Source organism: Danio aesculapii, chromosome 10 (genome assembly GCF_903798145.1).
Source record: "Danio aesculapii chromosome 10, fDanAes4.1, whole genome shotgun sequence".
Lineage (NCBI taxonomy): Eukaryota > Metazoa > Chordata > Actinopteri > Cypriniformes > Danionidae > Danio > Danio aesculapii.
This window is the reverse complement of record NC_079444.1, coordinates 16,886,154-17,026,985: the sequence shown is the minus strand read 5'-3', so window position 1 is coordinate 17,026,985 and position 140,832 is coordinate 16,886,154. Positions and strand designations below refer to the sequence as shown.

Genomic DNA, 140,832 nt, shown 5'->3' with positions numbered 1-140,832 from the left:
ACTGGAATTCATTGTTGTTAAACTGTAACTCGATTAATGCTAAAATGCTGTATCTTTCAATTAGATACTTTCAATAAGCAAAATTTCAGGTTTTTAATGAATACTTTATATTTATGTTATATCTCTATTATTCAAACTATAATTCTAATATAAAATAAAAAAACATTGAATAAAATATGCATTAATAAATACCTTTTTGCATTGATATTACTGTGCAACACTATTAATAATGATAGAATCTTCCAAAATGCAGTGATTTATGCCTTTTGCATGAGTTTCTGCTCAGTTTTCAAGCTTTCAAGGTCTTGCTTGAATGATGTTTTGCACTTGTTTAAAGTACTTGTACTTTCACTTGTGTGAAGTAGGTCAACACAAAATAAAATCACTTTTATTTTAAGAAAAATCCTTGAATGGAAGCTGGCCCCTTAAAATAAGGTTCTAACACATTTCACAAACCCCTATTTGATGCAGCTTTTAAGCCTGCTCATTCTAAAAGGTATAAGTTCACCCAAAGCTGGAAATTCTGTCATCGTTTAATCACATTTTACCTGTTGCTGTTTGACTTTAGGCATCGGCCAGTCTAAGTTTCTGACGGTATAACCTAAAATATAACATAAAAAAATAAGTTTCACGGTATCCCGGTATTGTGATTACTGCTCTAAATTGAACACGATATATTTTATTTTAGGAAATATTTATAATATTTTGGAACAGTAAACATTTCAGGCTAAATAATTCAAATAAATAATTTACTTCTGCTCTCTTCGTTAGTTTAAAAAAAAGATTTGTTTACAAGGTGTAAAAGGCATAAAAAAAGTATTTAACAAAAGAAAGTATTTTGAAACCTGTAACCACCATAATTCTTTTTGTTCTCCTGTGGAATAAAGACATTTTATAAAGGTTTGGGACCACTTGAGGGTGAGTAAATGGTGAGTAAATCTTCAATTTTTGGTGAACTATCCCTTTAACCATCCTAGTTCTAAATAGAGGAATGGCATTTTCTTTTTACCTTATTATAGAGCATACATCGAAAGTTCATTGGAAACAAGCCGCTCGTATCATTCTAACAATAGGTTCATTACCCATACAACTAGTACAACCTAATTATGATTACAATTATACTTTCAGTTTAATCAGCATGTTGAACATAATAAGCTCTTTTAATGTGGGGGTGCAAAACTAACGCAACAATATAATAATGTATTATTTAAATGAAACTGAGCTCATAATATACTACCATACAATTGTGGATTAAAGTACACTTGAAACAAAATATGCTGCTAGATATATGGAGGTTAGTAGAATTTTAGTTTTGACTATTTGTTAAATTTAATATTCACCTACACAGTAGTATGGGGCTATTGAATGCTTGATTCTGATTGGTTGGTGAACATTCTAGAGACCGCATGGTTTCATGTAGTTCTAGGTTTTGACCACATCACAATTCAAACATTTTTTAGGAATGTAGGAAAACACACTGAGGGATTTTGAAGGCACAAACCTGACAAATGTCTTCAAATACAACATCCTTTTCTGAACAATGTCTTTAGGTGTAGTAACTCTAGTAAAAGCAGAATAATTTACTCCAGTCCATTGAATTGTTAGAAAATAATGAACGCTTTAGGTTTAACAGCCACTCATCATCATCTTTTGTGTTGGCATAATTTTGTAATAATTCAATGGACTCACCGTCAATTATTCCTGATTTACACTTCGGGGCAGTTAAAGGCTTGATTCTGACTGACTGGTGAAGATCCTAAGATGCACAGTTATTTTCAGCAAACTGCGCTGCATTAAATCCACATTCATAATATATTAATTGGCTCTTTGGGATTCTGCAGCTGATTGTGGCTGCATCTCCACCTCCCTTTTCTAATAATCATTAATTATTCATTACTTAATTGACTTGATGATAAAATGGTTGACAGCAATGCAACTAGAAATAAGTTAACCATGGCTTATCCTAAACGCCGGTAAATAAAATCATGGGTTATCTTATTAACACCAATACCAGGGTTTAAAATTTTTTTTACCAGGGTTTTTTTTTCATTCCTTAACCAATGGGTTAACGTTCATATTTGCGGTGACAGTGTCTTTGAACTAGGGATTTAGGTAAACATATCACGTCCAATCAATCAAAAATGAAACCAAAACATTGTTGGTCATTACTGATGGCCATAGTTGTATATGTATATAAAATCCATCAACTGGTTGCCAACTTTCTTCAAATTATCTTCTTTTGTGATTAGCAAAAAAAAATAAAAATCTTAAGAGTAAGTGAATGAGTAAATGTTCACTCTTGGGTGGACTGTCACTTTAAAGCAGTGGTTCCCAAAATGGGGGTCGCAGGACAATGACGGGTGTATATATCCTACATTTCTTGGTGATTTCCAAAAGTCAAATAAATTTGATTAAACTATTAGAATTACCATATTTTATCCATAACCCAACAGAAGATAGAAATTGTAGTTAATAGTTACATGAACAACATCATGCAAACAAAAAGCCTACAGTCTTTCAATTTATTTATTTTTTCCACAGGATTGGTGTGTTTACATTAGATTAACAATAGCATTAGCTGCAGCGGATTGATTTTATAGCACCAGGTTAAACTTTCTGACATGTTTGTGGCAATCAAATACATTAAAAATAAATACAGGTCACAACTAAATATTGAGGATGATCTCTGATTGGCTGTCTTCAAAATTAAACCAGGTATAGGCTTGTGCTAAAAACATTGTGCCCACTAGTCTTTTGAGTTGAGATTAATATTAAATGAAACCGATTAATAAATGACTATAATAATGATAAGGTTGTTAGATTGTTGCACTTTTTTGTGTTGTCAATATGCTCGTGCTCATAGGCCTACTTTTGTTTGCGCAATGTTTGTATATTTATAACAACCTCCAAAGAATTTGGGGGTTGCGAGTCACTGGCATTCTTATTTTGGGGGTTGTGGGCTGAAAAGTTTGGGAACCCCTGCTTTAAAGGCTCTAGTATTGCACAGCTTCATATTACTGTACACATTGCTGACTGTATCTTAAATGGACTTTGTGGACTCTTGTTTCCTTCTTTTAGTATTTTTGTTTTTCCCTTCAAAAGCTGAATCGATATACACCATGCACTGTTTCCATGACTGTATAAACGTGTATATATGGAATGCAATTGGCATCTCCCTGTGACATCCTGACACAGCATTGTTTAACACTGCACGCATTTGGCAACACAGTGGGAAAGCATTGCTTGCACTGCTCCGCATGGTTCATAACTCTGGGTAAAGTGATGCAAATCTCATTTCTACATCGCTTCTAAATCCAAAAATAATTCTGAACAAGGTTTCTTAACTCGCTTATAAATTGCAAATGTGAAACGATCCTTGTTAAACCTTGGGAAACATGTTAAATACTGACAGGAATGTATGTCTGTTGACATTAAAATGATACTGCTGCATTCATCACCTTACAAAAAGTCTGCTTAAGTTTAAAAGAGGTTTAAAAAAATATTTATGTATACTTTCTAAGTGCATTATGGGACCTTTATCTTGAGCCCAATAATTTTTGGATATTAAAGAGCCCCTATTGTGTTTTTTTTTTTTTTTAAATTAGCTTCCATTCAGTGTGTAACACAGCTCTAAGTGAAGTGAAATATCCAGTTAAGGCTTAAATCTGAAGTTCATCTTGTTTAAAACTATTGATTCATCTATAAAAGATCGACTCATAGTGATTTGAATGAATCGCTACTGTAACGAGTCTTTAGCCGTATCTGTGATTTCAATCCGGAACTAAAACCCCGCCCATTTGTTGTATGCGCTTACCCGGAAAATTGAAACCCCTGGCCCCACCCACAAACACTGTCAAAATAAAAAGAGGAAGACGAACACTGTAGCAGATCCCGGTAAAATCAAGTTGCAATTTACAACTTGACAAAATTTTCCAGGAGAAATAACTAAACGGGAGGGTGGCGGGAGATGGGACTGAAATACAGGAGACTCTAGGGAAAAACGGGAGTGTTGGCAGGTATGCTCACACTCTACACTCAGACTACTTCAAAATTGTTGAAAAGCCATGGTGGGCATTTCACTCTGTATTGTGCTTGACACAGTCGACCAATCACAACAGACTGGGTCATCGGACCAATCAGCGCAGATTAGCATCGGGCTAAGGAGGGGTTTGGGAATAAATGAATCGCTGAACGAATCATATGATAGTCGTTGGGATAATTATGTAAAAATAAATGCATATTATAAGACAATAAAAGTGTTTTTTAACCTTGCATGCATATCAGCCTGTTGCTGGAGACCCCCAACACCAAAATATGACCTTTTATAATGCAAAATAGGGGCTCTTTAAAATTTTTTATCTATAGTTTCATTGACATTCTTAGTAGTTTAAAATAAATATTGTTTGGCCTGGTCATGTTAATATTGTGTTTATATTATGTTTTATTTTAATCTAAACTTGGGTAAAAAAATGGTCCACTCCAATTGAGATAAAAATGAATTCAATTTAGTTCATATATTGCCAAGCTTTTTTTCATTCTACTCGTTTTTCAATATGTATTCATGTCATGTGCTGCCTTCGCCAGTTAATGAAGCTGACACCAGCAGTATGCAAATAAAAGACGTTAACTAGATTTATGAACGCATGTAAATAGCAGTGTGAGAGTATCTATAGCCAAATAAACAGTTTTTTAAAACTAGTTTGTTCTTACATAGCTTCCTTTAGCAAAATACATTTGCTTTTTGATATAAAGTAAATGCAAAGACTAATGCATTATCTCATGGCCATTTGTTTAGGGCACATTATCTTTTGCGGTCCGATTCAACCTCCATTTGAACATAAAATGATCTGTTAACTAGGTCATTTCTGTTTCCTTCATTTGCATGGCCTCGGGAGACCGAGATCAACATTGATGATGTTCACTATGATGCTTACAGTGCAGTTAATAAAAGCCACATCCTACTTCACACGGCAAGGGAGCCGTTTAATGTATCCACTCTGGTTTATTCTCTTTTGTTTTAAATGAAATGTTCACTCTGAAAGTAAATGTCATCCTTTACTCATTCTCTATTACCAAAACCTTTTTTTTTTTCATTGGTTCTTTCTTTGGTCAACACAAAAGAAGATATTTTGTAGAATGTTTGAAACCAGTTGCCATTGACTTTTATTTATTTATTTATTTTATTTTATTTTATTTTTTATTTTTTGGATGTCATTGGCTGTCAACTTCTAACATCACTCAGAATATCTTCCTTTACGTTCAGCAGAAGAAACTCTCAAGCATAGGTCTCAAACTCAATTCCTGGAGGGCCGCAGCTCTGCACAGTTTAGCTCCAACCCTAATCAAGCACAGCTGATCCAAATAATCCCGGTATTCGAGACTACTAGAGAATATTAAGCAGGTGTGAGTTGGTGGTGGTTGGAGCTAAACTATGCAGAGCTGTAGCCCTCCAGGAATTGAGTTTGAGACCACTGCTCTTAATTGTTTGGAACCACTTATGGGTGAGTAAACGATGGCTAAAATGTCATTTTGGGGTGAACTATCCTCTCTAAGTTCGCCTTCTATCGCCCTCTTGTTGTTCAATCAGGTGTTGCAGGGTTGAAGTTACAGAGTCGCTTTCTGTATGTAGGTGGATTGGAGCGGTGGTTAGAATAGCTGTGCTTTTGTTGTGCCCATGATTTTGCTTCACAAGCTCATTTTGTATAATCCTCTGAAAGCACATTGTGCCTGGAGAGATGATACTGTAAAAACAGCAAACTGGCTTATTTAATGTAAGCCAGGCTCATCCATTATGCTCAATGAGAGATGGGATTATCTGATCCAGTATGTGAATCCCAGTCATCATGTTGAGTATTTAATCTGAGGGATCATTTATCTTACCTGTATTAATGCTTTTGTAATCTGATGGCAACAGATGATGCTTAATTTTTATTTATTTTATTTTGCTTTAATGAAAAACTGTACAAAAGCACGCACATCCCTCTTAACTGGTTAATCAGCCAAAAAAGGCAAAAGGTGCAAATTATATATTCAACAAAGCCTTTTTAATTTAATAAATTTTGCATTTTCGGAGCTTTGGTGTTGCCGCCTTTGAATATATAATTTTATTTTGCTGTAGCCTTTAGTTTTCTTAGCAGTGTGGAGGTGAATGAACACCACACACACTTTTTTTTTGGCTATGAAGGACGTGGGATTTCAATACAGCGCACATCATTTTTTCCAGTATACAGTAAGATGATTGAATTCAAGCCGCAGTCAAATTAAATCTTGGTGGTGAACTATTACAAGAGCTAAATACATTCAGGAAATCAGAGAAAACATTCCACGCGTGATGATAATGAAAATGGCTCTGTTAAGCAAAGCTTGTTCAGAATATTAGAAGTAGAAGTAGGAGTTGGTTACCTTGAACATCTGATGGCTCTTTAGGCTTTCATGGACAACTAGTACATCAAAGGTCTTGTTCTATTACAAGCTATTCACAGAGAGAGAGAAAAAGGAAAACATGAGAATACCTACATCTATCCTACATATTACTGACTGATTGGATTCTGTGCACATATTCCCCAAAGGCAGCTTGGGGTTTGTTTGTTTATTTATTTATTTATTTATTTATTTACTTACTTTATGCTATGCATGTCATAGTGTGTGCTTAAAAGCAAATAGCCAAACTGTTGGAATTTTGTAATTGCCCATTTTGGCATTAACGGTTTGCTGAGCATTAAGCATTATTAACCACCCACATACACTGGCAGAGCTACTTTTGGCTGTTCTTTGTCATTTATTTCTCTTTATCTTGGACTGTCTTCGTCAAGGCTGTTCTCTATTGAGAATTCATCTGAAAGCTCGTCCTCGTCCCACACAGATTTTGCTAAATCTTTGAGCTCAACCTTGACTATATTTCATACGTGAATATATTTATTCAGTTTTAATATTCATTTTAGTAATACAATTGAATAATAATTAAATGTTTTTTTTTTTCTTTTTTTTTTTTATTATTATTAGTTTTTTAAGTGTATAAATGCAGTTTGTGGAGTCATTTAGTTTATATACTGAAGCTTAGTTCAGGGGTTCCCAAACTTTTCAGCCCGAGTCTCCCAAAATAACAATGCCATGCAGTGACTCGTGGCCCCCGATATTCTCTCAGGTGGTTAAATGAGCAATATCACACGAGCAGCAGTGTGATGTGGCTGTATATCGGCACCAATGACTGTAAAAATCAGCAATGGTGTGAGGCATGCGTTGAGTGCCTTATTGTCCCACCAGTGATAATATACAAGCACATTGCACTGCTTCGAGCGTGATATTGCATTTATGCAGCAGTTCGACGGCACAATCGTGCAGATTTATACACATCTGCAGCTGACGTCAGAAGAGCAGAAACCATTGCTCATTCAACAATGTCACTTTAGAGCCAGTATTTGAATGATTCTCTAGCGTCATGTCTAAAGTAATGACAAAACAGGTGATTTTGCTCACATTTTAAGATTATAAGGCTGAACGCATATAAAAAGCAATCTCAGTCTACAGAGATTTACCAGTACTTCTCTGTTGCAATCAGGAGATCACTATATTACTATGGTATAAATACAGCGTTATGAAGGGTGAAGAGGCAGTACAAGTGCTGTAACTGGCAGAATATCAGATTCAAGAACCAGACCGAACTGTAAAAATATATAAACCTCGAACAAAACATACAAAACCTTGCACAGACATGCCAATAGGCCCAACGCTACTCGGAGATCATCCTCCTTGTTCAGTTGTGGCCTGTATTTATTTTTAATGTATGCGAGTACCATAAGGATGTCAGAAAATATAATTTGGTGCCATCAAATCAATGTGCTGCATCTGACACTATTGCTGTTTCTTTAATATAATCACACCAAGGGCCGCAAAATAAATAAAATAAAACTAAATCAAAAGGCTGATGGCTTTTTTATTTGCATGTTGTTTTTTAATGTTTATTATTAACATTTTACATTTATTAACATTCAGCTATTTTGGAAATCGCCCCGACCCCCACTTTAGGAACCACTGGCATAGTTTAACAAACAAGTGATTTTAATTAGATTTGCAGTGTAAACATTACATTAATGTAATAAGTTTTTAGTTACTATACTCTTAAAATCATTCTACATAAATCCACAATTTTTTTTTAACTAAATTTTGTAAAGAAACACCAAAAAATAGTCTGCATAATGTTGTTTTGGAATATTATCACACTGTTTGCTGATTTTATTTTGACACAGATAATATAGGCTAGGGTAGCTACAAAATTAGATTTAATTAATAAAGCATCCAAAAAATGCAACACCCATGGTGTCGTTTACTTTCAACATTCCAAACCTAGATCTCAGCATTTCACAAGTTCATAGGAAAAAAAACGGGTAAACAGCTCCACCTGCTGTCTCAGCTGCTCTTTCACATGAATTTGCTGATTTGGACATTGGAATAAAACTGCTTATTGAACAAATCCGCCGTCTTTCAAACATGTCTCATGTCTCACGTCTCATACCAAAAAAGTGATAGAACCAGTCCTTCATGAAGAAACTGCTGCCTGTTACCAAAAAAGAAACTACAGACAACGTTCACAAAATGTTCTTATTTAGTTATTAAAAATAACCATATGGGAACATTCTATAATTCCTTATGTTTGCATTTTTTAAAAGTGCATAATTGTAAGCAATTTACCTTCATTTGTAATTGTACAGATGAATAGATTCGTTAGGATGTATAGAGCTATAAATGGGTTAATTCCAACTTGCGTTCTGCCTCTGAAGGAATCCATGGCAACCACATAGCTGAAAAGAACCAATGAAAGGTGGTCTTTCTTGAAATCAAGCAGACCCATAGCCAGTCTAGTGAAAAGGGTGGTTTTTCTCAAAAAGTGGACATTTTTGCAGTTATTCGACTAATTTTCCATTTAATTATGAGGTTTAAATACTGCATTTTAGTGAGATTTTAAGCACATTTTTTTTGCTGAATTGGATGGTTGTTGGATGGTCACACTGTTTGATGTACCAAAAGCATTTTCTAAACATTTAGAATAAAGAAATATGAAGAGGCTACTTTAATATATATCAATTGGTATAAATCAAATAGCAATCTGTTATAGTTATATAATTTAAAACTTTGTCGATACCAATGGCATAGCGGAAAATGCATTGACACATGGCACTCCGGTGCTTACGGCGACCCGAGTTCGATTCCTGCCTCGAGGTCCTATACCAATCCATCTCTCTGCTCTCCACACTTTCCTGTCAATTTTCTCTTATAATTCTGTTTTATAAGATTTTTTATATATATATATATATATATATATATATATATATATATATATATATATATATATATATATATATATATATATATATATATAACAAAAAATGTAAAAATCTGGCCAATTGTAATTTGAGTAGGGCCAAACAGAATCGGCGGACATTTTTTTTTGCTATTTCTGTGAAGAATTTCGTAAATAATCTGCGAATTTATGTGGAATTATTTTGGGAGAATCAAAACCAAAAACTTAATATATGAAATGAAAAATAATAGCTTTTTAACTTTTATTTAATGTTTACAATGCAAATCCAATTAGATCCACTTATTTGCAAATTACAAATACTCAGATTACTGTAATTGAGTAGTTTTTCTCAGGAATTGTAATTTACTTGGTAATTTTAAAAATGTGTACTTTTACTTTTACTTGAGTACATTTTTAATGCAGTATCTGTACTTTAACTCCCCTACTTTCCTTCAACCTGCAGTCACTACTTTTATTTTTTCCTGTCTTTGGAGATTAGAAAAATCCATCCTGTGATTCCTGTCCAATCAGATCACACACACAAGGTAAGTCGCATCATAATGAACTACCTGATTTATAATTGCAGCAAACTGTCTGTAAGCATTAAAAGTGTTTAAGAAGATGTCCAAAATCTTTACACATATTGACCCAGAGACTGTTTAGATGCATGTCACTGATGAGAAGATGTTTACTGTATGATGACCGAAATGGCCTTAAACACCCAGCAGGCACAAGACTTCAACTTGACGTCAGATTGACGTTGTACCCCAACGCTGTGGGATGTTGCATTTTGGGTGGAAATGGAAATCGGGTTGATGTCAAAACTCAACGTCAGGCTGACGTCAGTGTCCAACTTCCAACCTAAAATCAACCAAATATCAACGTCTAATGGTGTTGCAGCTTGACGTTGTGTGGACGTTACCAATATGATGTCCATCAGATGTTGGATTTTGGTTGTCATACCTGATGAACGAATGGCAGTATTTGACATCAATATGACGCTGGTTTAAGATGTTGACATGACATTGGATTTTAGTCACTTTCTAACACAACCTAAAATTAACCAATCATCAACGTCGTTTGACGTCATTATTAATAATCAAAATAATATTGTCCTTAGACGCTGGCTAGACATTGAATTTTGGTCACCATACGTCACGACCTAAATCTAACCTAATATTAACATCTAATGACGTTGTGTGCCAGCTGGACAATAACTAAATTCACTACACAATGTTACGTTTACACACATCCACACATGACATGTAAATGCATCAGCTTTTTACAGCGGAATACTCACTACTCTTGAGCACTTTTGAAAGGTCTACTTTTTACTCATACTTTGAGTAATATTTACAACAGATTCTTTTACTCTAATTGCACAACATTTTTGGGCAAGTAAAGATACTTTTGCTTGAGTGTGGTTTTATTTTTTATTTTTATTTATTTATTATTTATTTATTTTTTTCTCCTTTTTTTTCAGTGCTCCTTCCACCACTGCTTATTTGGTAAACAAAGCAAGTCTTTTATATAATATATCTACTAAAAAACTGAAAATATTACTTTACAAACTGTATTGTAAATAAATCATATGAACATTTTCATATTAGTTAATATTATTACTGAAATTAATATATAAACTGAATAAATATAAATGTACACAAGTAAATTAACACAATTTACACACGTAAATTAATAGACTCAATGATCTGACTCAAAAATCTGCGGAAATGCACACACAGATTCCATGTAGGCATATTTATTAGGCAAATAACAAACTGGCCAACACATTCAACTTTCCTCAGTCTCAGAATTTGGCCATTTGAATAAAAAAAACCATATTAATAATAATGTAGAGCTGCACAATTTTTCTAGCTTCTCTTTGTTTAAAAAAAAAAAAAGTACTATTGAAAATTCATGGAAAACAACAATAGCGTGAATTGAATTGGGACAAATACTGGACCTTTGTCAGTCTTTCGAACCACCCGAAACCCTGCAGCTACGGGCCTGTCAAGGAGACATTTCCACAGTTAAAAAGTGGACAAATAATTTATTTAAGCAAAAACACTGCACAGCAAAACAAAATATCATCCAATTCATAAATATTTGTTTAAATGCAGTAATGCTATAAAAGTGAAAATAATCTTTGGCTGTTCTTGTCCCTGAGCGGTGCACGTGCACTCACTTGTCCCGTTTTAATTATCCAGATAATTGATGTACTGTAGCAAAGCCAAACGTTAAGAACACACAGTACTGCATAAATAATTCACTTGACAAACTTATGTCTCAGAATAATGAACACTGAGTTTGCGTGGTTTGTTTTGACCTAGTACCTAGTGGTTCTGAATAAAGAACTCATCATTTACTTGCTCTCACGTTGCCATCTGCTTTGGCGTGCTTTAAACCAACAACAATTTACGATTTACAAAAATATGGCCACACCAAAGACGATGATAACTATAGTAAGAATTTTACTACAAGGACAATATAATGTAATTCTATTCAAAACTAAAGCTGTACATGTCCAAAACTGTATGTCTATGCCCACCTATACACCTTTTCTTGCACGTGACTTGCTTTTTAGATTATGGGTGTCACTTCCGTTTTGGGGAACGTCCATCAAAAAGATCCATTTAATAGAGGTTTTAATCGTTTAGCCTTGTGCTTTGTTTATCTATAATAAAATAAGGTTACACTTCATTTTTTTGTTCACCCCAACCCTCTTTTGGCGGGCCAAATCAAAGGTTACAAAGGGCCAGCTTTGGGCCCTAGTTTGGAAATCTCTGCAATAGAGAGAATATTATGGAATTGCATATTCCTCTCAGACACAAAATCAGCATTTATAAAGGCATCTACACTTTAGTCCATGTGTTTGCGTTGTATTACTATAAAACTACTATCTTTTTTTGTGCTGATTGGCATTGGTTTACATTGCACACTCCTGAGCATGTCTGAAAAGACGGCAGGACGCAACTTGCCAATTCTTAATTCTTCTCATGGTGTAAACCAAAAATGTTGTACTGCTAAGCACTAAAAACCTAGAAAGAGTTCACTACTAAGGATTGAACTAGTTTCCACTTTTCTTTTTTTAAATAATAAAAAATAATGCTTCGTAACAGACAATATCTAAATTTTCCACTACCCTACCATTTATAAACGTTAACCATGTTAAATGACACAATAATAATAATAATAATAATAACAATAACAACAATAATAAATGCACGCACAAAAAACCGGGATATCCACAAATTCACTATGGTATTGCAACCCTGGCCATAATATAGTGTTCACTACCACTAATGCTCAGTATATATTGTCTTTTGCATATAGTTGTAGTGGGACATACAGTGCTCAGCATATACAAGTACACCCCTCACAAGTCTATTTTTTAAATTCATATTTTTGCACTGTAAAAATGTAAATGAAATGTGTTGTTAACTCAAAATTGACTGAAAGTTAATTTTACTCATTTGAAAAGAGTTTTGAACTCAGTGTTGAAGGTAATGAGTTAATTAAATACCTAATTATTTCAACTTAAATGGAGTAAGTTCACAGTACTCGTATAGATTAGTTTTTTTTTTTTTTTTTTACTCAGATGGTTTGTTGCAATTGGTTTCCTCAAACGGTTTGTGTTCTCATTTATTGGGTTTTACTGTGCTCAAATTGCTTCATTAACTCAAATGGATTAAGTTCACCGTAGGCAGATTAGTTTTTGAACTTAAATGGTTTGTTGTAATCGATTTCCTTAAACTGTTTGTTACCTTAACTATTTGAGTTTTACAGTGTAGAAGGAATGCAATGCAATATTGTATTTCTGCATATACAATAGATTAGTCACTACTGAAGCTAAATCTAGAGCTTATTTAACAAAATAACTTTTAATAATGGTCCAAATACTAGTACACTCAAATTTATATGTAATAGAAAAAAATTAAATACAAATAAAAATTTGTAAATTTTTTGCTTGAATTTTTGCAATATTTTGCTTGAATATAATTGTATAATCTTTTAATTCTAAAGATGTTTGGTGACTAAAATATTATTTTAAGAAATATATCTGTTCAATCAATCTGTTTTGTTTAAATTCACCAAAATACATTGCATATATTGACTGAAAAATATTCATTTTCAAAATGGGGTGTACTCAATTATGCTGAGCACTGTAAAACAAGTAGGGATGTGCAGATAATCAAGAAAAAATACATTATTTATAGACTTAACATTCTCAGCATTGAGACAAAACTGACCTGATTCTGTACAGAAATTCCTATAAAAAGTGCACAGAAAAATAGTTTCCATGTTTCCACTGACCTTTTCCATTGTCAGAAACTGGATTGCAATAAACCTCATTGGTTACCAAAGCATATCTCTTTCAGCCACTAGAGAGTGCTGTCCTCAAATTTAGCTGTGTACCCCTTTACAGTTTATATTCAGTCATACCATACAACAGTGGTTAAATGCTCATAAAACCCTAGAGTGAAACTGTTCAGCAGTGTAGTGGTGGAAAAGAGGAGAGGACAGTCAACACAACAGCTTCTCCATTTGTTTTTGTTTATGGCAGAATTAAAAGCATCAAAGTTTCAGTTCTAGAAAAGTAAATTGAACACAGAAAATGAATTTGTATGAGTAGATATGAGAATGTCAGTAGAAAGTGAGCATGTTTTTTTTAATGAGGAAAATAATGCATTTAGTATTAGAATACCTTTTTTGTTGATTTAAAAATACAATAGCGTTAATAAGCATATAGGCCAAGTGAAAATGATGAGTCTTTCATTATACATGTCTAAAAATGAATGTTTATGGTCAAACTCAGATTCCAATCTTAAATATTTTTTTGAGAATGACTAAAGGCCATGTTTTTTTATATCGCACATTTCTTACACAATAAAAAATCAAAGTGCTTTACATAAACAAGAATAAAAGAAACAAGAAAATAAAAATCATTAATAATAAATAAAAATAATTTAAAATGATTAAAACAGATTAAAATGTGTTAAAACAGGTTATAAAAGAATGAAAAAGAAAAGAAAGACAATAGTGCGATCTGCTGGGCTTAGCATAGTGCTCATTCAGTATACTAAACGTAAAATATTAAAAATATGTTAAAATGAAAACTAAACTAAATAAATGAAACTAAATAAAACAAAACATAAAACCAAAACAAAACAAAAAACTAATTGAAAAGGGAAAACAAAAGACAAAAACACAACACAAAGAAAACAAAATCAAAAAAGACAAAACAAAAGACAAAAAAACAACACAAAAACAAATCAAAAAACACAATAAAACGAAAAAGACAAAACAAAAAACAAAACGAACAAAACACAAGAAAACAGCACAACGAAAATGAAAGACAAAACAAAAACAAAACACAAGAAAACACAGCAAAAATTTAAACTAAAGACAAGACACAACAAAACAAACCGTCAGTGAACTCAAATGCTGAATTTCATTAGAGTTCCAAAAATATGATTTAAGACTCCTGCTGTAAAGAAACCTTGTGACATCCACTACCAATATAGTGCCAATATATATTGTATATTGTATAATAACATAACATGGCTTAACACTGAAATATTCAGAGAGAACTCACCTACAGGATTGAACATTGGGGTAGATTCTCCTCAAGGTTTACAATTAGCAAAAGCATCACTGTATTATCACTGGAGCTGCATGCAACATGGAAAAATGAAAAAATAAAATAAATAAAAGAGTTTTATTTAATAATATTCATCTTTAAATACAGAGCAACAAATTGCATGCAAGAATTAAACCCCAGATAAAAGATCCGATAGGTTTATTGGCACAGCTGACAGTAAAGATTCGACTGATAAATCATGAATAGTCCCAGTTGATCTAACACATTACAAAGAGCATTTATAAAAAGATAGAATAGTATAAAGACTGTGGTTGGTCAAAGCTATTATACAGTACATTTATAATAAAATAATGTCTATAGAGTAAAAGAAAATAGTCTTAGAAATCATATAAAAAAGTCATTGGCATGACATTACAGAGGAGCTGGTTGTGTTGTGTGAACATGGAAAAACGTTTTGTAGTGCATGTAAAGGAAATAGACATTTGGTCAGGACAGAAGAGTCACTGTTGGTTGCTGTTGTCATGACTCCATAACACTGCCCTCATGTTGATGGCTGTCGGCCACATAGACTCCAAGCAGTGAACAACCAAGACATAATTAACAATACAGTCAGGACTGTATACGCAAATGGGAAGTCAATGTGGCGGCTTCCTTCCTTCCATTAAAGGAGCAGTATGGTTTGTTGAATGTGTTTGAATATAAAACTATTGAAGTCCTCAAAACATTCCAGTGCTAGATGTTACACTAGAAACACTTGGATGCCAAAAAAGTAAGCTAAAAAAAACTGTCTTCCAGGCAATGTTCCCAGCTGTTCCCCCTTGCCCATCGCTTCACTATATCAAAAATAGCTGTAATTCTTCAGAAATGTTGCGCATCAGCATAAGAGCACACATTTGTCATTGGAATCTGTATTTATAGTCGACTCTTCCCGTTCTCATCATCGTAGAGAACATACTGCGATGGCTTGTGGGAACTAAATATAAGCACTGATTACGGACTTTGATCATGTTCACTGGCAAAAGTACAATCTGTCTTTAAGTGGTTTTTAAAAGGAATAGGCTGATTTTATCCATCAGCCACTACATGTATCTGGAATAATCCTGAACAATGAATCACTTTGTTGTTAATGTCTATGCATATACAAAATGAGAAGCCGATCAAGAACAAATCTTTTTGTTCTTTATTTATACATATATGCGTACAGCAGCTATTGGAAAAAATAAGACAGCACCAGAACAATCTCTTTGGATTTGCTGGATTTATTATGGGTTTGACATGTTTTAGCATGTTTTAAAATGTACAGTTGAAGTCAGAATTATTAGCCCCCCTGTTTATTTTTCCCCCAATTTCTGTTTAAGAGAGAGAAGATTTCTCCAACACATTTCTAAACGTAATAGTTTTAATAACTCATTTCTAATCACTGATTTATTTTATCTTTGCCATGATGACAGTAAATAATATTTGACTAGATATTATTCAAGACACTTCTATACAGCTTAAAGGGACATTTAAAGGCTTAACTAGGTTAATTAGTTTAACTAGGCAGGATAGGGTAATTAGGCAAGATATTGTATAACAATGGTTTGTTCTGTAGACTATCGAAAAAAATATATAGCTTAAAGGGGCTAATAATTTTGTCCTTAAAATGGTGTTTAAAAAATTAATAACTGCTTTTATTCTAGCCAAAATAAAATAAGACTTTCACCAGAAGAAAAAATATTATCAGGCATACTGTGAAAATTTCCCTGCTCTGTTGAACATCATTTGGGAAATATTTAAAAAAGAAAAAAAAATTCAAAGGAGGCTAATTATTCTGGCTTCAACTGAACATTTAAAACATATCTACAGTGCATCCGGAAAGTATTCATAGCACTTCACTTTTTCCACACTTTTTTTATGTTACAGCCTTATTCCAAAATTGATTAAATTTATTTATTTCCTCAATTCTACACACAATATACCATAATGACAATGTGGAAAAAGATTTTTTGAAATTGTTGCAAATTTATTATAATTAAAAACCTGAAAAATCACATGTACATAAGTATTCACATCCGATGCTCACTTTCGTGATGCACCTTTGGCAGCAATTACAGCCTCAAGTCTTTTTGAATATGATACCACAAGCTTGGCACACATGTCTTTGGAAATGTTTGCTCATTACTCTTTGCAGTACCTCTCAAGCTCTATCAGGTTTGATGTGAAGCGACGGTGTGCAGCCATTTTCAGATCTCTCCAGAGATGTTCAATAGGATTTCGGTCTGGGCTCAAGGACATTCACTCAGTTGTTGTGCAGCCACTCCATTGATATTTTGGTGGTGTACTTCCTGCTTTAAGATGAACTGTCGCCCCAGTCTGAGTTCAAGAGCACTCTGAAGCAGGTTTTCATTCAGGATGTCTCTCTACATTGCTGCATTCCTCTTTCCCTCTGTCCTGACTGGTCTTCCAGTTCCTGCTGCTGAAAAACATCCCCACAGCATGATGCTGCCACCACCATGTTTCACTGTAGGGAGAGTATTAGCATGGTGATGAGCGGTGCCTGGTTTTCTCCAAACGTAATGTCTGGAATTCACTTCAAAGAGTTCAATTTTAGTCTCATTAGACCAGATAATTTTGTTTCTTATGGTCTGAGAGTCCTTTAGACGCCCTTTGGCAAATTCCAGGTGGTGAGGGGCTTCTGTCTGGGCACTCTACCATACAGGCCTGATTGGTGGATTGCTGCACAGATGGTTGTCCTTCTGTAAGGTTCTCTACATGGAAGAACACTGGAGCTCAGACAGAGTGACCATCGTGTTATTAATCACCTCCCTTATTAAGGCTCTTCTCCCCCGATCACTCAGCTTAGATGGCCGGTCGGCTCTAGGAAGCTTCCTGGTGGTTCCAAACATCTTCCACTTACGTATGATCATGTCACTGTCACTTTGCTCATTGGAACTTTCAGAGCAGCAAAAAGTTTTCTGTAACCTTCCCCAGCCTTGTGCCTTAAGACAATCCTGTCTCTGAGTTCTACAGACAATTCCTTTGTCTTCATGCTTGGTTTGTGCTTTGACATGTACTGTCATTCCTGGGACCTTATATAGCCAGGTGTATGCCTTTTCAAATCATGTCCAATCAACCTAATTCACATGTGAACTCCAATTAAGCTGCTGAAACATCTCAAGAACGATCAGTAGAAACAGAATGTACCTGGGCTCAATTTAGAGCTTCACAGCAAAGACTGTCAATACTTATGTACATTTGATTTTTCAGGTTTTTAATTTTAATAAATTTGCAACAATTTCAAAAAATCTTTTTCCACATTGTCATTATGGGGTATTGTGTGTAGAATTTTGAGGAAATAAATGAATTTAATCCATTTTGGAATAAGGCTGTAACAAAAAAAAATATGGAAAGTGAAGCGGTATGAATACTTTCTGGATGCACTGTATCTGCATTTAAAGACTCCTTTTGAACAGTAAACAAAGTTTTGATTTGAGAGGGAAAAATAGTTCCATAATTCCTTCATTGTCTCAACACAAATAGATTAGGTTAACTTTAATATTTGTTAAAATGTGAGTGGATTGAACAAAACAAATAAGTCATCCCAAAAATACTTAAGAATTGTGTTATTTTAACTTGTTTATCACATCACGTCTATAATTTACTTTTTCGGGGCTTACCTACAAGTTCTGTCAGAAGATTTCAGTATATTCAAAATTCGGCTGCACCAGTTCTGACACGCACATAATTACGCCACCATATTACTCATGTACTTGAACAACTACACTGGCTGCCTATTAAGTTACAGATTGATTTAAGGACCTTGATTTTAACCTTCAAAGCAGTGCACAGGCGAGCACCTAGTTACATTTGTGGCTTAATGACTCTCGCCACTTCAGCCCGCAGTCTTCATTCGGCATCGGGACTTACCCTGTATCAGCCACGGTGTAAACTCAAGACCATGGGTGGTAGGGCTTTCTCATACAGTGCGCCTAAGCTGTGCAATGCACTACCCATCAGCATAAGGAATGCTGCTTCTCTGGACTGTTTTAAGAAACTTAAGACTCACCTTTTTAGCATTGCTTTTACCTTAGGATGATTATTTTTTGTTCATTTATTATTCTATCTTATGGTTCATATTTTTATTGTTTTGTTATATCTTTTTATTGTTGTTCTGCTTCTGCTATTGTTAGTATTTTGCCTTGTAGCACTTTGCGTCTAAGAAAAGTGCATTACAAATAAAATATATTATTATTATTTTAGACATAATAGGCTATTTTTGTGTTGATGTTGTCACAAAAAATACACATTGTTTAGGACATTAGTTTCATTTGAATTAATATAAAAACAGTGGAACATTTTAATACATTCATTTTTTAATTTTCTTTTCGGCTTAGTCCCTTTGTTAATCTGGGGTCACCACAGCGGAATGAAGCGCCAACATATCCAGCATATGTTTTACGCAGCGGATGCCCTTCCAGCTGTAAGCCATCACTGGAAAACATCCTTACACACTCATTCACACACATACACTACGGACAGTTTAGCTTACACAATTCATCTATACGGCGACACGGTGGCGCAGTGGATAGCACGTTCGCCTTACAGCCAAGGTGGCTGGTTCGAGTCTCAGCTGGGTCAGTTGCCATAGTGTATGATTGTGTGTGGATGTTTTCCAGTGACTGGTTGCGGCTGGAAGGGCAATCGCTGCGTAAAACGTGTGCTGGAGAAGTTGGCGGTTCATTCTGCTGTTGCGACCCCAAATTAATAAAGGGACTAAGCTGAAAAGAAAATGAACAAATTCATCTATGCCCTAACTTGGACTTGTGGGGGAAACCGGAACACCTGGAGGAAACCCACGCAAACACGGGAGAACATACAAACTCCACACAAAAATGGCAACTGATCCAGCCGAGGCTCAAACCAGTGTATTCTTGCTGTGAGGCGATCGTGCTACCCACTGTGCCACCGTGACGCCCCATTTTAATACACTATGGTTTTATTTATTTATTTATTTATTTATTTATTTATTTATTTATTTATTTATTTATTTGATTGATTTGCCCTGATGTCATTTATTCTAAAACATTTTAGTGCAATAATTTAAAATAATTTAGTTGGTGCCTTAAATATTCAAATATATTCAAATTGAATCAAATTATTTTAATTAAATTTCCATTTGACTGACTAAAAACTTCAAGATAAATCATGTTTAACTTTTTTAAAAATGAAGCTGAAACAGGATAAATGTATTTTAATAAATTAAAAAAGCCATATCTAAGTAAATTGTCTCTAAAAATATTACATTTAAAAAAAGGGATATTAAATAAGATTAACAAATGTTTTTTTTTCTGCTAAATTGAAAGTCATTTTCAGGCTTACATGGCACATGCACTATAAGGCATGTGACAATAACCACGATGCGGAAAGAACAATCGGTGCTTTTATCTGAACATTATCTCATGAAATGGTAGATGCATGTTGTTCTTCCTTCCCACTCCTTTATTGCCGCCGAGAAATAACGTTCTGCCAATAGAACAGGCCGTTTACTACGTAATGTCCTACAGGAGAAAGGCAACTGCTGAAATATTTAAAGTTCTCTGCTGACATTGTAAATAATTCTTGTCATTTCCAAAAGTTTGAAGGTGAGCGTCATTCAGGTGCTTCCCAGGTGACATAAAACATTTAAACGTTAAACTTGTACAGATCATCTGAACTAAGCAAGTTAGTGGTCTAACCCCCTGTGTCCTCTCTCATCATCAATAAAACAGAAAGTATGACAAAATACACTGGAGAAACTGATTTGAAAGGCTTCTGGAAAGCAAGAGAACTCCGGAACCTAAATTACAGTCTTAAAAGTAACGGTGGCAGGAAGAACCAAAGGGGGGTTTCATGGTGTTGTCATAGATTAAGCTTTTGTGGAATGAACAGATTCACTCTATAAAAGACGTTGGGTTGTATTAATATAATGCCGGGTCACATAATAACAATGATTTAAATTTAATGTAAAAAATTAACCCAATTTTGGGTTTGTCTATATTTGACCCAACATTGGGTTAATACAACCCAGTTTTTTTTTTTTGGTGTTCCATGAGTGTTTAAGGTTTCCTCATAGGTTCTTCAAGGTTTTCTAAACATTCTTCATACATGTCTTTGGACTGGAGGGGGAAACTGGAGCACCTGCAGGAAACCTACTCCAACACTAGGAGAACATGCAAACTCCACACAGAAATCCCAACTGACCCAGCAGAAGCTCGAATACCAGCGTCCAGCTTGTTGTGAGGCGACCGCACCGCCACTAATAATGATTTGTTAAAATGATTAAAATTAAATGATTGTAGGCTAAGCACACATGTTTAATTCACTTCACTATAAAATGGATCAAAACACTTATGTCTTACAAAAAGTTTTGTATATTTGTGTTTTTTGTGTGTATTTTTTGTTTGTTTTTAGTTGGTTGGTTGGTGGTTGGTCATTAAACCTATTAGTCTACACTCAAAAAATTAGCAAATGTTCAAATTACTTTTTTAAAATGAGATGAAAAAACACAATTTTTGCTATTTTTGAGGACAACTTAATTGTTTTGTCCATTCCCCTTACATTTGTAAAAACTTAATAATTTAACTTAATTCCTTCATGTTGTCTCAACACAAATCAATTGTGTGAAACCGAGCATTTTTTTCTGTGTATTAACCATGGTTTTGTTACATTCTCATACTTTAACCATGGTATTTGTAGTAAAACTGAAAATAAACAAATCACCACTCCAAAAACTAGCCCCCAAAAAGCTAGCCTAAAAACTCATGGTTAAATATGGCTACCTAAATGATACTTTAATAAATCCCGATGATAAAATCTACTTTTAGACTACTACTATCACTGTCATGAAGTAATTTTGTAGACAAAGTTTAACTGAGGTATAGTAAGCTAGTTATATATTAATGAATTATTGGCTAAGTTCGTGCTTGCGTCAGAACAGTTTCCCTCAGCGGTTAAACCTGGGCGTTCGCTAACCGTCCATGTGACGTCACCTCTGAAGGGAATTCTCTTCCTCAGTCAGTCAGTCCTCTATAAAACCGGCTGCTATCACCCATGCTGGTATAGCAAGAGCTCAGCTTCTACTATCAGACGCACGACTTCTCGAAAAGACTTCTCTGTTTTCCTAACGCCATGTCTTACTACACGTCTTCAGACTCGCGTCGCGTCGGTCCCGCCGTGAGCGGCGTCAAATTCGACACAGCGCACCGCAAAAAAGCGTCGCCAAACATTTTCGAGAACATCAACCAGGAGGTGCTGGTGAAGCTCTTCGAGAAAGCGGGAGACCTGAAGGCGGTAGAGAGAGCCAGGAGCATCCTCACACTGTACCAGGACCCCGAGGAGATCTCCAAAGCACTCATGGCTCTTCAGCAGGACAAGAAGGACAAATTCATGCTTATTACGGGACTGACCCGCCAGTCGCTGAAGTTTCGATGAGGAAAGTTGGATGCTGTGCAGGTGTTTGCACACGCTGAGGAAAAAAAAGTAGCACACGCTACTTATGCTGGAGGCTGATGTTCCTCGAGACTTCGTGATGAACTTGTGATGGTCGTGTTGGTGTGCTGTGAATCTACAGACTGAACTGGACCAGTGCTTGAGCTTGAAGACCTAAGTCTTGGTGCTTTCTTGACATCTTGAAGATGGAGAAATGCATTTGAAATACAGACTGGTGTCGCCGCTGAAATTGAAATATATTCAGTGACATCCACAATGTCTCTGTGGCGTTGTTATACAATTTACTTGAAGAGAAAAACAAAGTTTTGAATAAAATTGTTTTGATATGATTAATTTTTGTTTAATCGAGTTTCATTGATATCTCTCAAAATCACTGTCACAGACCAAATATTAAATATTTAAATAGGTTATAGCATACAGTATATTCAGTTCTCTGATTTAATGAATTACTGCAAATATAGCCTATTGATGCATCTGGTAAACAATATTAATAGTAAACAGTTATTATTTATAACTTAAAAAAAAAGGGGGGGGGGGGGGTGTTAGTCATGTACAAATTCCAAATAATCAGTTTTGCCTTTAACATGCAGTGTTTTAATAAATAAAATTTGCATAATTGTTTACTTAACAATAAAATATGCAATATCTTAAATAAAAATATAGCAAAAAAAGTCCAAAACATTTTTATTGACACATTAGAACAATGTATTTCAAACTATTTATAAAGGCTGACATTAAAATATTAAAGTGCACTGCTCAATGAATATGAGGTTATTTCAATAAGAATCCATCCATGAGAATTTTGCCTCCAAGTGATTTTTTTTTTTGTCCAGTTGATGTTCAAGTCTCTTAAATAATGTTGATGAAATTTAACAGTTACTACACCTTTAGATATAAACAGATGTTAAAATACTTGAACAACTGCGTTCTGTTTTAAACTTTTGCACTTAAAAAATATTGATTCTGAAATACCAAAGACTTGCATCCAGGTTAAATATTAACAAAAGTCTTGTAGGACTGGTGGCTTGTAATGTTTTATGGTGAGTAAACATATTGATGCTGGAAATCTTTTCAGCCAGTCCTTCTTGTTAAATCAGCCGGAGTCCATCAGCAGATGTCATGGAACAAACTGTGTCTGCTCACTGAGATAAGGGTGTTTTCTGATGGATACTGTCGGCCGTTGCTGTAATCCTTCAGAAGCAGTCAATTACTGTACTTCTGGTTCAATCCAGTTTGCATGCTCTTAAATAGACAATTCACGCAAAAAAAAAAAAAAAAATCTAAGTTTACTTTTTCTGAAGTGGTTCAAGTGGTTCAGCTAGTTTTCTGTGAAACACAAAAGACACAATTGTTGAAGAATGTTGGAACTAGCTAGCCACTGACATCCATAGTAAATGTAAAATGTTTGAAAAATGCTAGGGAAGTCAATGGCTACTAGGTCCCAATATTCCTCAAAGTGTCTTCTGAATTCATCAGGAAAACGAAACTAGATCAGGTAAAGGGAGGGTATGATATTATTTTTAGACAAACTCTAAAAATAATATCAAGCAGGAGTCAAAATGAAATTATTAGTCAAGTCAAGCTTTATTGTCATTCCGCTACATGTGTGGACATACAGAGGAATGAAATGTTGTGTCTCGCAGGACAACTGTGCTACATAAATTAATCATAAATACAAATACAAGATTGGACATATGAGTTATTAAAAAAAAACTATGCATAACCAACGTACTGTATATTATAAGATACTTATACTATACACAGGATATACAAGTCTAATGTTTTAATTTATTTAAAATGTCATTGTGCTTTATGACTCTAAAGCAAAACTACTTCAGCATAACTGTATTTAAGAACTATTGTTGACTGAAGTATTATTATAACACTGAGGATCAAACAGAGGATCACATTACTCTAAATCTAATCCTGTTATACTGTTTGACCAACCATTTTAAGGTACTTTAAAGGGCACCTATTTTACCCCTTTTTCAAGATTTAAAAGAATTCTTTTGTGTCGCTAGAATGTGTGTGTAAAGTTTCAGCTCAAAACACCCATCAGATTATTTATTATACCATTCAGATTATTGGATTTTCTGCTCTGAACACAATGTAGCTGTTTTTGTTGCCTGTGTCTTTTAATGCTAGTTCTCCTTGCCCACCGTTCCCATGTGCTGGTCAGGCCATGTCCACACTAATACATTTTCAAATGAAAAAGCTTATTTTTGTCTCTGTTTTGCCCTTCCGTCCACACTGAAATGCATTTTTAGGAAACGAAAACATATCTTTTTGAAAACACTCTCCAAAGTGGATAGATTTGAAAACACTGTTTTCATGTCGTAGTGTGGGCTGTGAAAACAGAGGCTTTCGAAAACGATGATGCACTTTTAGTCATGTAACGCAGTCATTTTACTAATTCAGCAAAAATAGTGAGACCACATCTTGCACCATTTGTTTTGGATGCTCTCAACAGTACTACTCTTCCATGCCCGCTTTTCTTTCCAGAATCTACCGCGTGTCTGTACTTAAGCCTTATTTAGTGATGTTCTTACTGTGAGGGTAAGCAGCGTCATCAGCAGGATACTGTTCTTTAAAGCGGTCCAATATTTCGGCGTATTTGTTTTGGCACGTCTCCCACGTCTATATTTTCATGCTCTTTCGCAACTTTGTATTCATGTGTTACTTGAAGCAGCAACTGCACCTCATTGTCAGTCCAATTGAAAAACTCAGTGCTTTTCCTTGATATTTTGCCGCAACGTTTCAAAGAGCCGGAAAGAAAATAAACATCAGGTGGAAATGACGCGTGTTGAAGCATCTTACGTTTCACGCACACGCAGTACAGGATGAAAGCATTTTTAGTCATTTCTGTATGGATGACAAAGTTTAGGAAAATTATTGAAAATGACAGTGTGGACGTGAAGCATTTTTAGAAAACTCCATTTTCAAATTTATGCGGATTAGTGTAGACATGGCCTCAGAGTGAGCCTCAATCTCTTCCTCGGTTGCGTCAGATAAACAGCACAGTGACCGACATGAAGGCAGCAGATCTCACGCTATGTTTGTGAGAAATACTACAGTAAGAACTTTCCCAATGATTATTATTTGATGTTGTTGTGGAGTTAATTCAAGCCTTTCTGCCACGAAGAGTCACACAATGTCATAACAAAGTTCACGCGCACGCACACACACACACACACACACACACACACACACACACTCAGCAAGCATGTTTTTTTTTTTTTTGCACGCAAATGTGACAGGATACACATTTATATCCACTGCTGTATAGACATCTGTTATGTTAATGTACAAAATAAACCTGATTTAACGTCCACAAACCGGGATTGAAGAGTGTTCTTTTATAATTGTTCTGATGTGGCTTTGGTGATAAAGACGCTTTAATTCATTACAAAAATGCACTGTTTTAAAAACGTTTTAAACTTGTAAAACTCATTGTTAATCACATTTGATGATGACTGATGATCACAGAGAGCTGAACAGATCTTTTAATCCCAGTTGCTTTGCACACGTCCTGTCTTGTTAATATGATTATGTGCGTTGCTATGGAGAATTGTTAATACGCGGCTGTCAATCAATTCGGTGGGCAGGAAAACCACACCCCTACTTCACAGTATGGTGGGCCCCAAAATGAGAAGTGTTTGGATCCTCTAAGGCCTTTTTTTTTTTATTTATTTTTTTTTTTTTTAAAGAGCTTATTTTCTTTATATGACCCCAATATGACTGTGGACACACTAAACATACACACAGTTCTGTCCAAACAGCTTCAAAAAGATGATTTTCATCATAGGTGCCCTTTAAAGCACATTAACGAAAGCTGAAAACAGACTTTGAAATACCATAGTATCACTATTAGCATATGTGTCCTATTTAGAAATTCCATGTACTAATCCTTGATTTATATTGGTTGAGCCGTGTTCGAAGCTGTTGTTAATTATTATACAAAAATACACCTGTGGCTGCTGCTTGGCAACACTTCTGCTCTCAGTACTGAGTCTAACAAACCGTTTCATTTGCTGTGTTTTATATTGTGAAACCTTGCTAAGTATATGGAATAACCATTTTATGAAAGCAATAAGCCTGGTGAATTTGTGGTTTACAATAAATTTATAACACTCAATATTAATGATGATTATTATAGTGTAGTATATTCAAAACAAATAATTCAATTACATTTTGTATTGTCTTGCTGGTTCCGTTTTTCCAGTTTTATTATTGCATTTTGCAGCAATCTAATGGATTTCCAGATTCAACCAGTTGTGGATTGATGAGCGTGAGGAACATAAAGTTCAGCTAGGAGTGTCATACTGATCTGTGGGCAGCACTACGTGTCATTATGACTCACGCTGGACAATGACCAGCTTTATGAAGAATCAAACTCATGGTAATCACTTTTACTACAGACTGACACAATATGCACACTATTATTGAAGAATGAACATTAAATACAAAATGAAGATTAAAAGAAAATGAAGACTAAGTTAATATTGCTGAATTATAAACCCTTTCACTGACTGTTCAAAAAGAGCATAAGAAGATTCCTCCTCATAATGTGTGACACAGTGTCAATATATATATATATATATATATATATATATATATATATATATATATATATATATATATATATATATATATATACACACACACACACACATATATATATATACATACATGTATACATATACTTCTGGTCAAAACTGTGGGTTCAGTAGAATGTTTAAATGTTTCAAAATAAGCTTATTCTGCTCACCAAAGCTGCAATTATTTAATTAAAAAAACAGTACAAATTGTGAAATGTTATTGCACTATAAAATAACTGTTCAAAAGTAGTTTAAAATCACTAGAATACATTTTTAAATTAAATCATGAAGATAATTTTTTAGCTTTCTTACTCCAGTTTCCAGAGTCACATGATCCTACAGAAATTACTCTAATATTAATTATAATTATTGTTATTATTAATATTAATAGTAATAAAAGCAATAATGACCAGAGTAAACATTTTATTTGAAACTTCAAACAATAAGAAAGCAGTTATTTAACTTTTTAAAAAAGTATTACCCAATTTAATTTTTTTAATTTAATGAATGCTGCCTTAATTAACAGAATAATTTTCTTTAAAAAATAAACTAACCCCAAACTTTTGACCAGTAGTGTAGAAATGTGTATATATAATATCCATGGTAGCAGTTTTCTGTATTTTGTGATTCATGTATCATGTATTTATTGCCAGTTTATTTATGCTTTTGAATTTCATTATGGGACTTTAATCTTTCTTCCAACAACATTTAAACCTGAAAAGTTTGAAAAAAAAAAATTACTTTTATTTACATTTTCTATAGCTTAAAGTGATAATGTCTGGATAAGTGTTGTACATGTGTATATATTACAGTACATAAACCTTGTAATAAACTGACAGTACATTTTGTGTTACTTTACAGACTTATTTTTTCTATATATTATTTCTTATTATATATTTCAAACTACTAAAATGTCAATAAAAGTCACTTTGTTAAACTGTAGAGTTGAATTTTCAACATCAAAAGTCAACAGAGCAGAGATCAAGGTCCCATAATACAATAAATACTGTAAATGGGAAACACTTGTCAATCACAAAATACGGAAACTGTTAATTGACAGATTTTTTTACAGTGTACTTATTTATTTTCCAGACTGTTCAAAGTATCAGAGTATTCTTAATTATGGTGTAATAAGAAAAAAGACTCAGAATCCATCTGTAAAAACTTTTGAACCTGACTCAAATGTTCAGATTCTTGTGGTAGAAATGTATGCAAATTAGTTTGCATATTTAAATATAACATTTTAGAAACTTGTATTACATTTGTTTTATTACATTACAGGTACATTTTTATTCCATTACAGTCTATTAATTGGGGAGGTAGTGACAACTATTTAATTAGTGATAGCAATTACTTTTTTTTACCCTATTCACCCAAAGTGTCTTATAAGCATAAATCAGCAGAAAATAATGTATTTGGGTCACATCCTTGTTCTTCTACAGTTTTGAAATGTAATGTTTACTTTTAAACTGTATCTCGTGGTGAAAGTGTCCCGTCCTTGTGTTTACTAGTGTGGACCTCTAACAGCAGAAAGTGATAAACATTCAAAACTGTGCCATGCGTTCAGCTGATTACACTTCAGCCTCAAGATCTCATCCGCTGTGTTTGTCCTCTTAAGGTTATTCTGGGTCACTGTGTCAAATGACATATTTTTTAGTCTATGCATAAAACCAAAGTAAACATATTGGTGTTATAAAAAGTCTTCCAGTGTCCTTAGGGTTATGTTTTATCATATCCAAGTATTTTAATATACTCAAGTTTGATATATAATATTAGTTAATGTTTAAGGATTTATGATTATACCAAGAACATTTTCCATTCTTGACAAAATTGAGCACATGTCTCCACCCTGTGGACACTAAAGGATCTGCACGTTTTCTATTTTTATATAGTTTTTCTTTATTTCTTTGTCTTCTTTTCAAATAAGTCTGCCTGTGCTGTTTATCTTAAATTTACTCGTCACAATGGCTTTTTTTTTTTATAAGAACAGAATCAAATAGAGAGCCCTACAACTAAATTACTTTAAGTAACAGTGCTTAATAGAGCTGTAAGAGAACCCTCGCACCTGGGTTCGTTCCTGCCCGGTAGCATTAAGGTGACAGTTAGTGGGCAATAAGCATTCAGTTGGTAATTAAATGAGACGTGTCAAAGCCATTGATAAAGGCCAAGTTTTCTTCTGCCAGTAGGTGGTGCTACTGGTGGCAACATTGACAAATATATCTTTACCTGGATTTATTTATTTTTTTTTTTGGTCTAAAGGCTTATGACATATTTTAAGTATAATTGATGGCAATTCCTGAGTATGAAATTCCAAATGCTTATACCTCGTCAAACTTGTGAAGTTTAGACTGGGCATTTTGTGTTTATGTTAGTATGCAACGTCATTTCCTGTTGCCAATAGGTGGCGCTATGATGGTAACTGAATTTTGTAGTCTGTTTAGGTCAGGAATCTCATTGATCAACTTCTTCTTCCATGGCAAAACATTGAAGCTTGGGAGGTAACCACTTGCATGCCCTTCAATGAAAATTATAGATCTTCACAATGGACTGTATGCGACTATTTTCAATTTCATAAGGGTCCTTTTAGAGCATTTATAATGTAATTTAATTAATATTGGCATGTATATGTGTTCAGGTCAGGACTCTTACCAAACATGTGAAATTTGAGGCAGATCAGACTATGTATGGAGAGAGATTAGACTCAATAATAATTCACGCAAAAGACACGATGTACACATGCGTAGCCAAATTCACGTACGTAAAATATTTATTTATACTTACAAAAACAATTCACATGCACAAAATAAAAATACATTTTCATAAAATACGTTTCACAAATGCAAAACACCATTTGCAAATATATAAGAGTGTACAAAAAGTTTTGAATGTTTAAAATTCACGAGTTCATCCTGAATGAGAATGTGCAAATCCTCTCTCACGTACGACTCACCCTGAATACGAGTGTGTGCATTTTTGAGACTTTCCTGCCAGAAACAGGCAACTCGTACCTCTCAGCCAATCAGATGAGAGCTGTACTCGATGTCAACCAGTCTGCGCACCTTTTGCGCAGTCTGTTCCTCTAACCAACATGGCGGATACTCCTGTAAGTCAATACTGTTTCCTACTAGTTTGTGTATACGCTTTTTATAGTAGAATCTGAGTGTATTTTCAGTAACTCAATAGAAAAGTGCTAGTGTTAGAGCGCATCCCGCTCTTCACCTGCCATGCTAAATAGAGGAGTATTCTTCTTCTTAGAGGATCATCTCCGTTAATTAAGTCAGACTGCGCAAATGGTGCGCACAGTGAAGCGCTTCGGTCATTCCCGCGTTCTCAGGGAGTTGTGATTGGTTGAACAGTAAGCTCGCATCTTATTGGCTACAGGGCACGAGTGACTCACGTGGGAGGTGTGTGCTGACAGGAAAGTCTCAAAAATGCACACACTCGTATTCAGGGTGAGTCGTACGTGAGAGAGGATTTGCACATTCTCATTCAGGATGAACTCGTGAATTTTAAACATTCAAAACTTTTTGTACACTCTTATATATTTGCAAATGGTGTTTTGCATTTGTGAAACGTATTTTATGAAAATGTATTTTTATTTTGTGCATGTGAATTGTTTTTGTAAGTATAAATAAATATTTTACGTACGTGAATTTGGCTACGCATGTGTACATCGTGTCTTTTGCGTGAATTATTATTGAGTCTAATCTCTCTCCATAACTATGGGCTATATGCACAGCTGGTGTTTTTCAGCCAATGATGAACTTCTGGTGAAAGTTTTATGTGACTATTTTCAATTTCGTAAGGTTCCTTTTACAGCATCGATGTTGTAATTTAAATACAATCAGTTAAATAGACTTAATCATCCATTTTGTTGTTAAAGCCTAAAAAGAGACGAAAGACCATATAAACGGTCATTAGCAGCAGGCTAGTGCAGAAACTCCATTGAAAATACTGGGGTCAAATTAATTTCCATATTTTAAAGACATGGCGTGGAAAAATATATAATTTAATGCAGTGCTTCTTGTTTGGTCTGATACTTACTTTATATTGTATCTCAGCCAGGTAGTGAAGATCACTGTTTTTTAAAGAAATCAGATCTTAAATGCTGTAATTTTGTATGGGATGACAATTCACCGGAAGCCCTGGGATTGGCTGACTGAAGTAAAAAGTCTGTGTGCATATACCCCATTGCTGAATGAATGACAACAACTTGTTGTTTCATGGCGAAACCTGCCACTGACACGCAATTTGACAAAAACTCTAGATCATCAATTTAACATTACAAAATACTTTAGAAAGTGTCCAAATGTGGCGTTTTTATGTCTGGAAATGGCAACAATTTCCAAAAATTATGAAAATAACCGACCTCCTGTCAGGTTTCAGATTTCTCTCCAACAGTTTTTTGTTTTGTAGGTTTTTTGCATGTTTTATGTGTGCACCAATTTTTGTATGCGTGTGAAACGCAGCTATAAGGGCCACTTAATCAAAAGTATATAGGCGGCGCTGTCATTTTGCGACACACTTATATAACTTATATCAAGTCCATCTATGTTTTAAAGAACAATTTATTAACAGTTTATTTATTTATTTATTTTTATTAATTATGCTCATCATCCTTGGATGAAAAACACTGAGACGTTTGCAGACATCCTTGTTTATGTCCCACAAAAGAAGTCACAGCAGGTTTGCAGTGAATCAATCATTTTAGCATGACCTATCCCTTTAACAATGTATAAAAAGTCATCTGTATATCCGTCTGTCCATCAGTCCTAATGAGCTAATTGTTTCAACCCAGTCCTCCTGGAGTCTAGTTGAGCTTTTGAATTGACTCAGAGCTGATGAATTCGGCGTAACCACAGCCCTCAAACTCATGAAATGATGCCAACATATGGAAAACTTTTACCCTCAAAGAGCCCTGGGACTCTCCGGGAATGAGTAAAAAACAAACAAGTTTACAAGCGTGCCCTCGGATCTTCGTAACAAATCACACTGGATGACTATCATGGTCTGTTTAGTAGCTTGCTTTAACCAGCGCAATTTGCAATGGTCAAACTGAAGGAGGCAGCCGATTCATCACAAGAAATAAATGCCAGACAGGTTTGGAAACGCAGCTAGAACAACATTAAAACATAAATCCTTTGGGTTTATCTGGTAGAAATGTTATCATGCGTCATGCGGTTGCTTCTTGATGATGTTGGCCTTGCTGTCACTGTGAGTAAATCCATTACACGCTGATACTAAACAAACTATTAAGATCACCGCCAGTGCAAAAGAGCTGAAATCAGCACGATTTCTTCAGTGTAGTTAATAGATTAGATCAGCTATAGTCTCTGCAAGTGTGTAGAACAGCAAATGTTCCAAATTCAATATCTATATGGCGGAACAATGTTGGCTTCAGGTGTATGACATTTTACACATCCAAACAGTCTATACTTTGTTAATAAAAGGTGAAAGTTCTGAATACATTATCAGTGATTCTGCTGTTATGTTTGCATAATCAATCATGCAGAAATGCATAATAAGTGGAACCCACAGAAATACAAACTCACAGCTGCAGTATAGATGGTTTGCACTTTCAGTATTTCCAGCCAGATCTCACATGAAAGCAACTATTTTACGTTTGGTCAGTTTAGTGGCTAATTCGTAGGAATTCATACGGGTTCAGTCGTATGAAAAGGTACGATTTTTAAAAGAAGGCATAGCACTCAACACCCTAATGCTGAGTTCAGACTGCAAGATTTTAGCCCTGATCTTGACTCGCCGACAGGTTTTGTGAAATCGCCGACAAATGCCTGAAATCACAGGCAAATCGTTGCTCGTTCACGTGAGTGACAATCACACAGTGTGAACTATCAAAGACGTGATCTGAAAGAATCGCCGATGAGTCGCCAAAGCCCGTGGCGTGCTAAATATCTGAAGCTGTCGGCGATTCAAATTATGCCGTGTGAAATGTTTTCTGATTGAAACTAACATCCGACAGCCAATGAAGAGAGCAGCATCCACTAATACGGCTACCTGCAGGCCAGCAAGAGGTTGGGGAGAAGTTAAAAGCTCATTTTCAGTTTATTTGAACCCAAGAAAGGAAGGAAAAACTAGTGTGTATTTGGCAGGAGCACAGTGTCTGTTTGACGTGTTATCCGATCAATATCACAATCAGGTGGAAAGGTTAAAACAAAAGTTAAGGAGAAATTGTTAATTCTCTTCAAAAGCCAGGTGAGCAATACAAGTTTCAGCTAAAGCCTTCTTTTTCCATGATTAATAACCAAAGATATATTACGTGACCTTGCGTTGTTTCCATGTCACTTCTCGCGTTTGTTTGGTTGTGAGACGTAGTTTGGACAAAGTTGTCTGTGATTCTTCCTATTTTAAAGTCATGCAGTGTGAACTCTCTCGTCGCCAATCCATCCTACAGTGTAAACACTGCACCGACAGAACGCCACACCAGATAGTCATGCAGTGTGAGAAAATCTGTGACGCGACTACTTTGAAAATCAAACTGTCTGAACTCGGCATTAGCCGTCATTTGGTAACAAGCAAATTGTACTAAATTGTATAAATGAGATTGCACGATTTCATTCGAATAAGGCACTAAATCTTTAATAAAAGTTATGAATTGCCATGAGATAGCATTGGTATGTATACACATTCTATTTTTGCAAATCTTTTTATGTGATAACACTGAAAATATGACACTTTGCTACAATGTCAATCAGTGAATTTGCAGCTTGTATAAGTGTGAATTTTTGTTTTGTCCTCTCAAAATATCTGAACACACATCCAATAATATCTTAAATTTATGTTCAGCACTAGTGCCTAAACCAGCCTAAGCTGGATATAGCTGGTCAACCTGCCTGGTTTTAGAGAGGTTTTGGCTATTTCCAGACTGATTTCTGGCCCAAAGCCCCTCTAAAACCAGACTGGTTGTCTAGCTAAAACCAGCCAAACAGACTAGGCTGGTTTAAGCAGCTTTTAGCAGGGAAATTGGCTTTTTTTTAAGTGTTGTTAAAAAATGTATTTGATATTTACAGAAATGTGAGGGGTGTACTCAATTTGCTCTGTTACCTGTATGCGCGGCCATATTGGAGATAGCCCTACTCAGTTGTAAACAACAGCATGCATTGCATATTTAGTGTACTAATATGTTGTTTTGCATTGTTATGCTGTCTAACTACAAAGAGAAATGAGTGAAAGCTGCTAAATCATACAGAGAAAGATAGGATATTAAATAGGATGTTCGCTTTTTTACTTATTTGACCAGAAAAAGTAAAACAAAAATGAAAATGAAATCTTGGTAAAATTTGGCCAACCACAAACACCTTTTGTTTTTGTTTTTCGATTCTGCTTTATTTGTTATAACTTTTGTCAGTCTATACTCACCTACATTAAATGTTTTACATATTAGTGCAGTCCAAACATATGACAATAATTAATAATTTCGATTAGCAAAATATGCAAGTTTCATTCAATTCAGTGGTATTGTTTACGTTCTGTGCCTCCAAATGGCCGATTGATGACGTGTTGTGAAAAACCTACTTAATCAAACAATTATACAAGTGTATAAATAAACTTATTCTAAGAATCAAAGCTGTATTTTTATTATAATTCCATGTTAAAAGGGATTTTTGGTCTATGAAAATATTTGTTTATTTGGGGAAAATAGTTATATATATTTTTAAGTTACAATGCTTAAAGGTCAAGAGTATTTTTATAGGTTATCAATCATAACAATCATAACAATGTTTCCCTCCAATTAGAATGCTCAAAATTGGAATATTGCATGAAACATTTGCGAATATCCATCCAGTGAGTCAAAGAGAACAAAATCCCCACTTCCTGATAAACTGGCTCCAAATATCAAAAAGAAAAGTTACATTTGCAGGTTAGAAGGTACTGTGGGCCTTTTTTCTTATGTAATAAATTACTAGCGCCTCAGAAGATGAAATGAAAATATGAGAGAGGGAGCGCAGCTGCTCAAAAAAATTGTTGGAGGTTATATTATCAAACAACTTGGTTGACAGACTTTGGTTAAGGCATTTTGGAATGACCAAAGCAACATTTCAGATGTTTTGCAATGTGGTTGGTCCACTTTTTGCCCAATAATGCTGTCCCATCATGTCAATTTTTGTTATTACTATTATTGGAATTTATTTGGTAAATGTGTTTCCATCATTGTTAATGCACATGTTTTTCTTTGGGAAAAACAGTTAGTCCTACTCAGTTGTGTGCATACATTTTTAGGCTTATTTTGCAACTGTACGCACATCTTGGCATTTCAGTTTAAGCACTTTTTTGTTTCAATATTCCAAAATGCACACAAAAATTGGTGGATGGAAGCTGAAGACAGCTGTTAATGTAAATATTCCTTACTTGGCACCAAATACACACAAAATCCCAGGAATGACACATGATTAATACAAGATAAATAGACAGTATAAATAACAGTAGGACTTCCTCACAGCATGATGAAACCTGCTAAAATGGAGATTGTGATACTTACTGATAGTTTGCATCGCCGTCAGTCCATCAGGAACCGTCAGATCTACAAAGAAAACCCTCCAGGCCCTTTACACATCCAGCCACTGTCTGCTGGGAATCACTTGCAATTCATTTCATTTTTAAAGATGGTTTAACATTGGTCCTTTTATCTTTAAAGCCCTTTGGGTCTTTTTTCCGCGCACATCATTCCAGCAGAAAGCCCTTTGGGAGACACTAAGACATGATTTTATGGAGGAAGCTTTTGTCTCTGGTGTTAGACTCTCATTTCAGTACAAAAACAACAGTGGCTCTTGCTAAATAAGTGTGAATTAGTCATAACACTGTAAATCAAGCAGTGTTTGAATTAAAGCTTTAGGATACACTGAAAACAGAATCGTATTAGTGTGAATTGTTGTTTTTTTAACAACAGGCAAATAATATATTAAAGGTTCAGTGAAATTAAAATAATGTTTTTTAGATGTTATTACAATTTGTTAGTCTTCAAAGATATTTCTAAGCTAATGTGACATGACAGTGACAAAATTCGCATTCAGAAGATATACAACTGATATAAACATATAAAACTTGTAGTTTGTCCATACTTGTCAACCCTCCCATTTTTCCTGGGATTCTCCTGTATTTTACAATTCTGTCCCGCTATCATCCCTTGTAGGTGTTTTCCCGTATTTCTCCCATTTTTATTTTTCCTTTTATGAAGGGTGGCAATAAACATAAAAGATCCTCCCTATACGCAACCATAGACTGTAAAAGATAGGGACGTAGTATCCGTGACGTCATCCATATGTTTCTGAAGAGCGCAAATTAAGCTACAAGTGGAATGGTTAAACCAGAACCATTATGTTTGCGCATCATTGCTCCAACCAGGGGTAACCAAATAAGGGCAAAGAGGCGGAGCGTGAGTGGAGCTATAGATGCCTGCTAGCATTCTGCTTAGACAGGCTTTTCCTTGGGAGAATACTTCATTACCTGTGACTTGTTTGTGCTCTGACCAGATGTGCTTGGTTGTACATTATATCAATAAAGTGTTTAGACACTGTTGTAACACACTGAGCCACTAAACATTGTTCTTATGACATTTTTCTACAGGAGGAAAACGCGAATCACTTCCAAATAAAGTCTGTGTTAGTAAATACAAGGCTAATTATGAAATCCAGGCATAAGACTGTATGACAACGCTTCAGATGACTGTGTAATAACTTACAGCAAGAGTGTAGATTTGCATCTCTCTAAAGCACATGCATTGCGCAAATTCTTTTTTCACATTTAAAACACCAATAAAGTACTTAATAATATAAAATAAACACTTAAAAATACAGATAACAATCCCGTCCCATGCTGCAAAAGTCAATTTACATGATTTTACTGCAATTGGGCTTTGAGGAGGTATGAATAGAGAAAGTTAGAGAAGTGTGTGATGCAATTTACTGTTTTATCCCGATGATTGTTTTTCATAATCATGGAGGCCAAAATCGAAACTGAATTTTGGTTTATTGAAATTTATTGAAGTAATTGCACTGCCTTGGTTATAATATATCAGTGAACTCTAGCGAACTTGACTTGTGCATGTGTAGGTTACTAAGGGTTGACAGAGCATTATTTTGAAGTCGATAAAATTATTGGTAGGGACATTTCAGCAATGGTTGGATATTGATGGGGACACGTCCCTGTTATGAAGCGGACAGGAGACAGAGGTAAGGAAACGTTAGGGTGTTTATTAAATGACAACAAGGAGCACATGAAGGATAGCCAGGAGGATCAGGAATGATGTTGGGGTCTTTTCCTCCGTGGCTGGGTAACAGGAATACACGAGGATGGACAGCACACACCAGATACAGCTGACAGAGGATGACACAGACTTGGAAGGACTGGCAGACAGGACGATTCGGGAGGACCAGGAAGACTAGGAGGAATACAAAGAGAACAGGTAAGTAAAGCATTTGTTTTAGCTGAGGATGACTACGCTGAGTGGTCGCTCAGTTGTCCGCTTTCGTCGAGACGAGCCCGGACAATGAGCGACTGGAGTGCTGTGCTTTTATCTGGTGCTCGTGAATGTGATGCAGCTGTGTGCTCATTAGAAGTCAGGTGATGGTGATCTTCGTGAGTGGGGATCGTGAGAGCCTGACCAATCCGTGACAGTACCCCCCTCCCCAGGGCCCGCTCCTGAGGGCCGACACCTCCGACGCCGTGGTGGTCTCCCTCTGCCTCTAGGCGCTGGGAACTCAGGGTGGCTCTCATGAAACTCCACCATGAGACTAGGATCGAGAATATCAGCTCTGGGAACCCATGTCCTTTCTTCGGGGCCGTACCCTTCCCAGTCCACCAGGTACTCCAACTGGCCACCACGACGTCGGGAACGCAAGATCTCCTTCACTGCGTAGACGGCTCCTTCTTCTAGGAGCAGTGGAGGAGGGGGGTTCCTCTTCGTGGTCAGGCTCTGTGGAGGGAAGAACAGGATCGTGATAGGGTTTCAGGAGTGATACGTGGAATGTAGGGTGAATACGGTAGTGAGAGGGTAATTGTAGTTTGTAGGTGACGGGGTTAACCTGTTCCACGATGGTGAAGGGACCAACAAATCGGGGACTTAACTTGCGAGAGGGCAGTCGCATGCGTATGTCCCGGGTGGATAGCCACACCTTTTGTCCGGGTGTGTATCTGGGTTCTTCAGACCTTCTTCTATCGGCGGTTACCTTGCTTCGACGGACTGCCCTCTGCAGATGTTGATGAGCCTCGTCCCAGACTCTCTCGCTCTCCCGGAACCAGTGATCCACTGCGGGGACATCAGATGGTTCGCCATCCCAGGGAAAGAGCGGTGGTTGGAAGCCCAGGACGCACTGGAATGGCGTGAGTCCGGTGGAGGGTTGCCGCAGTGAATTTTGGGCATATTCTGCCCAGCCCAAATACTGGCTCCAGGAGCTCTGGTGACCACTGCAGAAGGTCCTCAGGAACCGTCCCACCTCCTGAATCTTCCTCTCTGTCTGCCCGTTGGTTTGGGGATGATATCCAGAAGAGAGGCTGACGGCCACACCTAGGAGCTTGAAGAAGGCTTTCCATAGACGTGAGATGAACTGTGGACCTCTGTCCGACACAATATCTTCTGGAATACCAAATGACCTGAAGACTTGATTAAAGATATTGTCGGCTGTTTCAAAGGCTGTGGGAAGACCTTTCAGAGGGATTAGTTTGACAAACTTTGAGAATCTATCTACGATGACTAGAATACAGGTATTACCTTCTGACGAGGGGAGGTCAGTGATAAAGTCCACTCCTAGGTGTGACCAGGGACGGTTCGGAATCGGCAAGGGATGGAGCTTTCCAGCGGGTAGATGACGTGGGCTCTTGGATTGAGCACAGTCCTTACAGCCCTGAACATATTGCCTCACATCCCTTGCCATGTTTGGCCACCAGAATCGTTGGGATACTAGCGAGAGAGTATTGTTGATCCCTGGATGTCCAGTGCCTAGCGAGGTATGTAAGGAGTGGATCAGATCTACCCGGTGTTCAGGTGGTATGAACTGCCGATGAGGAGGGCATCCCGGCGGAGCAGGGGCTTCCGGAGTGGCAACGACTGGAGGAGCGTTCCAGGTGATCGGACAAATGGAGATGTGTTCGGGAAGAATCTTCGTTGGGAGTTCTTCATGATCGTGATGCTCGTGTAAACGAGAGAGAGCGTCTGCTCTTAGATTCTTGGGTCCTGGACGATAGGAAATGGAGAAATCAAAACGTGAGAAGAAAAGTGACCATCTGGCTTGACGTGGACATAGTCTCTTGGCCTCTTTGATATATTGGAGGTTTTTGTGATCTGTGATCACCTGGAACGGATGTTTGGCTCCCTCCAACCAGTGACGCCACTCCTCCAAGGCTAGCTTGATTGCTAGAAGCTCCCTGTCTCCTATGCTGTAATTCTGCTCCGCCGGGCTCAACTTCCGAGAGAAATAGGCACAGGGATGCAGTCGGGGCGGTGTATCATGATGTTGGGATAATACTGCCCCGACGCCGGTGGTGGATGCGTCCACTTCCACCACGAAAGGAAGATTTGGGTCAGGATGAGTCAGGAGTGGGGCCCTTGTGAACTCCTTCTTGAGAAGGCGGAAGGCTGCGGCTGCTTCTTTGGTCCACTCCAGTCCTTTGGGTTTACCCTTGAGGAGATTAGTGAGAGGTGATGTAATCCTGCTGTAGTCCTTGATAAACCGTCTATAAAAGTTAGCAAACCCAAGAAACCTCTGGAGCTCCTTAATGGAAGTGGGTTCTGACCAGGATAGAACAGCCTCAATTTTCTTCCCATCCATACGTATACCGGTTTGGTCAATGATGTATCCCAAGAAATGAATCGACTTCTGGTGGAATGAGCATTTCTCCGCTTTGAGGTAGAGGTGATGTTCTCTCAATGTGTGTAGGACCTCCGCAACGTGTTGGCGATGTTCGGCCTCACTCCGGGAGTAAATGAGGATGTCATCTATGTACACTATTACAAAGTGGTGAAGAAACTCCCGGAGGACTTCATGAATGAAGTTTTGGAATACGGAGGGGGCGTTGACCAGACCGTAAGGCATGACCTCATATTCATAGTGGCCAGTAGGGGTCACGAATGCTGTCTTCCATTGGTCCCCCTCACGTATTCTTATCAGATTATACGCGCTGCGGAGGTCCAATTTAGTGAAGACTTTAGCTTCTCGGAGCTGTTCCAAAGCGGCTGGTACCAGAGGAAGGGGATATCGGTATTTTACTGTACCGTTATTTAGGACCCTGTAGTCGATGCATGGACGCAGCCCTCCGTCCTTCTTGGCCACAAAGAAGAAGCTTGAGGCGGCTGGTGATTTTGAGTGACGTATGTACCCCTGACTCAGAGCCTCCCTTATGTAATCTTCCATTGCCTGATTCTCTGGAAGCGAGAGCGGGTAGATCCTACCTCTTGGCAACTGGGCATCTGGAACTAGGTCGATCGCGCAGTCCCATGGCCGATGCGGCGGTAGCTGGGAAGCTCTCTTGGGGCAGAAGACATCATGAAAGGAGCTGTACTCCTTAGGAATGTGGATAGACTGCTTCTCAGGAGGACTCTCGACCGATGTTGTAAACAAAGAAATGGGGTTCCGACCTTGAAGAGGGAGATTTGGAAAACAGGTAGGTGTACATCCAGATCCCCATTTCTTTATCTCTCCTGTGCCCCAAGAGATGATGGGATCGTGCTTCACCAGCCACGGGCGCCCTAGAATGATGTCCATATTTGCACCCTCCAGAACCAGAAATTGAATCCTCTCTTGATGTAACAACCCCACTTGAAGAAGGATGTCTTCGCATTGTCGATGGATACGGGTCGAAGATCGAGTGCACTGGGTTATCGGTTGTATCTGGTATATATGCGAGGACGCCTCAGTACGTAGGTGGAGTTGACGACAGAGGGATTGGGAGATGAAGTTCCCTGCTGACCCGGAGTCGATGAGGGCTGTGACAAGGAGAGAAATAGAGGCAGTAGTTATTTGTACGGTGGTAGTAAGTGGTTTACATTGTTCAATATTCGTACTGAATACACTCACTGAAGTCCGAATGGGACGAAGGGGACACTCCATACGGGTGTGTCCACTGACACCGCAGTATAGACACAGACCCCGGGTCAGCCTCCTCTGTCGTTCCGCTGATGTCAGTCTTCCAGACTCTATTATCATGGGTTCTGGTTCTGGAGAGGCTGTTGACTCAGGCGATTGGAGGAGTGCAGACGAGGGGGTGATGGTGTCCTGTTGATAGGAACGGAGACGATCGGAACATCGGAGAGAATGTTGGATGAATCTCTCCAGACCCATAGTATCATCTAATGTGGCCAGCTGGATTCGGAGAGTGGGTTCCAAGCCGAGCCGGTACGTGGTCAACAACGATCTCTCATTCCATCCACTTGCAGCTGCTAGAGTGCGAAACCGGAGAGCATATTCCTGTGTAGATAGAGTACCTTGCTTTAGATGATACAGCTGCTCTCCAGCGGCTACTTCCCCATCAGAACGTCCAAACACCTCTTTGAAATACTCCGTGAAGGTAGTGATGGAATTCATGACCGGCCCGGCTTGGTTCCAGATCGTCTCAGCCCATTTAAGTGCAGGTCCAGAGAGTAGTGATACGATGTAGGCGATCTTTGACTTATCTGTGGGATATAGAGAAGGTTGCATTTCGAATATGAGGGAACATTGTAACAGAAAACCATTGCACTCCCCCGCTCCGCCTGAGTAGGGCGCTGGTCGGGCCATGGGACTGGAAGGAAGGGCCGAAGAAGAAACTGTGGAGGCGGAAGTGCTCGGTGCTGGTGGTGCGTTGGAAAGTGGAGCCGGTGGCTGTAGAATCCGCTTCAACTGGTCCACCAGCTCTTGAAAGTGATCGGGGGTGCTCATGTTGTCGTCGTTATGGTCCGGGCTTCTGTTATGAAGCGGACAGGAGACAGAGGTAAGGAAACGTTAGGGTGTTTATTAAATGACAACAAGGAGCACATGAAGGATAGCCAGGAGGATCAGGAATGATGTTGGGGTCTTTTCCTCCGTGGCTGGGTAACAGGAATACACGAGGATGGACAGCACACACCAGATACAGCTGACAGAGGATGACACAGACTTGGAAGGACTGGCAGACAGGACGATTCGGGAGGACCAGGAAGACTAGGAGGAATACAAAGAGAACAGGTAAGTAAAGCGTTTGTTTTAGCTGAGGATGACTACGCTGAGTGGTCGCTCAGTTGTCCGCTTTCGTCGAGACGAGCCCGGACAATGAGCGACTGGAGTGCTGTGCTTTTATCTGGTGCTCGTGAATGTGATGCAGCTGTGTGCTCATTAGAAGTCAGGTGATGGTGATCTTCGTGAGTGGGGATCGTGAGAGCCTGACCAATCCGTGACAGTCCCCTTCGTCCATGCCAATTCTACGCCCTTGGCTTACAGCTAATCTATCTGTCAGGTTCTGGAGTACATTACAGGTCTAAAGAAAATTATAAATGATAATTTATCTTAAATAAAACAAATACATTTATAGAGATGGTATATAAGTATATAATTTCACTCACCTGGGAAATGGAAGCAACTTGAATGGTTTGTGAGCACAATTGAGTGCACAAAGCATGCCATATCATCTGATAATTGTAGGAAATAATTCCAAAAGGCAATTGACTGTGTGAAGCTACATAAAACAAAACAAAAATACGATGTATATGCCGAGTTCAGCAGCAAATCAGCCGGAATCAGCTGAGGTGAAGTGACGGTGACCAGTGAGAGACCTAGCTGTCACTCAAGTGGCCACGCCCTTAATTATGCAGACTTAATATAACTTCATATAAACAAAACGGATGAGTTATAAAAAAATGCACCCCCTCACAGTCGTCATAAAGGATAATATTAGCTATATGATCCAAAATCTTTCTTTGTACCAGGCTGCTGTTCTGCAGTAAAGTTAGCCATTTTAGCAGTGGGCTCAATAGAAATTTGCTCTGTAATGGAGCCAGGACTAGCGGAATTTCCATGAATTGCAGTTTCAGTTACTTCCATATTTTCTTCACGAGGGAGAGCGGGAGGTTGCTGCTTGTACGCAACCCATACTGCCGAACCAACAGGGGGCGCCCCTTACTCTTAAATGTGAATCTGTTCCCTGCTTTCATTTTATTTAGGCCTGAAAACATATAAAAATGGCGGGATTCCCTATCTTTCCATTACAGGCGCCGTTGCCCATCCTATGCAATCCTCAAAACAGTTCATGTGTTGTGTGACTGTATGACGCACTCCATAAATAGACGCTGTTTACCAAACGGATTCTGTACATGCGATTTGAAGCAGAGTGAAAATGGAAACTCTGGGTTTTGGGTGCGTGTTTGAACAGACATATACACATAGTAATAGTAATAATATCATCTAAACATGTCGATCTTGCTGGGCTTTCTTTTACACAACAAATTTTGTCTTAAATGAGCATGAAAAGTTAGGAAAGTGGACAAATGCTTTCATTATAGATCTATGCATCTGTGATCTGTGTTTTTAAAGTGACACCTCTGTTGTTATTCAATCTGATCAAACGAAAATCCCTTATTTTCACATTTCAATGTTGACAGGTATAAGCTCGTCACTTCCGCCTAAATAGATCAACGTTTTTTTTTTTTTACGTCACCTCATACTTCAGTTTCTCATCAAATCTTGACCAATCAAATGCTCTCTAGTATCTGACATGCCCCGCCCTCTTCAAGACGCTTCTCATTTACTTTTCATTTGATGCGCTAAAGCTCATCCACTCTCACTGGCAGAGCTGTGATAAAAACTATTGGCAGTTTTTTTTAATGGGAGGAGCTACTCTATGTCCCGCCCTCTATTCGTTTTTCAGTTGAGATTAAGTTAAACATTGAATAAAAAAATGCTAAATTCAAAGCAGTTTATGGGATCTTTAAGAATAATGTGTTATGTTATGTTAAAATCACTTTGATGATTAGACTTTTTTTAGTGCTCTTGTATGTCAGCCTCTGTTTCTTTGTGAACCAAAATGACCTCATCTAAACAAACTACAGCACACTTTTTTGAGAACTTTTTCATCTCAATAATGCCTCTGAATAATGACCACTCAGACCTTTCCTCTACAATCATTGCAAGACAATAAATAGCTAACTGTCTCTCCCTTCATATGTCGAAAATGTAGTTGCTGAACATTGAGAGCAACACAAATCACAGCAACTTCTTGAAGTAATGAAGATTTCTAAGAAAGAGGTTTGAAATCAAGCGTTATTTTTTGGTCAACTGCTCTCGTAATCAATCCAGCATCAAAATCGTGACAACGTCTCATTTTAATAGCATTAGAGAACAATTCCCTCAGACTGAATGTACAAAATAAAACCCAAACATTTAATACATCTTCATTGGACTGATAAATACATTTGAACACATTTAAGTTAAAATATAAACATTTTTAATCACACCACATTAAAAGCCATAATTTAACCCGCTCTACATGCCTTAAATATATACATTAAAATGTTCAGAATGTACAAAGTTAGCAAAATGCACGGTGTTCATGATCCATCAGGACTGTTAATGTCTTTATCTGCACTGATAGTGTCCAAACCACAAAGTCAGTCGATCAAGAGGATATGAATCGATATTGCTGTCATGTCTCAGAGAGGCAGAAGCTGCCAGGACATTCATAGACAGATCCTCAAAAACTCGCAGGAGAGGAGATGAAATAAACCAGACCCATCAGACTTCATTTGTTCTTCAAGCTGAGAATGAAAGCAAAAAGATTTGTCATGACTTTAGCTTGACTAAAATGTTCTCCTTGTCTAAAAAGTATATTTAGTCAGATTTTCATCATCTTGTATTTATTATTCTTATCTATGAAATCCCGCATCAACAACTTTCCTAAACATGATATATATGGATAAGCAAAAAAACAAAACAAAATAAAAACGCTTGTCTGCTTTGACCTAATGCTGGGTCAAATATTGACAAACCCAACAGCTGGGTTATTTAAATATATTGAATTTTTTTTTAAATTACCCCAACATTGGGTTTGTCCATATTTGACGCAAGTGTATAGTCTCCAGTTTGCCAAATCGTGAAATAATTATAAAAATAAAATATAAACAAACTTGTATTTTTTTCCAAGTTTCAATTGTTTAAGCAAATGGATGGACATGTTCATATTTAATATAAATATGGCGTAAAAAAAAACTTTATATTGAGTGAGAAAATTGTACAATGAAAATTAAAAATTGCATAATTGTCAGAATGTCACAGCACACTCAAACACATTATATTACATTGGTGTAATCTCAAAATTTGACATCGCATTTGACTACATTGTTGCGTTTATAAGTTTACATACAATGTTTGGTTGACAGTTGCACCATGTTACTTTAAAATGCAATTTTATTGTACACAGCATTCTAATCAATGATATTTTTTAATTGCACATCCTAAAAATGCTGGGATATTTCAACCCAATTTTGCGTAAAACATGGTCAAAATCTGCCACCTGGCTATTTTTTTAAATTAAATTCAATGGGACCTAATTGAGTTTGTCCATATTTGACTTAATTTAGTTTAAAATAACCCAGCATTTTTTAGAGTGTACATTTCAAATGCGACTGAACAGATTCATGCAAATTATCCACTAAATGGCCAAATGTTATGGCTACATTTAACCTGAGAATGGGATTTTGTTAAACTAATTTACTCATTACAAAAATATTTCAGTTTTTACATTCTCTGGTATCCTACATTTTGTCAAATTAGCGACTTAACTGTATAAATTCCTACATCCTCAGTTATACAATTTCATACAGTCTATTAATGACATATTGGGGGTTGTGGCTTGGCACAGGCCTTTATGGTAACCTTTTTTTCAAGTAATTATACATTTTTCATTTAAGGAGATTACATTCATGCGATTTATCAATTTATCATATCACTTATCACATCACATCATACTGTAGCTTTCCCATGAGACCAGGTTGTGGTTGAGTTAATGTATAAACCACAAAGGTGCTTCAATATAAACTCCAGTTGCTATTTTGCATTTTGACCAGTTCGTTACTAATTAGTCAAACTTATCATCACTTACAACATACCATTACAGACCCATTTACACAATCTGCTGACACTCTACCTACAGTATGGCTGTTAAGTAGGGGTGGGAATCACAATATGATATTATTACAATGTTTCTGCTATTATAGAATATTATTATGGTTTTAAATATATTGCAATATTCTGTGATAAATCTTACAATTTATCAACTTTTTCCAACGTCAAATTATGTTCCCTAAGGAAATCTTAGACCACATATAATAGATGCAAAATAGTGGCAAATAGTTTGTCAAGCAGAAAAATGAAAACACCACCATCTAGTCAACTGTAAATGGAATTCAGTTTATTATTCAACCGAATAGTATAATAAAATTCTGTTGATATATTGACATGGGCGTCTGTGTATCGATATAAAGTGGTATTGCCATGTAAAATATTGCAACACTGTGTTGTATCAATATTTTCCTCCAATCCACTGTTTAGGGCTAGACCTTCATGTGTGTTGCAGCAATGTCCATATTTACTAGTGGTTTTGGTCACCGGAAAGGATGATTTTGTTCTCTTTAATTTACTGGTAGAAAGTGGTGACTTTGTTTGCAAATGGTTCAGTCATATTCTGTGCACAAGTTAATCAGCTTTGAATGAAATCATAGTAATTATTTTTGCAATGTTAACATTGTATCTTTGTTCTTTTTATTCACAATGGTTTTATGCGCTTCTACAAAATCCAAATCACTTTACTGTCAGTGATTTCAATAACACTGAGTGGTGTACTGTGTGATGATTGACCCAAACAGAACTTTAGCAGTGATAATCATTGTTCTCGCATTGATCTGTTATTGACTTTACAATTCCGGTGTTCGACACAAAACTGGCAACAAAATGCTCAATTGAGCCGAGTGGACAGATCTGTGACTGCATGCACTGAGTCAAATCATTAGTTTCAGTGTGTTTTGGGGGTGAATGGAGTGCAGATTTAAAAGAGGAACTAACTGGAACAGCACAAAAATGCATAAAATATAGATCCCTGACAACCAAATCCTCACTGTTTAGCAGTGTTTGTGGAGGTGAGGAGTTCAGAGGGAGCGTCTAAGCACCCATGACTAAACGGGCTTAGTAAATTTATGCATATGCTTGCATTTCATGCCCTGTTTGTGTCTGTAAAGTTCTCACAGATCATTTATTATATAGCATGCTGCAAATGTAAATAGTTTATAAATAGTTTGTAATCAGCTGTTCCCTGCCCTAGAAGAGGGCGGAGCCTGTACAATTTGTGCCTCAGTTACTCTAGCAACAACAAACAAAAAAGCATCTTATCTGGTTGTTAAGTTGTGACGTAGAGCGGCACGTGGCAGTGGGTAGCACGATCGCCTCACAGCAAGAAGGTCTTTGGTTTGATCCCCGGCTGGGTCAGTTGGCTTTTCTGTTTGCGTGGGTTTTTTCTGGGTGCTCTGGTTTCCCCCACAGGCCAAAGACATGCGGTATAGGTGAATTGAATAAGCTAAATTGGCCATAGTGTATGAGTGGGAATGCAGGAGTGTGTGGGTGTTTCTCAGTGTTGGGTTGCGGCTCCGTTGGGTAAAATATGCTGGATGAGTTGGCGGTTCATTCCGCTGTGGTGACCCCTGATTAATAAAGCCGAAAATAAAATGAATGAATGAATAAGTTGACCTATGTAATACTGTTTTTTAAGGTCTAAGCTGCTACTCAGTTGAATTGGGAACATATTCACTGATGACCCCTTTTTAGTCATTTAACAAATTAAAGGGATTTTTTTATTTATTACATTTTTTATAAAATTGTGGTGTACACAGCATTCTCTGGACTTGCTACTATACAGACATTTATATAAAAAAACATTAATCACTTTCATGGTTAAATACAGTACGATCACTCCTAGACATTTACCATCAGGGACGTAAGAGTGAAAAGTGGGGGCTCGTCCGGGATTTGAAGCAATAATCATACCCCTAGGTGATTAGGAATTCTGACAATGTTTTAGTTCCTTTGCAGTTGGGTTAATCTAAAATATCTTATAATATATAATTCATAATAATTTTTAAATGATAATTTAAGATTGGAATATTATACAAACCTAGCTAGGAACAATTCATTAATATGTAAACTAACCGTAAAGTTAAACCTAAGAGTGAAGTGAGTACAGCTTGATTCACTCTGATTAAAGCCTCCGCTCTTCTAATGTCCAAGCCTCTCAGGGTCTCGCACGTTTGACGGTTGTCCTTGTGTGCATTCATTACATCCTCATCTTCTGCATACTTACGGACACATCAATAGAGAGTAAAATAAAGCCACTGTGTGACAGCTTGAACTCGTCTGGCAGTCCCCAGCATGCCTCTCACGTTCCTTCTCCTTCATCGCCAGCTAATTAACATTCAGAGCATCCCAGCACGTCACACACTGACCTTGCTTGCTCCACTACAGCCTCCGCATGGAAACTGTGGCCCGTACGGTACTGCGAGGACAGGGTCCAGTCAGGCGGAATATTGATTTGGAGCATGTATTGATCGCATATACAACACTCCATTAACTTCTCCCGCATGAACACAATACGAGTTAACACCTCGTGCCTGCTGTTATGAGCGCTGCTCTTTCTCAGTGGCGTTCGCTTGCACTATGTAATGTCCAGATTCTGTCCATTACATGTCAGTATGATTAATAACAAATGTAAATTGGCTGCATTTTTGCAAGGAAGCCAAGATTAATCATAATTTACTGTGCAAATATTGTATGGTCAGTAATTCCAGTCATGCACGAACCTGTAAAAGCTTGTGATGAATTAGCATGATTTCATTTACATTATATTTAGTCATTTAGCAGACGCTTTTGTCCAAAGTAACTTACAATTGAGGAGGCATTCAGTGATTCAACAAAAAGAGGCAATACACACAATAAGTGCGAGTTATACAAAGTGTCTTGATTGTGCTCAGAGAATTAAGAACTAGAGTAAGAATGCTTTTTATATGGAGAGAGGGAGAGAAAGTGCTTCTACAGGTGGTCTTAGTGTTGTTCACCAGGGTTAAGGTGCTCTCAGAAGAGATGGGTATTTTAGTTGTCATTTTAAAGATAACCAGCGAATCCGCAGACCGAGTGGGAATAGGAAGATCATTCCACCAGTGAGGAACATTGAATGAAAAGGTTTTGGAAAATGACAGGTTTATGTCTGGATTTCATTGGCCGTCCATTAACTATTACCATGCTTTGGAAGTACGATTTGTGTTGTCGACTTACAAACACAGTAAAAATTAGCTACAACCTGGACATGAGAAAATTAAGAAATGCATACATATTTTATAGGTTGTACTACTGGTTTTATAATTAATGCTGAAGCAATATTTCCCTGTGTGATAAAATTGGTCCATCCATCCATCCATCTGTATATCTATTTTTCAGATTGTATATCTATCCATCCATCCATCCATCCATCCATCCCACTTATCTATCATTCTATCCATCCATCCATCCCACTTATCTATCATTCTCTCCATCCATCCATCCATCCATCCATCCATCCATCCATCCATCCATCCATCCATCCATCCATCCATCCATCATCATGCTTATCTATCACTCCACCCATCACTCTTATCCATCCATCCATCCATCCATCCATCCATCCATCCATCCATCCATCCATCCATCACTCTTATCTATCATTGCATCCATCCATCCATCCATCCATCCATCCATCCCACTTATCTATCATTCTCTCCATCCATCCATCCATCCAACCATCCATCCATCCATCCATCAATCCATCCATCCATCCATCCCACTTATCTATCATTCTCTCCATCCATCCATCCATCCATCCATCCATCCATCCATCCATCCATCCATCATGCTTATCTATCACTCCATCCATCACTCTCATCCATCCATCCATCCATCCATCCATCCATCCATCCCAATTATCTATCATTCTCTCCATCCATCCATCCCACTTATCTATCATTCTCTCCATCCATCCATCCATCCATCCATCCATCCCACTTATCTATCATTCCATCCATCCATCCATCCATCCATCATGCTTATCTATCACTCCATCCATCACTCTTACCCATCCATCCATCCATCCATCCATCCGTCACTCTTATCTATCATTCCATCCATCCATCCATCCATCCATCCATCCCACTTATCTATTATTCTCTCCATCCATCCATCCATCCATCCATCCATCCATCATGCTTATCTATCACTCCATCCATCACTGTCATCTATCCATCCATCCCACTTATCTATCATTCTCTCCATCCATCCATCCATCCATCCATCCCACTTGTCTATCATTCCCTCCATCCATCCATCCATCCATCATGCTTATATATCACTCCATCCATCACTCTTATCCATCCATCCATCCATCCATCCATCCATCCATCCATCCATCCATCCATCCATCACTCTTATCTATCATTGCATCCATCCATCATCCATCCCACTTATCTATCAATCTCTCCATCTATCCATCCATCCATCACTCTTATCTATCATTGCATCCATCCATCCATCCACCCATCCATCCATCCATCATGCTTATCTATCACTCCATCCATCACTCTCATCCATCCATCTATCCATCCATCCATCCATCCATCCATCCATCCATCACTCTTATTTATCATTGCATCCATCCATCCATCTATTTATTTATCTGTTATGGCATTGTTTTGAAGTTAGAAATCCCAGTATTATGACAACAACACAACAGACTGAATCATCTGACTAATCAGAGCAGAGTAAACTCTAAAAAAGGCAAGATTTAGAGATACCAGATCCTTAAATGAACTGTTTCAGACGCTGTGAAAAATAACTGCCACTCCGTTGCATATGATGAGACATTTAAAGGGTTTATTGACCTTGGTAAGATGTAAACTTATTGTAGGAGACTCTATAATTTTTTTTAAACCTTTAATAAAGCATAATAGGCACACTGTGCTTTTCTGTGCTTTCTGCCACATTTTAATTATGTGATTCAATACATTTGTCCTTCAGCTCTTTTTTTTTTTTTTTACTTCAAATGAGATGTAGTGTCTGATACTTACTTGTTCTGGTGTTTGGAGCCCTGCAGGTGTGCATGGTATTGGGCCACAGAGTTGAGCGTAACACTGCAGACCTCACATGTGTGACTACGCTTCAGGCCTGCAAAAAATACAGAATCAAGCAAATATCTATTAAACTAGAATTAACTATGTTGTTTCATAGAAACACCAGAAAATACCCTCAAATCTTGCCTCAGAGTGAATATAATGGCCTATTTAAACAAACACAGACAGACAGCTAGAATCCTGAACGATCGACCAACTCTTGACCGTATATGAATTGCATGAAGTAAATATGAGTACAGCACAGTGCTATTTTTATTCAGGTTGAATTAGGGTTAGGATAGAGGCATAAAACAAAAAAACACATTTATTATATACAGTTGAAGTTAAAATGATTAGCCCTCCTGTGATTTTTTATTTTATTTTTTTTTCAAATATTTCCCTAATGATGTTTAACAGAGTAAGGAATGTTTCACAGTATTTCCTATAACAGTTTTTCTTCTGCAGAAAGTCTTACTTTTTGTATTTCAGTTAGAATAAAAGCAGTTTTTAATAAAATTACGAAAAAAAAAAACCACTTTAAGGCCAATATTATTAGCCCCCTTAAACATTTTTTTTCGGTTGTCTACAGAACAAACCATCATTATACAATGATTTGAACTTGCCTTGTTAAGCCTTTAAATAGCACTTTTTTTTAACACAGTGGTCCCTCGTTAGGGGAAAATGGGGCACAAAATAACACTTTTTGGTTTTGGCCAAATAATGAACAAAGTAATGGGGTTAGACAGACCTTTTTTTTTTTCACGAAGAACACACAAGCCTCTCCTACAAATGAGCACTGCAAGTATGATCGCCGGACCTATGGTTTCTGTGCAGTATTGCCAAAAGTGCCAGGAGTAAAAATGTTACTATTTACCCTACCTGCGGGGCAAGTTGTGACAGACAAAGGATTAGTTGTAACGTGGTTATAAAGTCAAATTTTCCACAATTGTTTTAAATTCAAACAATTTTTATATTTCCTCAGTATCTAATTATTTTTTTATTCAACATAGCGCAGCATGTTTATTTATTTATTGGATAAACACATTAGGATTTATTTACAATATTATGCATTATAATACAATGCATTTATTTGTTTTATTTGCAATTAAATATTTTTTTTATTTAAGTTCTTAGCATTACACACATTCTAATACTGTATTAGTGTAATTGGTGTCTAACAGTGTGTGGCTTAATTGTAACACCCTTTTACAACTAACCCCACTGTGTCGTGTTTTCCTCAAAACTGGTTAGCAGTCACTGTGTGTTTTTTACATCTTTCAAAATGGTTCCATCTTTTAGCCTAGAAGATGGTAATCACAACAATATATGATTTTACATTCATACTTTCACAGATTTTTTTAAAAATAAAAATATATGGAGTATAATAAAAAATACTTTTATGCTGCAAAAATGGTTTCTCCTGTGTTACTTATCCAACTTTCACTGAACTTTTACAATAATTGGCAGGAAGACATCTGCCTACTCTGTGGTGAAAACCTCAGAAGCATGCCATTGTTGATCCTGACCAAAAAAAAAAAAACCTTAACTCTGTTACTGTACTTTGTGCCCTGCACTCCCCTATTTGCAGGGAGTTCTAAAAATAACCCGCAATAGACAAAATCCGCAAAGTAGTCAGTTGTATTATTTACAATTAAAGATGTTTTAAGGCTGTAAAACCCCTCACTACACTTTTCTCAGACAGGCATTAACCTTTTCACACATTTCTCTCTGGTTTAAACACTCTCAAAGTTCAAACCTTCGTAGAAAAGAAGTCCAGTATTATAGAATGAAAGCAAAGATCAAAACCATTTGATCCTCATTTATTTATTCCGTAATGGCGCCCTACAGCTACGTAACTTGGTTGGTGCAAGATCAGATACGGTTGTGGCCAGAAGTTAACTAAAATGATTTCTATTATTTATCAAATTTCTTATTAGTTGTATTTTAATAACGTCTACCCCTACCCCAACCCTAAACCCAACCATCACAGTAACATAAAAACAGTAGTTGTATCGAGTATTATTTATGTTATTTATTAAATTACTCAATAAATTGTATTTTTTTATGTCTGCCCCAACCCTAAACCCAACCATCACAGTACTGTAAAATGTTGAAAGTACGGTTCCAACCGGAAGTTAACAGGAATTATTTGCATTATTGATTAAATTTCTCATTTATTGTATTTTATAAATGTTTTCCCCCTACCCCAACCCTAAACCCAACCATTACAGTAATGTAAAAACAGTAGTTGTACCGAGTAATTTTAATGCTATCTATTAAATTACCCAATAAATTGTATTTATTACAGTCTAGCCCTACCTAAACCCTAAACCCAACCGTTACAGTAATGTAAAAACAGTAGTTGTACCGAGTATTATTAATGTTATCTATTATATTACCCAATAAATTGTATTTATTACAGTCTAGCCCTACCCAAACCCTAAACCCAACCCTCACAAAATATGAATTATTGGTATACAGTGTTACAAAAATGACGCTTTATTGATGTGCGTATCCACAGCTATATTCTATCTAGACTTAACCAGTCAGGACGCAGAACACAATGCGCTGTAGAATAAAAGCATGTCATATTGAACTAAAAATTTCAGCGAGGCCGCGAAAAGTGAACCGCGTTATAGTGAGGGGTCACTGTACTAGTATCTTAAATATCTAGTAAAATATGATTTACTGTCATCATGGCAAAGATAAAATAAATCAGTTATTATTAACTAATTAATTAATTATTAAATGATTAAATGGAAATTAATTATTATAAGTATATTGTTTAGAAATGTGTTAAAAAAATCTCTGTTAAACAGAAATTGTGGAAAAAACATACAGGGGGCTAATAATTCAGGAGGGCCAATAATTCTGACTTCAACTGTATATATTTTGACCTGCACTTGTTTTTTTTGTGACATGCGCTCATTTACTGTATAGCACATAAATGCAGGCATTCATGCTCCAGTTACTGCAGATTATACATGAAACCAAATATATACCGTCCTTTCCTCCCTTACACATGAACATAAGCTTATGTCAGCACATGACTCATCTATTCAATGAGCACGTCTGTACGTGGAAGCATCCAGCGCGTGATGTGATTTGCTAAATGACCCTTAAATTTGCCACACAACCCTTTGCATATGCCACAAAGCAAACACCTCCTCTCTCTAAATGCGGAGAATCCTGCGTTATCCCAGTATCAGCCAGATAATGAGCCCAGGAGCCTCATCAATAACATTTACCACAGATCTATATCCAATCAAAGCCGTAGATTACACCGGCTTCATCTCTGCAGCCACACTTTTCTTTGGCATTGTGCACTTTGCAATGATTAAAAAACACACAGAGAAGCTGATATGTCGTATCCACCCACAGTTTTGTCTTCCTACACCAAATCTGCTCTCCGCCGTCTCTAACTAGGACAGACCAGTAAATTATAAGCCTGTGTGAAGCTTGGAAAATCGTCTGCTGGCTTCCTGTGAGGTGGGAAGTCGGATTAAAGCACTAAAATGGGATTCAATAATTGCTGAACATTGATTCGACCCCCTGCTGTTAGTGACACTAACGTTTTTTTAAATTTAACAATAGAACAGAAAATAAGCAGGCAGAAATAGCATCTTTAATAGTATTATAGCTTATAAAGAAACTAAGATGGTTTTTAATAAAATCCAATACATTTTTCAGTCCCTCCACTGGAATTGACTCAGATTCTGACGCATCAATAAGTTTGTAAAGAGACTAAAAATAAATCCATATGAATCATGCAGTTTCATCCAAGAGATACCTGCTTTCCATCCACCTATTTTTATGTGTATTTTGGATATGCCAGCCTGATCTCACCAGAAAACCTAAGTATTTTACATTTTGTCAGTTTAGTGGCTAATTCGTATGAATTCGTACGAGTTCATTCGTACGAAATTGTTCGATTTTAAAAAGGAGGCGTGGCACCTAACCCCACCCCTAAACCCAACCGTCATTGGGGGATGCGCAAATCGTACTAAATTGCTCGAATTAGATCGTACGAAGTCATACGAATTAGCCACTAAATCAAAAGTTACGAATTTGCGTGAGATTGTGTTGGATATGCGCATATAAAAACAGCTGACGGAAACACCATGATGCGCATAATTTTTAAAATGCACAAATAGAAACATTTATGCACATAACTGAGTAGGATAAACTTTTTATTTGATAAGAAAAGATGTGCAAAACCTATGATGGAAACACTTTTACCGAACAAATTCCAGTATACGCATTAAAAAAAGTCATGTGATTTTGTTATAAGAGATCATGTTGTGATAAAAATGTGTATGAATGGACAAACCAGCAGGCTGAGCACATTGTAAAACATCTGAAATGTTGTTTTGGTCATTCTAAAACACCAGTATTTGTGTTATTATATTATTAATTACCTCCTGAATTGTTAAGAGCGTCTGTGCTCCGTGTCTGATGCCTTCAAACGCAACCACGCATTCATTGCGTGTCAACTTTGTCTTCTGAGGTGCAAGTCATTTATTAAATAAGGAAAATAGTTACGCAGCTTATCCTACCACAGCAAATTCCATTTTTACTGTTGATATTTGGCATCAGGATAATCAGAAAGTGACGATTTATTTCTCTTTAACTTGTTAGAACGCTGCTTTATTTGCACGTTTTTTAATTCGATATTCCAGTTATGTGCATACATTTAATTTGCATCTTCGATTGGAAACATACTGTAGCTATTGATTTTAGAGGGAGAATAGACTTAGAATGCTGGGTTGATGTAACCCTGTGTTGGGTCAAATATGGATAAACCCAACCATTAGGTTAAAATGTGTTTTAATATAATTGAAAAAAATTCCCCAGTCATAGGTTTACAACAAGCAAGCATTTTTTAAGGCTTGCCATGCATTAAAAGTTTTGGTTCCACTTTATATTAAGTGTCCTTAACTACTATGTACTTCCATCAAAAAATAAATACGATGTACTTACTGTGTTCATAATATATTTGAGAACACTTGTGGCGCTCTTGAGTTGGGATAGGGGTCGGGTTATGGACAGTTTTGGGGGTATGAGTAGGTTTAAGGGTGGGTTGAGGTGTAAGGGATGGTCAACAGTGTATTTACAAATGTAGTTACAGAAGTTAATTACAGATGTAATTACATGCAGGTATTTAATCAAGCATAAGTACACAGTAAATACATGTATTTACACAATAAGTACATTGTAACGAGTTATTAATTTCTGTGTAAGTACATATTAGTTAAGGACACTTAATATAAAGTGGGACAAAAGTTTTTACCTCCACATCGTGTTTTAAATTCCTTTAAAGGTCACTGGAGGTGCTTTGAATTGTGCGTTAATTTGAAACTTAATTGAAACTAAAACATGAAGACAGGGCGGGATATATAGTAGCTCCTTCCTTTTGTAAAAAACAACCAATAGTGTTTCGTTTTTATCACAGCTCTGCCACTGAGAGTGGTTGATTGCATTAAATGAACAGCAAATGAGAAGTGTCTTGAAGGGGGCGGGACTGGTCAGATATTAGAGAACATTTGATTGGTCAGAAATTTGATGAGAAACTGAAGTAGGAGGTGACGAACTGCAAGCTTTGGATGTTTATATCATCTTCTAAATGGAATTTTGTCTCTGTTTTGGAGCACTAGATTATAGATATCCTTGATACTAACATCTAAAATAGTGTATTTTAATTTCACATGACCTTTAACACACAGTTGATCAGTTAAAATCACAGTTTATCGGTTGATTATCCATAACTTATTCCAAAGACTATAGAATTCAAAAGACGTGCCGTTTGTATAGTTTTGAATGGGTGAAAAAATGCAACAATCAATATGGACCCACTATGGAAGGAATCCCCTCCTTCTAGAAAATGAATTAATCATATGTGTTCTTCATGACAGTTTCTGCAGCTTCATGATTATAAACCCTCTGGGGTCAGCAAACGCACTGAAATCTTTAGTGAATTTCCTCTCAGACATGAGAAATATATCTATGTAAAGCTTGAGGTCTTTACTTTTAAATAAACCAACTAAACTTGAAAGCAAACATTCTCTGTTTTTATAATCTGTATGAAACAATGTGAATGTCTTGTCTGACCTGATTATTTCAAATGAATCCCCACCTCTGTTTCACTTCACCTCACTGAAAAGATCCCCAAAAAATGTAATGATATAATCATTTAAGATATTTTTGAATAATTTTTGATTGACAATACAGATAGTTATTTTATGATGTTAAAATACATTAAATTTAGTGCACAAAAATGTAAGCCTAACTTCTGACACTTTTAAGATGCTTTTGCAGCATTATTTAAATTAAATTCAGCACAATGATGTGTGACTGACTATTAGGCCACAGTCAGTAACATACTCGTAATCTGAAGCAATTGATTAACTAAAAAAGTTCACCTAAAACTATTGCAAGACTTAGAAGATGTGGAATATAGCACATAAAAAGCAAAAACAGTTGAATGCAAGCAGAAATATCTTTAAATATTATTACTATTAATATAGTCAAAATTCATAGTCCACATTATAACAAGCAAACCACAAAAATAGCTTATATTCAATCCAGAGAGTGGAGGTACTATCATCGCCGAGTGCCATACTGGGAAGCCTTAATGAAAACTGCAGCAGTGAGTCATATTTGTGAGTCAGAAGTGTGACGTGAGGGACAGGACACTTTTAATCTGAGTCTAAATCCAACATTTGGCCAAACGGCAGCTGCTAAACACCTCCCACGAAGTGGATCTCGTCCCTCCATACGTCAAAACTCAGCAGTGAGGTGGATTTTTTTTTTGTTATCTCCACCATTGTTTGTGTGTTTGGTGAGCAAAGATCTCGGAGAGGCTCTTATCGCGCCATTAATTACCTATTGATAAGTGCTCAAAGGAAAGCTCTTTAGCTAGATGCTGAATAATGCAAATCTTTAATGAAATGCTGGCTTGCGAAAAGACTCTCGGATCATTAAAATGCCTCTACTGTGGCCGGTAAACAGTTGATGGTCAACATTGAAATTATATCTGTGCTTAAACGGTGGCATTTACAGCAGGTTATTCATGAGCCGTTACAGGAAACTGATGAAAACAAACATTGTTGCGCTTGAATGTGTTTTTAAAGGGATTGTTTGGCCAGAAATTAACACACTGTCATCATTTACTCAGCCTCGTGTTCTTACAAGCTTATAAAAGTTTCATTTTATTGCAGAACACAAAACATTACATTTTTGTAATAAAATCTGTGATTTGTGTAACTATGTGAAATGCCAAAAAATAAATAAATATGAGTGAGTTGTTGCTTATTTGGTGGGTTTTGACCAAAAACTGGTTATTATTTTCATTACTTGTTACTACAGTGGCCGAGAGAGCTGAACGTGCTGCAATTTAAGAAAACATCAGCAAACTGAGAAAAATCATCAGTTTGAAAGCGCTCATGTTGCAAATCGTCATGTTTAAAAAAACATGATGCATTTTCTCACAACGCAAACATTTTACAACAATGCGCTGCATTTTCTCACAACACAACGGAAATGTTTCAAGGAGACCCTAAAGCATGACGGACCTGGCTATTTAAGTTATGGTTATTTTGGCTAATAAATACTAAAGACACATGAATTGGGATGTTAAAATAAACAAACAAACCCACCTTTCAAAGACCACCTACAACATTTCCGGTGTGTTCAGTTCTCTTTGTGTTGTGAGAAAACGCAGTGTGTTTTTGTAAATTGTTTGTGTTGTGAGAAAATGCAGCGCATTTTTTTTTTATGTGAATGCATTGTAGGATTTGCAGCATATATGCTGTCAATCAGATGAAGATCTTTTCTTAATTTGCTGGTGTTTTTTGTAATTGCATGTGGTTTCTTTTGTAATTGCATGTGCATTCAGAGATGCTCTTCAGCATACCTCGGTTGTAACGACTGGTTATTTGAGTCACTGTTGCCTTTCTATCAGCTCCAACCAGTCTGGCCATTCTCCTCTGACCTCTGGCATCAACAAGGCATTTGCTCTTGGGATATTTTCTCTTTTTCGGACCATTTTCTGTAAACACTAGAGATGGTTGTGTGTGAAATATTCAATACTGTGCGTGAAATACTCAGACCAGCCCGTCTGGCACCAACAACCATGCCACATTCAAAGTCACTTAAATCACCTTTGTTCCCTATTTTGATGCTCTGTTTGAACTGCAGCAGATCGCCTTGACCATGTCTACATGCCTAAATGTTGAGTTGCTGCCATGTGATTGGCTGGTTAGAAATTTGAGCTAACGAGCAGTTCATGTGTGCGTATAACGAGCATTCGTGTACGTATAAATGGAAGTCTATGGGAGGAAAAGCCCAGTGTGACCGCAGCTTAATTTTGAGAGGAGCATGTGATAGGATTGACTACAGCTGTTCCCTATCACTATTTACTAACTAGCCAATCGGATCATTCCAAATTTAATATAAATATTCACTCTCACACACTCAAATGTGTTTAATTAGGGTTGGAACTAAACTGTGCAGAGCTATGACTGAGTGTGACACCTGTGCTGTATGTGATTGTAACATCATGAGCCAAATGATAAAGGAATGGCTTTTCAGTTCTGCGTGTTCCTCTCAGATCATACCGTTCATCTCTTCACCGTCCTCCAGAGTTTTACCCAGCTGTGCAAGGAGGTTTGCTTGAGCTCCATTCTTTTTGTGCTTCTTGCCATTGTAGTGCTGTCTGGCCATGCCAGGGTTGTTGAACCAGGCTTTACACATCTCGCAGTAGCGCTGAGAGAGTTTGCCATTTGTAGAAGGACTTCCCGGTGAATCTTCGTCCATCATGTGCTCTGATTCGACTGTCACTTCTGCAACAAGGCATAAACAGACTGAAAGTACTCATGAAATCAAAACTAACCACAGTGATTTTGTAACAGCTCACGCTGCTAGTTTTGCGGTTAACAATTCATCTGTGCATGTCATTAAGATAAAGAAAAATAAAGGTTAAGAAAATGCACTTCAGTTAAATTCTCAGATTATGTCGGTATTAGGTATGGGTGTGGTTAACATATTTAGCCACGCCCCTTCCATTTTGACAACACTGTGACAACACTCAGAAATGTTGAGGAGGAGGAGTCTGTTAGCTTGTAATAACTCTCCCGAAACCCATTTCCCAATCTTTCTAAAAGAAATGCCCACTTTACTATCCAATCAGCTGGCAGTAGAAAAACAAGCCACACCCACTGTTTCCTCATTTAATATTCTGTTTCTATAGGAACTGTCACAATACGAGAATAAACGCTTCAGATTCATGAAGACTTTAATGTGCATTTATTGATCATGATTTTTTGACATTCTTTCTCAAAAAAAAACTTTTATAAATATATTTTTTATATTTATTTGTTTAATTTTGACAGATTAAACTAAAGCAGAACAGAGAGTCTTAGTAATAGAGCTAATGGAAAAAGAGATTAAAGATTAAATTGAATTCAATTCTGTGACATATAATACAACCACAAATACCAAAAGCTTTTTAAATCACATGAAGTGTCAAAAGAAACACCAAAGTCACATGTACAGTTGAATCAGAATTATTAAACCCTCTGAATTATTAGCCCCCCTGTTTATTTTTTAATAATAAGATTAATAATAGTTTTAAGGTTAATAGAAGTTTTAATAACTCATTTCTAATAACTGGTTTATCTTTTCTATGTCATGATGACAGTAAATAATATTTGACTAGATATTTTTCAAGACTCTTCTATACAGCTTAAAGTGACATTTAAAGGCTTAACTAGGCTAGGTTAACTAGGCAGGTTAGGGTAATTAGGCAAGTTATTGTATAACGATGGTTTGTTCTGTAGTATATCAAAAATATATATAGCTTAAAGGGGCTAATAATTTTGACCTTAAAATGTTTCTAAAAAATTAAAAACTACTTTAATTCTAGCCAAAATAAAAACAAATAAGACTTTCTCCAGAAAAAAAAAAAATCATCAGACAAGGAAAATATTGAAAAAAAAATTTAAAAAATCGAATAAGGGGTGAATAATTCTGACTTCAACTGCAGTTTCAAACCTAAATTCTTATTTTTTTATCTTTTGTATTTGGGCTTCAAAATGATTACAGTTTATGTTTTTGTGAAGATTATCATAACACATCTATTATTTTCTGCAGTAAAAATCCTATTAAGGTTTTGTTCAGAGAACAAATTATGCAGTACAAATAAATTGTAAACCTATAAATGAAAACAAATGATTAATAAATTAATTAGTAACTTTAGTATCAACTAAAAACTTTAAACATAAAAAATGCAGCATTCAATGATTTTTGAGGGAGCAAACAATTACAAATGAATAAATTGAAAAAAATAAGAAAAGTCTTGCTCATGGTGACTCAAGTTCCTATGCCGATCCTTCCCCTCTCTCTGCTCCCCATGCTTTCCTGTCAATACTCTCTACTGTCCTACTCATTAAAGGTGAAAACCCCGAAAAAATAATTATAAAAAAGAAAAAAATAAGAAAAAAGACATATTTGGCCATTAAATCATGTCTAACATGCCAACAAATTTAACCAGCAGCCCAAGTTTAAATGTCACATACATTTCTCACTTTATTTACCAACATCCAGTCCATGGCAGCAGGCAGCATTAATAACACATATTATAAACTCAGAGACATGCGTACATGATTCAGCTGACGTATTTTGCTTGCAGTCTGCATCTCGCCTGTCAAGGTACGGAGCACAGGCTTGTGTCAGATTGAAGTATTTCATGGGTAAAGGGCGCAAATTAGGAACACAGGATGTCCCCTGTGGCTGCGGCTTAATAAGACACTTTCTGAAGCTCATGACACTAATATGATGAATATGTTTCATCAACAGACAGGAGGTCATTTGTCTTCTGCTTGCTGGGTTTAAGCTTGTGTTTTCTCAAAGTGAATTTTTATTGCAAAGCCGAAGAGAATGGATTTACACTCAATCGTAGTAATATGACAGCTATTCCACGTCATGACATGTATAAATAGTAATAGTGGACATGGTATGGCAAGCTTTTTTAACATGCAATGTATAAACTGTACTAGTACTTATTTTCATGCTACTAGTGACTTTATTTTAGATTCTTATTTTGGTCTCATCTTTTTTACATAGCAGAATTACAGAAGTAGACTTCTTCAAAAAATGAAATTTGCTGTTTGTTCAGACTACTTATTCAAATTGTGCTGAAACAACACAATTCTTGAGCTTTTTGGGACGGCACAACTTAATATTTTGTTTATTCAATTCACTTAAATTTGTAAAAACTGATAAGTTAACTTAATTCCTTCATGTTGTCCAAAAACAGATGTTTCATGTTTCTCAAAAGTATGTTTCGTTGCACCTTAAGTTTACAAATCTACTTGGTGTGTACTGTAGTATTTTTTATTTTATTATATTATTATTATTATTATTATTATTATTATTATTATTATTATTATTATTATTATTATTATTATTATTATTATTATTTAGCAAATCTGCAATGTTACCGTTTCCTAACCCTGTTCCTGGAGGCATACCAACACATATTTTGGATGTCTCCCTTATCTGACCCATTAACTTCAGGTTTTGGAGTCTCTTCTAATGTTCTGAAGAGTTGAATCAGGTGTGTTTGATTAGATTAGATTAGATCTAATCTCATGTTCTAATGAGTTGATTCAGGTGTGTTTGATTAGGGAGAGGTTGAAAATGTGTACTGCTGGTGTGCCTTCAGGAACAGGGTTGGGAATCACTGACTTAGGGTACATTTTGTTATACATTTTTCCCCACGGTCCAGAGACATGCCATTTACAGTTGAAGTCAGAATTATTACCCCCCTTTGAATTTTTTTTCTTTTTTAAATTTTCCCAAATGATGTTTAACAGAGCAATTAATTTTTTCACAGTATGTCTGATAATATTTTTTCTTCTGGAGAAAGTCTTATTTGTTTTATTTCAGCTGGAACAAAAGCAGTCTTTATTTTTTATGAACCATTTTAAGGGCAAAATTATTAGCCCCTTTAAGCAATTTTTTTTCGATAGTGTCTTGAAAAATGTCTAGTAAAATATTTTTTATTGTCATCATGGCGAAGATAAAACAAATCAGTTATTAGAAATGAGTTATTAAAACTATTTTGTTTAGAAATATGTTGGATAAATCTTCTCTCTGTTAAACAGAAATTGGGGGGGAAAAAAACTGGGGGGCTAATAATTCTGACTTCAACTTTAAGTGAATTAGGTAAACAAAATTGGCTGTAGTGCGTGTGTGAATGCGAGAGTGTATGGGCGTTTCCCAGTATTGAGTTGCGGCTGGAAGGACATCTGCTGCGTAAAACATATGCTAGAATAGTTGGCGGTTCATTCCGCTGTGGTGACCCCTGATAAATAAAGGACTAAGCTGAAGGAGAATGAATGTTAAAACGGCTTGCCATACAAATAGAGAGTTGTTCTTAAACAGATGATGGCTGGATAGCTGACACTGGCAGATCTACACATGTATTTAAGCTATAGAAATAACCAGATAATAAGAAGCAGTCTTTCCCCTCTTCCTCTTCTGTCTCACTGAATTCATTCAATTGTTTGAATTGTAGGTTTGTTTTCATTATAAAACATAATCAGAGTGTAATATGAAACACTACAATGTAAAAGTCTGAAACCAAAAGTAGAAATGTTTCTATTTGAAACGGGCTGTACAGTAGTGTGTAAATCTGCAGTGGAGCATTTTGTCCAATTACTTGTTAATGACAATGGCCCTCAAGGGTAATTTAATAAAATGATCCTCATTTGTATTCCAGCGCCTCAGACCATTTCATCTATTGTTGATCTTTTACACCTTATTGTTATTGTTGTCAGTGTAAGACCTGGATGATGGCGCCAATTGTAACTGAATAATGCTGAGCTACTACTCTGACTGCTGAACAAACAGCAAAAGGATAGTTTCTTGAACGCTATTATGGTTACTAATAGTTGTTAATGGTGTTGCTTAGTGATGCTTGTTATTTGAAAAAGCACTTTAAAAAGTCAGCATGTAACACGTCCCGCGCCATTTGTGCTGCGGACATAAAGGCATATTAAATCATACAGCTCATCGATGAGATCTGCTAAACTTTCTAATTGGTTGGGTATACAGTACAAAACAAGCAAAAACTTATTTTTTTGGAGAGAAGCTTAGATGATGTGTACAGTATTACATATGATTTGTCAATTTATCAAGCTAATGTTAGTATGGGCTGAACAATGGTTGCTTTTTTGAATATAATGTGCAGTGGGGGAAATACGTATTGAACACATCACTGTGCTGTTACACTTGAAATTTTCACCAGATGTTGGTAACAACCAAAGAAATACATATATGCAAAGAAAATAAATCAAATTAGTTTACAAATGAAGTTATGTGTAATAAAATGAAATGGCACATGAAAAAAGTATTAAACACATGAAGAAAGGGAGGTGTAGTGAAAGGCAATGGAAGCTCAGACAGCAGCTGAAATCTCTCAGTAGTTATTCAGCAGCCCTCAAACCTTCTTCATTGTAAATTAATATAAGCAGCTTCAATCCAACATCTACATTATCAGGATGATGAAGATAAAACCAGTACGGACATTTCAGCAAGGCAATAATCTAAAACACAGCCAATGAATCTATCAAATGCTTTCAGAGAAAGAAAATAAAGCTGTAGAATGGCCCAGCCAATCACCTGACTTGTATTCAATAGAAAATACAACATAAATATCAGATTTGATAGACGAGACCCACAGAACCATCAAGATTTTTACACTCTGTTGAAGAAAAACTCAAACCTGAGCAATTCATGTGACTTCATTCTCCATATGAGAGGTGTCTTTAGCTGCCATCACCAAAAAAGACTTTTATATAAAGTATTAATTACACTTCAGTAGTTCTGTATGTTCTCCTTGTGTCATTCCATTGTTATCACACATAACTATTTTTTCAGATTTTTTTGTTTTGTTTTATTTTTATATTTGTATTGTTTTGGTTTTACCAAAATCTGGTTCAATTCCATGTCAATAGCTCATTTCGAAATGTTTTCCCAGAAAAAAAAAAAAAACATGGCATTCTGAATTCTTTGCTTCCCCCACTGTAGGAATCTGCAGATAAATTATGGATTATTTCAGCCAATTGATTCACTTCAAATGCATGCTATTAAGATCACTTACGGATTCCTAATTTTCTGCAGTTATGGTTTTGAAATCAAACAAGTTTCTGCAGTATTTGTTTGCATTTTGGTTTCGTAATAAGATCACACTGTGACTGTCCCACTATGGTCCCATTTGCACTAGTGCGTTTTTGTTTTACATCGCAGACATTTTGTTGTGGTTACACCTGGCATCCACACAACTCCAGCATCTTCGACCTGTAAAATCTAAGTATTTTGCCAATGCTAAAAGCCGTGTTTTAGTTTGGAAATTATCCATTTCAGTGCAATTGGTCTGAAACACAAAGTATTGTGTAGGGCAATTCCATGCGAACCATACCAAGAAAAAAATAAGTTTTCACCAAAATAGAGAAACCCTTCCTAAGTTTTTTTTTTTTTTGTGTAGGCTTGTATTTTTTAAAAGGCTTGTAGTTTTAAAAGGTCTCTTTCAATGTTTTCAAACTATTATATTTGATTTATCAAAGTCACACAAGTGCCAATTTCACACCTGTCACATCCATAACAGAGAGAAGTCCCATCCATAACACAGCTTTTTCCTCATAAATGCAAAGAAGTCAAATAAAATAAAACCAATAATTTTTATTCTATAGTGAGTCAACTCTTATCCTTTTGTTCATCATTATTTCTTTGGGGTTGTGCAGTTTAATTCACAGCATTTCTACGTAGACTGTAAACTCGCACACTTTGTTGGTTACATCCATAACAACATAATTTATTTTCCTAATTTAAAATATAAAATATGTTTACAGATTGATATTTTTCTGATCCATAACTCTAGTTAGTTGTTTTGGAAAGTATAAACAGAAGTTTCAATATAATGTTAACATATACTTTCAATGTGAATTTATGTTTTGAGTTTTACTGCAAATGTCACACCCATAATGCTGGAATTGCTCTATATCGTTCCCTGATACGTCAAGCCCTGATCAAAAATGAATGCCACTAAAATGTGCATTTTCAGTGTGTGTAAATGGTCACATATTATGTGTTTTAGGCTGTATAATGTGGATGGAGATCATTTTACTGAACACAGTTTAAAACACCAGTCTGGACGAGGTGCATTTTCATTCTAAAACACAATTTTAAACAAAAAAAAAAACCCACAATGAACTGTAATCACAGCCTGTGTGAGCAGGGTTTGTGGAGGTACTGTATACCAATACATACTGTAGGCTGACAGAAAAGCTAGAACATCCTGTTACGGACAAAATGTCAAGTACTGGACTGAAACATTTTATAGCCCTCAGCATTCCCCAGAAGATGCATATAATTGATTGACTGCTTATTTACTGTTGCTATTGAGATGTTAAAAAACTGTCAACCATCATAAGAAAAATATGGAAAACAAATGCTTACAGTAGCTTTACAAACCTGATATGAGGTCGTACACTCCTAATTTATCTGCTTTTATGATTATTTTTCCCCCTTTTTTTTTCTTTTTTGGGTCATTTCACACCATCTGGTGTCTTGGCCATGCGTAATTATGCACGCTAAGTGAGTTAGTGATGTGTTGTTCCTGCTAAAGGTCCTGCTCTTACTATAAAACAAGCCATGAGCGACAATCTTGTGAACACAGACCTCTAAGTTGTGGATCCTGATACTGCAAACTTGGTATGCAGAATATAGAACCTGATGTACTACAAGGAAGCTAATAGTCTTTTTTGTTGTTGTTGAAGACCCTACCTTATAAAAGTGTTTGCACTTAGGTCAAGATTTGGTCAGTTACCTGTATGCATGGTCATACTGGTAAATGGTGTTCTGCTGTTAACGCTGTCTAAACATGGACAAAATATGTGGAAGCTGGTAAATAATAAAGAGAAGGACTTGGTTAGCAGACAAATGTGCAATATTTTGACTAACTGAATTTAACATGTGGTAAAAGATGCATATAAGCAGTAATAATGAAGATAATAGCTTAATATTTCACCTGCTTGAGTGAAAATAAATAAATCCTTTATTAAAACTGTCTATCTATTACTGTAATTATACTCCATTACACTGTATAATCATAACAATTACTGTAATTATACTCATATGTACTTTTTATGTACTCCATAACTGGACGGGTAAGATTATCATTTGCATTTGCATCTGCCAGCCCTGCCTTTATATAAGCGGTGTGGATGTGATCTTACCTTTAGACATGATGGCAGCTGGTTCCCCCAGCAGGAGCCTGAGTCTCTTGGCATGGATCTTGCCCTGGTAATGTGACTGGGCCACCACCGCTGAAGTGAAAGACATATTGCAGAGTGTGCAGCACTTGTTCTTGTCCACGTCTCCATCCGCACTGCCCTGAAGGGACACACAGAGACAGACACACACTTTGATATCCTCTAACTGCTACCATTTATCATCTTCAGCTCATAATGCAGGAGAACAGGATGATTTATGAAGCACATGTGTTAAGAGGAAGATATGAAATTCGGCTGTCAAACTGGCAGATGTGGGTCGCGCTGTTCAGAAGTAAATTACAAACTTCTAAAAACTGTGGAGCGTATATTCTGTTCTCTGCCGCTGATGCAACCTTGCCGAGTTTCTCATATTGACTGAACTTGTTAGAGAAGTTACTTTCCAAACTTTAGCATGCCAAGCTAAAAGCTAATTGTTAATTGAACTGCAGCCAAAATACTTTGAACGAGTAGTTGGCTACACTAAAAGACAATAACACTCAAGTGGAAAGCTTTTGTTTTATTTTTACATCAAATTATATTTACAAAAGTGATTTTATATACATATAAAGAAATCATTAATTCATTCATTTTCTGTTTACTAGGGCCGAGTCATGGGGGCAGCAGTCTTAGGAGAGAACTCCAGACACTTCCTCCAGCTCCTCCAGGGGGATCCCAAGGCATTCCTAGGCCAGCCAAGAGACATAGTCCCTCCAGCATGTCCTTGGTCTTCCCTGATGCCTCCTCCCATGCCTGGAACACCTCCCTAGGTAGGCATCCAGCAGGCATCTGAAACAGACGCCCGAGCCACCTCAGCTGACTTTTCTTAATGTGGAGGAGCAGCGGCTCTACCCCGAGCTCCTCCCGGGTGACAGAGCTCCTCACCCTATCTATAAGGGTGCGCCCTGCTGCCCTGCGAAGGAAACTCATTTCAGCCGCTTGTATCTGAGATCTTGTCCTTTTGGATATGACCCAAAGCTTATGAACTTACTGGTAAATCGAGAGCTTTGCCTTTTGGCTTAGCTCCTTCTTTACCACAACGGACCAATACATCGACTGCATTACTGCTGCCACTTCACCAATCCGCCTGTCAATCTCACGTTCCATCCTTCCCTTACTCATGAATAAAACCCCAAGATACTTGAATTCCTCCACCTTTTTCAGGTGGAGCCCCATGACCTCGGACTTGGACATGCTGATTCTCATCCCAGCCGCATCACACCACACGCATCACATAAAGCATGTTAAATGCAATTAAAATGTCTATTTAAATGTCAAATAAATTTAGTTTCTTACAAGTTATGAAAGGCACTCAAAGTAAGTGAAAAAAAACCAAAAAGCTTTTATTAATATGGCTATTCTATAAAACCTCATCTACATGTTTCGGCAATGCTTGCCTTCATCAGGGTAACAAATACCCTGTTCTAGAATAGCCATGTTAATAAAGGCTTTTTAATTTTTTGAATCACTTTTCGAGTGCTTTGTACTGTATTTCATTGTTCATAAATAATTACATTTGTATTTTGGGGCAGTAATGTGATCCTTTTATTGACTCCTTTCATTAATGTGAGCCTTTTAATGTCATCAAATGATTTTTAATTTATCATCAACGTTTTTTTTTTTAATTTTAGGAGGGGAGGGGTTATTGGGGCTTGACATCTAATGCATGTAAAAAATAAAAATAAAAGAGACCCACATTATATTTTTATGGTATATACATTTTATTTATTTTAGATATAAGCTGAAAGGTATATGAAACTAGAAATTGCTAAATAAAATTACCTGGTATATCTTTAACCATGTGCATATACAATACATATGAATAGTTAAATTATATGCTTACACTAAATAGAATATAGAACTTATATATTCTCAAAACTTGTGTATAAAATTGTGTATATACTTACACAAATAAACTTTATACTTACTATAAACAAAATATAGTACAGCAAAACACCAAAAACCTATTTTCTTTATATTGACTTTATTCTGTTATCTATTTATTTTAATTACATCCCAATGGACCGTCTCACTTGAATGAATAGGAGGAAAACATGATTTAGATAATAACATTTAATTACTGGCATTGTGTTACCGCTGTTTGGTGAGAGGTGTATCTTGTTACTGGAAACTGCTAATGTTGTGCTAAGTTTAGTTAGCTACTCTTCAGCATTAGCGCTGCGCTTTTGCTTCATTCGCCATTTACATGTACATCAGCTCTTCAGATTGATGAATAAATCAATGGTCAATATCCTGAGTGCCACTGCAAAGTCAATGCCATGCAATAAACATGCAGAGCTACATGTAATAGCAAGTTAACTATTTAGTCATTATAGTCTTTTTAAGAAATAATTGTCATTTTTACTCCGTCAAGAATCCAATTTTGCTGTACAACAGTTCAAAGTGATAAAGGACCTGAAAACAATTTACCACCATAAAACAATCTATGATCTAAATTTATCAGGAAAATCTGCATCTTAAGGCTGATTTAGAAGAAAATCTTAAAAACAATAGATGTTTCAGTCCTATAGCTAACTAACTATACTGCCTGACAAAAATCTTGTTGTCTATCAAAGTTTTAGGAACAACATATAATAATTTGACTTCTGGTTGATCATTTGGTATTAGAAGTGGCTTATATTAAAGGCAAAGGCCTCTAGATTACATTTATTTTACAAGAATAAAGTGCAGTATGGTCATGATGTGATTTTTTTTAATGATTTAAATGGGACAGTAAGGTCTGACTTCGCTTGGACAAAAGTCTTGTCACTTAACAGAAATAATGTACAGTGTAGAATATAAAGTCATGGTGGTGTGGGAAAAGAATTAATATTGTGTATGACTCCCATCAGCTTGGACGGTTGGAATTCATCAAGATTCTTTGGATTCATCTTCAATGTCCCCTCCTTCATCTTACCCCACACATGCTCAATAATATTCATGTCTGGTGACTGGGCTGGCCAGTCCTGGAGCAACTTGACCTTCTTTGCTTTCAGGAACTTTGAGGCTGAAGTATGAGAAGGTGCACTTTCCTGCTGAAGAATTTGCCCTCTACTGTGTTTTATAATGCAATGGGCTACACAAATGTCTTGATACCTTAGGCTGTTGATGTTGCCATTCACTCTGCAGATCTCTCGTATGCCCCCATAATGAATGCAACCTCAAGCCATGATTTTTCCTTCACCAAACTTGACTGATTTCTATGTGAATCTTGGGTCCATGTGGGTTCCAATAGGTCTTCTGCGGTATTTGTGATGATTGGAATGCAGTTCAACAGATGAATCATCAGAAAAATCTACCTTTTGCCACTTTTCCAAATGATCAAGTAGAAGGCAAGTTATTATTTGTACCTCTTACAACTGGGATCAATGACAAGACTTTTGTCAAGTAGTGTATTATTATTGTCAAAGTATTTGAGTCTTTCAGTGCTAAATCTAGCTCCTCAAAAATGAAACTTTTTAAGTTGCAAAGAAGACTCTTAAGTCCATACGATTCAACCACAAACTATCATAAAATAACTGTTGCTGGAAATCTGCTTTGGAAAGAAAACACACCACAGTACTTTTACTGCTTTTTAGGAGAACTCTAAAATAAAATGTTTTGTGAATACAGGCCCTGGCTTCTTCTGTGTTTAAGTGCTATAGTAAGGTCCCCTGTGTGTCTACCAACCCAACACAATCTCACGGCAATTCGTTACTTTTTGATTTAGTGGCTAATTCGTACGAATTCGTACAATCTAATTCGTACAATTTAGTACGATTTGCTCATCCCCCAATGACGGTTGGGTTTAGGGGTGGGGTCAGGTGCCACGGCTCCTTTTTAAAATCGTACATTTTCGTACGACTGAACTTGTACGAATTTGTATGAATTAGCCACTAAACTGACAAAACGTAAAATACTTATGTTTTCTTGTGAGATCAGGCTGACCAACCAAATGGAAAAACACATAACCTCACTGAAAAAATTATGCTTGCTGGTTGTTCGTATACATATTTTTTGAAGGACAAATTAATTGTTTCACAGTATGTTTCATTCACTTAAATTAGTAAAAACTAATAAGTTAACTTAATTCCTTCATGTTGTCCCAACTCAAATCAATTCTGTGGAACCCATTTTTTTACCTCTTGTTTGCTATTTGCTATTGAAAATGCTGACTTCCACACACTCGTTTACTAAAGTTTAACTTAACTTATTTGTTTTTACAAATGTAAGTAGATTGAACATAAAACAATTAAGCTGTCCCCAAATAACCTCAAGAATTGTGTTGTTCCAGCTCATTTTAAATTAGTACTCTGAACAAAGAGCAAACATCATTTTTTGACAGATTGAAAAATATCATGTTTTCACAGACACTTTCTGGGGACGCTAGAGTTTTATTTGACCTGTTATGAAAAAGGAAACAATATATCCACTTTAATTGTTCTGAAAACCTCTGTTTGTCTTTTCTCCACATGAAAAAAAAACGTGGTTGATCGATCTGTGTCCACTCCTGCTTCTTGTTATTCCTCTCCTGACACACCATAATGTCTTTATTTACTCTCCCGAGGGACCGACCTCACCAGCTAAACCATGAATGTGTGTGTAGACATTGACCTTGGGTGCAAACAATCATCACATCAACACAGGAGAAAAGCGTCTCTCTTCGTTACAGAGGAATTTTTCATTTAGCCAGGATTTTACAAACCTGGAGTCTTAACCTGACACAAGTTTACATTGCCAGTTAGAGTGAAATAAACTATGAAGACTAAAATGTTTTAGAAGCTTTATATGCATGTCTGTGTTAGGTTAGTTTTTTTTTTGTTGTTGTTGTAATCAAGTTTGAAAGGTGTTTATATTGCAAAAAGGTCAACACTTTTATTAAAAAAAAAAAAGTTTGAGAGTTGGGTTTCAGCCAAACACACAGTGGCACAGGATCTATCAAAATACATAGAAATGTAGAAGAACCAAGGGGAAACCCAGCTGCAAACAGTGATTATATTTATTTGAACAAAAAAACATCTCTGTATTGCCATCTGCACCCCACAACACCTCCGGTTCCCTGCGGAACAGCTTATGACATTCCCTTGAAGTGCTTGGAATATTTAAATCTTGAACTAAAATATTTTTAATTGCATTCCTTTCTTTAAAGTAAGGTTGAAGTGTATGAACTGTCCAAGTGCACTGACACACTTCATGATTTTGCCAAATACAATGTGATCTTGGATTACCATCTATTTTGATCCTGGAACATCATTTTTTTTTTTTTTTTTTGAAAACATTTTCCCTGCCCAAACCAAACCATAACTGTAAAGTATTTCCAAAATCAACGGGAAATAATAGTGGGATAACAATCATGTAGAAGTGCATAAAACTGTAAGCCTAAACTTAACATAAACAGTAAACATATGCCTTAATTCAGATTTGCTGATAGGAATGTTCTTCCAGGATCAACATAGATGTTAATCCAGGAACATGTCCTACTTGGTGAATGCAGGTTGGTGACAGTGCTTTGTTTCATGATGGCTGTCAATTTTCACTCATAAATAATTGTATGACAGTGATGTGGAAACATTCAATCATTTAATATATCTGACTGACTTAAATACTGTTTGGATTTTTTTAGATACATTATATTATGCTTTGAGTATTTCATGATATTATACATTTATCATAATATATCACTAAAATACTGTTTTGTTGAGATTTCATTTTTATATAATATTATATCAATAATAATTTATGTAAAATGCATTTAAGCTGGATTCAAGACATAATATAATATAATATAATATAATATAATATAATATAATATAATATAATATAATATAATATAATATAATATAATATAATATAATATAAGGACGACGCGGTGGCGCAGTAGGTAGTGCTGTCGCCTCACAGCAAGTAGGTCGCTGGTTCGAGCCTCGGCTGGGTTAGTTGGCATTTATGTGTGGAGTTTGCATGTTCTCTCCGCGTTCGCGTGGGTTTCCTCTGGGTGCTCTGGTTTCCCCTACAAGTCCAAAGACATGTAATACAAGTGAAGCTAAAATTGTCCGTAGTGTATGTGTGTGAATGAGAGTGTGTGAGTGTTTCCCAGTGATGGGTTGCAGCTAGAAGGGCATCCGCTGCGTAAAACGTGCTGGATAAGTTGGCGGTTCATTCTGATATAATATAATATAATATAATATAATATAATATAATATAATATAATATAATATAATATAATATAATATAATATAATATAATATAATATAATATAATTAATATATACTGAATAGTTTCATGATTCTCATATAAACATAATGAAATTATATCAAAGTTTCAATCTGACTTTAATATTGTTTAAATTATCAAAATTTTTAAATTACAATCTATTTTGTATATTAAATAAATTACATAAGCAGATTAGATCCCATTAAGTTAAACATATACATTAAAACACTCAATATACTCAAATTCTTGCCATTTTACTCAAAAATCCTTATATAAGTTTTTCTTTATTTAAGGCATTACATTTAAAATTTTAGATTGTATTTACTTAATTTGTTATATAAATATTTCAAAAAACATCAACAATATTTACATTTACATTACATCCAGCCCACAAAAGGCCCAATATGCCCTTTAATGTGAGCCTGTCACAGATTTTTTTATGATGATTTTTAAGATTCCCTTTCACAAAAACATACCAAATATGTGCTAAATATGTCAATTTAAAGTGTGCAAAGATTACACTACAGTCATACAACTTCCAGACCTAAACCTACATCTAGTTGACAGGCATTCACAAGACCCACGTGACATGAAGTGAACACTTGTCATTTGAAAGCTGCTACAAAACAGATCGTCTCTTTCTTAAATTCCACTTCACTACATCCCACCAATGGTCTGAAACGTGGGAGATGAGGGGCTGAACAGAAGTAATAAGCTCAGACGAGTAGGTCATCCATGTCAATCAATATGTGGAGGACATAAAACCGTTTTCCTGGGGTAGCTACATCTGGCTTCAGATAAATGAAACTGCCAGCTTCAATTTTTACCAAGGAAAGAGACTTCGAATTAACGCTAGAATTTCTTCCTGGTATTCATAAGTACATAAATACATAACCAGCAACAAATTATGTAGGATTGCGACATTAAAAGGTATATTTGTTAAAAATGCTTCTAGCAACCAGCAAGAAAATGGTAACTCGACAGTGGCTTTTTCATTAAAACTACAGCTGGACAAATACCTGCAATATTGTAAGAAATGTATAGTGCTTATGCCATTACATTGTGTAGACTGATCTTTATATGTATTTGTTAATGTGACTTATAAGGACATACTGTTGACCAGTCGATTGTTCATTTACGTTCCAGTATTATATTGTATTTTATAATTAGGGGAGCTTGGGGCACAAAGTAACACAGGGTAAAATGTAACACAAAGTGTTAAGGTATTTGCTCAGGGTTAACCATGGCATGCCTCCGAGGTTTTCTCCACAGTGTCGGCAGACGTCTTTCTGCCAACAATTGAAAAAGTTCGGCAACATTTGAATGAGAAACACAGGAGAAACCATTTTGCAGCATAAAAGTATCTTTTATTATAGTCAATATATTTTTAAATATTTTTCTAAAAGATGAAACCATTTTGAAAGATGTAAAAAAAACAGTGACTGCTAACCAGTTTTGAGGAAAACACGACCCAGCGGGGTTAGTTGTAACAGAGTGTTACAAATAAGCCACACACTGATGCACGCCAGTTAAACTAACAAAATAATTGTTGAATTTTAAGTGTAATCTTCGGAATTTTTTATATAAAAATTCATGTTTTTTAATAAAAAAAAAATTTTTAATACAAAAAATACATTTATTGCTAATGCAAATAAATGCATTGTATAATAATGCAAATAAATCCAAATGTGTTTATCCAGTAGATAAGTAAATAAATAAAAACATTAAAATTTAAATTAAAGTAAACTAGAAATTAGAAAAAAGTAGAAATTAAATTAACTGTGGGAAATCTGCCTTTTTAAGCACGTGTTACAACTAACCCTCTGTCTGTTACTACTTGCCCCACAGGTGGGGTAAAAAGTAACATTTTTACTCCTGGCACATTTGGCATTATACTGCACAGAAACCATAGGTCCGGCGATCATACTTGCAGTGCTCATTTGTAGGAGAGGCTTGTTTATTGTTGGTAATAAATACGGTTTGTCTAACCCCATTACTTTGTTCAGTATTTATTAATATTATTATTATTATTATTATTATTATTTCGTCTTTAAAATAAATGATATAAGGTAACAGTTTGGTTCACAAATGTAGGTCACAATTTATGCTATTTACTGGTTTATTACTTGCCTGTTATTAGAATTAGAATTAGAAATCTTTATTGTCCACATGTGGCAATTTGTTTTTGGCCTCCTAAACATCACAAATACACAAACACAAAGCTTCCTACACCACAGATTACCAACACACAACCCTGGCTATAAAACCACAAATAACATACAAACTACTTCATGGTCAGTGATTCCATATAGTAATAGCAGACGTATAAAAGATTTCTTAAAAATATTTGTTTTTGCTGTGGGTACTCTGTATCGTCTACCAAAGAGACGCTGTTTCAGGGGGTCCAATATGATCTTACTAGCTGTGTTAATAATCTTTGCAAGTTTATACTTGCTTCTAGCTCCAAGATTTCCGCACCAGCAAGAAATATTATGGGAGATAATACTTTCAACCAGTTTGGTATAAACCTTCCTCAGAATACCCTTACTAACATTAAAACTATTCAATTTCCTTAAAAGAAAGAGTCTCTGTGTTGCCTTCTTATGAATATAGTCTGCAAAAAAAATTTAAACTACAATCTAAAATAATCCCTAAGTACTTTAAATTGTTTACAATCTCAATGTGTTGACCCTCAATTATAACTGGATTAAGATATTAGCTGTTCTTTAGTAAATATGTATAAACTATGATCATATTCTGCATCCCTAATCCTACTCCCCCCCGCCAAAAAAAAAAACAACTACTACCTTACTAACAATTAATAAACAGCTAATTATTAGTTTGATCAGATAGTAGTGTTAGTTAATGGTTTGTTAATACAGTGAATTGTGACTGAAAGTGTTACTTCATAAAAAAAGCATATTTGTTTCCACTTACATTGTCCGTTCGAAGCTTCTTTGCAGGACATCCACCATCCACTGGGTGTAACATGTAATACAGACGAACTTTGTTTGCATGCTTTCGGCTCTGGAAGAAAATAAGAGAGGTCTGATAAAATATGAGAGATGTGATTTCGCAAGCCGCCCGCTTCATCCCAGTGTTGACAGAAAAACTGAGCTTGCCATTGATTATCAAACTAAGCGATGTCAGAGCACAAACAATTCCCATCAGAGCTACAGGAACAAGATTACGGAGCTCTGCTTTCATTTCTCAAAGCCTGATATGTCCCACTGTAGCCTCTGAATGATTTCGGGTGGGTGGATAAAGGTCTGTATTGATTGTTGTGTAGCAGACGAATATCCAGCTGTATGAGCCGTGAAAAGGCACCAGAGGAATAATTCTCACCCAGACTACTCCAATCCATTATCAAGCAGAGAGATTATCTGACCCCAAACAGTACATCTCCATAAAAGCCACTGTAAACCACTTTAAACCATTTGTAGCAGATAAGATCCCTGTAGGACAAAAACATTTGTGATCCTGCACCACAAAACTAGTCATAAATGTCAGGCTTTGTGAAACTGAGATTTACACATGAACTGGAAGCTGAATAAATTAACTTTCCATTGATGTGTGGTTTGGACAACACATACACCACCTGTTATTAAAAAGTCTTGTCGACCATTCCAATTGTAAGAGTATTAAATAATAACTTGACTTTGAGTTGATAATTTGGACAAGTGGCAGAAGGTAGATTTTTTTTCAACAGAATCATCTGTTGAACTACATCACAATTATCACAAATACTGCAGAGTGACCTACTGGAAACCTCATGGACCCAAGATTCTCAAAGTAATCAGTCAAGTTTGGTGAAGGAAAAATCATGGTTTGGGGTTACACTGAGTATGGGGGAGTGCAAGAGATCTGCAGAGAGGATAGCAACATTGACAGCCTGAGGGATCAAGACATTTCTGCTGCCCTTTACATTACAAACCCCAGGAGAGAGCAAATTCTTCAGCAGGATAGCACTCCTTCTCATACTTCAACCTCAACATCAAAGTTCCTGAAAGCAAAGGTTAAGGGGCTGCAGGATTGGCCAGCCCAGTCACCAGACATGAACATTATTGAGCATGTCTGGAGTAAGATGAAGGAGGAGGCATTAAAGATAAATCCAAATAATCTTGATAAACTCTGGGAGTCCTACAAGAACGATTTCTTTGCCATTCCAGATGACTTTATTAATAAGTAATTTTGAGTCATTGCAGAGATGGATGGAGGCAGTCGTCCAAGCTCATGGGAGTTATACACAATATTAATTCTTTTTTCACTGCACCATAACTTTATATTCTATAGTGTACTATTGAAGCTGTGTGCCCTGAGTCCAGCAGACCTTGTGTCTGATCCATTGATATTCCAGTTGCAGCTGTCCTCTCATTCACTGGAGTAAATTTTCACTTCGAAATAGAGCAGCAAGGTGCTAATTGACTCAGGACACTCTTGATCCCATCAATTGGTGTGCAGTCAGCCTTGAGTCATTCCCTCGCCTGTTCGTATAGTTCATTTCAGCCCACTGAAGCACCACTAGACAACTACTTTACTATCTAACCTCCTGTTTACACAAAACATTAAGATGCCTTTTCTTAAAGCTGTCCACATGTGGACATCAATAAATATAGGTGTAAGGGGTCAAAAATGTAGAGTGGAAATGCATCCCATTGGCTTGCTTTTACGACATACATGCTCATGTGGTCAAAGGCATGTCTTTGATAGATGAAAAGCCACAAATAAAGATCCACATAGTCTGTCTGGATATGTGATTGTGAGAAAGCACACAAAAACAAGAGATTCATACACTTGCATAGACTTTTTGCATAGACTTTTTTTTTCAGATGTCTCCCCATATTGTAACAAATATCAGACTTATGTTGCCACTCCTTTGCATAGTTTCTGTCTTTGGCCTAAATTAATCTCATTCTAGACTGAAAAATTCAAAACTTTGTCAGATCTTATACAGTAAATTAGAGCCTGATCCTTGTCTTGTAATATTTAGAACTTCTGAGAAAACTAATGTCTCTTAAAGAAATATCAACAACAACTTCTGTCCTACACTGCAAAACATAAAAAATAAAAAATGCTGGGTTCCACATAATCGAGACAACATGAAGGAATTAAGTTAACTTAATAGTTTTTACAAATTAAAGTGGATTGAACATAAAACAATTGTTGTCCCCCCAAAAACCCTCAAGAATTGTGTTGTTTCAGCTTATTTTAAATATGTAGCTTGAGCAAAAACAAAGCATCCTTTTATTGAATGTAAGGACTTGTGACAAAGAAAATCATCTTAATCTTAATCAACAGAAACTCTTTAACTCTTGTTTGGAAGACAACAATAAAGTAATTCATCTAGAAGAACAATTATTCCTGCTGCAAATAAATTGGATATCTGAAAATATTCGGTCTTTCTTTTCTTCTCCTATATCTTGATACTGCAGCCTGATTAATCATACAGTGTTGACAGTACGTACTATCAGTGTGAGTCCCATGGGTGCGGTGGGAGGCAAGGGGTTGTTTTATTTTTTGTTTTGTTTCATATGTTTGCTGTACTTGCTCATTTTTTTATTCAATTCAATTCACCTTTATTTGTATAGCGCTTTTACAATGTAGATTGTGTCAAAGCAGCTTCACATTAAAAAAAATTATGTATGTCTCATCTTTTATTTACTTTTTTAATTCTTTTTAATTTTTGTAATATAACTAAGCTGTATCATCGTATGTGTCAGTATGTTATAACATCTATTGCATCATTTTATTGAACAGTACCATAATGAAACGATTCAAAAATGGTATGGATTATTATCAAAATCATAGTTGCCATACACATTATTTTTCATTTGTTTTCTTACGTGAGCATAAAATACATATTTGTTCTTTCAGTAATACTTATATATATCACACCGTCTGCTTCTGCGATAGTGACATAGAATGTGACTGTGGTGAGTGGGTTTCATTGCTGTGAGCCCAAGGAGTGGTAACGAGCATCACCTGTACGCCACACTGCTTTCGTGCCCCATGGGAGAGCTCGGGTAGGATAAAGGGAAAAGAAATGGCAATCAAAGAGGAGGGATGACAAGGCTACATGTTGCTGTTTTGTGAGACATTTTGTTCTCTGTTTTGTTTTGTTTGTTTATTTAGTCATTAAAGGGATAGTTCACCCCCCAAAATTTTGCTCTGCTATTAATTAGTACTCCCCCTCATGTAATTCCAAACCCTCAAGACCTTTGTTCATCTTTGGAATAAAATTTAATATATTTTGGATGGAATCCAATGTGACTCTCCATAGAAAGCAATGGTCACGACTTCTACATTAAGTTGAGCATATTAAAGTTACATATTAGTATTTAAAAAGTACATAAATGTACCTTTTTAAATGGTACTGCCCCAGTGACAGCTTTTATACCTTTATAGAGGAGCTCCAGAAGGATAAAATGAGAAACATCAATAGAAAAGAAGAGAAGATTTGTCATTCTTTAGGGGCTGACACTTTGATTTTGTGCTATATTTGTCATTGAAGTTTGTGTTTATTGATCGCCAGTGACTCTTCCTTCAGTGTACTGTGGACTTTGTTACAAACTTTTATTGTTGAAAACCAAGAAGCTGTACAGATATGGAGAGCCATCACTGGGAATATACCAGTGAGTTCTGCTAGTGAGCTTAAGAAAGTCTTTTACTTTGGGAATTCCACTGGAACAGGAGGCTCTGTTGGCCACCCATAACTGGAGGATCAGTCCCAGTCATAAGGAGATGTGGGAGTAAAAGGCCATCCGCCGAGTGGGATCCAGCACTTGGCATCATGACTGAGGGATTCTCAGCTGGTTTAAGACTTGAGCAGAAGAGTATTCAGGAAACAGGACCAAGATTTTGTTTTTCCTCTCTACCCTTTGTCATTTTATTTTCTCCTCATCCTTATGTCTCTTTCTCTGGCAGAGTTCCAATGAAGAGCACAAGCTCTGGTAAACTGTAGGGAAAAAGACAAATGACAATGGAAGAAGAGGAATGACTAAGGTAGGTTGAGAGCCTGCTGCTTACTTTAGTTTTGTTGTTTATGTTTATTTTGTCACTGAATTCATGTTCATTTTTTGTCAGCTTCTATTTTGGAACTTTGTTACAGAGATTACATTAGATGGAGGGTCTAGAGGACATGTTCCCACAAGTAGGGCTGGGAATTGATTCCAAAGAGAAGGGGGTTGAGATTCTAGATTCAATTCCAAAGTTCAGAATCAAGTCCATAATGTTAATCCACTCATCTATTCAGTTTAGCAGAACTAAGTATTAATTTGACTCTCGCTTGCTAATTATGCTCAGAAGTTATTTGCTAATAATAATCAGACATATTTAGATGGTTCGCTTCAATAAAATTGGTTCAAACAACCATATCTATTCATTTACACAACATTCTATCATTTTTAACAGCTGGTTATATTATGTCATGCTGCAATATCCAAATACACTCACTGGTCACTTTATTATGTACAGCTGTCCAACTGCTTGCTAACGCAAATTTGTAATCAGCCAATCACATGGCAGCAACTCTGATCAAAATCTCTGAGGAATTTTTCAGTACCTTTTTGAATTTATGCCATGAAATACTAAGGCAGTTCTGATGGCAAAAGAGGTACTAGTACAGTACTAAGGTGTACCTAATAAAGTGGCCAGCGAGTGTGCATAAACGTGCATTGTTGATTACCTATTAATTTTAGGATAATTCTTGTACCCAATGCACACATTTGTTGAACATGAACCTGATAAACAGCATGCTTTAGCATTATGTGGTGAAACTGAATTATAGTCAACAACAGAAGGTTTTGAGACACAATACATAAAAGAAAGCAAGGTTACTTTTTATTTTAAGGTGTCCTTGTTACATCGTAGCTATTAAATTCTGATTATTATTAATTAATTACATGTACTTACCATATGGTTAGGATTAGAATGCTGATTAGGTTCAGGGTTGTTTGCATTCAATTGTGCATTATTAATTGTACGTACTATAGTATGTACATGAAATGTTTAAAAAGTACAGCATAAAATAAAAGTATTACTGAAAACAGATGGATGAGGTGAAGGGTTTTATATTGTTTTAGTTTTGAATAAAATTCTATTTTATATTTCTCTTGAATGGTGCTGAAAGGCTGCCATTGAAAAGAATCACAACAGCAGTGAGGAATCGATTCTCGGAATCAAATCCATCGATTCCAGATCTAGTAATCGAAATCGATGCCAAAACTTTTGTAATTGAACAGCCTTACACACAAGTGATGACAAAAGACTCATTGTAAAGCATGTTAATAGCAGATGGAAAGGGTCATGTATCTCAGGTGACGCTTTGTGATCTGATCACTGAAAACACATTTTAATACCAGGTGGCAACAAGGCTTGACACTGCCTAGGTCAAATGAATTGTGGATTCAATTACCCAGGGTGTATAAAGTCGCATCCCAGTTAGGCGGCTCTGACAAATGTTTGCCATTGATCCTAGCTGTCTGTTCTAATAAGCCAAGCGGCTAATGCTAGCCTTGACTTTGTTGGTTTGTGTAAGCTAGGCTCTTCTCAGCAGGGTGGAGGCACTGGGATGGCTCTCATTAAATGCATGACCACACATCCTCATCGCTCTGCCTCCTGCTAACTTCTACTGTCCTCATTATAGCAGCAACCAGCTGACAATAACAAGCCTGCACCTCAGGGCTTTGTTTTCTGAATTCTGTAAAAAAAAAAAAACAAGGAAACCAAAAGCGCTGTTGAGCAGATGTGTCACCGTGTTGTAATGGGCAGTATGTTTTACGATATCTTTTTGATGGCTATAGTGCACAACAGGAGGGTTTATATATGCTCTTGTTCATTTTCATGATTTATTGCAATGGAAACCTTTTAAAACCGACCTAACGAGAGATTTAAGAGTACTAAAGCTTCTGTTGAAATGTTTAATTGAAAACACCAACCATGAGATAAATAAACAAACCAGTCATACAATTGTTGTTACTGGGGGAAAAAAAAAAAAATAAAAAAAAATTCACAGAAAAAAGTTCATTCAGTAACTGTGCTTTCATGAAACACTGATAAAACCAAATGATCAAATTTCCTTTCATTTGAAGGCATAGTTCACCCAAAATGAAAAATTTTGTCTATAAAATTCTGTTTTTGATGTTTTTTTATGGTGGCACAGTGGCTCAGTGGTTAGCACACAGCAAGACGGTCACTGGTTCAAGTGCCAGCTGCATTTCTGTGTGGAGTTTGAATGTTCTCCCCATGTTCGTGTGGGTTTCCTCCAGGTGCTCCAGTTTCGCCCACAGTCCAAAGACATGCAGTACAAGTGAATTGGATTAACCAAATTGTTTGCAGTTGTCACATTGTTAGACAAGGAAGACAGAGATGGTTCTCTTTTCTCAAGTTTTATTCAAAACAAGTCACTAATCACAAAGGGAATTCAAAGGGTTGATATGTGCTGTTGTGATCTTCATTCACAGCAATAGAAGTGTCAACAGTAGATGTTATTGATCTCACTAGAAGGTCGCTCTCAGTAGACACAGTTCATCTGGTAGATGGCTGATCATCTGGTAAACACTACACAAGTGTAGGCATTCCACTATGTCGATGAGAAGGATCAGTAAGCATGCAATGATCATCCGTTGATGAGGATACAAGCACGCAGTTCATCAGAGTGATAGCAGATCTTCTAGTAAACATCAGATAAGAATAATCACTTCCCTTGATCAGTATGGATTCGAAGACTCATAAGGGATATCCACGGAAGAAGGAGAGAAAATGAACAAGCAAAAGTGGAGACAACCATCTGACTTCAATACCAGCCGAGGACTGAGAGGAGAAGGTGGGTCTTTATAGTGTCCTTTGGTAATGGGGAACAGGTGCAAGTCATTAGAAGGCTGGTGAGAGTTCACGGGATTGGATGGAGGTGGTTTGTGAGGGAGAACGCTAATTGGGTGAGCAGGAACGAGCCGGGGATGTGACAGTAGTGTGTGTGCGTGCTTGCGTGCGTGCGTGTGTGTGTGTGTGTGTGTGTGTGTGTGTGTGTGTGTGTGTGTGTGTGTGTGTGTGTGTGTAAATGAGAGTGTCTTTGAGTGTTTCCCAGTACTGGGTTGTGGCTGGAAGGGAATGTGCTGCTTAAAACAAATACTGGAAAAGTTGGCAGTTCATTCCACTATGGCGACCCCTGATAAACAAGGTACTAAGCTGAAGAAAAACGAATGAACGAATGAGTTTCTTTCTTCTGTTAAACACAAAAGAAGATATTTTAAAGAATTCTCGTAGCTGGCATATAATATATGTGTAACAGGGTATGTTGTTACACCAGATTATAAATCATTATTTATTTATATTATGTTATATTTAAATGATTATTTGTCTGGGTCTTTTATTTTGAAAGATTTTCATGCGCTTTCGCGGGGTTAGGCGTCACAGTGTGCACGTCGGCTGACGTAGCAAGAGGGATATAAGTATTGGCGCGCTCAGAGCTCGTTCTCTTTCCCGATGTTTGTTGAGAGGAGAGGTACAGTTTCTACGAGCTCTGCTCATTTGACTTCAAAATGCTGTTTAGCTGTATATATTATGTTTAGATGACCTGCTTTTTAGAAAACAGGCCATGTAATGTTATATTTGACCACTTGTTCAAGTTGTTAATAAGTTAGGTTTATTTCAGTGCTGTTAATGGGTGAAAGTTAGAAAGTGTGAAATGGCGGCTCGCGCACGTGCGTCGCGAGTGAGAGACGTATTAGCGCCGTCGCGGCTAAAGTTATGATTAAATATCTTATAATTAAATAGATCTACTTTGATAAATAGATAGATATGCAATAATAAATAATATATAGATGTATATTAAAGGGTTGAATATGTATAAGTATGTATATAAGTTTGAATATATATATTTTGTAAGCACATTAAAGATGTATTGAGACTTATTAATAGAATAGACAGTACAGCACTGTGTTTTATCGTTGAATATCTGTGTATTTCAAAGATACCTTGTGGTTAACAGGCAAAAGAGCGACTCAACTGATATTGAGAGAGTGACTGCCTGGTTGTGTGTGTTGTACAGGCAAAAATAAATCACCTCAGCACGACCAGATTTGTGTGGAGATTTCTTTCCAAAAAAAAAAAAAAACACAACGCAGAGAGACGACCGCTACAAAACTGGTGCCGTGACCCATCGAATGGTTGATTGCTGTTGACCACCGGGATTGCTGAACTGGAGTTTGCTGATGCTGTGGTATACTGGAGGCGAGAGGGGTCTTCCGTCTTCTGGTGCTAGCTCCGCAGTGGTGTGTGGACGTCCAGCGGGTCAAGTCCTGTGCAGGAAGAGCTGCTACAGGATAGTATATCCTTTATTGAAGGTGCAGTGTGTGGTACTGGTGAGTTCTGGTTAGCTGGATCACACAAGCTGGATCGTCGAGGAGTATCATCAATAAAGTTTATTGACTATTTTTCATCATCAGCTGATTTCTTGACTTAAGAACTGAGATACAACCGTGAATTACATTTTTTTTTAAGGACATTTAAAAGTTTTTGAAGTATTTTTCTCAGATCATATATATTTTTGTTTTATTTTCATTTGTGTGTGTACATTTTTGTTTATGACATTGTAGTCATCTGAGAGAAATGGCTACTAGACAAAGTGGTTTGGGGTGGGACAACACATTTACAGTAGGTAGAGGGCGGGGCAGTTTGGTAAATACGCCAAGTAGGACAGAGCTGTTTGGGGACCCTCAGTACTGTAGTACAGGACGGGGCAGATCAGTTGGCAATTCTGCCTATGAGAACAGTGAAATGTGTGGAAGTCCATCACCAAGACCCGGTAATCTTGAGCATAATTCTCAGGACACTGAAATGTCTGGTCAAATGAGTAAACTCATAAAACAAATTGGCAGTGAGATTGGACAGTCAATCAGAGACAGTATAATGAGTAGTGAGTTTACAAATTCTTCTAAAAAGTCTCAAGAGAAATGCAGCGGCCATGTGTCATGTGATAAAACAAATACCACTGTCCTTGACGCGTCGAAAATGAATTTGATCCTGAAAGCTGAGGTGACAGCACCTCCACACTTTAGGGGAGACGGTTCGGATAAATTTTCGATTGTGGAATGGGAGGACATGATGAGAGTGTATTTGAGCAAACTGGATGTGACTGATTCTGAAAAGATTGATGAGATAATTAAAAGAGTAATGGGGCGGGCCAAAGATGTGATGAAAGTATGGCTGCGCAATGGTACAACATCCCCTTCTGTTGACTCTGTCTTTTCTGTTTTGAAGCAGCATTTTGGGGACCATTGCAGTTCAGGTATTCCTTTGGCTGACTTCTACTCTGTGAAACCGAATCCTAGAGAGGGTGCGTGGGACTACTGGATAAGGCTGAATAAGGCAGCAGATGTAGCTGAGCAAAGTTTAAGGTGGGAAGGCAGAACTCTGGACAACAGAAGTAAAGAGTTAGCAGTTATGTTTATTCGTAACTGCCCTGACAGAGAATTAGCTTTTGTTTTCAAGAGTAAACCTGTACAGTCATGGACTGCATCAGAGGTGCAAGAACAGCTTGATGAGTTGTTGAGAGAGCGGAAATCAACTAATCAGGCTGTCAAACAGTTTGCCACAATTGTCTCTGAGCAGGAAGTCGATGTGACTGCCTTACATTCCAAGTCTGAGCAGGGTGCTGGAGTTAGTCATGAAAATGCACTAGACAAAGTATTAACTTTGTTAGAAAAAGCGTTAGTGTGCAACACTCAGTCTATGCGGGGCCCCTGGCCTAAACAAACAGGACATAAGATTCGGGAATGCAAAGTGTGTCAAAGCAGTGAACACAGCACGACTGCTCATTGTCGGATGTATAACTTGTGTTTCAAGTGTTTTGCAGAGGGACACGTAAGTTACAATTGCAGCAGCGCTCCACCAAGAGTGGGCTCCGGTCAACGTGATAATGTCTTGCAGCAGGGAAACTAGACAGCTCCCTTCGGGCAGAGGACGAAGTGGGGTTGTGTAGTAACTCCTCTGGTGAGATTAATATCGAATCTGTTTATTACTCCGTCTGTGACAGCGTTGAAAATACCAAAACTGTCGTTTTCCAAAACAGTATGCAAGTGGAACCAAGTAGTAGTTTGTTCTATGCAAGCGTGCTTTTGCAGGACAAAGTTGAGGTCCAGGGTATGTTGGACAGTGGCTCGATGGCGACTACATTGAGCGCGGATGTGGTTCCTCAACTCAGAGATGCCGGGGTGCTGAACCAAGACATCCGCAGTTCCTCAGATATTGTTTTGGTAGGTTGCGGTGGGAAACGAACTAGTCCTGATGGTGTAATTAACCTGAAGCTACAAGTCTATGGTGTTAGTTTCTGTGTTCCTGTCTTGATTGTGAGTGGCCAGAAGGACCCGATGATACTTGGAACTAATGTCTTGAAACCCCTTATAAGCCAGATGAAGCAGACAGATCAGTTTTGGAAGGTGGTAAAGAGACCTGATTCAGTTATGCAGAATGATGACAACCAATTTTTGTGCATGCTGTCCTGTATAGAGAGATGGAGGGGTGATTCAATTCCTGACAAGGTGGGTACGTTGAAATTGAGGTCATGTGTGACGTTGAAGCCTATGAGTGAACACCTTGTTTGGGGTCGATTGCCTCCAGGGTCTGTACAGTCCGTAGGAAGCACAGTGGTCATTGAACCAAGCACTTCTCGCTGTGTGCATCGAAACATCTTGGTCGGGAGGGTTGTATCACCTTTGTGGGGTGATGGCTGGCTTCCAGTAAAGATGATCAATCCAACCAATTCTGAGATTGTGCTGAGGAAGAATGCTAAGGTAGCAGATGTGTTTCCTTGCATTGCTTTGGAGGACCTTGTGCAAAACACGGATTTGATTAGTCAAAATGCTTGTACAGTATGTTCTGACAGGTCGAGGGACAGTTTAACGACTAGAGAGTCCACTTCCACAGCAAGTTTGGTAAGTGACAGCAGATTAAATGACTTGGGGCTAAACGATCTGGGTATCAATGATTGTGAAGTGTCTCCTTTTTGGAAGAACAAGCTTGTTGATCTAGTTGAAAAATATGAGTGTGTGTTTTCTAGACACAGTTTGGATTGTGGTGAAGCAAAAGACTTTTGTCATCGTATCAGAATTACAGATGACAGGCCTTTTCGTCTTCCGTATCGCCGACTATCTCCTGCGCATTATTTAAAGTTGAAAGAGACTCTAGATGATATGGAGGAGAAGGAAATTATTAGAAAGTCAAACTGAGTTTGCATCACCATTGGTCTTAGTGTGGAAGAAAAACGGAGATTTAAGGATTTGCACTGATTTTAGATGGCTGAATGCACGCACAGTGAAAGATGCTCATCCCCTCCCTCACCAAGCTGATGTGTTGGCTGCTTTGGGGGGGAATGCGTACTTTAGCACCATGGATCTGACTTCTGGTTACTACAACATCCCATTACATGAAGATGATAAGAAATTCACAGCGTTCTGTTCACCCTTGGGTCTTTATGAATATAATCGGTTGCCTCAAGGATTGTGCAACAGTCCAGCGACATTTATGAGAATGATGTTAACGGTGTTTGGTGACCAGAATTTCTTGAGTCTTTTGTGTTATTTGGATGATTTGTTAGTTTTTGGTAAGTCAGAAGAAGAGAGTTTGGAGAGGCTTGAAATGGTGTTTCGACGTCTAAAAGACCACAATTTGAAACTGTCTCCGTCAAAATGTAGATTTTTGAGGAAGTCTGTAAAATTTTTGGGTCATATCGTTTCTGAAGAGGGGGTCGCCAGTGATCCAGCAAAAATTGAAGCGATCTTAAGTGTCTCTGAGAAAGATTTGATGGAAGATGATGGTGTTACACCATCAGCTCGTAAAATCAGGTCCTTTTTGGGAATGGTGGTGTACTACCAACATTTTATAGAGAATTGCTCTACAATGGCTAGACCCTTATTTCAGCTTTTGACGGGTAAGAAGAGACCTAGGGTGGGAAGAGGGATGAAGCGGCTGAAGGGAAGTCGAAAGCTTTCTCAGTCAGATTGGACTGATGACTGTCGTACAGCCCTGAAAAATTTGAAGGCTGCCTTGGTCAGTCAGGTCTTGCTCGCTCACCCAGATTTTTCAAAACCGTTTCTGTTGTCTGTAGATGCCTCTACCAGTGGGCTCGGGGCAGTTTTGTCTCAGGTTCAGGAGGGGAGTACGGTAGCAAGGCCCATTGCGTTTGCATCGAAATCTTTAAATCATGCACAGTCTAAGTACCCAGCACACAGACTTGAGTTTTTAGCGATGAAATGGGCAATTTGTGATAAGTTTGCTCATTGGCTCCGTGGACACAGGTTTACTGTATGGACTGATAATAACCCGCTCAAGTACATTCTCACAAAACCCAAGCTGGATGCATGTGAACAACGGTGGGTAGCGAAGCTGTCGCCATACGATTTTGACATCCAGTATATTCCTGGACCGAAAAATATAGTGGCAGACGCATTAAGCAGACAGCCGTTTGTGACTTCAGGAATTCTTCATCGATTGACTAGAACTCCCTATGATGTCTTGTTGCATGAGGCCAAATCTGTTGCTGTTGAGCAAGTGCGAGATTCCTTTCATCTTTCGTGTGATCGTCCAGATGCAGGAGTAGATGATGGTTCCTCTGAGCATGCGGAGGGCGAGTGTGAGAATGTGTTTGTTGGGTCCACTTACTATTCCAAGGCAGTCTCGAAATCAGAATTGTCAGCTGTTCTTAAATCTCACCAGGACTGGGAGAATGGTGCAGCCATTAGGAGTGTGGCTTATGTGCAGCATTTAGAGAGCTTGTCGGACGTAGAGCAGAGTCGGCTTGGTAGTATCAACCATGATGAATTGTTGGAAAAACAAAACCAGGATCCTGTGATTGACAGAGTGAAGTTCTTTGTTGAGAGAGGTAGACGGCCCTCTCGCAGAGAAAAAGTGTATGAGTCCAAAAGAACGTTGAAAATTTTGAGACAGTGGGATAAGCTTGTGTTAAGGTTGGGTGTTCTTTATAGAGTCTCGAAGAATCCGGTGTCTAAGAAAAATACTTACCAGTTTGTTGTGCCAACAGCTCTTCGAAGTACTGTTCTGAAGGGTGTGCATGATAGCGCTGGTCATCAGGGTCAGCATCGCACCCTTTGGTTGGCCAGACAACGGTTCTTCTGGGAGTCTATGGAGGGAGACATAAAGAAGTATGTCAATGAGTGTGAGAGGTGCATTTTGAGTAAACGGCCTGAACCTGAGGCAAGAGCTCCACTTGTGTCAATCCAGACGACTGCACCGTTAGAATTGGTGTGCCTTGATTTTTGGTCTGCGGAGGATTCCAACAACAGGTCGGTCGATGTATTAGTGATCACTGATCATTTTACCAAACTTGCCTGTGCCTATGTGTGTCCAAATCAAACTGCAGAAGCGGTTGCACGTGTTTTGTGGAACAAGTTTTTCAGTATTTACGGGTTTCCGAGGCGTGTACATTCTGACAGGGGAGCTAACTTTGAGAGCGCGTTGATGGTTGAGCTACTGCGGTTGTCGGGTGTGAGAAAATCGCACACCACTCCATATCATCCCATGGGGAATGGACAGACCGAAAGATTTAACCGTACTCTGGGTGATATGATCCGTTCGCTCCCTCCGAGGTCCAAAGTTAAGTGGCCACAAATGTTGAATACACTTACCTTTGCGTACAATTGTACGAGACACGAGACCACTGGGTATCCACCGTTCTTCTTGATGTTTGGACGAACACCAAGATTACCGGTAGATGTCTTGTTTGAAAGCGTCATCTCGAGCAACGAGTCAGTTGATGTTCACAAGTATGTTCAGTCGCTTAAGAAAGACTTGAAAGAAGCAATGTCAGTTGCTCAGGAACATTCTAAAGCCAACAGACTAAACAAGCTGAGTATTATGACCGAAAGGAGAAGGGGCACTCTCTCGAGTTGGGTGACAGAGTTCTTCTAGCCAACAAAGGGGAGCGTGGGAAAAGGAAGTTAGCGGACCGATGGGAGAGGGTGGTTTATGTTGTTGTGGGCAAAAGTGAAGCCTTAAACACGTACAAAATAAGAAACCCTGGGACAAACCAAATCAAGACGGTACATCGTAATCTGCTAATGCCTGTGAACTTCCTGCCAGTACCCGCTTGGAATGAAGGCAGTCACATCGATGACAGTGTTGAAATTTCTTCTGTCTGTACTTCCTGTGATAGAGATACTCAAACTGAGAGTGAAGATCGAACTTCTCGTTGGGTGGCTGATCTTAATGCTGTCACAGATATCCAGAGAGATGAGTCTGTTGTCCAGAGTGATGCACGGGGTGATACTGTTGTGGAGTGTGATACTGACATAGGGGGAACACAAATTCATGAGGTCAGCTCTGAAAATTTACCCAGTCCAGTTCTGTCGATATGCTCAAATGTGTCTGACCATTCCACTGTTTCAGTTTTAAGTGATGAGGTTACTTTGAATGGTAATGAACAAAATCAGTACGATATAGAATCAAATGCTCACGATGGATTCAGGTCAAGATTTGGGAGACTCATTAAGCCAGTTAACAGGTTTATTCAGTCAATGTCTACACATACAGTACACGCAATTCATGAAATTTAGGTCAATGATTAGGATTTGAAGTAGCTGGTTTTGAAATTTTTTTTTTAAGAACACATTTTTTTGGAGTATGTACATTTAAGGGTACAGTTATCAATGTCATGTATGGAACTATGTATAGGGCATGGTTTTCTATGGGTAATTTGGGGATTAGCTACCCCTGGGTAATCTTAATCTCGAAAGAGATAGTTGTGAACTGAACCGATCCGATGCGATCACAGAATAATTGACATTGTTGAGATTCTTTGGTTTTGATTCATAATCTGGCGTAAAACAGTGGGGGTGGATGTAACAGGGTATGTTGTTACACCAGATTATAAATCATTATTTATTTATATTATGTTATATTTAAATGATTATTTGTCTGGGTCTTTTATTTTGAAAGATTTTCATGCGCTTTCGCGGGGTTAGGCGTCACAGTGTGCACGTCGGCTGACGTAGCAAGAGGGATATAAGTATTGGCGCGCTCAGAGCTCGTTCTCTTTCCCGATGTCTGTTGAGAGGAGAGGTACAGTTTCTACGAGCTCTGCTCATTTGACTTCAAAATGCTGTTTAGCTGTATATATTATGTTTAGATGACCTGCTTTTTAGAAAACAGGCCATGTAATGTTATATTTGACCACTTGTTCAAGTTGTTAATAAGTTAGGTTTATTTCAGTGCTGTTAATGGGTGAAAGTTAGAAAGTGTGAAATGGCGGCTCGCGCACGTGCGTCGCGAGTGAGAGACGTATTAGCGCCGTCGCGGCTAAAGTTATGATTAAATATCTTATAATTAAATAGATCTACTTTGATAAATAGATAGATATGCAATAATAAATAATATATAGATGTATATTAAAGGGTTGAATATGTATAAGTATGTATATAAGTTTGAATATATATATTTTGTAAGCACATTAAAGATGTATTGAGACTTATTAATAGAATAGACAGTACAGCACTGTGTTTTATCGTTGAATATCTGTGTATTTCAAAGATACCTTGTGGTTAACAGGCAAAAGAGCGACTCAACTGATATTGAGAGAGTGACTGCCTGGTTGTGTGTGTTGTACAGGTATGTAAATTGATATTTAGGTAACACTATTGCTGTAATTGTGAATATTAATATATTTTTATATAAGAATTATTATATATATTCATATTGTTATTATTATTACTGTTATTTTATATTAGTATTATACATTCTGTGTATGTATATGTGAAAGTGTATATGGAGAGCTCGTTCTCTTTCCTGATGTCTGTTGAGAGGAGAGGCAAAAGAGCGACTCAACTGATATTGAGAGAGTGACTGCCTGGTTGTGTGTGTTGTACAGGCAAAAATAAATCACCTCAGCACGACCAGATTTGTGTGGAGATTTCTTTCCAAAAAAAAAAAAAACAACGCAGAGAGACGACCGCTACATATGGAAGTCAATGACATTCTTCAAAATATTTTCTTTTTTGTTCAGCAGAAGAAAAAACTCATAAAAGTTTGAAACCACACAAGTGAGAGTTCATTGTTAATTTTTGGGTGAACTGTCCCTTTAATACAAACAACTTACACAATGTTAATAATAATAATGATTTAAGAAACATTAGTGCGGTAAACCATGTTGATGTTGTTTAATTTTGACAAATTATACAGAGCAATCTTTAACCCATATTTTGACATTTTATTTTGTAAAAACAAATGATTTAAAGCAGTACATTAAAGCAGGCACTTTACTTGCATTAATATGGTTGTGTGTCAATTCTTTTTTTATTTAATTTAATTGCAAAATTAGATGTCCGAAGTTTTAAACGTATATAGATAATATACACTACCTGACAAAAGTCTTGTTGACAAAAGTCTTCTGAGTTTTAGGAACAACAAATAATAACTTGACTTCTAGTTGATCATTTCGTGTCAGAAGTGGCTTATATGAAAGCCAAAGGCCTCTAGATTATGCTTATTTTACCAAAATAAAATATGATTAACTTAACAGAAATAATGTACGGCATAGAATATAAAGTTATGGTGCAGTGGAAAAATAATTAAAATTGTGTATGACTGCCACCGGCTTGGCCGACTGCATCGATACATCTCTGCAATGACTCAAATAACTTATAAATAAAGTCATCTGAAATGGCAAAGAAATCGTTTTTGCAGGACTCCCAGAGTTCATCAAGATTCTTTGTATTCATCTTCAATGCCTCCCCCTTCATCTTACCCCAGAAATGCTCAATAATGTTCATGTCTGGTGACTGGGCTGGCCAATCCTAGTGCACCTTGACCTTCTTTGCTTTCAGGAACTTTGATGTGGAGGCTGAAGTATGAGGAGTTCTATCCTGCTGAAGAATTTGCCCTCTCCTGTGGTTTGTAATGCAATGGGGAGCACAAGTGTCTTGATACCTCAGGCTGTTGATGTTGCCATCCACTCTGCCGATATCTTATACTCCCCCATGCTGAATGTAACCCCAAACCATGATTTTTACTTCACCAAACTTGACCGATGTCTGTGAGACTCTTGGGTCCATGTGGGTTCCAGTAGGTCTTCTGCAGTATTTGTGATAATTGGGATGCAGTTCAACAGATGATTCATCAGAAAAATCTACCTTCTGCCACTTTTTCAAATGATCAACTAGATGGCAAGTTATTATTTGTTGCTCTTACAAGAATCAACGGCAAGACTTTTGTCAGGCATTTAAACTGTTTTTAAGGCTTTCTGTAAAATTGCTATATTAAATAAAATTCATAACATATAAAAACAATGAACAGTTACATTTAGATTTTTGAGCTGTTTAAATTCTCTTAAATAAACCTCAAACACATGCAGTTTATATTTACAACTAATGATTTTAGCCATATAGTTTTCAAATAAGTTTTGTTTGAATGACTAATTTCCAGTTGTTTATGTCTGAAAAGGTGTCTTTTATTTTTAAATTTGATAAGTTTATTTTATTTAAAATTGTGTAAAGGTGGAACTGTGCACATACAGTTTTGTACTTTTTTTACTTGTTCTTTTCAGATCTCCTTTGACTCAGATGTAAAGATTCATTTTGATACTGGTTGTTTTGGATCAAGGAATTTAAATTATAGAATTTGAAGGAAGGAATTTATTTACAGAAAAATATAAATGTAACATTCACTGTTGTCAAACATGCTTATTATAACTAATAATCCAGAACTCTTTATTTTAGAGAAATATATTTAGACCTCATCCACCTGAGTTAGAGCATCTGTGCAAACCTACAATCTATAATGATCTTTCAACTGATCTTTCCATCCATCAACAGCAATCCTGTCTGACCAATTCAGAACAACAAGGAGTTCAGATAAAATCTAAACTTCTCATGTTTTAAAAGCTCATCTTTTAAACATGAGAGACATGATATTGCAGATGAGACCTTACTACAGACTGGGTTAACAAGTTACAGCTGTTTTTCAGCCACCCCAAATGTGTCAAGCACATGGTTGCATTCCCTCAGGAGCTGAAAAACGACAAGCAAATTTAAGAGCCAACAATTAAGACATCTCCATTCATAGCTGAGGTAATGATATATGCATAAGATCATAATCAGAAATTTACTTTACAGTCACAAGCTATGTTTCCATCCAAGTGCAAAACTGGAATATGGCATAAAACATTTGCAATTAAAGCACCGTTTCCATCCAATGAGAGAACAAAATCATCACAATCACATAAACTGGCACCAAATATCAACATGAAGAATGGAATTTTCTGCGTTGGAGTAGACATTGTGGGGCTTTTTTTTACTAAATAATAAATACAGTGGCTTTTGGAGCCATGAATTCATTCTTTGGGAGCGCAACCACTCAAGACAATTCTGGGTGGTAATAATACTAAACATTTTGATAACACACTTTGGTTAAGGGACTTCAGAATGACCAAAAACAACATTTCAGATGTTGTACAATGTGGTCGGTCCATTGGTTTGTCCATTAATGCTGTCTCCTCACACCCATTTTTGTTATTACATGATCTGTTAAAACAAAGTCACAGGACTTATTTGATGCACATTTGTTGGACTTTATTTGGTAAATTTGTTTTAATCAAAGTTTATGCAGATTTATTCTTATCGAATAAAATACAATGTTCATTCTATTCAGTTGTGCGCATATGTTTTTCTGTACAATTTCAAAATGTATGTTCATGTTGGTGTTTTCATTAAGCAATTTTATGCAATATTCCAAAATGACCTTAAGAAAAGTTGGATCAAAACATGGCTATGGACACATTATATTTTAGACATACAATTAGGTCTATGTTTGTTACTTTACACTCACAATTAAACATAAAATTAGAGATACACTGATGATGATATTTCCATTGCTGATTCCAATTTTGTTTACTAGCAAATTGGCTGAAACAAAAACAAATATTTCAAATTAGAGGCAACAACTGTACTTTAATCCTGATCCACAAAAAGGAGCAAAATACATTATCTTGAGTATTGTAGATTTTAAAAAGGATTGTAGGATTTGTATGAAAATATGAAGTAAAAATATATATATATTTTTTGACTTTATAAATTGATTCTACATAAAACATACTGACACAAACCTAAAACGGTAGATATGCTTGTTAAAAATGCAATTCCTCTCTCTTCCAGCAGATGGCGTGCACAGAACTGCAGGAGTAACTATTCCCATTGTAGTTCAGTATAAGTTTAATTCATTTTAAAGCACTTTTTAAAAGATTAGGTGCTGAGCAAAGCATGGTACATGAAGAGAAAATAACACCAATAAAATATCTATAAACAGAAATAACATTAGGCTGCTCAATGGGCAGACAAATGAAAACAAATATGAAACAGATCATTACATGTTAAACGCTTCGGATAATAAATGAGCAAGGCTCTCTCCCCTGTGCTTTGTTTTGAAAAAGGGATTATCAATAGACTACAAGATCTTAAACTTCTAGAGATATAGAAATGCAGAAGATCAGCCTCTGATCTGGTCGTTTGTAATGTGTATGATGCTCACTAACAGTATAGTGTCCCTTTCCCTTTACTGGGGCATTATGACTCACACAGACCACAGGTTGAGCACCCACTGCTGGCTTCACTAACACCAACAGCAATCTAGTTTCCCCATCCAGATACTGACCAGGCTCAGCCTTGCTTAGCTTCAGTGAATAACCAGTCTTGGGCTGCAGGGTGATATGGTGCATTACACACAGATAATCTAAGAAGCAAATACAGTCTAAATATTTATTATGGCGTTCTGTTTCACTAATAAATGCCTTACTAAAACTACAAACAACAATATTTAGAATATTCTCCCAATATTTTACACATCATAAACAGAATTTGTGCCATTAAAAAAAAAAAAAAACACTAACTTACCATATATACATTAAATGAAATGAACAGATGCACAGTTATACTGAATGAAGCCGATGCACATTACATATAAATATTTATTCAAGCTTTAGACCAGTGGTCACCAAACTTGTTCCTGGAGGGCCGGTGTCCAGCAGATTTTAACCCTACTCAAACACACCTGAACAAGCTAATCAAGGTGTTACTAGGTATACTTGAAACACCCAGGCAGGTGTGTTGAGGCAAGTTGGAACTAAACCCTGCAGAGACACTGGCCCTCCAGGACCGAGAATGTTGACCCCTGCTTTAGACTTTCAAATCAACCCCAAGTGATCAACGAATTGAGATTTAATGAAAACTGGCCAAACAAATAAATATGGTCTGTAGTGTTTAATGTCGAAAATAAATCGAGGAAGTATGAAACAAATGAATGTTATAGTTAGTTAAAACAAATGCAGAATATATCATTCACTAAATAACCTGAGGAATTAGATTATCAGTTCTCCAAATTTATTTTTTAAAAAGTTGTTGCTGTGCAGTTTGTATCCAAATCCGGACAGAATTCGGCCAAACTGAAACTGAAAAATAAATAAATAAATAAATAAAATAAAAAAAAACTGTGTTTAGAACAAAAATCATCAGGTTTAAAGACAATCTGTCAATTGGTGCCTTCCTACATAATATATATCCAAACTGTAAAAGTATGCAGTCTATTCCACTTTATTGCAGTGCTGTAGTCCTGGTGAAAAACCCTTATGTGCTGTTGGGGATGTTTTCATCCACTCTGGGGTGATTTTGAGTTTTAATTTGGCCATACATTTTTCTCTGTTTCAGCTAGCAGAATGATTTTTGGTGACAAATCTTACTTTGACACATATTTTGGGAAAATGTTTTGACTCAACAATACACTCAAATGTACTGCCCTTTTGTTACGTTAGGGATAAAAACATCCACTAAATTAAACTGCTGTAAAATGCATCAGATTAATATTTTTTTCATTTTTTTTTGCATAAATCTGTTAATCAACTTCAGTCCTGATCAAAATTGCTAAATTGCGTAGAAAATTATAGAATTTTGTAACTTTAATTGCCAAATTCATAAATGATGTCACTGATTTGGTGAAAAAAGCACACAAAATGACGTATTTTCAAAATAAAAAAGTAATTGTGGACTGAATTTTTTTACCTTTTACCAAAGTCTTGGACATGTGAAGCAACATTGCCTTTGATTGAGTTAAATTTCTCCCTAATTTATTTATTTGTGTATGTGTGTTTGTGAGTGTGTGAGAGTGTAAGAGTGACATTTAAGCACTTACCGTGATGTGTCTGAGAAAATCAAAATATGCATCTCAGCTCTCAGAACTACATGGAGTAAACAAAAACAAAGACTGTGTATTTATGCACCATCAAGTGTGGTTATAATGGAAGTCAATGGGGCAAAACAGCCACCAACAGTAAATTAAGGAGAATTTTTTTTATCTAATAATGCATCAAAGCCAAAGTTGTTTCACATGTCCAAGACTGTGATAAAAGGTGAAAAAAAATCCAGCCTGTAAATCCAGACGTAAAAATACGTCATTTTGTGTGTTTTTTTTACCAAATCATTGACATCATTTATGAGTTTGACAATTAAAGAGTTAAAATCCTGTAAATGTTCTAAACGATTTAGTATTTTTGATCAGGACTGAGTTTGATTAACAGACTTATGCAAAAAAAAAATTATCTGATGCATTTTTACAGCAGTTTAATTAAGTGGATGTTTTCATCCTGAACAGAACAATAGCGTAGTAAATTTGAACAGTGCACAAGGGTTAATGTTCACTTTTAATTTATCTAAGAGGTCACAGGACCAATAAAGTGTCCATCCATTTATTTTTACATTTTTTTTATTTTATTTAATGCTTGATAAATATTAAACATGTTTAACATTCAAGTTTTTGAGTCTTCATTAAAGTGTTATAAGCAAAAACTAAAGCCAGCAGGTGACACTAGCTGATGTTTTCGTTTGCCCTCTTACCTTTCGAATTTTCTTTATTTTAGTACCTTTTTTTTTGCCACAAGTGACTGTTATTTTCAGTTAACTGGATTGACAAAACCAAGCAGACACTAACCCACAGGGCTATTCAGAAGCAGAATTGTCACACTTTTAGTGCAGAGAGTCTCAGCTGGTCTGTGGGTCCGGATGATTGGTGTGCAGTATAAAGACCATCACATCTAATTCCTCAGGTTATTTGGTGCAAGAAGCGAAAGAGAAACAGTTGGGTGTTTCTGACAACCATTGACTTTTTGAACCGCTGAGATTTAGAATTTGGCCTGACAAATCATGCATGCAGAGATATCCAGTGGTATGTAATGATCTGACTGGGATCTTGCATTAGAAAACAGCTCTGAAAGTGCCAGGAATAATGCGAGCTGCAGGGAAGAAATGGGAGAGTTTGAAAAAGGCAGAAAGCTGACAATGCTGATCCACATGCATCTCCATAATAGCTTGTCTCACTGGGGTTTATGCATCGACAAACCATTAACAGATGCAAATATACAAAAGTAAGTACTTTTTAAGCAAAGAGAGCCATTTGTGACCCCCATAAAGTCTGTCTGTGCATTCAAAATTGGTCATGTGACTCACATCTGTAATTGGGCTACCAAGGAACTACTGACTGAGAATAAATGTGTGCTTTAGACAAAACACAATGCCCTCTGCTAGTATTGGCACCTTTGGTAAATATGAGCAAAAAATTATGGGGAAAATCTGACCCTGGACCATGAAACTAGTAATAAATGTCTTTTTTAAATTAAGATCTATCAAGTTCCCCATTGATGTATACTTTTCTGTTATACTATTTGAAAATCTAGGAGTTAAAAAAATTTAAATAATGAGTAAATCCAAATTAAATCCTCAGCAATGCATATTGCTAATCAAAAATTGTGTTGTGCAATATTTACAGTAGGACATGTACAAAATATATTCAAAGACCATGATATTTAATTAATATTGCAAATGATTTTGGGCATAAAAGAAAGGCAATAATTTTGACACATACAATTTATTTCTGACTATTAAAAAAATTATACAGTTTGAGCTGAAACAACACAATTCTTAAGATTTTTGGGGACAACTTTTATGTTCAGTCCACTTAAATTTGTTATGTTAACCTAATCGATTTGTGTTGGGACAACATGAATGAACTGTGTGGAACCCTGCAATTTATAGTGTATTGTGATTAAAAAAACCATGGACAACATTGATAGCATGATTCTAATATACTGAACAATGATTAAAGATAATTTCACTCTTAAAGGGCACCTATTTTACCCCTTTTTCAAGATAAGTCTATGTGTCTTCAGAATGTGTCTGTAAAGTTTCAGCTCAAAACACCCATCAGATTATTTATTAAACCATTCAGAATATTGGGATTTTCTGCTCTGAACACAATGTACTGTAGCTCTAGCTGCCTGTGCCTTTAATGCTAGTTCTCCCTGACAACCATTCCCACGTGCATGTCGGAGTGTGCCTCAATCTCCGGCCGTGTGAGTCAGATAAACAGCACAAAGACAGACATGAAGGAAGCCGATCTCACATAACGTTTGTGAGAAATACTACAGTAAGAACTTTACAAATGATTATTTGATGTATTTGTTGTGGAGTTAACTCAAGTCTTTCTGCGATGAACCACACACAGTGCCGTTGTTACAAAGTTCACGCACGCACACAGACACACACACACACACACACAAACAGTGTGCACGTTTAACTTTGCACTGTTTTTACATGGCAAATGTGACAGAATACACATTAATATCCACTGCTGTATAGACATCTGTTATGTTAATGTATAAAATAAACCTGATTTAATGTCCACAAACTGGAATTGAAGCGTCTTCTTTTATAATTGTACTGACATGTGGCTGTGGTGATAAAGACGGTAAAATGGCTGTAATTCATTACACAAAGGGACTGTTTTAAAAATGTTTTAAACTGGTAAAACTCATTGATGATCACATTTGATGATGACTGATGATCACAGAGAGCTGAACAGATCTTTAATCTCAGTTGCTTTGCGCACGTCCTGTCTTGTTGATATGATTATACGTGTTACTACAGAGACAGGTTAATACACAACTGTCAATCAAATCGGTGGGCGTGGCATTGGGGTTGGCCTTAATATGGGAAGGATTTGAATCCTATTTTAACATTAGAAAATTTTAAAAAGGAGGCTCATGTCTTTATATCCCCCATACCTACACTGTTCTGTCCAAACAGCTTACAAAAGATGATTTTTATCAAATGTGCCCTTTAAGTCATGTAAGTTAATAACTAATATTATTACACAGATTTCTGAAATACTAAATTCTGATTGGTCAGTCATGGCATTCAAGACTTGTTATTCCAAGATAACAACCACTGAATAACACAGCCTCATCCGGAAACTTCACAACAACATGACAGTCAGTGAATATATAAAGTAAATAAATCCACATTCATGTGTATCTGCTTGTCTAACATGCTGCCTTATTTGACAAATACGTATATGGATAATTTGTAATGAATAATAATGAATAAGGTTAAATACTTGATATAGACGAATTCATATCTGTCAGCTATGCATTTTTGACTGTTTGGCGCATTTGACTGTTCTGATATATTATTAGTGTCACCCAATCGTTTGTATGAAAGAAAAAATTCTTGGTGCTTTTTTATTTATTTATGAAGTTCATAAGCTCTTTGGGAGTTTCTGACTGGAAAAAAAATATAACTTTTTTTGTTTTTCAATAGTTCATCTTGTTGAGTCTTAAATGAATAAGCAAAACGTGTTTAAATGTACTTATAATTGTATCACATTCCCTAGAAGAATCGAATGAGAACTGATATAAGAACTAATGACGTCTGTTAGAGCTCATACTGAAATCTCTGCCTTTTTGATTGACTACAGTAAGAGATTGCTTATGAAGCTCAAAAGGATACGTATTGTAAAAAAATCTCATTTTGCTCTCCATTCAGTGTAATTAAAAAACAGATTCAATCTGTGATTTATCTTTCCATAGATTGCATCAATCCTAATTTTTCAAACAATTGACCTGCTTACATAATTACCTTGATTTGGTCAGAAATCAATTTATTTACACAGTGTGATTGATGGTGGGTGAAATTTATACCTCTTTTTAAAATTGCATGCGAATATTAGCAGCACAAAATCTAATTAACCTACTTATCTGTCCTCATTTAAGAATGTGCAAAGCAGAGCGGAGAATAATATTGACAGTGGATCAAATGAACATGTGTAAGTAAATGTTTATGCTTTGTGATTGTGTTACTCACCTCATAGTGGGCGACTCTCTGTGACTCAGAGATAAGCTGAGCGCTGCACACTTTGCAGTAGCTGTCAGTGAATAACCCTGGATCCACTTCTGTAGACTTCATCTTCACAAGAATAACAGAGTATTTTTAATCAGAATTTGAACAAGGACTCATTTGTAAGCATTTAACACGATTGTTTTCATACATTTGTTAGGAATACTTCACCTAGATGAGATATAAATATAAAAAGTTTATCGTTTCATATTTTGCTGTATTGTTTAATCATGGTGTCGCAAAATACATAGTTTATGATAATAATTGTTCATCATTTGGAGGAGTGTAAACTTACATGAACAACATGAATAACAGCATAGAGTTTCAATCTTGAAAGTACAGCGGGGAAAATAAGTATTGAACACGTCATGTTTTTTCCTGGGAATAATATTTGTAAAGGAGTTGTTGACAAGGAATTGAACCAGATTTTGGTAAAAATCCAAACAATACAAACATTAATATAAAACAAAACAAAAAAATCAGAAAAAAATTGTTATGTGTAATAACAATGGAATGACACAAGGAACATGTACTGAACTACTGAAATGTATTTAATACTTTATACTTTATTACTAAAGTCTTTTTTGGTGATGGGAGCTTAAATCTCATATGTAGAATGAAGTCACATGAATTGCTCAGGTGTGAGTTTTTCACAACAGAATGTAAAAATCTTGATGGTTCTGTGGGTCTTGTCTATCAAATCTGATCCTTATTTTCTATTTTCTATTGGATTCGAGTCAGGCGATTGGCTGGGCCATTCAACAACTTTCTTTCTCTGAAAGCATTTGATAGATTCATTGGCTGTGATAATGTAGATGTTGGACTAATTTACAATGAGGAAGGGTAGAGGGTTGCTGAAGAACTACTTTTAGAGATTTCAGCTGCTATCTGGGCTTTTACTGCCTTTCTACAGCTCCCTTTCTTCATGTGTTCAGTACTTTTCCCTGCGTCATTTTATTTTATTACGCATAAGTTCATTTGTAAAATAATTTGATTTGTTTTCTTTGTATATTTGTATTTCTTTAAATGTTACCAACATCCAGACAACAGCACCTTTAAAATTTTTTTTTTTTTTAGAAAAATGGAAAAAAAGTTCAATACTTATTTTCTCCGCTATTATTTTTTAATTGGGGCTGTAATCATTAGGTTTTGAAAAAATGTTTTATCTTTTATTTTTCTACATTCCTAAGCATATACTTTAAAATGTAAAAAAGAAAGCACATTGAAATTGCTTTTGATGGTCTATCTACAAATTTTTTAATTATTTTATTTATTGTTATTTATTAGTTTTTATTATTATTATTAATGTGATGCTTAATGGAGCAAGGAAATTTTCACAGTTGTTTCGACAATGTTTTTTCTTCTGATGAAAGTCTTATTTGTTTTAGTTTGGCTGGAATAAAGGCAGCTTTTAATTCTTTTGTTTTTTTTTTTTTCAATATTAATTAGACTTCTTTAGTATTATCAGCCCCCTTAAGAATTTTTTTTTCAAATTGGCTACATAACAAATCACTGTTGTCCACTGACTTGCCTAATTAACCTAATTTAACTATAAGCTGAATACTAGCGTCTTGCAAAATAACTAGTGCTTTCATCATAAACAAACCAATTAAGTTATTAGAAATTACTTACTAAAACTATTGTTTAAAAATGTGTTGAAGAATTTGTTTTTTAAATTAAATGTTATAATTTTGACTTTAAATGTACGCTGTACAAATGTACAAAAAAAAAAAAATCACAGTCCTTATTTCCTTTCGCTTTTTCTTGTTCACTCAACTTTTGAAAACGTCAGCTGCACTGACCTAAAATTATTTGTTGAGTGAAAAAAAAATCCTTACTTCCTCTCGTGTACTAAACTATTTTTTTTTCCTTTAATTAAAAGTACAGTAGAGAGTACAGATAGGAAAGTGTGGGGAGAGGGGAACGATCACCATAGGACCTTAAAGCAGGAATCAAACTTGAGTCATCAAGAACACCAGCGTGCCATGTGTCAATGCACTAACCACTACACCATTAGTGCTGACATGTATTCAACTTTTAAAAACATCAGTACTGACCTAAAACATCTGAAGTTGAGTGAACAAAAAAACTCTTGTAGAAATTGGTACTAAGAAATAATACATTATCATCAGAACAAACAAACATAGTTCAATTGAAAAAAACGGGAAGGCAAGCTTCACATATGCCGGAGGAGAACACATTCTGATAATGTATTATTTCTTACTGCCAATTTAAAAATTGTTTTCAAAAGTTGAGTACATTTCTGTGGCGCCAATGGTGTTAAAGCATCATCACATGGCACTCCAGTGTTCATGGCGACTGGAGTTTGATTCCTGCCTCAAGGTCCTATGCCAATCCTTCCCCTCTCTCTTCTCCCCATGATTTCCTGTCTTTACTGTCCTATCCAATAAAGCTGAAAAGAAAAAATGTTGAGTACATGAGGAAAAAATTAAAGGAAATAAGCATTATGGTTTTTTTGTTCACTCAACAAAAAATGTTCAGTTGGCACAACTTAAAAAGATTTGTTACAGAGTAGTTCAGCTCTCCAGAAAACTAATAATCTTATGTTAAACCAAGTAAATGTTTTTTGTATTACTGACAAATAATTTTGGGTCAGTGCAGCTGATGTATTCAAAAGTTAAGTGAACAAGAAAAAGCAAAAGGAAATAAGGATGTCGTTTTTTTTCGTACTGGCTTAAATTTTTTTAGTGTATATATAGACTTCTATTGTGCTAAATATCATTATTAGGATATGAGATGACATATATATTAATGTAAGGTTTTCGTTATATTGCCCAGCCCTAAAATACCTCAAAATAAACATTTTGTAACACGCAATAAACACAGCTAGATAACTAATCAAACAATATTCAGTGCATGTGTGCAATCATAACTTTTCCAACATCAATCACGTAAGATTTCATCGATGTGACATTTTGGGTTTATCCTACAGTACATTCTTTGTGCACACTGATGAAATCTGTGACATTTGGATTTGGCAAAGAGAGAGGGAGGTTGGAGGGGGGGGGGGGGGGCGGGGGGGGGGGGAATATAATGAGAGATAAATCTGGCACCACTTCGTGTCAAAAAAGGCACCAGCTACTACGCCGGAGGAGATAGCAGAGGAATAGTGTGTGTGTTTTGGGACCGACTGACGCCAACCTTACACTGACCTTTAATAATGTAGACATTGCAAAATCATTGCTGGTCATAAGGAGAGTTTTCTAATGACAGAAGGAGGTGAGGTCATGCATTTGGGCCATAATCTAATTTAGAAGACTCCTGTCACCTGACTGGGTTTTAAAGGGACAGTTCAGCCAAAAAAAATCAACCATCTGGAGTCGTCATTGGGGGGTCACACTTGCATTGGATTATTATTATTGCATTATTTTTATATGAAACTATTTAATTTAATAGTTTAATTTCTATTTAATTTCAATGATTTTCTTTTTGCAGTTTGAAGAAATTGTATATTAATTAACATTATTTGTACAATTAAAATGGTACTATTAAAGAATATGATGATGGATTATTTGTATAATAATGTTGGTTGAGAAATTAACTCATGAAAGAAAATTAACTCTAAGAACTGTTAAATCTAGAAAGAAAATTTATTTATTACTTAATTAGGCACTGCAAACACAACTTTATTAAATGATGACTGAACTTTTGCTTTTGTTCATTCAAATTTGTTGATTCAAATGACTTGATTCATTCAGCAATGGGGTATATGCACATGGACATTTAATTTCAGTCAGCCAGACCCAGGGCTTTCGGTGAATTGTTATCCCATACAAAATCGCAGCTTTTAAGATCTGATTTCTTTAAAAAACAGTGAACTTCACTGCCTGGCTGAGATACGATATAAAGTGAGTATCAGACCAAACAAGAAGCACTGCATTAAATTATATTTTTCAGCGCCATGTCTTTAAAATATGGAAATTAATTTGAACCCAGCATTTTCAATGGAGTTTCTGCGCTAGCCTGCTGCTAATGACCGTTTAAAATTTGAAACACATTACAATATCGATGCTGTAAAAGGAACCTTACGAAATTGAAAATTATCACATAAAGCTACACCAGAAGTTCATCATTAGCTGAAAAACACTAGCTGTGCATATAGCCCATTATAAACATCTCTGTATGTGATATCCAACTGAATACTTCAAGAAATGAATTCCTTTATAAAAAGCCCACTGAATCTTTGGTTCAATCAGTTTTGAAAAAAAAATTTTTATACACATATAAGGCAAACTCATTCAGGGCACATTTGCGTCACTATTTAATTTTAGGAGTATATTTAATTACTAAATATAGCAATTAATATAGTAACTAAATATTGTTTATATATAAAGTCTCTAAAATTACATATACTGTAGTTGAAAAAACATTTGTTATCATTTAGTTATCATTTAGTTCTTAATCAGTATTACTTTTCATTATTCTGCTCAACACAAATGAAGACATTTTGAAGATGTTTCTCTTGATTTTGTATCATGTAATACAGTGAAAACCCAAACGAAGCTTAACCTTGGATTTCAGTGAGCCAGCCACAGGGCTTCCGGTGAACTGTCATACCATACAATATCACTGCGTTTAAGATCTGATTTTTCTAATAAACAATGATCTTCTCGGCCTGGCTGAGATTCTTCTGAATACCATCTTTTTTTTAGCCGAAGACGTAAGCCACATATGAAGGGTAATTAAACTATTGAATATTGATTTTTGATGAACTATACAGATAATATAAGTAACATTTAAGTAAAATTTCCAATTTGTTTTTGCAGTGACGTGTGAAGTGCCAATGTATTTACTGCCTCCAACTGGACAGGAATGTGTTTTGTTTCTTTCTTCACTGCGAATCCTTGTTCACTTTAATTGGGCATGAACTTCACACTTCTAATCAGCTGGTGGCACTAAATGCACCAAAAAATACACCTTAAAGGGCACCTATTTTACCCCTTTTACAAGATGTAAGATACATCTTTGGTGTCTCCAGAATGTGTCTGTAAAACTTCAGCTCATAAAACCCATCAGATTATTTATTATAGCCTCCAGAATCTGCTCGTTTTGGTGTCTGAATACATTGTAGCTGTTTATGTAGCCTGTGGCTTTAAATCCAGTTGAGCTGCTTCTCCCCGCCATTGTCATATGCATGTCTGCTCCTCTTTATGTGTTACATCAGATAAACAGCACAGTGACAGACAGACTCGTGTGAAGCTGAAATACAGCCCATTACTCAAAAATACCAAGTATGTTTATTTCATGTATTTGTGGTGGAGTTTATTCAAGCCTTTCTGAAATGATGAGTCTCACACAAACACACACACACACACACACACACATATTAACGTTTACTGACACCATGTGGCCGTGGTAATTAGTCTTTATTATGAACATGCTCTATTTTAAAAACGTTTTAAACTTATAAAAATCACAGAGATTTGTAGCAAATATTTAATTCCAGTTTATATGTAAAAAAAAAAAATTCTGTGGACGTGTATGCATGTTATTGTAGAAACATGGCATCTGTCAATCAATTCGGTAGGTGGGGAAAACCGCACTCCTACGTCACGTTGCGGTAGGCCTCAAAATCACTGAGATTTGGGTCTTATTTTAACGTCAGGAAATTTTTAAAAAGAAACTTGTTGGGTTTCTATCACTTCAATATGACTGTGGACACACTATACCTACAGACATTTCCATCCAAACAGTTTTAAAAAGTTGATTTTTCATCATAGATGCCCTCTAAAAATACTAAGATTATGGCATTACTCACCATAAGTTACATAAAACTGTTTAAAAACTGTTTAGCAGCAGTAACTGTTCAGTTTTGAATATGACATTTTTCTTACAAAAACGCACTGATTTGACACCATCAAGCAGTATGGTTTGGTATAGTACTGCATGGTAGGCTTTTTCTAACTGTCCCTTTTTTCTGTCACCTCCCAGAGCCACATAAGGCACTTTTTTGGACTGTTAAAGAAAACAACCAGCTGTTGCCATTGTAGAGCTGAAAAAAGCCATAAAAATGTAAAATAACTTTGATAGGATTCTTCAAAAAGGAGAGTCATATAGAATGCCTTGAGGATGAGTAAATCATGGCTGAGTTTTATTTTGAGTGAACTAACCCTTTAAGCAGTCTACAAATTGCACTACTTTGGGCCTGTTTTCTTCTTAAATTCTGCAGTTGTCCTGTTTTCTCAGCTTTGATACAGCTTTAATCATTCGCAAGCGTTTTGAGAATATCATGGGAGATATTATGTTTTTTTAGATTTGTCTTCAGAGGACCAGATCTGAGGAAACAACTGCTCAAGGCTCATCTGTGATTCAAGGGCATTGCCTACTGAAATTTAAATAATGATAAAAGAGTTTGGTTTAAACATAAAATTGATGGTTTTCCTTATTTTCCACACCCTAGGGGTAACTTCCAACCATCTCTGCATCCCTTAACAATTCCAGACAAGTTATCTTCAGGCAGAAAAGACGTTTCCATACGTCTGTGACCCTTTGATGCCCCCCAAAAACTAAATAACACCCTGCAGCATCACACTGTCTATGACTTTACACTCAATAATCCAAAATCGTTACTTCCAAGCAAACAAATACATACTCAGTTGTGCTTTGAACTTTTTGTAACAACCATCAAATTCCTCAGAAATAAATATGAATGAATATAAATTGAATTCTGGGTTGAAGATAACTGAAGCCCTTGTGAATGATAATCAAAGGGTCAAATGGAGTTTAGAATAGCTCATTTAAAACATGCAGGATTAGAGCAGCTTGGAAAATCATTACACCGCCATTGATCAGACAGTTTCAATTAAGGTATTTCAGATCTTAATTGAAATTTTGAACGACTAGCTCAATACGTATGATATCCCTCAGACATCACTCCAGACAATATCCAATATAACATGAGAGATCTCTTACAAACTACCCTGAAATAGCTCTAATCCCACATTTAAAACGGATGAAAAGGAGCTGAGTATTTGGCTTTTTAGAAGGAAAGAATTGGCCAGGAATAGTTTTCTGAAGAGATGGATCTTATCACAGTCTCTCCTGTCAAAGTTAATCACGTCAATAAAAGCTCCAGCTAACAAAGGCCTGAGCAGATGAGCATAACGCTCTTCTTTCATCTGTGGAAAAGTGATTTCTTGCCTCACGTAAGCCTGAGACCACATATTGATTCCCTAAGTTAGAAGAAAATGCATTTTCCATTACTTCAATGAACATTATAATGAAGAGATGAGAAAAATATATAAGTGAGAGGAAGGAGTGCAGGTGCTTTCTTTTAACTCAGAGAAAGACCACCGTTTCTGAGACTAAGAGAAAACTGCTCTGTTTGTGTGTCTACAGATTTACCAACAATATGATGATTACATTGACTGAATGTACTTGTATGCAACAGAATATTCCGGTATTAATACACACCATGATGACCCCATCAGTGAATATACAGTAAACCAAATGTCATATCTAGAGTAAAATAATTGCAAGAGGATACTTGATATGTGTGATTCTGTATAATTCAGATTTATAGTCACAATATCTGCAATGTAATATACTGTATTTACAAAATATTTGTTGAATTTTTGCTTAAAATTGCATTTGTACAGTTTATAGATTAAGTCAAATTATTCTCATTTTGTCTTTAAATTTCATTAAAAGTGTTTGTTTTAAAGTGTCCATAAAATGCAGAACTATTAACGTTATGATTGACATGATTTAGTATAGATAGCACTATGAAAGAATATGAAACAGTCTTTAACACAGTATAATAATGAGCTCAAAAGATCATGAGCAACTTCATACATTATGATGAATGAGAAATGCGTAAAAGTGAAAACGCTCACTTGTACTGTCGCAGGTGCAGGTGTTCAGGACCGTCCGTCAGATGATGTGGCTGGTCGTACAGTTTTGTGTGTGTGAAGTGATGCTGCGCGTGCTGTCTGTGTCAGTGTGTGTATGTGTCCTCAGTGCGCTCCATGTTCATGGCTACTCTCCGCCCCGCGCGCGCTCATTGGCTGTTGCCGCCACACACTAACAACGTGCAAATAAAGAAATAATTAATTTAATTTAGTATAAGTAAATGTAGGGGGATTCGAAAGTGAACCCGAGTGATGTAAAACGGATTACGAATAGCATTTTTTTGTTTTACTTTTGTTAAATTGCGAATTAGATATTACGTATTTAAGGAAATAAATATGTCTATCAAATATATGCTATATACATTATTTATAAGTTTAATAGTCAAACAGACTAATAATTACATAGAAAATAATGTGCTAGCCATATAGGAGTCGGATATATTTATATTATTTAAAATGGGAGTCATATTTGCAATATGTGCATATATATAAAACCAAAACATGGTACATCTGTTCAATATGCAATGCTAATCTATATCATATAATTATAGCCTAATATAAAATAATATAATATAAGTGAGTTTGCATGTTTTCCTCGTGTTGGTGTGGGTTTCCTTCAGGTGCTCCGGTTTAACATATGCTGGATAATTTGGAAGTTGATTTCGCTGTGGTGACTCCTGATTAATAAAGGGACTAAGCTGAAGGAAAATTAATGAATAAATTAATCTAATCTAATATAATATAATATAATATAATATAATATAATATAATATAATATAATATAATATAATATAATATAATATAATAAAATAAAGCAGGGCGACGCAGTGGCGCAATAGGTAGTGCTTTCGCTTCACAGCAAGAAGGTCGCTGGTTCGAGCCTCGGCTGGGTCAGTTGGCGTTTCTGTGTGGAGTTTCCATATCCAGCAGGTGCTCCGGTTTCCCCCACAGTCCAAAGACATGCGGTACAGGTGAATTAGGTAGGCTAAATTGTCCGTAGTGTATGAGTGTGTATGGATGTTTCCCAGAGTTGCAGCTGCGTAAAACATGTGCTGGATAAGTTGGCAGTTCATTCCGCTGTGGCAACCCTGGATTAATAAAGGGACTAAGCCGAAAAGAAAATGAATGAATGAATTATAATATAGCATAAAATAATATAATATAATCCCCAGTGATGGGTTGCAGCTGGAAGGGCATCCGCTGCGTAAACATATGCTGGATAAGTTGGTGGTTCATTCGGCTGTGGTGACCCCAGATTAATAAAAAGACTAAGAAAACGAATAAATAATATAATATACAGAGAGAAAGTTTGTATGGGTGTAAAATTAGAGAATAATGGATATATGAGGTATTCCTTTTTATGGGTTATGTTAAGGTTAACTTATGACAGGTGAGAATGGGTTGATTTGTGTTTTTATAATGTATGTATTTTAAACTGTTCATTTTTTCATGTTGTCTTAGCTATTAATGCCTCCCTCTCTTTCAAGACAGTAATCAAATTAAATTTCTTATACCCAATCAGAGCATATTTACAAAGTCGGTTATATCCTTTCAGAAAATGCCTTTCTTACATTTTGTAGTATATTTTGATATTTTTAAGTGTATATAATCATTTTGTGAAGTTCAACAGGTACCAAAAAACAGGAGTAGCCAGTCTCCTAAAAGGGGTGCTTCTTTATTTTTTTAAAAAGAAGCACCCTCTTTAGGAGGCTGGCTACTCCTCTTTTTCTATTAAATTATGAGGTTCAAATACTGCATTTTACTGACATTTTAAGCACTAATTTGTGCTGGATTAGCTTGTTGGGTGGTTCTCATTACTACACTCTTTGATGTAAGAAAAACATTTCCTACATTTTTGTTAAAGTGCTTACCATACTATTTTATGTTTACAAATGTGCACTGAAACTGTATTATTACAGTTTTATAGATAATGTAATGAGATCAAAATTTTAGAAATATGAAAACATTTTTTTTTTTTTTTTAATCATCCATCATAAAACAAACAAAGAAACAAACAAAAACAATTAGAATTCTGTTAATCTGTTAATGTGCATTAATATTGTATAATATACATTGCATTAAGATGAAAAAGGGGTGAGGGTTAGGGGTGGTTCTGGGAACTAGTTTTAAATTAAAACCTGTAGCCTATAGGCAAATAGCACACTAGCCAGCACATTTCCTCAATCAGAATTTGTCCATTTAAATAATAATAATAAATTTTTCCTAAAACCTTCTTCTATTGGTCATTTTCACAATTTATGATGGCATACTGTCAAATATGATCTCATAAAAGGGCCAAATTCTGGACTTTTTCAGCAGGGGGTGGGTCTTTCGAACCACCCGAACCCCCTGGCTACGGGCCTGGAGTGGCCTATAAGGTAAAGTAGGCGCTGCCCTCTATTGGGCATTTTCTAAAAGTACATGGATTGAGATGATGGACGATGTGGTGGAATATTTCATAAATCATTTGATTGCTCTTTTTTAAATACACCTCTCACTGGATATAAACATGTCACTGGCGTATGTCATATGACGCATTTGTTTATAACGCTCTCCACCAGCATTACAGTGACTGACTGCCTCTGTATAAAGGTCAGGCTCTGATTATAGGAATAAGAGATCGAGAATTCCCTGAGCCAATATATCGGCTTATAGAATGACAGAAAAAAAGGAACAGTCATAAATCTGGACAGACTGTTTTTATTTTACATATTTTTCTCATGGTGAAAGAACGGATGTGAGATTTAGAGCCGTACTTTTTCTCTCAATCATCAGGGAGTCTGCAATGCCAAAATTGTAGTATGGGTTGAAAAATTCCTGGAAGCAATTTTCCTCGAACTGAACATAATAATGCAAGAAATAAAAATAAAAAACACACAAAGTAAAGATAATTCAGATGAAAATATATACTTCTGTTGTTAGTAGCTAGATGTAACCGAATTCTACAGCTTTTCTGCATTTTCAGTTTGTCAGTGTCATAAAGGAAACTTATGACAAAGACCTGTTTATATCCCAGAGGTATGAGAGGCCATCAGTTGATTTATGAAAGCTTACCCTCCTGCCAAAATCCACTTTCACCTCACAGTAGGGGTCAGGTCTGTATCTCAAAACTTGCAGGAGCAAATCAACTGTCTGTCTGCAGTTTTCACCTCTGCCAAATACGTGATCCACTACATAAGACATTTATCACCTGGCCTAGTTATGTTCAAACTTACAGTAAATGCATGCTGTGCCGATTTAATGCATCTGATTCAGCAATGAATATGTGTTGAAAAGAGTGGCAAGATGCTGCTGTAAAAGTTCAGCCTTGTCATGTAGTTCTAAATCTGTACAATGCTTTTTTAAAGTGGAACACAAAAGAGATACAGAATTTTATACAGAATGATCTGAATGGTGATTATGGGTACATCTGGAAGTTACTGTACTCATAGTTTTAGGTGCTCATAAAACCCAAATGCTTTACTGGCAACACGGTGACTCAGTGGTTAGCACTGTCACCTCACAGCAAGAAGGTCACTGGATCGAGTCCCAGGCAGCTAGGTCAGTTGGCATTTCTGTGTGGAGTTTGTATGTTCTCCCTGTGTTCGTGTGGGTTTCCTCCAGGTTTTCCGATTTCCCCCAAAGTCCAAAGACATGTGCTAAAGGTAAATTGGGAAAACAAAATTGTCCGTAGTGTATGTGAATGAGTTTGTATGGGTGTTTCCCAGTACTAGGTTACAGATGTAAGGGCATCTGCGGTGTAAAACATATGCTGGATAAGTTGGCGGTTCATTCTGCTGTGGCGACCCCTAATATATAAAGGTACTAAGTCGAAAGAAAATGAATGAATAATTGCTTTACTATCCCATGAGGCCACAGGATTTATGAATGGCATTGAAGAGTATTAATGCTGCTAAGTCATGTCGTGTGACAGTAACATTATGGTTGGATGTATACATTTACTAGCGATATATTTTAGTGGGTGGAAACTAATAATAATAATAATTATGACTATTAAGTTCTAAAATGAACAAAAAGTGCTGAAAGCATAATTAACCTCACCCATATGAACCATATGCTCTGAAATCATATCAAACTTTTTATGAGAAATAAAATTTAAGTTTTTTAAAATATATTTAAATATGCAAAAATGTATGTTTAGTAAGCTATAGGGACTTAAAGGTATAGTTCACCCAAAAAAATTATAAAGTATATTTATACAGAATGCTGGAAATCGATAACCACTGACTTAAATAGTATTTAAAGAGTTCAGGTGCAAAAACCTGTAAGTGCCATCTGGAATTTTCGTCTACAATGAACATTTCTCTCAGCCTCTTATGTTTATGTTGAGTTATTTCATATTAAAAGCAATGACAATAACCTATTTTTTGTGATAAAAGTAAAATTACTGAATGAAGACACAGGATCCTGAGAGGTTTTTGCATCTGAACTCTTCATTTGTTTTTCCTTGGTTACAGGTTCCAAACATTCTTCAATATACAGTACTGTATTTTATTTTGTGTTCAACAGAACAAAAAATCTTAAACTTGTTTGGAACAAGTTAAGGTTGAGAAAATCATTTTTAATCTTGACAGAATTCCCGAACTGTATTAGATAGTGTAATGGAATTAAATATTTTTGGGTGTACTATCTCTTTAAGGTAAAGTAAACTTGGGATGCATTGTCAGCAACATTTCAAAGAACACTCCAGATAAAAGAGCTCAACACAAGCTCACTAGAAAGATTATTCTTTGTCGACTGCCTATGCTTTTTTTTTTGGTTATGAGCCAAAAAAAAAAGTAAGCCTTGACTTATTTGTGTTTCCAAATCTTCTTATAAAATACAGCCAACAAGAACAAGCTCATGTTAAAACTGTTTAAAATTGACATAGAGATTAAGAACAAAATAGAGCTGCATCTGCCTACCAGATAATATAAACTTCATTACTCTGATTCAACAAGCAGCTTAAAAGTCTTCATATAAGTGGACATGGCAAGCAATCAAGTATAGTAGTTTAGTTACAATTTCAGAACAACTTGCTGTAAACACATTGTCAATCAATGCAAATTCAGTACGTGATGGTCACACACAAACAAATATAATAAAGTGGATTTCACTCCTTATTTTAATGTGGTTGTTACTCCTGTGTGCGTGCGTGCGTGCGTGCGTGTGTGTGTGTGTGTGTGTGTGTGTGTGTGTGATTTATATAGCTGGCCACTATTCACTTTCAAAAGAGAGGTGATAATATTTCCTCAGATTAAAGTACAAAATGTTCAGTACAATATGAGAGTGAGGCTTATCGATCAATTACTGGGTTATGGATGAACTACGTATATCTTCAAGGTACCAGATATTGATATATCATTTTTTTAGAACCATTTTTGTGTCACTAACTTTGATTACATTTCTTGGACCCAATGTTTGTTCGGTCATAATAGATTCTTGCATAACGCAGTGTTTAAACTGCCAGGAGTGCCTCAGGGTTTCGTAATAAGACCTGTTTAGTTTAGTTAAACATACTAATAAGTATGTTTGTGAGCAATTGAGCAGTCTCATTATTGTTCTTGATTGGACTTTAAATTTGATTTAGACATAAAAGTTTAAAATTGTGACAGACAAAATTCTGCCATATACTAACCATATAAGAGAAATAATAGCCATACATTTGTGAGACACAATTAGTATAAATGCATATTAAGTTGGAGCTTTGAGATAAAATATCAAATATTGTAATAACATGATCAATTTACACTCAGCGGCCACTTTATTAGGAGCACCTGTCCAACTGCTTGTTAAGGCAAATTTCTAATCAGCCAATCACATGGCAGCAACTCAATGCATTTAGGCATGTAGACATGGTCAAGACGATCTGCTGCAGTTCAAACTGAGCATCAGAATGGGGAAGAAAGGTGATTTAAGTGACTTGGAATGTGGCATGGTTATTGGTGCTAGAAACTGCTGATTTACTGGGATTTTCACTCAAAACCATCTCTAAGGTTTACAGAGAATGGTCTGAAAAAGACAAAATATCCAGTGAGCGGCAGTTCTGTTGGTGCAAATGCCTGGTCCGAGCTGATAGAAAGGCAACATTAACTTAAATAACCACTCGTTACAACCGAGGAATGCAGAAGAGCATCTCTGAATGCACAACACGTCCAACCTTGAGGAGGATGGGCTACAGCAGCAGAAGACCACACTGGGTGCCTCTCCTATCAGCTAGGAACAGAAAACTGAGGCTACAATTCACACAGGCTCACCAAAATTGGACAATAGAAGATTGGAAAACATTGCCTGGTCTGATAAGTCTCGATTTCTACTGCAACATTCAGATGGTAGGGTCAGAATTTGGCATCAACAACATGAAAGCATGGATCCATCTTGCCTTGTATCAACAGTTCGGGCTGCTGGTGGTGGTGTAATGGTATATGTTCTCAGCACACTTTGGGCCCATTAATACCAATTGAGCATTGTATCAACACCACAGCCTACCTGAGTATTGTTGCTGACCATGCCCATGCCTTTTTGACCACAGTGTGCCCATCTTCTGATGACTACTTCCAGCAGGATAACGCAGCATGTCATAAATCGCGAATCATCTCAGACTGGTTTCTTGAACATGACAATGAGTTCACTGTACTCAAATGGCCTCCCCTGTCACCAGATCGTAGTCCAATAGAGCACCTTTGGGATGTGGTGGAACGGGAGATTCGCATCATGGATGTGCAGCCGACAAATCGATGTTATCATATATGGTCGATATGGACCAAAATGTCTGAGGAATATTTCCAGTATCTTGTAGAATTAATGCCACAGAGGACTAAGACTGTTCTGAAGGCAAAAGGTACTAGTACTAAATATAATATAAAAGTACTAGTACAATGTACCTAATAAAGTGGCCAGTAAGTGTATATTATGCTATATAAAAAGTTATACTTAGGATAACACTGATATAATAAATAGCCAGATAAGAAAAATAATCATGTTTTACAAAATCTTAATTATGAACTTAAAATTGTAAATATTATATTTAGTCATAATTAAATACAAACTGTGTTGCTTTCTTTGATTACCTTTCTTGGACCCAAAGCTTGACAAGTACTTTAGCAGACAACATTCCTTCACTCCCACCACCAGGAGTCAAGGAGGCCATTGTTTGATAAAACTGTGGCATGTTGGACAATCTGAGTCAGATTTATCCAGCCAGATTTATTCGTTGCTCAAACAGACCTCTTTGAGTGGGGATAAATTTGTGCTAATATGCTAGCTTAAAATACACATGTAAAAATTCACTCAAAATAGGACAAACCGCTCATCGCTGAATTGGGAACAGGGATGGCACCATTTTCAAAGTCTCCATATCCCATCTGGCAGGATTCACAGTTGGTATGTGTGAAAACTTCCTCCAAGCCCCATGTGGAAGTATGTTTACTGCAGAACCCATCTTACCTCAGTTGCTATCCTATGAGAGCATCATATTATTTATGGCTTTTAATAGGCTTTCTTCCCCCCTCGATGCTGGAGGCAAAAGAGCAAGTCTTTTTCATTCAACGAAGCTGGGAAGTATGCAGCAGCAAAGCCAACAGCTGCTTCTAATGATCATCCCAAAGAGTCTGGCAGTCCATGTCATCCCAGAGCACAAAACGCCACTATTTGCTTAACCTGGATAAACTATCACTGCTTTTGCGCAAGCTACGATTGGTTGAATCCTTTGACTTCTCCTGCGGGCGATGTGCATGACACACGCAGGATTTCTGCTTTTTGACATCTATGGATTTTCTTTCAAAATGTGTACCCACAGATGGTTTGATTACGGCTTGAATCGAGGCGAAAGGATGTCAAAACAAAAGGTTGGGGGGGGTCTTCAAAAGTAACTAAACAGTTTTAAAGGAATGTTCTGGGTTCACTACGAGTTAACAACATCTGTGGCATGCAGTCCTTTACAACTGATAATAATTTTGAATCATCCCTTTCTTTTGTAAAATCTCACAGAAATGCACATTTTGCCTCGATTTAAAGGACAGAACATTGCAGATAGTGTAAAAGATAATGTTGTTAAGGGATTGATAATATTATTTAGAAAATTTTAGTTGTGTGCAGATATTGACACGGCTAATACATTGAAAAGGCCTGAGCTAGCCATTCATGTATCATACCCTAATGCAATAACAAAATAATAATAATAATTTAAAATGGCAAACAAATAAAAATGTGAAAAAAATGATGCATTTCTGACATTAAAAGTAAAAACTAATCAATTAAAAGTAAAAATGCTAAGATCTTAAGTATTCATTCATTTTCTTTCCGGCTTAGTCCCTTTATTAATCCGGGGTCGCCACAGCAGAATGTGGGGGAAACCGGAGCACCTGGAGGAAACCCACACGAATGCAGGGAGAACATGCAAACACAGAATCGCCAACTGACCCACCCAAGGTTCGAACCAGCAACCTTCTTGCTGTGAGGCGACAGCACTACCTACTGTGCCACTGCGTCCCCCAGTTATCATTTATTCATTTTCTTTTCGGCGTTGTCCCTTTATTAATCAGGGGTCACCACAGCAGAATGAACCGCCAACTTATCCAGCATATGTTTTACACAGCCCTTCCAGCCGCAACCCAACACTGGGAAACACCCATACATTCTCATTCACACACATACACTACGGCCAATTTAGCTTATTCAATTCACCTGTACCGCATGTCTTTGGACTGTGGGGGAAACCGGAGCACATGTGAAACCCACGCCAACATGGGGAGAACATGCAGAAAAGCCAACTGACCCAGCCGAGGCTCGAACCAGCGACCTTCTTGCTGCGAGGCGATCGTGCTACCCACTGTGCCACCATAATGCCAGATATTAAGTATTATATTTTATATTACTTATAAGTATATAGAATTACTAAAAATATAATAAAATAAATATTAAAACATAATTATTTTTATTTTTAAGACCATTAGGAATCAAATTTTAGACTCATACAGGGCTAAACGCTAAGGAGTTTTTCAAATTTCCCTGATGGAAATATTTATATTTGCCCTATCAAAGAAATCATTATAATTTAATACATTTAATAATACAATGATAATTTAATAATAACAAATTTAAATATTTTATATATTGTGTCAAAACAAGCAAGCTCTAGTTGTATAAAACAAAACTTTCTAACAAAAATGGACAAATGTTTTAAAAGTTTGAAAAACTATAATAAAGTAAATGTATGCACAACAGTCTGTCCAGGTCAGTGTCCTCAGGTGTCATCAGCAGTATATACACAGGGAACTTTTAAACAAATATTATTTTGAGGAAAATAATTAAACAATTATGGTAAATAGAGTTAAAAATGAAATTTTTAAAATAAAAAGTTTAAAGTTTAATTGAGATTGGGATTGTTGGTGATTGTATGTGTGTTAATAGCCAGATTGGGTAGCTATTCATAAACAAAAAAAAAAATGAAGACCTGTTTAAAAAGATTTTAAACCTACAACACAATATTAAAGTAAATTTAAGACTTTTTAAGGCCTAAAATTCTGTTTTTGAGATTTAAGATATTTTAAGACTTTTTAAGACCCTGCGGACAACCTGCTATTGTATCTATGAGATTAAAAACTCAAAATATGACAAAAAAATTGCTCAAAAAGTCACAAATTTCATGCCAGGTAAGCCCTAGAGTTTGGTTATGAAACCTGTTTAGTTTTAACATACTACTAATAATTAGGTTTGTGAGGAATTGTGCAGTCTCATTATTGTTCTTGGTTGGATTTTGAATTCAATTCAGACATAAAAGTAGAAAATTATGACAGTCAAAATTCTGCCATATACTGTAAGAGAACTGTCATCACGGCTGCAGCGAGGACTATTTGGGACATTTGGCAGCATAAACATGGTGAAGTCTGTTCCTCAGCTGCTTCATGAAGCTGCACACGCCCTCAAGCATGAACTGGGAAATACTTTAGAAAACCAATCACCTCCTAGCTCAGTAAAGTTAGTTTTAGGTGACATTGGCCAGACAACCGAGCACGCAGTTGTAGGGATCATCTGTACATGACAGAACCAAAACGCACTGTAACGCAAAGCAGAAATAAGTATTTTTAGAAGATTCCAGTAAGTGGCTAGAGGCAGGGGCGTAGCAACCAGGGGGGACGGGGGTGATACATCCCCCTCACTTTTAGAGACAGACCATTTAGAAACAGGTGATTAATAATTATATGAACGTATGATCTCATACAGCCGTCCCCTCCACTTTTAAAATATCCGCTACGCCCCTGGTTAGAGGCCAGACTGATTTACTACACGTAGCAAGGATACTATACCTCTCACTATACGGTACATACAAAGCAGAAAAATGCAATAGCTCTTGTCATCCATAGCATACAGTACACATCAGCTAAGGCACCTAAATGATTTTTTAACATGTAAATGATCATTTTGCTACATTTTTTGCTTGTACTTTATACACATCAAATTCAGTTTGTGTACTGCATTTACAATTTAATTTTGTAACTTATAAAGCATTAAAATGTGGATCTAATTTACATATTAAAACCGTCTTTGAAATGTGAAATGCTAATGATGTAATTTCATTTTCATTCTGCACCAAACATTGCACATTTGTCTTGGAAAATGCTAATTGAAATACAGAAATACAATGCCATTCAACATATTGCATTGCCATGTTACATATAACAATTCGAAATGAATTATGCAACTCATATGCTTCCATGGAGTGTGTCATGTGTCTTCTCATATGCTTGTAGGGAGTGTATCAAGTGTGTGTAGTTTATCATAGATTCAAGCAAGTTGCCATTCAAAGTGTTCATCAACTCCCAGTAGCTCAGTGGTAACGTAACTCAACTCTCACGCCAGAGACCCGGGTTCTATCTCAAATATATATAAAGTGTGTATGTGTATCATGTCTGTATATGTATGTAGTGTATCACGTGTGCAAGCAAGCTGCCTTTCGTTGTATGTGTTCAGCAGCTCAGTGGTTGAGTGACTCACCTCTCATGCCAGAGACCCGGGTTTGTATTGTATATTGTGTGTATTGTGTATTGTAACCTTGTGTGTATTGTATATTTATAGAACATATCATAAGTATGGAGTGTATCAGGTGTGCAAATGTATGGAGAATGTGTATCATGTGTTTATATGTATGGAAGCAAGTTGTATGTGTTCATCAACTCCCAGTAGCTCAGAGGTTGCGTGACTCAACTTTCCCGCCAGAGACCCGGGTTCTATACCAGACCCTGACATATATGTATCATGTGTGTATATGTATAGTGTGAATCATGTGTATAGAGACCCTGACAAATGTGTATTGTACATGTATAGAATGTATCATGTATGCCCATGTATAGAGTATAGCGTGTATATGTATAGATTGTATCATGTCTGTATATGTGTGTAGTAAATCAGGAGTGTATATGTATACATGAGTATATCATGTCCAGTGTGGGTAGAGTTTCCAAAATCTATACTCAAGTAAAAGTACAATCTTAAAAGTAACAATCTTAAAAGTTACTCGAGTAAAAGTAAAAAAGTATCTGATGAAAAAATTACTAGTACTAGTTACTTTTCATTTTATATATATATATATATATATATATATATATATATATATATATATATATATATATATATATATCAGAATCAGAATCAGAATGAGCTTTATTGCCAGGTATGTTCACACATACGAGGAATTTGTTTTCGTGACAGAGCTTCTACAGTGCAACAGGATTACAGAGACAGGACAAAAAACAGATAATAAATATATTTAAAAAAATATATATATAGAAGTAGTGAGTGCAAATATACAGATTGACATATGTATGTACATGGTTATTACTATATACGTTATATGTGCAGCTATTATGTGCAAATTGGCATGTAAAGTGTGTTGTTAAATAAGTGTTTATGTGTATAAAAAAGTATAGCAAGTAGTGATGTTGGTTTCGCAATTATTATCATCAAGTGTTCATGAGATGGATTGCCTGAGGGAAGAAACTGTTTCTGTGTCGGGCTGTTCTGGTGCGCAGTGCTCTGTAGCGTCGACCAGAAGCTAAAAGTTCAAAGAGGCAGTGTGCTGGGTGTGAGGGGTCCAGAGTGATTTTGGCAGCCCTTCTGCTCGCTCAGGATAAGTACAGTTCTTAGGGAGTAGGAAGGGTTGTACCAGTGATTTGCTCAGCAGTCCGAACTATTCGACGTAGTCTTTGGAGGTCATATTTAGTAGCTGAGCTAAACCAGACAGTTATTGATGTGCAGATGACTGATTCAATGATGGAGGTGTAGAACTGTTTCAGCAGCTCCTTTGGGAGGTTAAACTTCCTCAGCTGACGAAGAAAGTACAGCCTCTGTTGAGCTTTTTTGACAATGGAGTCAATGTGAGTGTCCCACTTCAGGTCCTGAGAGATGGTGGTGCCCAGGAACCTGAATGACTCCACTGCTGCCACAATGCTGTCCATGATGCTCAGTGGGGGGAGAGTGGGGGGAGAGCATCATCTCCACTGAAGTCCACTATCATCTCCACTGTTTTGAGCGTGTTGAGCTCCAGGTTGTTGTGACTGCACCAGACAGCCAACTCCTTAACCTCCTGTCTGTAAGCAGACTCGTCACCGTCCTGAATGAGGCCGATAAGTGTGGTGTCGTCAGCAAACTTCAAGAGTTTGACAGAGGAGTCTTTTGAAGTGCAGTCATTCGTGTACAGGGAGAAGAGCAGTGGGGAGAGGACACACCCCTGCGCCAGTGCTGATTGTGCGGATACTAGATGAGAATTTTCCCAGCTTCACCAGCTGCTGCCTGTCCGTTAGGAAGCTGTTGATCCACTGACAGACAGAGGTGGGCACAGAGAGCTGAGTTAATTTGGGCAGGAGAAGTTTTAGGATGATAGTGTTAAACGCCGAGCTGAAGTCAACAAACAAGATCCTCACATAGGTCCCTGGTCTGTCTAGGTGTTGCAGAGCATAATGCAGTCCCATATTTACTGCATCATCCACAGACCTGTTTGCTCTGTAGGCAAACTGAAGAGAGTCCAGTGAGGGTATATATATATATATATATATATATATATATATAAACGTTGAAGTCAGAATTATTAACCCCCTGAATTATTAGTCCCCTGCTTATTTTTTGCCCAATTTCTGTTCAATGGAAGAAGATTTTTTCATTTCTAAACATAATAGTTTTAATAACTCATTTCTAATAACTGATTCTTTTATCTTTTCCATGATGACAGTGAATAATATTTTGCTAGATATTTTTCAAGACACTTCTGTACAGTTTAAAGTGACATTTAAAGGCTTAAATAGGTTAATTAGGTTAACTAGGCAGAATGGGGTAATTAGGTAAGTTATTGTATAACGATGGTTTGTTCTGTAGATAATCGAAAAAAATACAGTATATAGCTTAAAGGAGCTAATAATTTTGACCTTAAAATTGTGCTAAAAAAGTAAAAAACTTATTTTATTCTTGCCAAAATAAAACTAATAAGACTTTATTCAGAAAAAAAATTTATTATCAGATGTACTGTGAAAATTTAATTGCTCTGTTAAACATAATTTGGGAAATAATAAAAAAAAAAAAAAATGAAAGGGGGGCTAATAATTCTAACTTCAACTATATATATATATATATATATATATATATATATATATATATATATATATATATATATATATATATATATATATATATATATATATAATCTTTGGGAAATATTTAAAAAAGAAAAAAGAATCACAAATAATTTATATAGTTGAAGGCAAAATTATTCATGATTTTTTTTCTTTTTTTTTCATTTCCCAAATGATGTTTAACAGAGAAAGTAATTTTTCACAGTATTTCCTATATTTTTTCTTCTGGTGAATGTCTTATTTGCTTCATATCAGCTAGAATAAAAGCAGTTTTTAATTATTTTAAACCCATTTTAAGGTGAATATTATTAGCCCCCTTAAGCAATATTTCTTTTGACTGTCTACAGAACAAATCATCATTAATGATTTGCCTAATTACTCTAACTTGTCGAATTAACCTGGTTAAGCCTTTAAATGTCACTTGAAAAATATCTTTAAAAATATCTAGTAAAATGTTATTTACTGTCATCATGGCAAAGATAAAATAAATCAGTTATTAGAAATTAGTTATTAAAACTATAGAAACGTGTTGATAAAATCTTTGTCAATAATAATTATATATATATATATATGCGGCGCCTCATGATATTTGCAAACAAGTCACATGGATCATATTTATTATCATTTGACAGTAGCGGCAGAACGCCGCCAAATGTAACAAAGTAAGAGTAATGATTTTTCTCAAAAAATTTACTTGAGTAAGTAAAAGTACACATATTTAAATGTACTCAAAAAGTAGACGTTACCCAATAATTTTACTCAAGTAAATGTAATGAAGTAAATGTAACTCGTTACTACCCACCTCTGATCATATCTTAGTGTATCATGTGTGCGTATGTTTAGAGTGTGTGGAGTGTATCATGTGTGCACGTAGTGGTGGGCAAAGCGAGGCTTCATGAAACACTGAAACAGTCGAAGCAAATGTGTCGAAGCTTCGAAATGTTTTGAAACCCCACTCTACAGTGACACCTAGTGGTCACTTTTTATGTATTGCACTGGAACAACTTCAGCTTGACCTCCATGCAGGGATAGTGAGTTTGAATCCCGCTGGTACAGCTATTTTGAAATGCGTTAATATCAGTTTGAAATGCTTTGTTCTTGTATCGTTTTGTTTTAACATTGTCTGACATCAGAATAAACACTTTGTGAATAAATATGTCTTGTTTTGGTCATAAAACAGGGTTGTTGCTAGATCAGACACAGCTGTGGTTGGAAGTTAACAAGAATTATTTATATTATTCATTAACTTTCTCATTTTGTATTTTACCCAAAACCTCAACCCAACCATCACAGTACTGTAAAAATATTAATTATTGTTTTACAGTGTTACAAAAATGATGCTAAATTTATGGCGTGTCAGCAGCTGTATCCTATTTAGACTACACCATAAACAGTAACATTATTAAAATACATAAAATCATGATTTTGGAGTATTTGTACTAGTAGGGATTCAAACCCAAATGCACAGAAACAAGGTGCACATGCAAAGTCCACTAGGCTATATAAGACAGAAGGTTCTATTGACCCTGTCAGTCAAACGCAGATTCGACGGGTCTCGAAACGCTTCTAAACTGATCTATGCTTTGAATCGCTTTAGTCACGTGACCACGTGTTTTGAAACAATTTAGTCATGTGACCTGGGTGTTTCGGATCATGCTTCAATGCAGTGTTTCGAAAGACTTGCGCTTCGGGATCTTGAAACTATGTTGAAACTTCGAAAGACTTGCGCTTCGGGATCTCGAAACTGTGTCGAAACTTTTCTAACTTTTCGAAGTTCACATCAGCCATCCCTATGTGCAAGCAAGTTGCCTTTTGATGAATTCATCAACTCCCAGTAGCTCAGTGGTATCGTGATCCACTTCTCGCGCCAGAGTCACAGGTTCTATCCCTGACTTGTATGGAGTGTATAATGTATAGAGTCTATCATGTGTGCATATGTATGGAGTGTGCCTGTGTATTGTGTGCAAATGTATGGAATGATGAATGTGTCCATCAATTCCCAGTAGCTCAGTGGTTACAAGACTCAACTTTCACGCCAGAGACGCAGGTTCCAGCCCAGACCCTGACATTTTGTATATGTATGGAGTATATCATGTGTCTTCAAGTATCATGTCTGCATATGTATGGAGTATATCATGTGTCTATGTATCATGTGTGCAAAAGTATAGAGTGTATTGTGTGCATATGTATAGAGTGTATAATGTGTGCAAAAGTATAGAGAGCATATTTATAGAATGTATCGTATGGATTGTATCATGTGTGAATATGAATGGAGTGTGTCATGTGTGTATATGTATGGAAGCAAGTTGTATGTGATCATTTCCTCCCAGTAGCTCTGAGGTTACGTGTTTTGACTTTCACACCGGAGACCTGGGTTCTATCACAGACCCTGACATATATGTACCATATGTATATGTGAAAAGTGTATTATGTGTATAGAGACCCTGACATATGTGTATTGTATATGTATAGAGTGTATATGTATCATATATGCCTATGTATAGAGTGTATTGTGTGCATATGCATGGAGTGTACCATCTGTTCATATGTATAATGTGTGCAAATGTATGGAGTGTCTATATCATGTGTGCCTATGTATAGAGTGTATCATATGTGTATTCATTAACTCCCGGTAGCTCAGAGGTTATGTGTCTCAACTTTCATGCCGGAGACCCGGGTTCTGTCCCAGACTCTGAAATATTTGTATCTTGTGTGTTTATGTATAGAGTGTCATGTGTATAGAATGTATCATGTGTGTCCATGTATAGACTGTTTTGTGTGCATAAGTTTGGAGTGTATATGTATAGAATATATCATGTGTCCCCTTAATGTATTGAATCTCCAAGTTGTACAGCTGTAAAAATAAAGACCATTGCATTAAACATTGCTTTGGATTTTGTAAAGTTGTCAAAAACTTCAAAGGGTTGTGGTCACAATAGATCACCATCAGCGATCCACTCTCCCCCCCCCCCCAACATAGACATCAAAATGCTGAAGTGCCCTAACTAACACCAAGGCTTCCTTTCGATTACGGAATAATTCATCTGATAAGGCAGAAACTTTTTGGAGAAGAAACATACTGGACGTTCCACCCCCTAACCATCATGCTGTAGGAGCACAGCTCGTGCCCCAGTCTCGCACACATCCACATGTATTTTAAACGTTCTGTCCCACTGTGGCGCAGCCAGAACTGGAGCATTTGTCAACAACACCTTCACATTTTCAAAGCCATTTTGACAGATTGAATTACAATCAAACACACGTGACGCTTTCAGCAAATCGGTCAACGGAGCCATGGTTTCTAAAAAATTCTTACAAAAACTCCAATAATATCCCACCATCCCAAGAAAATGCATCAATTTTCGATTGGTACATGGTGGGGGATATTTCTCAATTGCCTCAATTTTAGCACTCACGAGACGCATAACTCCATGACCAACAACTTTACCAAAATCGGTTACTGTGGCCCTAGCGAACTCACACTTCGTTAAGTTCACAGTAAGCCCAGCTTCCTTCAGGCGCTCAAATAACTGCCTAATTCGCAGTAGATGTTCCTTCTAAGAGTCGCTACATACAATCAAATCATCCAAGTAAACTGCACAACCTTCCAAATGAGTTATCACACGATTCATTAGCCTCTGAAACGTGGCCGGTGCGTTCCGCAATCCGAAACTCATCAAGTTATAAGAATATGTGCCATCTGGTATAATAAAAGCAGAGACTTTACGAGCGCACGGGCTCAGAGGGATCTGCCAATACCCCTTTAATAAATCAAATTTACTGAGGTATTTGGCAGCACCCACTTTATCCATGCAATCTTTGATATGGGGAAGCGGTAAAGGGTTGGGTTTAGTGATTGCATTTAATTTTCTATTATCGGTACAAAATATTAAGGTACCATGTTTCTTTTTCACTAGCAAGCAAGGAGATGACCAACTAGAAGAAGATGGAACAGCCAAATTATTCTCCAACAGATACTTAACCTCTGACTCCAATTGCTTCCTTTTTTCCCACGGCACTCTATAGAATCGCTGACGTACTAGAAGGGAATCCCCCACATCAATATTGTGTTGTACAACATGCGTCTGATTAGGAACATCCGAAAAAATACATACATAATCCTCAATCAATCTGACCAACTCTAAGCATCTCTCAGTGGGAAGATGTTGCAAAAAACCTGGTAAGTCACTCAGAATTTCTGAATTACTCAATCGAGGACACATAATGCTGTCATCTGGCTCCATTGTCTTTTCATAAACCAAAAATAATTCATCCGATGTCGTAGGATGACCGGACAATACAGGGAACACCTGGCAACAAACTGAATCTGAACGGCCAAAACGGTTTAAGTAAATTAACTAGACATACTTGAGTTTATATCCTTCTCTTTGGTGTCGCAATAACATAATCTTCACCCGACACTTTATGTCTATTCAAATACGGGCCAGCAAATGTAGCTTTAAACGGAGAAGTCACAGGCAATAAAGCCATTACCTGATCCTCGACACTAAAAGACCGGGGCTCAGTTCTACGATCATACGCGCACTTAACTGGGACATGACTGACGACATGGGGCATGTAGGGGCTGACAAAGTCATTCATCTGGCAAGGCAAAGGTTTTACTGGACTTTTATGCAATGTGACATAGAGAATTACGTCATTCGTCAGTGCCAATGTATCAAACAAAAGCGACCCACTGTCCCAGAAAAGGCACCCATGGGTTCAATCACCACTAGTGTCCCCTTTGAGCAACTGTTGACTACCTGCATCTCGAGGCTAAGGGAGGCTACGAATATATCTTGGTTCTCGTGGATCACTTTACATGTTTTGCCCAGGCTTACCCAATGCGGAATAAATCTGGAAAAACAGCCGCAGAAAAGATTTTCTATGATTTTATTCCACGTTTTGGGTATCCCCAAAAACTTCACCATGATCAGGGCAGGGAGTTCGAGAGTAAATTGTTTCAACGACTTCAACAGCTGGTTGGCATTGCTCATTCTCGAACTCATACCCCTTATCACCCACAGGGGAATCCCGTTGAGCGCTTGAATAGAATGCTCCTCCAAATGCTACGAACATTGTCAGCAGAAAATAAATCTGAGTGGAAAGACCACCTACCACACATAGTTCATGCATACAATTGTTCGAGGCATGAAGCCACTGGTTATTCGCCATTTTTTCTCCTTTTTGGCAGAGCCCCACAGTTGCCGATTGATTTGCTCTTTAAACTTGACTCTGGACTGCATACTGAGACCCATCAGGAATACACAAAAAAAGTTGGCCTCTCGGATGCAGGAAGCATATAAGATTGCTTCTGAAAATAGTAAGAATAGCTCTGCAAAGGAAAAAAAATACTATGGTCGTGGTGTCAGAGGAATTGTGCTTCAACCAGGTGATCGCGTGCTTGTCCGCAACCTATCTGAAAGAGGCGGACCTGGTAAACTCCGTCCTTACTGGGAGAACACAGTTCACCGTGTTGTTGAGAGAATGGGAGATGGTCCTGTTTATCAAATACAAGCTAAAATTGGTGACCGCACCCTCCGTGTTCTACATCGAAATCTCCTCTTGCCTGTGAACGATCTGCCACTTGAACACGATAGTCAGGACAATCAAACGTTGAAACAACAAAGACAAAAACACCACCACACAAACCACAGCCACCAAATGTCTGATACCTTGGAGAATGACCCCAGTGATTCTGGGGATGAAGAGGTTTATGCATGTAATCCCAGACCAGTGCCTGTATATGAGAGACACCAAATCCTCAAGGAGCCCCATAATGTGCCAAATAGTAGTCTTCGTCTAGTGACACAAGATTTTTACCCAGTACATCATAGAGCAGAGCCAGATAACATTGAGATATATGAACATCACCCTCAGTTTGTGACAACAGAACCAGTACAAGCTCCGATTAACCTGTTGCCATCAGTGGAACCTCGGGAGCAGTTGGATGGCTGCATAGATAGTGAACGTGATAAGGATACTGACCTTGGAGCACAGAAGGTTGAACAGCCAGGAAATACCGATGATGTCACCCTGCATAGGTCTTCACGGACTGTAAAGCCAAAGGAGGTATTCACGTACAATCAGATGGGCCAACCTACATATTAAGCTTGGAAACCAGGAGCCAGTGCAATGCATGCTTGTTTCTTTTACCCAGTCCAAACTTACCCTGTTCTACCTGATATACACCACTACCCAGTGCCAGGAGTTTGGGCATTCTGAAAAGAAGATAAATAAAGTAATTAAAATAGGAGACATTTGAAAATAGAAGATGCTTGACATTCTAAAGCATATACGCACCTTGACCAGTTAGCTTTTGTGACAACTTTAGTGACCTAATTAGTGATTGATGTCCGGAGACATCTCTAAAAGCAGGGGAGAGTATAATGGGTTCATAAAATGCAAATTATATAAATAGTTTGTTAGTTTCCTTAAAACAGTGGATCACAACAGATACGTGTATTTGCTTTTTTTTCTTTTTATATTTTTATTTTGACAATAGTAAGCTGTAGCAACTGGTTATTTTTTTGTGGCATTACACAGCCACACCAATAGATGGCGCATCAAACGCATGTGAAAGACACGAGAGATTCACTTCCTTCCTGATCGCAGCCTCAGTAATAAACTGACTTCTGCGGTGGAAAGACGTAACTTCTTTGTCTCCTCGTGTTTTTGCACAGGTATCAATATTTTTCATAAAAATGTTTATTTTATTGGACATATATAAATCGTTATGTGTAGTGCAGACAGTCAGAGTGGGTTTTGAAGTGTGTGTATGTAAACTGGAGTGTTTTAATTAACTAAAAGTTAGGAGAAATAGCTGAATAGTGTGTTTCACTGTGTTTAATGCCTGATTTATGTTGATGAGGATTAGAAGAATGTTTTATCAGGTTAAACTATTATATTCATGTTTTGGTTGTATTAATTGTTTAAGAGTGTTTTAAAAATGCATTTATTGGTTTGCTATATTGCCATTTTGCAAAAAATCACCATTTTGATTTGGTGTGTTCATGTGTACAAATAAATGGTATAAGATAAAATGATAATATCCTAATGTAAACTAAAATACTTTCTTATAAAGTCAGGTTTAAGACTTTTCAGTGAATACTGATATTGTGATTTGTGTTAATATCTTGTTTACTGTTTTGTTACTGTCAAACTGTACAATTGCTATTATAAAATATATGCAAGATTTTAAATGGATATTGATGACACTCCAAATGAGCTTTATATATAATTAAATATACATTATATTTTGCTCAAATGTGAATTTTACATATTCAGAAAGTGTCGTAATATACTGATTATTTGCATAAAAGTACGCCAGACAAGCACTTTGAAAGTTTTTGAGTTTTGAAATGTTTTATATATAAATATCTCAGTAATAAACCCACTGCTGCGGTGGAAAGACGTAACTTCTTTGTCTCCACGTGTTTTTGCACAGTTTTTACACTGATCCACCGTGCACAACGCCTGTGGATCATTGGCTGCCGGCGCAGATATCCCCTAGGTCTGAGGCCAGTAACATGTGCATATGTATGGAATGTATAATGTGGGCAATTGAATGGAGTGTGTATATCATGTGTGCCTATGTATGGATCATGTATGAAATGTATCATGTGTGCCCATGTGTGGAGTGTCTCATGTGTGGATATGTATGGAATGTATAATGTAGGGAGTGTGTATGTCATATGTGGCTATGTATGGAGTGTGTGCATATCATGTGTGTATATGTATGGAAGCAAGTTGTATGTGTTCATCCACTCCCAATAGCTCAGAGGTTACGTCTCTCGACTTTCACGCTGGAGTCCTGGGTTTTATCCCAGACCCTAACATGTATGTGTGTATATGAATAGAGTGTTTTATGTGTATAGAGACCCTGATTTATGAGTATCGTATATGTATCATGGGCATATGCATGTAGTATATTATGAGTTCATATATATATAGCATGTTTCGTGTGTGCATATCTATGGATACACTCCATATATATGCACACATGATACAGTTCTATGGAAGCAAGTTATGTGTGTTCATCAACTCCAAGTAGCTCAGAGATTACGTGGCTTGACTTTCACACCCGAGACCCGGGTTCTATCCCAAACCCTGATGTATTTGTGTCATATGTGTGTATAGGCAAAGACTGTGTATAATGTGTGCAAATGTATGGAGTGTGTATATCATATGTGGGTATGTCTGAACTGTATCGTGTGTGTATATATGTGAAGTATCCTATGTATGGAATGTATAATGCATGTAGTGTGGCAATGTATGGAGTGTATCATGTGTGCATTTATGTGGAGTGTATCATGTCTGTATATGTATAGGATGTGTGTATATCATGTGTGTATATGTATGGAAGCAAGTTATGTGTGTTCATGAACTCCAAGTAGCTCAGAGATTACGTGGCTTGACTTTCACACCAGAGACCCGGGTTCTATCCCAGACCCTGATGTATTTATATCATATGTGTGTGTATAGGTAAAGACTGTATCATATGCATATGTGTGTAAAATGTGTGGAGTGTGTATATCATATCTGTGTCTGAACTGTATCATGTGTGCATATATATGGAGTGTATAATGTGGGCAATTGAATGGAGTGTGTATACGGATGCCTATGGATGGATCATGTGTGTGTATATATGTGAAGTGTCTCATGTATGGAATGTATAATGCATGTAGTGTGGCAATGTATGGAGTGTATCATGTGTGCATATATGTGGAGTGTATCATGTCTGTATATGTATGGAGTGTGTGTATATCATGTGTGCCTATGTATGGAGTGTATATGTATGGAAGCAAATTATGTTTGTTCATCAACTCCCAATAGCTCAGAGATTACGTGGCTTGACTTTCACACCGGAGACCCGGATTCTATCCCAAACCCTGACGTATATGTTTCATATGTGTGGAAGCAAGTTGTATAGAGACCCTGACATATGTGTGTATAATGTATGGAAGGTGTATATCATGTATGGAGTGTATAATGTGGGCAATTGAATGGAGTGTGTATAGGGATGCCTATGGATGGATCATGTCTGTATCATGTGTGCCTATGTATGGAGTGTATATGTATGGAAGCAAGTTATGTTTGTTCATCAACTCCCAGTAGCTCAGAGATTACATGGCTTGACTTTCACACCGGAGTCCCGGATTCTATCCCAAACCCTGACGTATATGTTTCATATGTGTGGTAGCAAGTTGTATAGAGACCCTGACATATGTGTGTATAATGTATGGAAGGTGTATATCATGTATGGAATGTATAATGTGGGCATATGAATGGAGTGTGTATATCATGTGTGCCTATGTATGGATCATGTCTGTATATGTATCATGGGCATATGCATGTAGTATATCATGATATCATATATATATATTGCATGTTTCATGTGTGCATATTTATGGAGTGTATCATGTGTGAATAAGTTTGGAGTGTATATTTATAGAATGTATCATGTGTGTGTAAATGTATGTAATGTAAACGACATTATCATTCACTCACCCAGCTTGACCCAACGTCTTCATCTCCCAGTATCAATGTGGACTAGTGGATGAGTGTTGGTTTGCGGTGCAAAAGGGCCCGGTTTGAATCCCGTCAAAATCGGTTTTTGAATTTTTTTATTTTTCTTCTTTCAAATTATATATAAGACTTATTTACTCCAACACAACCACCATTACATGTGTATCATGTCTGTGTATTTTATCACCTCTAGGGGGTTATATAATTTTAATGTTATACCCTTTGGACTAAAAAATGCTCCTGCTACCTTCCAACATTTAATGAAAATCGCTCTGAGATATTTAGTTGGAAAAATTTGCTACGTCTATATCGACGACATTTACTCACCCACCTTGACCCTACATCTTCAGCTTTTCCTTGCAGTGTCTAATTGGACCAGTGGTTAAGTGTTGGATTAAGGTGCGGGCGGCCCGTGTTTGAATCCCACTGAAAACACTTTTTGAATTTTTTTTTTTTTTCTTCTTTCAAATTATATACAAGAGTTGATCATGTCTGTATATGTATAGTGTGTATGTAGTGTGTATATCATGTGTGCCTATGTATGGAAGCAAGTTTGATGTGGTCATCAACTCCCAGTAGCTCAGAGATTATGTGGCTTGACTTTCACACCGGAGACCCGGACTCTATCCCAAACCCTGATGTATACGTTTTATATGTGTGGAAGCAAGTTGTATAGAGACCCTGACATATGTGTGTATAATGTATGGAATGTGTATGGAATGTATAATGTGGGCAATTGAATGGAGTGTGTATATCATGTGTGCCTATGTATGGATCATGTCTGTATATGTATCATGGGCATATGCATGAAGTATATCATGAGTTCATATATATATATATATATATATATATATATATATATATATATATATATATATAGTATGTTTCGTGTGTGCACATCTATGGAGTGTATCATGTGTGAATAAGTTTGGAGTGTTTATTTATAGAATGTATCGTGTGTGTAAATGTATGTAAACAACATTATCATTTACTCACCCACCTTGACCCAACATCTTCATCATTTTTTTCTAAATATCAATGTGGACCAGTGGGTGAGCGTTGGATTACGGTGCAGGCGACCCGGGTTTGAATCCCAACGAAATCCGTTTTTGAATGTTTTATTTTTCTTCTTTCAAATTATATACAAGACTTATTTACTCCAACACAATCACCGTTACATGTGTATCATGTTTGTATATGAATGGAGTGTATCATGTGTGCATATATTTGGAGTGTTTCATGTCTGTATATGTATGAAGTGTATCATGTGTGCATATATTTGGAGTTCATCATGTGTGCATATATTTGGAGTTCATCATGTGTGCATATATTTGGAGTGTATCATGTGTGCATATATTTGGAGTGTATCATGTGTGCATATATTTGGAGTGTATCATGTGTGCATATATTTGGAGTGTTTCATGTCTGTATATGTATAGAGTGTTTCATGTGTGCATATATTTGGAGTGTATCATGTGTGCATATATTTGGAGTGTTTCATGTCTGTATATGTATAGAGTGTTTCATGTGTGCATATGTGTGGAGTGTATCATGTGTATGGAGTGTATAATGTGTGCAAATGTATGGAGTGTGTATATCATGTGTGCCTATGTATGGAGAGCTCAGAGATTACATGGCTTGACTTTCACACCGGAGACCCGGACTCTATCCCAAGCCCTGACGTATATGTTTTATATGTGTGGAAGCAAGTTGTATAGAGACCCTGACATATGTGTGTATAATGTGTGGAATGTATATGGAATGTATAATGTGGGCAATTGAATGGAGTGTGTATATCATGTGTGCCTATGTATGGATCATGTCTGTATATGTATCATGGGCATATGCATGTAGTATATCATGAGTTCATATATATATATATATATATAGCATGTTTCGTGTGTGCACATCTATGTAGTGTATCATGTGTGAATAAGTTTGGAGTGTATATTTATAGAATGTATAGTGTGTGTAAATGTATGTAAACGACATCATCATTTACTCACCCACCTTGACCCAACATCTTCATCATTTTTTTCTCAGTATCAATGTGGACCAGTGGATGAGCGTTGGATTACGTTGCAGGCGACCCGGGTTTGAATCCCGCTGAATTCGGTTTTCGAATTTTTTATTTTTTATTTTTCTTCTTTCAAATTATATACAAGACTTATTTACTCCAACACAATCACCGTTACATGTGTATCATGTTTGTATATGAATGGAGTGTATCATGTGTGCATATATTTGGAGTGTATCATGTGTGCATATATTTGGAGTGTTTCATGTCTGCATATATTTGGAGTGTATCATGTCTGTATATGTATAGAGTGTTTCATGTGTGCATATGTGTGGAGTGTATAATGTGTGCAAATGTATGGAGTGTGTATATCATGTTTGCCTATGTATGGAGTGTATATGTATGGAAGCAAGTTATGTGTGTTCATCAACTCCAAGTAGCTCAGAGATTACGTGGCTTGACTTTCACACCGGAGACCCTGGTTCTATCCCAAACCCTGATGTATTTGTGTCATATGTGTGTATAGGCAAAGACTGTGTATAATGTGTGCAAATGTATGGAGTGTGTATATCATATGTGGGTATGTCTGAACTGTATCGTGTGTGTATATATGTGAAGTATCCTATGTATGGAATGTATAATGCATGTAGTGTGGCAATGTATGGAGTGTATCATGTGTGCATTTATGTGGAGTGTATCATGTCTGTATATGTATAGGATGTGTGTATATCATGTGTGTATATGTATGGAAGCAAGTTATGTGTGTTCATGAACTCCAAGTAGCTCAGAGATTACGTGGCTTGACTTTCACACCAGAGACCTGGGTTCTATCCCAGACCCTGATGTATTTATATCATATGTGTGTGTATAGGTAAAGACTGTATCATATGCATATGTGTGTAAAATGTGTGGAGTGTGTATATCATATCTGTGTCTGAACTGTATCATGTGTGCATATATATGGAGTGTATAATGTGGGCAATTGAATGGAGTGTGTATACGGATGCCTATGGATGGATCATGTGTGTGTATATATGTGAAGTGTCTCATGTATGGAATGTATAATGCATGTAGTGTGGCAATGTATGGAGTGTATCATGTGTGCATATATGTGGAGTGTATCATGTCTGTATATGTATGGAGTGTGTGTATATCATGTGTGCCTATGTATGGAGTGTATATGTATGGAAGCAAATTATGTTTGTTCATCAACTCCCAATAGCTCAGAGATTACGTGGCTTGACTTTCACACCGGAGACCCGGATTCTATCCCAAACCCTGACGTATATGTTTCATATGTGTGGAAGCAAGTTGTATAGAGACCCTGACATATGTGTGTATAATGTATGGAAGGTGTATATCATGTATGGAGTGTATAATGTGGGCAATTGAATGGAGTGTGTATAGGGATGCCTATGGATGGATCATGTCTGTATCATGTGTGCCTATGTATGGAGTGTATATGTATGGAAGCAAGTTATGTTTGTTCATCAACTCCCAGTAGCTCAGAGATTACATGGCTTGACTTTCACACCGGAGTCCCGGATTCTATCCCAAACCCTGACGTATATGTTTCATATGTGTGGTAGCAAGTTGTATAGAGACCCTGACATATGTGTGTATAATGTATGGAAGGTGTATATCATGTATGGAATGTATAATGTGGGCATATGAATGGAGTGTGTATATCATGTGTGCCTATGTATGGATCATGTCTGTATATGTATCATGGGCATATGCATGTAGTATATCATGAGTTCAAAAAAAAAAAAAAAAAAAAAAAAAAATATATATATATATATATATATATATATATATATATATAGCATGTTTCATGTGTGCATATCTATGGAGTGTATCATGTGTGAATAAGTTTGGAGTGTATATTTATTATCATCTGTGTGTAAATGTATGTAATGTCACCCAGCTTGACCCAACATCTTCAGCATTTCCTCTCAGTATCTCTGTGGACCAGTGGATGTGTGTTAGATTGTGGTGCAGGTGGCCTGGGTTTGAATCCCGCTAAAATCGGTTTTTGATTTTTTTGATTTTTGATTTTTCTTCTTTCAAATTATATATAAGACTTATTTACTCCAACACAACCACCATTACATGTGTATCATGTCTGTGTAGGTACAGAGTTTATCGCCTCTAGGGGGTTATATCATTTTAATGTTATACCCTTTGGACTGAAAAATGCTCCTGCTACCTTCCAACGTTTAATGGAAATCGCTCTGAGATATTGAGTTGGAAAAATTTGCTACGTCTATATCGACGCCATGATCATTTACTCACCCACCTTGACCCTTAATCTTCAGCTTTTCCTCGCAGTATCTATATGGACCAGTGTTTGAATGTTGGATTAAGGTGCGGGCGGCCCGTGTTTGACTCCCACTGAAAATGTGTATAATGTGTGCATATGTATGGAGTGTATAATGTGTGTATAGAGTGTATAAATGTTTTATATGTGTGGAAGCAAGTTGTATAGAGACCCTGACATATGTGTGTATAATGTATGGAATGTGAATGGAATGTATAATGTGGGCAATTGAATGGAGTGTGTATATCATGTGTGCCTATGTATGGATCATGTCTGTATATGTATCATGGGCATATGCATGTAGTATATCATGAGTTCATATATATATATATATATATATATATATATATATATATATATATATATATATATATATATATATATATATATATATATATATATATATAGCATGTTTCGTGTGTGCACATCTATGGAGTGTATCATGTGTGAATAAGTTTGGAGTGTATATTTATAGAATGTATAGTGTGTGTAAATGTATGTAAACGACATTATCATTTACTCACCCACCTTGACCCAACATCTTCATCATTTTTTCTCAGTATCAATGTGGACCAGTGGATGAGCGTAGGATTACGGTGCAGGCGACCCGGGATTGAATCCCGCCGAATTCGGTTTTTGAATTTTTTGAATTTTTATTTTTCTTCTTTCAAATTATATACAAGACTTATTTACTCCAACACAATCACCGTTACATGTGTATCATGTTTGTATATGAATGGAGTGTATCATGTGTGCATATATTTGGAGTGTTTCATGTCTGTATATGTATGAAGTGTATCATGTGTGCATATATTTGGAGTTCATCATGTGTGCATATATTTGGAGTGTTTCATGTCTGCATATATTTGGAGTGTATCATGTGTGTATATATTTGGAGTGTTTCATGTCTGTATATGTATAGAGTGTTTCATGTGTGCATATGTGTGGAGTGTGTAATGTGTGCAAATGTATGGAGTGTGTATATCATGTATGGAGTGTATAGTGTGTATATGTATGAAAGCAAGTTACATGTGCTCATCAACTCCAAGTAGCTCAGAGATTACGTGGCTTGACTTTCACACCGGAGACCCGGGTTCTATCCCAAACCCTGATATATTTATATCATATGTGTGTATAGGTAAAGACTGTATCATATGCATATGTGTGTAAAATGAATGAAGTGTGTATATCATATCTGTGTCTGAACTGTATCATGTGTGCATATTTATGGAGTGTATAATGTGGGCAATTAAATGGAGTGTGTATACGGATGCCTATGGATGGATCATGTCTGTATATGTATCGTGTGTGTATATATGTGAAGTGTCTCATGTATGGAGTGTATAATGCATGTAGTGTGGCAATGTATGGAGTGTATCATGTGTGCATATATGTGGAGTGTATCATGTCTGTATATGTATGGAGTGTGTGTATATCATGTGTGCCTATGTATGGAGTGTATATGTATGGAAGCAAATTATGTTTGTTCATCAACTCCCAGTAGCTCAGAGATTATGTGGCTTGACTTTCACATCGGAGACCCGGATTCTATCCCAAACCTTGACGTATATGTTTCATATGTGTGGAAGCAAGTTGTATAGAGACCCTGACATATGTGTGTATAATGTATGGAAGGTGTATATCGTGTATAATGTGGGCAATTGAATGGAGTGTGTATAGGCATGCCTATGGATGGATCATGTCTGTATATGTATCGTGTGTGTGTATATATGTGAAGTGTCTCATGTATGGAATGTATAATGCATGTAGTGTGGCAATGTATGGTGTGCATATATGTGGAGTGTATCATGTCTGTATATGTATGGAGTGTGTGTATGTCATGTGTGCCTATGTATGGAGTGTATATGTATGGAAGCAAGTTATGTGTGTTCATCAACTCCAAGTAGCTCAGAGATTACGTGGCTTGACTTTCACACCGGAGATCAGGGTTCTATCTCAAACCCTGATGTATTTGTATCATATGTGTGTATAGGTAAAGACTGCATATATGCATATGTGTATATAATGTGTGCAAATGTATGGAGTGTGTATATCATATGTGGGTGTGTCTGAACTGTATCATGTGTGCATATATATGGAGTGTATAATGTGGGCAATTGAATGGAGTGTGTATATGGATGCCTATGGATGGATCATGTCTTTATATGTATCGTGTGTGTGTGTATATATGTGAAGTGTCTCATGTATGGAATGTATAATGCATGTAGTGTGGCAATGTATGGAGTGTATCATGTGTGCATATATGTGGAGTGTATCATGTCTGTATATGTATGGAGTGTGTGTGTATCATGTGTGCCTATGTATGGAGTGTATATGTATGGACGCAAGTTATGTTTGTTCATCAACTCCCAGTAGCTCAGAGATTACATGGCTTGACTTTCACACCGGAGACCCGGATTCTATCCCAAACCCTGACGTATATGTTTCATATGTGTGGAAGCAAGTTGTATAGAGACCCTGACATATGTGTGTATAATGTATGGAAGGTGTATATCATGTATGGAATGTATAATGTGGGCAATTGAATGGAGTGTGTATATCATGTGTGCCTATGTATGGATCATGTCTGTATATGTATCATGGGCATATGCATGTAGTATATCATGAGTTCAAATATATATATATATATATATATATATATATATATATATATATATAGATATATATATATATATATATATAGCATGTTTCATGTGTGCATATCTATGGAGTGTATCATGTGTGAATAAGTTTGGAGTGTATATTTATTATCATCTGTGTGTAAATGTATGTAATGTCACCCAGCTTGACCCAACATCTTCAACATTTCCTCTCAGTATCTCTGTGGACCAGTGGATGTGTGTTAGATTGTGGTGCAGGCGGCCTGGGTTTGAATCCCACTAAAATCGTTTTTTGATTTTTTTGATTTTTGATTTTTCTTCTTTCAAATTATATATAAGTAGCCCGGGATTTAAATGGGTAATGACACCGGACACAGGATTGAAAATTTTGGGGACTTTTATTCCAGACTCCACTTGAAACAGTGCAGCGTTAAGTATGCAAATTTTGGAAAATTTTAATAGCCAGGTTAATGATTGTGTACAGCCACTGAAAACAATAAATTTGACTTTTTATATCCAAATGTGTTGTACTCTTCCCTTTCTTGTAATTACAATGACTGACAATAACGTTTCAAAACTGAAATAGTACATAAACAACGGTAGCAGCAGTCACGCTGAGAAAACAAACAACCAAGTGTAAATCCACCATCAAAGTCAGATTGAATACAATCTCTCACTTTACCATTACAAAATACATTGAATGAGATGTTGCCATGTGAACATTTTACAAATATTCTCCTACAATTAAACAACGTTTAAAACTCTGTTTTAAATCAGTGAATAAATGTTCATTAGAATTAAAATATAATTAATTAAATGACTCAAACTTACAGCTCATCCGCTCTAAATGATATACACACACAGCATTAACAGCTGCAAATAACTTTTTCCTCTGCAAATCATGAAGAACAAAATACAATAAAATCTTTGTAAACACATGACATTTTGAACATAACATCTTCAAGAAAATATGAAAATACATTCTCATAAACACTTGTATTCAATGAAGTTGAACAACACTCACTATGTT

General features: G+C 36.4%; 2 protein-coding genes across 2 annotated transcripts; one reads left to right on the top strand and one right to left on the bottom strand.

The window, feature by feature from the left end:
- The first annotated feature begins 21,943 nt into the window (after window positions 1–21,943).
- On the top strand, window positions 21,944–22,703 carry LOC130235862 (transcriptional and immune response regulator-like). Its single transcript, XM_056466373.1, has one exon. The coding sequence runs from the start codon at window positions 22,050–22,052 to the stop codon at window positions 22,350–22,352; it is 303 nt and encodes a 100-aa protein (XP_056322348.1). The 5' UTR covers window positions 21,944–22,049; the 3' UTR covers window positions 22,353–22,703.
- Window positions 22,704–44,234: 21,531 nt separating this feature from the next.
- Window positions 44,235–109,792, bottom strand: LOC130235860 (zinc finger matrin-type protein 4-like). The gene is made up of 7 exons (XM_056466372.1): window positions 109,701–109,792; window positions 101,812–101,913; window positions 76,565–76,654; window positions 67,403–67,559; window positions 59,720–59,944; window positions 51,063–51,159; window positions 44,235–44,684 (listed from the first exon to the last, which is right to left on the bottom strand). The coding sequence occupies exons 2-7, from the start codon at window positions 101,911–101,913 to the stop codon at window positions 44,669–44,671; spliced, it is 687 nt and encodes a 228-aa protein (XP_056322347.1). The 5' UTR covers window positions 109,701–109,792; the 3' UTR covers window positions 44,235–44,668.
- Window positions 109,793–140,832: the final 31,040 nt, after the last annotated feature.

What these genes read in the sequence shown, in the direction of transcription:
- LOC130235862 (XM_056466373.1), top strand. Translation starts at nt 22,050, where the DNA reads ATGTCTTACTACACGTCTTCAGACTCGCGTCGCGTCGGTCCCGCCGTG.
- LOC130235860 (XM_056466372.1), bottom strand. Translation starts at nt 101,913, where the DNA reads ATGAAGTCTACAGAAGTGGATCCAGGGTTATTCACTGACAGCTACTGC. An exon ending in AGAGAGTCGCCCACTATGAG is followed by an intron (nt 76,655 to 101,811) that starts GTGAGTAACACA and finishes ATTTTCTTCCAG; the next exon opens with AGCCGAAAGCATGCAAACAA. An exon ending in GGACGGTGAAGAGATGAACG is followed by an intron (nt 51,160 to 59,719) that starts GTATGATCTGAG and finishes TATTTTTTGCAG; the next exon opens with GCCTGAAGCGTAGTCACACA.